Below are 144179 nucleotides of genomic sequence, written 5' to 3' on the forward strand. Positions count from 1 at the left end.
TCTTGGGATTTTCTTTGTTGGAGAACAAGACACAACTCACTTGTCTGGCTCAGTGGGAGTTTATTCTTTTTAGATAGAATGGAAGGAAGAACTTTTGACACTTAAAGTGGTCTCTGATATGGAGATGATCAAGGCCTTCTGATGATAGAATCAGATATGCCCTTCTAGCATTATCTAGGACCTGAGGATTTTAAAGTCATCAAAGGCCAAACCTGCCAAGGAGAAGTTTGTTCACCTTTGTTGAGTTATTATGGGGGATGAATGGAAGAAGATAACACTGTCAGGGCTGTTCATGTACATGGTTATATAGGTTCTGTGAATGGACCTCTGAATAGCCTTGCAAAACTATGGAGACCTATAACTGAGATTTGCTGGTAAGCAGGCAGCATTAGAACATCAACTACAACTTACTTGTGATAGAGTAGTTTTAAGCTACCAGAACAGCATGTGAGTCATTAGGAAGATGGCTAGCAACTGTTTCCATTTCATTGACTGGGCAAATTGCTAGTGGTAAGAATAGAATATGGAACTCCTCCTAACACTTGATGATGCTCAAAAGAGCCAGCCAGCATTGCAGAAAAGCTTAATGTTGTGTTTATGTTTCTCCTTTGTAACAATAAAAAGAGTTACTATTGCCCTGCTCTTCCCAACCTGTTAGGTGAAAGCTGTTGATGTTTCTTAGATGCAGAGCTAATACTAACTGCCTTAAAAAGCAGTGAAATTCTAACAATTATGATTTGACAGCTGGAAAGGGCCCTTAAAGATGATTGAATACAACTTTCATACACATGCTTTATTACTGAATCACTAATGAGATTATACTGTTAAAAGATGATTGTACTAAAACATTATTTGATGTATACATCAATTAGCTATGCCTAGGGTTTTTTTAATAATAGAATAGAACGAAAGGACAAAGAGGTCCAGAACGTTACATCTCATACATCCCCTGACTTTTCTTGCATAAGTGAACAGTGATGCTCAATCTCTCATCATAATTCTTAGTTGTTGCTTCTGTTTCATTATGTAACTTAAATTCTTAGAATTCACCAAGAACAGTAAGGTCAGCAGCCCAGCCTGCTCTGTCATGGATGCAAATTGAATTTCTGCTTAAAGAATGTACACCAAAGTTGGAGGTAAGTTTAGTCTCTTAAAATTAATAATATACTATAGAGTTTGACTTACATGTAAAGTGACACACCAAAAGGAGTAGTGTTCATTTATTTGTAACATATTGAAATTGTAGGTGACCAAAGAGCTATGGAAAGTAGATGATAGCATATGCACAACAATGACATATTTGTGACAAGTGGCTTCTCATCAAGCAAATATAAGACCAGAAAAGGAAATAGGGTCATGCATATACAAAAAGTGATGAATAAGAGACAGGCAGGCCCATGTATAACACTTGTTCTTGAACTATTAAAACAACTAAAGGAAGTTATGCAGTATACCTGATACATCTGGGGTAGAATATTTATGGAAAGATTGGGACAGAAATCATGTAGGATGAGAAGATATAAATGTGTTGTGGTAGAAACATTCACACTGAATTCATCAATCACTTTATGTATTGAAATATTTTCTTACTTTACACACTTTCAAAAATAGATGTTACTAAGGTTCTTAAAGATAAATCTGATGAACGAAAGTTTTATAAGACTTAGCCAGACCTACATAATTAAGTGAATTTTATTTTCAATGATTTAAATTTTTCATTAGATTGACCCATTTTTAATATCACATAAAAGTATATATTTCAATAGAAATATTTATAGGATAATAGTGTTATGTGCAAGTGCTTCATTTCCAAATGAAATGAAAGGCTTGAGACAAAATTCCTAAAAAATCACTTTGACCTTACCGACTTCTTCTACCCTATTTTAAAAATAAAAATTCTTATTGCCTCTCAAAAAATACAGACTCCTCATCCTGCCATTTAAAGGTCTCTATTGTCTGGTTTCCAAGGTACTGTTTGGTAAAGACATGTTCTAACAATAATGTGATTCAAAATGACTACCTCAGGAAATAGTAGATTTCTCCTTATAGACAGTTTTTTAACATAAACACTTCAAGGGATTCTATTTTAGATATGAGTTGGAGTTAAATGGGATCCCCATAACTCTGGAATTCTGATGTTATTGGCATAGATACCATGGCACATTGCCCTTATTTTTCAATTCAGAAAACTGAGACCCAAGACAGTTAAGTTTACTTAGAATCATTGAAAATTAGAGCAGTAAGAGATATGATAGTTAATCAGGTTCAAACCAACATAAAATTCTGTGATTCTGTGATTAACCCTGAAAATAGAGAGGAATAAACCTGCCATATAAATTTACAAAGTTTGGTACCACAGAGAGTAGGAAGTTTAACATAGGCAGAAAGCTTTAAGAGAGGATAAGTAATTAGCAGGATATAGTTGGGGAAAATAAATCCTATGACTCCCAGCCAAATCTCCACAGTTCCCATCTGTTATTTGCCTCCATGTTTCCTACAAACATGGGCAAGTTTTCTCCATCCTTTAAAAAAAAGCCTTCATTTTAATCATGCCATGCTCTCAAGATGCTGTCCAATTTTCCTCTGGGTTTCATATCTAAATTCTGGAAAAAGTCAGTTGTCCACCTTAATTTCATTTTCTCACCCTCTACTCAATTTTAACCTCTTGCAATGTACCTTCCTATGCCATCACTCAAGAAACTGCTATTTCCAATGTCACAATGCTCTCCTGATAAATTCAACAGTGATGTCATGTTCTTTTTATGACTCTGTCTGAAAAATTATAGGCAAAACACCAAAGGTCAAATCAGTAATAACATATAACATAACAAATGACAAGATGGGAAAAGGAAAGAACTCATGGTAGATATCCCAGTTCCTCACAATAGAGATAATGAATGTCATCTTCTAAGAATGGGAATAAAAGCAATTCAAGGATTATGATTTAAGGAACATATAAGAAGTTAAAAATAGTTGCTGTGGAAATGGGAGAGGGATTATTTAAAACAAATAAAAATATCTCTATAAAACTAGGAAGGCCTAATTAAATTATGACCTTTGTGTTGAGGTAATGCCCATTGCTTATCCTAGACTGGGATTAATAAAGGGTACTTGTCCTGGCTTAACCATGAATTCAAACATATTTATAAAAACCAGTATGGGAAAAAGCACTATTCTAAGTGCTAAGTATCTATATGAATAATATTGACAAGATATACAGCCTCTCTTGGTCTCAATTTCTTCATGGTTAACAGAAGGTCAGCAGACTGGAAAACAGATAGATGATAGATAAATAGTCACACAGCTCATAAGTGTCAAGTGTCTGAGACTGGATTTGAACTCAGGTCCTTCTGAATCCAGGGCTGGTGCTTTATTCCACTGCACCACCTAGCGGCCCCCAGGCCCTGATGCTTTCAAAACATTATCTCTGTGGGTTAGAGCCAAGATGCTGGAGTAAAAACAGGAACTCACTTCAGCTCTCCCCAAACTCCCTTCCAAATAGTGTTAAAATTATACCTAAAATAAATTATGGAGCAACAGAATCAATGAGCAAAAAGGAGGGGTGAAACAATCATCTAACCAAAGACAACTTAGAAGGTTGCAGGAAAGGTCTTTCCATGAGAAAATTATGTATATAGACATCTAGAGAAAATTGAATGGGAATAAAAAATGATATACATTTTAGTGGTATGTTGCATATACATAAAATTGGCCCTTTTTAGGGCATACAAACCTCACAACCAAATGAAGAAGGCATAAATACTCAACAATTATTTTTAGATCACAATATAATGAAAATTACATTCAGTAAAGGTCCAGGGAAAGATAGAGTAAAAAAAAAATTGGGAAACAAAATAATTGAATCATAAATAAGGAGTTTGATAAAGAACAAATCCTAGAAATAATCAATAATTTCATCAAAGAGAATGATAAAATGAAAAAACATACCAAAATTATAGGATACAGCCAAAGTAGTACTTAGGGAAGAATATACATCTCTAAATGCTTACACCAGTAAAATACAAAGAGCTGACCAATGAATTAGGCTTGCAACAACAAACAACAACAAAAAAAAAAACTAGAAAAAAAATTAAAATCCTAAAAATCAAAGAGATTGAGAAAATTGACAGTAAGAAAACCATTGAACTAATAAATAAAACTAAAGGCTGATTGTATGTAAAAAAATCAATAAATTGACAAACCATTGGTAATTTGATTTAAAAAAAAAGAAAAAAGAAATTGCCAGCATCAAAAATGAAAACAGTGATTGTGCCATCAATGAAGATGAATTAAAACAATTATTAGGAAGCATTGTGCTCAGTTATATTCCAATAAATCTGATAAACTCAGTGAAATTTATGAGTATTTACAAAAATATAAATTACCCAAATAAACAGAAGAAAAAATAAAATGCTTAAATAACCCCATCTTAGAAAAATAAATTGAACAAGTCATAAATGAGCTCCCTAACAAAAAAATCCCCAGGATCAGATGGATTGCCAAGTGAATTCTACCAATTTTTTTAAAAAACATAATTCTAATACTATCTATCTGGAAAAAAGGAGTCCTACCAAATTCATTTCATAACATACATATGGTGCTGATTCCTAAACCAGGAAAATCCAAACCAGAAAGAAAACTATAGAATAACTCCATTAATAAATATTGATGCAAAAATTGTAAATTAAATACTAGCAAGGAGAATACAGAAATATATCACCAAGATCATACTTTATGACTGGGTGGTATTAATACCAGTAAAGCAGGGGCTAGTTCAATATTTTTTTAACAAAACTATCAGAATAATGGACTATATCAATCATAAAGCCAACAGAAATCCTATGATTATCTCAATTGATGCAGAAACAGCTTTGACAAAATATAAAACTTATTCCTATTTAAAAAAACACTAGAAAGTAATAGTAATAAATGAGACTCTCCTTAAAATGATAACTGGTATTTATCTAATGGAGACAAGATAGAAGCCTTCCCAATAATATCAGGGGTGAAGTAAGGCTGCCCATTATTGCCACTGTTATTCAATATTTTACTAGAAATGTTAGCTATAGCAATAAGAGAGGAAAAATAAGAAAGGAGAATTAGCAACAGTTAACAAAGCTATCACTCTTGGAGAAATAGGATGTATACTTGGAGAACTCTAGAGAATCAAATAAAAAAATTAGTTGAGATAATTTGCAACGTTAGCAAACTTGTAATATATAAAATAAATTCATTTAAATCATGAGCATTCTTTATAGTACCAAAAAAGACCAGTAGCAAGAGATAGAAAGATAATTTCCTTTTGAAATAATGGTAGACAATATAAAATAATTGGTAGTCAACCTACCAAGACAAACCTATGAACTATATAAACACGATTTTTTAAAAAAAAATTCACACTGAATAATCAGAACTGAACAATTGGCAAAATATGTTTTGCTCATAGGTAGATTTAGCCAATATAATGAAAAATTACAATTCTACCTAAATTAATTTACCTATTCAGTGTCATACTAATAAAAACTCTTAAAACTTATTTTATAGAGCAGAAAAATAATAAATTCATCCTGAATAACAAAACATCAAGAATACTCAAGGGAATCAATGAAAAAATATGGAAGAAGGTGGTTCAGCTGTACCAGAACTCAAACTGTATTGCAAAACAGTAATGATCAAAACAATCTGATACTGGCTAAGAAATAGAGGGGTGGATCAACAGAAAAGATTAGATATAGAAAACACAGTAGTAAATCATTACATTAACTCAGTGTTTGATAAACACAAATATCCAAGTTTTTAGAACAAGAATTTAATATTTGCCAAAATTGCTAGGAAAAGTGGAAAACAGTATTGTAGAAACAAGGTATAGAAAAACAACTCAAAATGAATACTGTGAGAATATTATTACCAGAGGCCTCCTGCTGAGAGAGCATGGGTTGACCTTTCTAAGGTTGATTCAGTGTCCAGAAGTTACCTCATATCAACATGAGACCACCCTCAACCAATCAGCTTGAAGTAGTGTATAAGGCTGTTGATTTTGTTCTTATTTCTGTTTACATTTTTCAAGTTCTGATGGAGGGATATTAAAGTCCAATTACTATATATGTATTTTTACAATTAATTTAATCTTTCCTTTTTAAGATATTTGCTATTTGGTACACATAGGTTAAATAGTGATATTATTTAATTGTCTATAGTCCTTTAAGTATAATATAATTTCTTTGTTTGGCTTCATTTATATTGTGATTTCTTTTTTTCTGTAACTGATAGCATGAGTTAAAATTGGAATTTTTAAAAACTTACATCATAAATGGTAAATTTCCTTCTAGCTTCTTTTTTTTTTATTCTGTTTTGGTCTGTGCTTTTTAAATGCATTTCTTATAACAATCAACTGATTATAGGGTTTTGTTTTATTATTTGTTCTGCTATTCTCATTTATCTTATTGAGTTTTTAAGTCAATTTACTTAAAATTATGATAGGCACACTTGTATTTTCCTCCATTTGTTTCTTTAATATTAAAAAATATTTTATACCATTCCTCTTTGCCATTAATGCCATTTTCCTGAAATTAGATTTTACTTACTTAAACTACTTAGATGCAACTCTATCTCTATAAGTGGAACAACGCTTTTAATATGAGTGTTCTGTGTTTCATTTGATTTTTTCTTCCACTAGAGTTGATTTACTGTATTTTGTTAGGAAAATTAATTGCTATCCTTTATTTTTACCAGCAGTGGCACTAGACCTTGTTCTATTGACCTCAATCATAATCACATTGTGTGTGTGGGGGGGGGGGCGGGGGTGGTTTGTTGGGTTTTTTTTAGTAACATCCTTACTAAGCTGCTGGATCCTTACATTGCTTTTGACCAGCTTAATCTTAGATGACAGTATAGTTTTTCACTCATCCTGGGTGGCTTACATGTTTTCTTAACCTGCATGTTGGGTCCTCACTTCCTAAATACTGGATGACGAGGTAAGTTCCTGCCACTTAACAAGGCTCATAGACTTATCCCTTTATAGGGACAGTTTCAGTAGACACAACGGAAGTCTACAGATTGTACAATGAAAATCTTTAGCAGGAAAACAATTAAAACCTTGATGTAGGATTTGAAGCAAGCAGGGAACACTGCTTCTGGCATTCAGAAGAAGCTGTGGTCTGGTGGGGTGAATGCCATATTTACTCAATACTTTCAATAGCTATCTATGAAGTACTATTTCTTTTTGATCAGCACTGATTGTGACACTTATAACACTTGAGGACATCAGCAAATGAAAGGCAAAAATAAAAATAAAAATTTATAGGCATTTGGTCTAAGTACCTACTAGGATGGTGGTCTCTGTGGTATAATCTGTAGATTGTTAAGAAACTTTATGGTATAAATTATCTATTATAATGTCATAACTTGTGAATCAGAAATTTTGCCATTAGAGAATCATCACTTTCAGTTAAGGCATTCTCTCTATTTTTGTTGTTATTGTTCAATAGTTTCTCAATCATGTCTGACTCTTCATGATCCCCATTTAGGGTTTTCTTGGTAAAGATGCTAGAGTGGTTTCCATTTCCTTCCCTAGATCATTTTATGGATAAGGAAACTGAGGCAAACAGGGTTTACAGACTTGCCTAGGGTCACAGATCTAGTAAGCATCTGAGGCTGAATCTGAAATCAGGTCTCCCTGACTCCAAGCATTGTGTTCTATCTACTGAGTTACCTAGGTTCCCTCATTTCCCTCTATATGTTTGCCTTAAAATGTAGATTGAAAGATTCACCCTGCTTAGAGATGGAAAAAAAAACTTAAAGATCATCTAAGTCTAGTTTTTAAAATGAGAGGTTTAGAGTAAATGAATTTTACGGTTCCCTGCAGAGAATGAGGTTATGTACCTAGATAGCGGCAGATTTGGGACTTACAGATATAAATACCATTAGGAGAGGTAATGCAATCCTTACCTTGTATGAATGATTGAATTAATTTATTCAGTGGTTTCTGTGGTAGTTAGCTACAGACTGAATTCTGAAAGTATTATAGGGAATACACATCTTAATGGGAAGGGGACAGAGACAGAGAGACACAGGGAGAGAGAGATGTCTATGTCTATATGTCTATACATGTATAATATATACATATACTACTAAGAGCTAGAAATGATATAGTGTTTTAAAATATCCAAAGAGCTTTTCATATGTTATCTTATTTGATCTTCAACACAACTAAGGTAGGCTGGTGATATTATTATCATTATTTTACAGATTGGGAAACTGAGACTGAAGGGTTTAAGTAATTTGGCCAAAGTCATACAGTGAATAAGTGTCTGAAGAAGGATTCAAACTCAATCTTGTTAACTATGTCTGCAATCTATCTGTTGTGGCCACTTAGCTTTAAAGTTTTCACACATTTTTGCGTGTATATGTACATATTTATATGTAAACACACACATGTATATATGTATGTCTATGTTGGTATCTATATACATACATACACCTACACACATATATGCATACAGCATGGGGCACTTTTGAAAGAAGACAGGTTTAGAGAGGGGTGTGACAGTATAAACTTGGTAGCCAAAGGAATCTTGAGAATTCACTATGCCTTGACAAAGTAGATCACAACTTAGCATGGAGGAAAAAGATTGGAGAGAAAGGGAGGGCATAGAATATTTACCTGCTATGTCCATAGGATACATATTTAAGATCACAGAAAGCACCAAGTGCTTGAATGAAAATCCTACTTAATATAGCGTGATTAAGTAAGGTTTGTAAAGGCATTAACTGTCCTCTCAGTAGCAGGTCTTCAGGACTATGGAAAATCACAACTTGGAGGGATTTAAGAGATCATCCTAGTCATAGCATCATAGTCTTTAGAATTGGAAGGAAATATAAAAATCAGTTCTACCCTGTCATTTTACAGATAAGGACACTGAGGTCCACAGTGGCCCTGTGACCTGATAGCATACCAAATCCACAATCAAATGTAGGTCTTCTGCCTCCAAATCCAGCTTCTTTTCCACTCTACTAGTCCCCCAAATCCTCATTTCATAAACAAGATGATTGAAACCCAGAAAGTAACTTCTTCAAGACCAAATGGCTTATTAATACAGAACTGGGCTAACAATCAGGTCTTCTGACCTCTAGTCCAGTGCTGTGCCCTCGACTCAGCTTTCCTGGAACCTCCTCAAAGGCAGCTTTCATCGAAGTTGATTCTCAAAGATGTGGCTGGTGAAAGCCATTCTGTTTAAATGGTTTTGTTTATTATTTTAGAGCTGGGAAAGAAGGCTATGGGTTGCAATTGTCCCCTGGAGAATGGTGGTTTCTAAACCACATATCAGACTGATGTATGAGAAATATAACTGGTTAGTGGCTCTCCAGAACCAAACCAGCAGAAAAGGCCTAGCCACTGATTAATAGCTAGGTGATAAACTGGTCTTGGGCACTATTCCCAAGCTGCAGAAAACCCTCTCCTGGGAGCTAAAATAATCCACCACCTGTTACCGCTGTACTTCATAGCATTTGGATTGATAGAAAATCTATCAAAACCAGGTGTAACTGTTCTGTCAGTAGAAGTGAAGGCTGAGGGATAGTAAAATCTGAATGTTATAAAAAAAATTAGGCTGGTCACTGTGATTTAAACAAAAAGTATCCAAAATTGGAAAACTCACCCTCTACCTACTAGTTCCTCTGCTGTTCCCCCACTAACTTGATTTTTTTTCGTTATAGAATTTCAGTCCTGGGATAATGGGTAAAAGATGTTTCTAATAATAACTTTAATGCATACAGCACCTTAAAGTTTGCAAAGGACTTTATATTGCATCATTTCATTGATCATGATAACTATCATAATCATTCTGTAAGCCAGGTACTAACATGATTATTAAACTCCATTTTACAAATGAAGAAACTCAGGGCCAGAGAGGTTGGTGACTTGACAAGAATTGAAAAGCTAATAGACATCAAATATAGGAGTGGAATACAGGTCTTTGGGCCTCCAAGTTCAGGAGGATGGACACCATGCCAGTTCCAGCAAATTTCTAGTTGGTAGCTATTTGAAGTCTTTCAGTGACTGTCTTCTAAGATAGCTTGTTTCATTTTTGGATAATTCTAATTTTTAGAAGTTCTTGCTTGTTCTAAACCAAAATTAGCTTTCTTATAATTTCACTTGTTCGTCCTAATTCTGCCTTTGGAAGCTAGAAACCATGACAAGTTATTGCACAAGAAGATTTATATTGTTATTAAGTCATTTTTCAGTCATGTCCACCTCTCCATGACCCCATTTTGTTTCCTTGGCAAGGATACTGGAGTGGTTTGTGATTTCCTTTTCCAGCTCATTTTATAGATGAGGAACTAAGGCAGGGTTAAGTGACTTGCCCAGGGTCACACAGCTAGTAAGTGTCTGAGGACAGATTTCAACTCAGGAAGATGAGTCTTCCTGACTTCAGGCCCAGCACTCTATCAACTGCAACCCTAGGTTCCCCTGGAGAAAAAATTAAGGACAGAGAGAAGTCCTATCTTAAATATCAAAGAACAAATGCATTAAAATTGGTTGCTCCAAAAGGTAATACAGATTGGCAGTATGAAAACCTTACATTCTAGCTACTGATTCATGCATAATAGATTTTCATTTTTCTTTTTATATCACTTAGATTTCCTCTTGTATCTGTGTCTTCTCTCCTTCCAAGAGAGCTATTCTAATTGTAAAGATCTTTCTAAAAGAAAAGAGGAAGGAGAGGGGAAAAAAACGTTAAAACTAGTTAACACATCCCAAAACATCTGATGTTAAAAGTGATGTTCCACTCCCATTTACCCCAACCTCTAAAAGAGAAATATGTTGTCATATCACTTCTGTGGAGCCAAAGCTTGTTCTTTATATTTTCACAACACTGTTTTTACTTTTTGGTTTGGTTGATTTTTTATTTCCATTGCTATAATCATTGTGTACATTGTTTTTCTGGCCTTGCTTACTTCAGTTTGCATCATTTCATGCAAGTCCTTTCATCCATCTCTATATTCATCAAGCTCATTATTTTTTTCTGTAGACAATGAGGGTTAATGACTTGCCCAGGGTCACACAGCTAGTAAGTGTCAAGTGTCTGAGGCCGGATTTGAACTTCGGTCTTCCTGAATCCAGGGTCAATGCTCTATCCGCTGTGCCACCTAGTTGCACCAAGCTCATTATTTCTTAAGTTCAATAATCTTCCATGACATTCATGTAATGCATTTTGTTTAGTCATTTTCCAACTAATATGTATCTACTCTGCTTCTAGCACTTTTGTACAACAAAAAGTGGTGCTATAAGTATTTTGCTATCTATGGAGCCATTCTCTTTATTGCTTGTCAGAGAAATCTCTGATCAAAAGGTATGGGTATTTTAGCTATTTTCTTTGTATAATTCCAAATATCTTTCCAAAATAATTAGACCAATTCATAAGTACATCAACAGTGTAGTTGTATGCTTCACTCCACAACCCCATTTAGCATTTAATATGCCTGCCTTTTGTTATCTTCAACAATTTTATCATTCTGAGATGAAATCTCATAGTTGTTTTAATTTGCACTTCTCTCATTATGAGTGACTTAGAAAATTCTTTCATATGGTTCTTAATAGTTTGAAATTCTTTTTGAGAACTTTTTGTTCTTGATATTAACCACTTCTGTGTTAAGGAATGATTTGTGTTCTTCTACATTTCTAATATTTGGCTCTATATCTTAGCTATCAACACTTCTTTGATTTGAACTCAGGTCCTCCTGAATCCAGGGCCAGTGCTTTATCCACTGTGCCACCTAGCTGCTCCCCCCATTCCTAAACGTTTTAGGCTAAGGAAATGAAAAGAAAATAATCCAAGAAAAATAAAAGAGACATCAGGAGGAAAAATCTGAGAAAAGTCAATTCTAATTGAAAGGACAAATGTGCCCTTCTCATTCCACTGAAAGCATTCTTGCCCACATAAATCCAAAGAGAACTGATGGAAACAGCAGCTACTTGAGAATTTCTAATTGTAGAATAAATCTGTGAAAACTGAATAGGTCACTTACTTCTCTGGGCATCAGCAAGAAGGAGGAGAACAAAATTCCTGTAACTTCTGAAATGTGGCGAGTCCTTGGAAATAATGCTATGTCATGCCTAAAATATGCAAATGATGCATTGATATCAGTGGGGAGAGCTGTGCTTTTCCTGTAACTATACATTTTTTTAGAATTAAAATCTAATGGAAAAGCCCCTATGCTTTGGTTGTGTATATGCCTGGTCTGAAATGGGAATACTAAACTTCTAAGTCAACTTAAGAGTATTTTGCTAGAAGAGTGATGATGAAAGAATCTTTCCTCCAATGAACAATCAAAATAACCTCCATCAAGTGAGATAATATTTCTAAAGAACCTAGCACAGTGCTTGGTACATAGTAGGTGCTCTTCCATACACTTCCAATACCACATTTAGTTGACTTCATTCAAAGGAGAGACAGGGTATGAGACTTTTTGTTCTTTTGAATTGGCTTTATATTTATTTCACTCACTTTTTAGTTCCCCAACTTGAAACTAAGTAAGTTTCTCTGGTTTACGCTTTATTGATGGATTAATGGAGTCTATTCTCTGCTACCTCATGAGTATTAGAAGAATAGATTCACTTTCCCTCTTAGTTATGCCATAAAATAATCTTGTGTAATTGCACAAAATTACTGCTTTTTAAACATTTCTGCAGTGAATTTATGGGCAAATTCATCATATTTCCCTCTTTTCTGAGGTGCTATTAGCAAAACTGAACAGGTATTGCTAGGATTTTTCTCATAAAACCCTTCAATTTTGTTTTTATCCTCTATGTCCAATCACTTACCAAATCCTGTCAATTATTTATTCAAGGAATGTCTTGGAATTGATTCCTTTATTTTGTCATTGGTGGTATGGTGGCTTAGGGTTTTATCATCTCACACCTGAACTGCCTAAGTAGCCTCTTGAGGGATGTCTCTGCCTCCAACCTGTCTCTGCTTCCAGTCCATTCTGTATATATTTTGGGGTTAAACTTTCTAAAACTGTGAAAACTTGATAAGCCCTATCCTTCTCTGGGCATCAATTTCTTCATCAGCAAGAAGAAGGAACAGAGCAAAATAAAGCATGGCTCTGACCAGGTTGTTCAACTACTTAGAAGTTTTCAAACACTCCTGATTGTCTGTTGAATAAAGACTAAACCCATTAGGCGGGTAGGCAAAGCTTTCGTTATTTGATCCCAACCTAACTATACAACTTTCCATTTTTCTTCAAAATGAATATTCTAGTCCAACCATTGTAGTATCCACATTGTCCCAAATGCCTTCAGGGTAAAATACAACTTTCCTTATGTTGGCATTTAAAGCCTTTCACAATCTTATATCAGTTTATCTTTGTGAGATGATCATCTATTAACACCCCCTTCCATACACTCTTTGTTTCAGACAGACTAGCCTACCTGTCCTTCCCAAGACATAATGTTCTATCCACCCTTTAATGCTTTTCCTTGGTTGTCATCAATCCTGGGATTTACTCCCTATGCAACTCTCTCTGCCTTTTGGGACCTCTTAGTTCCTTTCATGGCTCATTTCTAGTGTTACCTCCTACAAAGAAACTTTCCTGATTTGCACAATTGTTAATTCTATGCCCCCAATTAAATTACTCTTATATACTTTGTATGTATCCTGTTTTTACTTACCCATGAAAAGTCAGTTTGTTCAATAAGCTTTTATTAATCACCTACTATGTGCCAGGCAGCATGATAAGCACTAAGGATACAAATAAAGGCCAAAGATCTTCCCTCGTCTGACTTCTTTGAAGTCAGAAATTGTCTCTTTATATATGTCTCTCCCTAGCACAGTACCTAACACATAACAAGGGTTTTAAAAATGCTTGCAGATTGGTAGATTTCAGACAAACTTGTAAAGACTTACATGAACTGATGCTGAATAAAGTGATCAGAACCAGGAGAACATTGTACATAGTTGTAGCAACATTGTGTGATAAACTATGATAGATTTAGCTCTTCTCACTAATACAATTAAAGAAAATTCCAAAAGATTCATGAGGAAAAAATGCTATCCACACCCAGAGAAAGAACTATTGATTCTGAATGCAGATCAAAGCATATTAGTTTGACTGTTTTTTGTTTTGTTTTCTTCCTCATGGTTTTTCCCTTTTGTTCTGATTCTTCTTTCACAAAATAACTAGTGTGGAAATTTGATTAACAGGATTCTACATATATAACCTATATCAGATTACTTACTGTGTTAGGGAGGGGATGGGTAGGGAAGGAGTAAGAAAAAATGGAACTCAACATCTTATAAAAATGAATGTTGGGGCAGCTAGGTGGCACAGTGGATAAAGCACTGGCCCTGGATTCAGGAGGACCTGAGTTCAAATCCGGCTTCAGACACTTGATACTTACTAGATGTGTGACCCTGGGCAAGTCACTTAACCCTCATTGCCCCACAAACTCCCCCCCCAAAAGAAAACAGAAAAACAAACAAAAAATGAATGTTGAAAGCTATCTTTACATGTAATTTTGGGGAAAAAAAAACACTAGTATGTTAAAAAAAATGCTTGATTGATCTCTCTATCTCTATCTCTATCTCTGTCTCTGTCTCTCCCCTTAGCATGGTTCAGAGAAAATAGTGCTGGATTTGGACTGTGTAGGCAAGTAGATTTTGCCACTTTTTATCTCTGTGATCTTGAGCAAGGTATTTAACCCCTCTTGGCCTCTATTTTCTCATCTATAAAATTAGAGCACTGGTCTAAATGCTAATTAAGGTATTTTCCAGCTCAAATATATGATTCATTCTATACCACCTCTTTATAATTTTACAGTTTGCATTCATTTATTTAAATAGTTATTTAACTCTTTTCTACATGAAAATCTATAACTGTTAAGCGTAGTAAATAGAGAAGGAATGGCAAAACATTCCAATATCTTTGCCAAGAAAATTCCATATGGAATCATGAAGAACTGGACACAACTGAAAGAGTGAACAAGAACAAAAGTATAGCAAAGGCAAGAGGATGTAGTTTATATTTCTCCCATATCCTTCATGGTACCTAGCACAGGGCTGATTATATAGTAATTACTCAATAAATGAATGTTGAGTTGACAAATAGTCACTTTATCTAAGCATTAACGTTATTAGATTAGAAAGGTAGATTGCCTTGAGTATGTTTATAGATGGTACCTATTAGAGTTTGTACTTTTGTTTTTATGCTCACCCTAAATTCCTGTGGTTGGGTTTCCCATTAATTTTGCATCAATGTTATACATCTTTGGGGGGAAATGCTGATAAAATGCCCATTGACATATTGGTAAAAACAATGTTATAAGATTCTTCAAAGGTCAGTTGGAGAATGGACAGAATCAAACTGAAATATTAACAGTGCCAATGTTTCCTTACTGAAACTTAGTCCTTTACCAAAAGAAATACATCTTCTCTATTTCCTGTCTCCATCTTCCCAGTCCCCAATTTTTCTACCCTGTACATTCCTTTGTCTTGACTGTTGTTTGGTTTAAGCAGTTTGCATGTATAGACATGACTTTAATTAGACATAAAGCCAGTTAAAATCCATGAAATTTACAGGGGACTTAGGGATAAAAGATCAACAGCTGCTCTTAAGGCAGTTGAAGTAAATTGCTACATTTTCACAAAGCCTTAGGCATTCTGATTAACTGAATAGTGTAGTCCTGGGCAGGACAATATAGGGAAGGTAGGGTTGATGTGGATGGGATAAGGGCAATGGGCAACTGAAAATAGGGACAAGGGTTTGTATATTGTCATCCAGGGTTCAAAATTACTAGGTTGAAGAGAGTATAAGTGGCATGACAGAACAATAAGGAATTAGCTAGGCAGAAAATCAGATGTTGGAGAAAAGTCTACTGAGTGAAGAGGGCCTTCCTGGTTTTCCAACCTGAGAGTAAGTAATAATGCTGTGTCTTGATCTACCTACCTGTGTCTAATGATCTAAAAAGGTTTCTGGAAATCTCCCTCACAGTATAGCAGAACAAAAGCAAGTATGAGAGCCTATATAGTGCCTATAATAGAAAAGGTTCTAGAAGCCCCAGAGTGGGAAGAGGATGGCTGGATCTTGTCTGTAACTGTCTTCTTAGGCCAAGCATTGGAGGAATCACTCAACCAAGGCCCATGGAATTAGGAAGCTAGTAGGTCAGAAAGCAGAAACATTAGAATCTTTCACAGTCAACTCTCCCTGACTAAAAAACATGGGCAAGGACCATAAAATTGATATTGGATATTTGTAATATGGCTAATTTCTAGGTCTTTTTCTGTGAGGACTCCTAAGGCATAGATTCCTTCTATACTGTCTAATTATGCTCTCTAGGGAGGCTGTGGTAGAAACAATGCATAAATAAAATTGAATCTATAGGCATTTCCTCCACCTAGCTCCAATATGACCCAGTAGATAAGTCCTAGGAAATTGCTTGAAGCACCCAGATGTTAAATGACTTGCTTCAATTCAGGTAGTTAGTGTCAAAGACAAGATTGGAACCCAGGTCATCAGTAGACCAAGGATAACACTTTACTACCCCAGGATACAGCTACAGGGTCACTAAATAAGAGGAAAAAATGCTTCATTTAGGGTTGGACTTTATGCCACAAGCCTCACGATAGAACCTCTAGAGGTCATCTGGACCAAGCATGACCTTCAGACAGCTCTCTGCCCACAGTGTCCAGCTTCTAGGGTGCTTTGCTTTTATTTCTGCACCATTCATATTCACAGTCGGTGATGCACTGCATTGATTAAGCATGCTATGGGAGTGGAGTCTTTCCCCCAGGACTCAATGTACTGGCAGATGGCACCCAGTCGACTCTGTACTCTCTGACTGCCAAGTTGTCCTTACTCTCTTCTGAGCAGTGAAGGGTTTAATGTACAGTATAATAGGAGCTGTGGATTCTCCCACTGGGACTTCTCTCTGTTCTATCACTTCCCTCTGCTTTGTTAACTATTAGTAAGATTGAGGAAGAGGGCATTGTTGACATTTCCCACTTAAAAAAAAAATTCTTGGTAATTTCCTTAAAGTTCAAAAGAGAATTTCAGCAGAGCTTTTATATGATGCTAAAGAAAACAGCTTTGAATGGATTCTTCCAAACAATTATATTGGTTCCTGCTAAGTGGCCGGTAAACAGAAATGAACAGAAAGCTTTTGTGTGAATCTCAGATTTTTTTTTTCATCCTGAAAGATAGAGAGGGAAAAAAGAGCCTTCCTTAAGATGTAGTCTTTGTTCAATATTATTGCCTTTTCCACCTGCCTAGAAATGGAATGGGCCTTCTAGGGTTTGGATAAATCAGTCAAAAGGTTGTCTGGTGCCATTGTAATATCTCTAAATGCCAATTTTGAAATGTGCTTTTTTCTAGCATCTACAGTAACTCACCTGAGTGAGTCTCAGGAGAAACTTGAAGTCAGCAGGAATATGTCAGCAGGGAGGGGAAACGTTTGTAGGAAAACGTACTCAGGGCATTTTAAAGACAGAAATATAAGTGCAGGAAGGAATGACCCTTCTTGGAATTGTTGGGACATTAGTGGGCATGGGAGTTGTTTGGGATAATACTGAGCATGAAGATTTTAGAATTGGCTTCTCAGAGATAAATGCAGACATACCTCACCCACTCAATAGGATGATATTCTTTAGCCTATGTCCTTGAGCAGATAAAACTGGTATGCATGGATGTGTTTGGATGTGGGAGAAGGGGAGCTGCCAACAGCATTAAGCACCCATCACCCTGCAAACCTATGGCTGACAGGAAATTGGTCCTATTGTCTAGGGAGGCCCAAATCTGAGAGCTGACAGTTCCTCTTGAGTAGAAAGTATAATGGTGAAGATTTTCACAGAATTTTTCAGTTCAAGGAGACCTCCAAGATAATTTAGTAAAATCTGCAATTAAAGGACACTCCCCTCTCTTCAATATGCCTTCACAAGGGGAGTCATAAAGCCACTGCCTGATGATAATGAGGAGAAAGCCTTCAGTTCCAAAGGAAGTGAGTGCATACAGCTTTAGAGAACTATCATGGTTAGAAAACTTAAATCAGTCCCTGCCATTCCTAAGTCTGTCCTCTATAGTCAAGCAAAATATGTCTGATACCTCCATTTTTTACTTAGGCCACAGTTAGGCTATAGACAGGCGTGATTTGGGAGATAAATGTAGGATAGATTTGGATCAATGTGTTGTTTGTTATTTGGCCTTTGCATGGATAGATAGAACCTTATAAAGAGAGAAAAAATGTGAGTGTAGCTTACTGGAATATTAATGTCATTCTGTCCTCACATAGTAGAATAGCACAGTCCTAGAAGGGCCTGTTTTCAAGTCTAGAGTTTCTTTACCTGTAGTAGATGAAACTTGTAAAAAAATATTTTGATATTTCGATACAATTAATCTCCTTTGTAATCCTAGGTCTTTTATTTGATGTGTTTTAAAACTTTTTGAGAAGGAATCCATAGGAGTCTGGTGACTGCCAAAGTGGTCTACAACAAACTAGGTTAAGAAATCCTACTCTGGCTCAACTTCCTCCATTATAGTTTTGAGGAAACTAAGTCCAGAGGTGTTAAGGTACATGCCCAGGGTCACACAGCTACTCAGCTGAGCTAGGACTTGAAACTTGGTCTTTTGACATGAGTCCTATCACTGCTGATCATGAGCTTGACTTGCTCATGGCTCATGATCTATGTACACCCAATACTGTCATTTTGTACTAATGTTATGCTACTTTCCACTGCTATCACACACTAATTGGGTTACTATGCAACTATTTAAGAAGGTATACAAATTCCGTACTGATGAATATACCTTTTCCTTTGAGAGAGCCAAGAGATGTGAATACTTACAATATTCAATGGGGCAACTTGAACCTCAGGGCTCCATGCAAGAAGCTGATAGATGGGTGAAAACTGGAACATTTACAAATTTTCCCCTCTATCAGGGAAGATAATTGAAGGAATACCCTAACCCCTTCATGTGGAAACGTGGACACCCATTCACCATGGACTTTCCTTAGCTTACCTGAGGCCCTGCTCTAAAATGTGCCTACATTCATTATTTGTACCTCAGACCAACTAAAAGAGCAAATTCCTTTTGGACTTAAGAGATTCAAATGTGCACATCCAATTTGCTGAGGTGGAGAGGAAGAATTGAACAGAAGAGGGAAGAAAAACTATTACATGTTCACTTTGATGTAAAAGAGACTTTTATTCAGACATGAGGTAGACTAGATGGCCCATGAGTCCCCTTCCAACTTAGATTCACTCATTCTATTATTTCTAGCCTCATTTCCCTTTCTCAGTTTCCTTTTCTGTAAGATGATGGAGTTGGACTAGGTGGTATCTTATTTCCTTCCAAATATAACATGCTTTCATATTGTACTCTACCAACCTCACCCCTACTGCAGGCTTGGCAGTAGTCAAGGCCATTTTTTAGAAGTGTATATATATGACAATATGCATGATTTCATTATGTCCAAGAAGGGTCCCTTCTCTCCAAATAGCTCCAAAACCCATACATTGTATAAAATCAGTCTACAAAAATAACTTACTTTACTCGTTCCACAATATTCCAAAGACTCCTATTTTATTCCTTTTAATGACACAAATTTTAATCAGTTCCTCTAAGCTCTAGGAAGTGGTATTCATGAACTACTTTGGCCAAATACCTTCATCTCTGGAGACAAAGGGCCTAGTTTCAAATCCTGCCTTTTAACTTAAAATTGGTGTGACCTTGGCTAAGTTATTTCATTTTTTTGGGCCTTAATTTTCTAAATTCTAAAATGAGGAGGTTGGATTTGATGACTTTGAAGGTTCCTTTCAACTCTAAATCTAAAATCTTATTACCATCAAAGGCATTTAGGTGACAGAGAGAATGGACGCAGGAATTTCTAAGTTCAGAATCAGTCTCAGACAGTTACTAGCTGGGTGACTTATTCAAGCCACTTGACCACTGCTAGTCTCAGTTTCCTCAACTACAAAATGGGACAAATAAAAATAGCCCTTGCATTCCATAGTTGCAGTGAGGCTCAAACCTGGTATTTGTAAATGTCTTAGAAGATCACAACATAGTAGGCCTCAATAAATTCTTGTTTCTTTCCTTTCTTTCATCATTTAGTAATGAACCATCTTGTTATAATCTTTTCTGAGCTCATGCTATCCTGGAATAGCCTTCAAGAATCCAGGGCCCACTTCCATACCACAGTGTGTCCCTAGACCATGACTTGATTAAAGGAAGCTCAATATCAGCTCAATATTTACAATTTGTATTTGTATTGTGCTTTAAATCTATTATCTATTTCAATCTTTACAAGGAGATGGGCAGGGAGGTAGGCAGGGAAAGGAAAATTATACCCATTAAACAGAAGGAAACAGCCTCAAAGCAGTTCAATAGCTTCTTGTCAAGCCTCCCACCCAATAAGTTCTAGAGTTAGGAATAGTACCAAATTCTTCTGCACACAAGTTCAATATTCTTTCTTTTTCTTTTTTTTTCAGGGCAATGAGGGTTAAGTGACTTGTCCAGGGTAACACAGCCAGTAAGTGTCAAGTTTATGAGGCTGGATTTTAACTGTGATGCTCCTGAATCCAGGGTCAGTGCTTTATCCACTGTGACACCTAGCTGCCCCCAAGTCCAATATTCTTTCAACCATATCACTCTGTTCCTACTTTGTAGGACAAATTCTTCATTCCACGGTTATCATCTAGCATCTAGCATCATCTAGCATCATAGATTTTAAACTAGAAGGGACATTCAGGCTACCTCATCCAAGTCCCTTACTTTGTCAATGAAAAGTTGAGGCCAAGAAAGGTGAAGTCCACACTTCACACACTGGCAGAAATGAAACTTGTAACAAAGTTCCCCAACTCTGAATCCATCACTATATCACAGTTTCTCTCCTTTAATAGAACAAATCTTTCATTCCACAGTGATAATGCATGATCTATCTGAAACTCAAATCGCCTTGACAAGGAAAAGATATCACTGGGTTTGAAGTCAGAAGCAGTGGCTTACTTCCTTCTCCATTATGTTCTTTCTTTTTTCTTTTTTCCACTTTATATATATATGACTTTTTCTGAGCTTTGTTGTAGTTCCATTGTTTTCAGTCATTTCTGACTCTCTGTGACCCCATTTAGGGTTTTCTTCGCAAAGATACTGGCGTGGTTTGCCATTTCCTTCTCCATCTCATTTTACAGATGAGGAAACTGAGACAAAAAGGGTTAAGTGACTTGCCCAGAGTCACACAGCTAAGTATCAGATGCCAGATTTGAACTTGGGAAGATGAATCTCAGTGCTTACCAACTAGCTGCCCTTTCTGAGCTTTAGGTTTTCCATTTGTGAAATGTATCTCCCCCAATGCGTTTTAGGAATAAGTCTTATAAAAATTAAAACAATTTCTAAGTATAAACTATCATTATGTTGTTATAAGAATAGCTAGAATTTACATTGTGCTTTAAGGTTAACAAAGCACTTTACTTATGTTATTTCATTTGATGCTCAACAGGAACCTATGAGGAATTTTATAGATGAGGAAACAAACTGTCAAGTAAGGCAGGATTCAAGTTCAAGTAGGATTTCCTAAGTCCAAGTCCAGTACTCTATTGACTGTATCACCTACCTACCTAATAGTCTACCATGGAATGGATGCATATCTGACATGCACTTTCTTTTTTTTTGGTGGAGCAATGAGGGTTAAGTGACATGCCCAGTGTTACACAGGTAGTAAGTGTCAAGTGTCTGAGGCCGGACTTGAACTCAGGGCTTCCTGAATCCAGGACTGGTGCTTTTTCCACTGTACCACCAAACTGCCCCAACATGTACTTTTTTATAGAAGGAAGATCTTGTTTGGAGAGGGTTAAGTGAGAGAAATCACAAGTGCCCTGAGCCCCCAACATGGGTGAAGGAGCAGACTAAAAAGAAGCAGACTAAACATGGAAAAGTCACAGAAAAGAAAGGCAAGAGGAAGTGTTACCCATGCAAGATAGCAGAGGAAAGGCAGTGAGCTCTTGAACTCATGACAGAATCACTCCAATAAAACATCCAAATAATGCCATAGGACAATTCCTGGAGCAGCAAAACCCACATAAGAATGTGCTGAAATCATCTTCCAACCAAGGACAGCTTGGAAGGTTGGAAGGAGGGAGCTGCTGTGCTGAGAAAGGAGTGGAGCTCAAGCCCACAGTCACCCTGACACAGACACATTCCCAGGAAGGCCTAGCCAGAGAAAGATGCTCCCCCAGAGCCTCTGAATCAGCAGAAGCACCAGTGTCATCTGGAACTAAGTTCACAGTCTGGTGAGAGGTCTAAGCCCTTGGCAGGGGGCAGACTACAGGGGTCTATGCTGGTGCTGAGGCAGAACTTGGGTTTTTCACCCCTGCTGGGAACCAGGATGTAGGCTTGAGTAGCAGTGGCTTAGGTGAGAGAGGGGCACAGGCTTGTCTGAGTTGATAACCACAACACACAAAGCTGGTTGATTATCAAGTTGGTCTAGGGTCATCTACAGAACCAGGGAACAGGCCAGGTGAGTGAAGAATCTGCTCCTCCTTAAATCAAACCACCTGAGACCTTCTGAAGCTTGGGATAGTGCAGCCTGGAAACAGTGCCCTACTTTAAAGAACTAAAAGTCAATTAAAAGAAAGGCAAGGTGAGTAGACAGAGAAAGGTGAGGACCATAGAAAGTTTCTTTAGTGAAAAGGAAGATCGAGGTCCACCTTCAGAGGAAGATGTAAATGTCAGGCCCCCTATATCTAAAGCTTCCAAGAAAAATATGAATTGGTCTCAGGCCATAGAGGTGCCCAAAAAGGACTTTGAAGATAAAGTTTAAGAAGTAGATGAAAAAATGGAAATAGAAATGAGGGTGATGCAGGAAAGACAAGAGAAAAAAGTCAACAGCTTGAAAAGTCAAATTGGCCAAATGGAAAAGGAGGTACAAAAGCTCTCTGATGAAAATAATTGCCTAAGCATTAGAATTGAACAAATGGAAGCTAGTGACTTTATGAGAATCCAAGACAAAATAAAGCAAATCCAAATGAGTAAAAAAAAATAGACGGCAATGTCAAATATCTTCTGGGAAAAAACTGCTAACCTGGTAAATAGGTCCTGGAGAGATAATTTGAAAATTATTGGTCTGCCTGAAAACCATGATCAAGGAAAGAGCTTCAATGTCATCTTCCAAGAAATTGTCAGGGAAAATTGTCCTCATATTCAAAAATCAGAAGGTAAAATAGAAATCGAAAGAATCCATCAATCACCTCCTGAAAGAGATCCCAAAAGGAAAACTCCCAGGAATATTATAGCCAAATTCCAGAGCTCTCAAATCTAGGAGCAAATATTGCAAGTTGCCAAAAAGAAAGAATTTAAGTACTGTGAAGCCCCAGTCAGGATATTACAAGATCTAGCAGCTTCTTCATTAAAGGATCAGAGGGCATGGAATATGATATCCAGAGAGCAAAGGAATTGGGATTACAACCAAGAATCACATATCCAGCAAAATTTACCATAATCTTTCAGAGGAAAAGATGGGACTTCCATGAAAAAGAGGACTTTCAGGTATTTGTGATGAAAAGACCTGAACTGAATGGCAAATTTGACTTTCAAATACAAGACCCTAGAGAACCATAGAAAACTGGAGTTGGGGTACATATCTGGGGTTGTGCAGTGGATGATTGTCTTGTGTCTGAGGCTGGGTTTTGGCTGGAATACCCCTGGGTCCAGGGTTGATGCTTTGTCTACTGTTTCACCTAGCTGCCATGATGACATCTTTAGGGTTAAATTGAGGAGTGAGGGGAATGCATGGCGGGGAGGGGGAAGGGCAGAGGTAGCATGGAGTATAATCCCACATGAAAGAAACAGGAAAGGGCTTATGGAGTGGGGAAAGAGATGGTGGAGGAACAAGGCATTAAATGAATTTTACACTCATCAGAATAGGCTCAAAAACCTTAATCTCATCAGAGTTGCATCAAGGAGGGAATAACACACACACACACACACACACACACCAATTGGGTAGAGTAATCTTTTTAATCTGGGCAATAAATGAGCCTAACACTCACCAAAATTTGCTCAAAGACCTCAATCCCATCAGAATTGGCTCAAGGAGGGAATAATATAAACACTCATTTGGGTGGAGTAAACTATATAACCCAGCAGGAAAATAGGAGGGGAAGGGGATAAAGAGAGAGGGGCAAAGGGAGGGCAGATTTGGGGAGGGGACAGACAGAAGCAAATCCCTTTTGGAGAGGGATAGGATGAAAGAAGATAGATAATAAATTTCATGGGGAATAGGATGGAGGGAAACAGTTAATAGTAATCATGAAAAAGAGAAAAGGGGGAAATTGTACAAAAAATATTTATAGCAACTCTTTGTGGTGGCTAGAATTGGGATTAAGGGAATGTCCATCAGTTGAGGAATGACTAAAGAACTGTGGCATATGATTGTTGTATAATGGTATTGGTGCTATAGGAAATGACAAACAGGATGATCCCAGAAAAACCTGGAAAGGACTCATATGAACTGATGTATAGTGAAGTTAGCAGAACTGGGAGGACATTGTGCATAGTGGACAGCAGTATTTTTTCTATGAGCAACTGTGAAGAACTTAACTACTCTCAGAAATACAATGATCCAAGATAATCCCAAGGGACTAATGATGAAGCATATTATCCACCCCCATAGAAAGAACTGACAAGAAAGAGCACTTGGGGATTGTACATATATATCCTGATTGGTGTCTTGTAGAAGGGGGAGCAAAGGGAGTGAGGGAGAAAAATTTGCAACTATAAATCTTATGAAAATGAATGTTAAAAACTACCCTTATATGTAACTGGAAAAAACAAAATAATTTTTTTAATAGACAAAAAGAAAAAGAAAAGAGAGGCCAAGAAATTTTTGGAACATGAAGAAAGAAGGAAGGAAACAAGTATTTGTTAAGTGATTACTATATTCTGGGCACTGTGATAATATCTGACTGACTTTAAGCCTGTGCCCCACACTAACCTTGCCTTTAGAAATAATGGAGATTTTCCCCTTTTACTTCTGAATTTTGAACAAGTTGAGAAACAGTAGACAATAGAGAAATATGCTATGTTTTCCTTCATTGAATGATTTTTTAAAAAGATTTTGATACCCAGAATGACCTACATGGTCCACTGAATGTATTTCCTAGCACTATACCCTCTAACCAATCAAGACCCCATGTTTCAGTGTCAGTAGAATTCTAATTGGCCTGTTTGGGTGAAAAGTTTACAAATCAGTTTTATTATTTGGGATGCAAAGAGCTTGGGTCAAGAAATAGAGAGGCCTTATTTTAGATAGCTGATACATGACTGCTTTTAGAAAATGCAATTTTAACATGCATATGTATGTATACATGTATATATATGCACTATGCAGCTATCATTAAGGGCATGGATACCACTATATTCCAAAGACTACTAATGTGGCTGACTATTGGATTCTTGTTTTCCGACTCTGACCAGGTTTCTCTTATGGGTATATTATTATGAGGTCATGACCATCCCATATGCATGTGTGGTCTTAAAATTGAGTCTCTGATTTCTATTTATTCATTCATTTGTTCATTCATTTGTTTGTTCATCTGTCCATCTGTCCATTCATTTGTTTTTGTTTTTTGGTGGCAATCAAGGTTAAGGGATTTGCTGAGGGTCACACAGCTTGTAAGTGTCAGAGGCTGAATTTGAACACAGGTCCTCTTGACTCCAGGGTTCTATCCAATGCATCACGTAACTGCCCCAAGTTTCTGATTTTCAAGAGTTTCACCCTTTTCTCATTCATCTACCTGTAGCATCAAATAATGGATTTTACCCATTTTCAGTATTTTAGCTGATACCAAGAAATATTCATAGTATCATTAAATGAGAACAAATGTATTCCTCATGAATTTCAGACAAAAATCCTCCTTCCTTTGACTTTTTTTTTCAAAATGTGTTTCTTACACCTACTCACCCCCACCCCATGGCACCTTCATTCATTGAAATAATTAGGCATGTTTTGCCTGGAAGAGTTAGGGTTGACATGACACATGTCATCAAGTATTTGAAATATCATCCCATGAAAAAAAGAATTAAACTTGTTCTGCTTAGAAAAACCTGGAAAGACCTACATGAACTGATGCTGTATGAAGTTGGCAGATACAGGAGAACATTGTACAAAGTAACAGCAAAATAGTATGATTGATGATCAACTGTGATCAAATTAGCACTTCTCAAAAATATATTGATCCAGGACTATTCCAAAAGACTCGTGATGAAAAATGCTCTCCACATCCAAAGAAAGAAGTATGGAATCTGAATGCAGATCAAAGCATACTATTTTTATTTTGTTGTTATTCTTGTTGTTTGTTTGTTTGTTTCTTCTTTCTTGTGGTTTTTTTCCCCTCTTGTTCTGATTCTTCTTTCACAACATGACTAATGTGGAAATATGTCTAACATGATTGTAATATATAATCTATATCAGATTGCTTGCTGGCTTTAGGAGTGGCAGAGGGGAGGAAGTGTGAAAAATTTGGAATTCTAAATTTTATGAAAACGAATGTTGAAAACTATCTTTACATGTGATTGGAAAACAATAAATACAATAATATTAAACTTGTTCTGCTTAGTCTCAGCTAACAGAACTAAGAGCAGTGGCTAGATGTTTTATTGAATTATATTGAGGTTCAACTTATTTAAAAAAACTTGCTAAAAATTAGTTCTCTAAAAGTGGAATGGTTATGCTTTGGACACAGCAAATATCTCCTCACTAGAGGTCTTTTTTCCAAAATCTGGGTGACCATGTTTTACATTGCAGAGTTGGACAAAGTAGTTTCAGAGGTCCCTTCCAACTCTGATTCTTTAATTCTGAAACCAGTTGTCAGGTTAAGTGAGTTTGTGCTATGGTTTGTATGTTTCAAGTTAAGTTCAGTTTTGTATCTTATACAGTATCATTATTCACAAACCCATTAACCATTCTGAGCTGTTAACACCATTTTCCTCCTCAACTTCTTGATTCCTAAGGTAATTTAAAACAAATTATTTCAATATTTTAAAACTGTATACCAATTTTTTTCTCATTAGAGTTCTGACAAACATAGTTTTAGAAAGAAAAAAATGCTGCATATAACCATAAGCCTGAAATGTTCTGTGAAACAGATATATATATATATATATATATATGTGTATATATATATGTATATATGTGTGTGTGTGTATATATATATATGTGTGTGTATATATATATGTATATATATATATGTATATATATATATGTGTGTGTATATATATATATATATATATATACCTGCTTTGGACTATTTTCCCAACTTGTGGGTTGAATCCCCAGGATGACTACTCCCAAGTTCTAGGATATGATGTGAGTCTGCATTTCTAAAACTATAGATCATAAGTTTCCACCCCTAAACCTTCCCTTAATAGTAGTCAGGCAGTAGACACAATGATAGCATATTTAGAACAGTAGCTATTGATCACTTTACCCATAAAACTTGGACACTTTCTCTTGAAAATATTCAAGTGATCAATGAGAAGAGTAGGCACAAATTTAGAATACAATGGTAGTGAGATACTCAGGTAGGAAACACATAGGACCAAGGCAACTCATTCCTCTGGTACTACAGAGACAAGATGTTCTTTCTTTCCTTTTCTCTGTAGCTTCTAACAAGATACAGATCTCTGCTGGGTGGGTTCCTCATATGGACCACCATTTCTCAACTTCGAATTCCACAGAATGTTTTTCCCTTGAATCCATTGTCAGCTCTCTTCTCTGCTGCCAAGGATCATAATCTTTAACATTTCTTTCTCCACTAAATCATTGTTTCTCTGTGTCCATGTCTAATTGGAGAGTTTAGCTCTGTGAATTTAATTGTGCCTCAGACTTTCTTGAACCAACAAACTCTTGAACCACTGGATGTAGTATCCTCTCTGTCTTATATATCTGCTGCTGGAGGTCATAGCTGATGAGGATAGTTGAAGAGAGAAAAATCCTCTCCTCTATTCCAAAAGATATAGAATGATTCCTGTTCAGGGACTGGGTTCTTTAACTGCTAACTCCTACTTGTACTCATACTGGAGTGAATAAGCTTCAACTTTTAATGGGCCCTCATAGGTTTGGTCAGTTACTTCCTGACCAATGTCATTGTCCCTTCTAATTCAATTAAAGGAAAACTTTTCATACTTTAGTAAAATGCTTTCTTGCATTTGAATACCTGGTGCTTAATAGAGTACCAGACACAATAACTTCTTAATAAGTGCTATTTTTATTTATCTTTCCACCTATCTAGAGTCAGTTGGTGGTACAGTGAATAAAACAGTATACCTAGAGTCAGAAAGATCTGAGTTCAAGTCCCACCCCAGACATTAACTGGCTGTGTGATCCTAGGCAAGTCAGTTAATCTTATTTGCTTCAGTTACCACAACTGTAAAATGGAAATATGGGCAGGTACATAGAGCAGTAGAAACAGTGCCAGCCCTGGAGTCAGGAAGACCTGAGTTCAAATCTGGCCTCATATGTTTCCAGGCTTTGTGACACTGGGAAAGTTACTTAACCTTGTTTGCCTCAGTTTCTTCATCTGTAAAATGAGCCAGAGAAGGAAATGGCAAACAATTCCAGTATCTTTGCCAAGAAAACCCCAAATGGGGTCAGAAAGTGTCACACACAATTGACTAAACATCAAAAACAAAAATTGGAATATAACCTACTTTACAGGGTTATAAAATGAAAAAAAAATATGTAAAAAGCACTTAAACAGTGGTAGATGCTATATAAATGCCATTATTCTCTTTCCTTCCTGTCTGTCTATCTCTACCTATCTATCTGTCTATCTGGCATGGCCTCTAGCTTATCCACTTCGCATCCTGTTCATCTTCTAGAAGTGCTCCAGATTATCAACATCCTTCAGAAAATATGGTCATCAGAACTAAACATAATCCCTTAGATGTATGGCCGGGTCATGGTACAGTTGAATTAATTCTTCTTAATTCTGGAGTGTATGGCTACATTTTACAACTTATCCACTAGCCTACAAAACAGATTCCCCAGCAAAATCAGGCTCCATTTTTCTAAACTAGTAAAGTTAGTTTAGACCAGTTTTTCTACTTACCAGGTTTCTTCTAACCCTGGTCCTGTAAGCCAATATCCATTTCCAGGGCCACAATATGTCAATTTTTAGTTGTAGGAAAATTCTACTACTCTTTCCATTGCTCATTATTACTAGATTCATATGCGGTTCTTTTATCATGAGTCACTTTCTGACCTCCATTGTATGTAGTAAAAGGGCACTGTAATTTTGTTAACCTATAAGTGACTGTTACAAAGCCATTTCACTGGAATTGACTTTAAGGAAAATTTATGACCATTAGAAGTTCAGCTCCTGTCTTTCTCTTTGGTGGGCTTTGAAAACAGGTAACATTTTCCCATTTTGTGGGTTTGATTCTAATAGATTGGGAAGAACCTTCAAAAGTTATCATGTAAATCATTTGTTTCACAATTTCTGGCTGCAGACCCACTCCCTCAACCTCTTAACACCTTGACAGCCCATAGTAACTCTGATGCAAATGACAAAGTGCTCACAATGCCAGGATTACCCAAACCAATTTGTTTTGGAACAGAATGCAGCACAGAGCACATATTTATAATTAAGCTCTAATTGTTATTGATGTTTTGGAAAGTGTTCTCATTTGCTGCATCTCCAAGAAAGTGAAACATAGATTTTCCCAATGAATGCCAAGCAGCATTTGCCCAGGCTCTCAAGGAGATACCATGCCACTATGGGACCTTGATAGGATTGATTCTTAATGCAGGAAGGAACAAAAAGGAGGTATGTCCTCTTAATTCATTTATTTAGGACTCACACTTTCTGACCTGCTTTCCCAAAGGATGTGAGGAAGCTTACAAAATTAACATAATATTATATAAGACAACTTATGATCAATACACAACCAAGATCATCAAAGAGGAGCAGAGGGGATTTGTATTACCAGGCACCAGAGATGAGTTAATTACCACAGTTGGGCAGTGAGCTTGGCTTTGAGTTCTAAAGCAAAAAGAAAAATGTGTTATTTTACATAGTTTTCATTGTCTGACTGAAGAAAGCCCACGCGTATCTGCAGAAGTGGTCTATTTTTTTTTTCTGGAACTAAACTGAAGGAGGAATTTATTGTGTGGGTCTTTTTATAAAGGATAATGGGTGGCACAGGGGCCTACATCTTCAACTATTGGTTTGCAAGAAAGATGTGAACACTGTTCCAGTGTACACTTCCTATAACAACCTTTATAAAGGCTGAGGGCTTAATATTAAATTCTAACTCCATGAAGATATTTAGGTGTGGGGCGGGAGGGGAGGGGGGAGGGAGTGGGGGAGTAAGGAGAGTAGAGTGGGGTGAGATAATACTGTTCTCCTTGTTTGCTTTCTGAATAAAAGGAGTGTAGTTAACATATCTACTTGGGTATTTTGCACTACTATCTGTGGTTGTAAGTAAGCCTTTGGAGGGGCGAATGGATCCTGATCATTGAGGGACTGATTTTTCCCACAAGTGTTTGTGATAAAGATTAAAGTGATTTGTGATTAAAGTGTGAGGCCTCTGTCTGCTTTAGCAACCAGCAGTAGAGACAGACATAACAGAACTTGGATCCTTCTCCAGATGGAAAGACAAGCCACCTCCACACATGCATGGGCAGTGATTGTAGATGAAGGGGAAGCTATTATTTTCCTGAGGTGGGGGGAGAAGCAGTAACAATATTCTTAAAAATTTCCTTAAGTAGAGAAAAGAGCACAAAGTCAGGAGACCTGGGCCATGGGCAGCTGCTATGCCACCAACTCACTCTAGGTACCCTGGGCAATTAATTTCCTACCTTAAGCTTTAGTATCCTCATCTTTCTATCTTTGAATTGGATAAAATGATCACAAAGTTCCTTTCCATCTAAAAGAAAAAATAAATCCCATTAGGAACGCAGTTGGTTGAGAATCCAAAATTTTGTATCATGCTGCCTTGGGAAAAAGAGTTATGGGTAAAAATACAAAGGTAACTGGAAGACACAGCTCACTTGAAATCCTGCCACATTCACTCACCTAATTACCCTCTGAAGTATTCTAATACTGCTACTAACCTGTTATAAAGAGAAAAGGAGGACCTACAGCCTCCCTTATTACCTTGTGACATAAGAAAGTGTGCTGGCCTGCCCTGGGGGAAACATTTCCACTGACTTTTTTGGCCATTATCTTTGGTCTTTCCCCTTCCCCTTAGTCAGTGGTAATGCTTCCCTCCGCACCACACCCTGACCCCCTCCCAGGTTCATTGTTTTTTGCTTAGTACTATGTTTTACTGCAACAGTGCACATCTTTTCCTGGAAATGATTAAGATGGTGGTGGTGGTGGTGATGTTAGCTACTCTTTCTACAATGCTTTAAGTTTGACAAGATGCCTTACAAATGCTATCTCATTTAACCTCACAAAAATCCAGGGAAGTAGGTACAATTGCTATCTCCATTTTATAGATGAGAATCCAAGTCAGAGTGAGATTAAATGACTTGCCCAGGGTCATAAAGAAAATCAGTCAACAATTATTAAGTACCTACTATGTGCTAGACACTATTAAATGCTGGGGATACAGAAAGAGGCAAAAGACAGTCCCTGCCCTCAAAGGGCTTACAATCTAATGGAAGAGGCAACATGCCAACAAATATATACAAATCATATATATATATATGATATATATCATATATATATATATGATAAATAGGAAATTAATAGCAGAGAGAAAGCTAGAATTAAGAGGAGTTGGGGAAGGCTTCCTATAGAAGATGGAATTTTAGATGGCACTTAAAGGAGACAGGGAGGTCAAAAGTTAGAGGAGCGAGAGCATTCCAGGCATGGGGGAACAGTCAGAGAAAATGCCTGAAGCTGTGAGATGAAGCATTTTGTTCATGGAACAGTCAGGAGGACAGAGTCACTAGATCAAAGAGAACATCAGGGAGCAACGAGTAAGAAGACTAGAAAGGTAGGAGGGGGCTGGATTGTGAAGAACTCTGAATCACAAAAAAAGTATTTTGTATTTAATTCTGTAGGTCATAGGGAACTCCTGGAGTTTATTGAGTAGGGAAGTGACATGATCAAACCTACATTTTAGGAAAAGCACTTCAGAAGCTGAATGGAAGATGGATTGGAGTTGGGAGAAATTTGAGGCAGGCAGATCTGCCAACAGGCTGTTGTAATAATTAAGGCAATTGATGAGGACTTGCACTAAAGTGGTAGCAGTGTCAGAGGAGAGAGGAGGCATAGTTGAGAGATGTTAAAAAGGTGAAACTGAAAGGCCTTAGCAACAGCTTGGATATAGGATGTGAGAGATAGTGAGGAATCCAGGATGACTATCATTGCAACCTTCTACAGTTATACAGAAGGCAAGAGGAGGGGAGGGTTTATGGGGAAAACAGTGAGTTCTGTTTTGGACATACTGAGTTTAAGATGTCTACTGTACACTCAATTTGGGATGTCGTAAAGGCAATTGGAGATGCAAAGACAGGAGGTCAGCTGAGAGATTGGGGCAAAAAAGTTAGATTTGAGAATAAGAAAAGAGATAGATGGGAATTAAACTCATGGAAGTTGATAAGATCAGCAAATGAAGTAGCGTGGAGGGAAAAGAGAAGAGGGTCCATGACAGAATCCTGATGGATGCATATGGGGATCACTGTTCTCCTGGCCTCTGCTGTGGTTTTTGAGTGACTACAAACACTCTTTTCCACCCTAAACTGTGACCGGGGTCCTTGTTTTCCTTCAGCCATAAACTCTAGTGTGCTAGTGTTTTCCTTTGCCCTGACTGTGGCTTGGAACCACATAAGGGCAATGTAACAGCATCCTGCACCCAGTGCCAACAAAAGATCCCCTGTAATCTCCTTCTGAATAGTTGTCCAACCCCCTTATCACCTGTGGGCTGAGAACTCCATAAGATGAAGTAGCTGTTGCATACCCCCTCCACCTAAGGCCTACTTCTAGCTGGGCATTGCATATCCTGTGCTGGCAAGGCCTTCACTGGACTGCACTCTGCTCTCACTATAGTGAGCGAGACCATTGTTGCTAACTTTCTAAGTTTTTTTTGCTGGGAAAATTGTCCTTTTGTTGGTTCTGCCACTCCAGAATTCATTTTGAGGCATTATTTTGATGTTGTTTAGAAGAGAATTTAGAAAAGCCTAGACAAGTCTATACCTTTATTCAGGTATCTTGGACTTGCCCAGACCCATTGTTCTTATCTAAAACTTGTAAGAAAATTACTTTAAACAGCTTGAGGCAAGATGTCTCACAAATTCACAAAATTGTATCAATTCATTCATCTTTGCAAATCTTAACTCCACATCTTTTATATCTGCCCCCTTATATCCACTAACATGGCCACTGTCTTACTTTAGCCCCTTGCCACTTTTCATTTAAATTATTGCAATAACCTCCCAATTGGTCTCTCTTACTCATATCTCTCCTCTCCATTCTATTGGATATCTATTGCTATGGATCTGTAAGAGAGCAATCTATTGCTTCCAGAAATATTCCTAATGCACAAGTTTAATAATATCACAATGGTATACAACCAACTACAGGTGCTGTCGTATTATATCTGAAATCAAATACAATAAGAAGAATTTGCAATTGTTAGAGAAAGATATAAGGAACCATTTAAAGCTTTTGAGTAGGAGACTATCATTTAAGAACACTAAATAAATTCAAGAATTCTGGAGAAAGGAAAGTAGGATAGTAAAAGGTCTTGATTTCATGACTTTCCCTTATCCTATAGTGCACCTCCTTTTAATTTCCAAACTCTGAGGAAAAAAATGATACTTGTTATTATTTAATTGTTTTCCTTCTTGTCCAACACTTTGTAACTTCTTTGGGCTTTTCTTGGCAAAGGTACTGGAGTGGTTTGCTATTTTCTTCAGCTCGTTTTAGAGATGAGGAAACTTGAGGTAAGTGGGGTTATGTGACTTGCCAAGGTTAACAGAACTATCATCTGAAACCAGATTTCAATTCAGGTCTTCCTGACTCTAGACCCAGCACTCTATACACTGTTCCAACTAGCTGCCCACTGCATTCCTGAATTATTGTTGGGTCATTTTTCAATCATGTCTGACTCTTTATAACCCTACTTGGGGCGTTCTTGGCAAAAATACTGGAGTGGTTTGCCATTTGCTTCTCCAGCTTAATTTACAGATGAGGAACTGAGGCAAACAGTATTAGGTGGCTTGGCAAGGGTCACGTAGCTAGTGTCTGAGGACAAATTTGAAATCAGGAAGATAAGTCTTCCTGACTACAAGGCTGGCACTCTATCCACTGTACCAACTAGTTTCTTCTTTATATACTTACCTCTTTCCCATTCCTCATAATATACTTCTCAATTCCTTACAGACGAGCTTCTTACTCCACCATTCAACCTAAGTATTCCCTCTAAGTTTACCCATAATCTCTCATTGCAAACTCCAATTGCATTTTTATCCATCCTTATCCTCCTGGATATCTCTGTAGTTTGATTTTTTGGGGGTAGTTTTTTTTGTTTGTTTTTTGCAGGGCAATGAGGCTTAAGTGACTTGCCTAGGATCACACAGCTAGTAAGTGTCAAGTGTCTGAGGCAGGATTTGAACTCAGGTCCTCCTGAATCCAGGGCTGGTGCTTTATCCACTATGCCACCTAGCTGCCCCTGTGGAATCATTTTTGATTCTTCTTTCTCCCTCAAACTTATTCCCTCATATAATTAGAGTCCTTTTGTTTCTCTTGTTGAATATGAGATGCTTTAGACATCCTTTTTTTTTTCTTTGAGGCAATGGGGGTTAAGTGACTTTCCCAGGGTCACACAGCTAGTGAGTGTCAAGTGTCTGAGGCCGGATTTGAACTCAGGTACTCCTGATTCCAGGGCTGGCGCTTTACCCCTGTGCCATCTAGCTGTCCTTCTGTAGGTTTTTGATATTGTTGACTACCACATTTTCCTAGATACTCTTCTCTTCCTTCTATTTCTATATAGCTCCTCTCTCCTGTTTGTTCCCTAGATGATTCCTTTCTCCTTCACCTTTTATCATGGATCATCTTCTGATCTCTTAGCCTGGCAGTTGTTCAGTTCTTTGTCCTAAAACTTCCTTGTTCTTTTGTAACACTCTTTCATAGAGATATCATGAGCTCCCATGAGTTTAAGAATTATCTTTATGGTGGCAGAGCCAAGATGGCAGAGGAAAGGCTGTAACTTTCAGAGCTTCCCACACCTTCCGTCTACATACCTCCAAATAATGCTATAAGACAAATCATGGATTAGCAGAACCCACAAAGGAAGAGAATGTGATCATTTTCCATCCAAAGATGGCTTAAAAGGGAGGCAGGGATGGTATGCTGTATCAGTTGAGAGAGGAGCACAGCCATGCCATGCAGATCCAGCCCCTGGTATGCCATAACTCCAGAGCCATGGAATCATCAGCATCAGGGACAACTTCTAGAACTCAGCTTACAGAGCAGTGAGGGGGGCCAGTGTTTTGCCAGGTGTAGGAAATACTAGGGGTATTTGTTGGAGCTGAGGCAGAGCTCCCATGATCTGAACCAGGAATCACACTTGAGTGGCAGTGGCCCAGTGGGGGAGAGGCACAGGCATGCCAAGTTTACAACCACAGTGAATCAGATTTCTGCTTCTGGATTAAAGAGTAAGCAGGTTCATGGTTACTTACAGGCCAGGTGAGCTGAGAATGTGCCTCTCCTTAAATCTTACCACCTGGAACCCCCTGAGGCTTGGGAAAGTGCATCCTGGAAGCAGTGCCCCACTTTAGAGAAAGAGTTAAATGCCAATAAATATGCTAGGATAATGAGCAGGCAGAAAAAGCTGTAGACCATTGAAAGTTTCTTTGGTGACAAGGTAGATGAAAATATACCCTCAGAAAAAAGATAACAAAGTCAAATTTCCTATATCTAAAGCTTCCAAGAAATACATGAATTGGTCTCAGGCCAAGGAATTGCTCACAAAGGACTTTGAAGATAAATTTAGAGAGGTAGAGGGAAAAATTAGAGAGGTAAAGGAAAAAAGGAAAAAAATTAGAGAGTGATGCAGGAGGGTCATGAGAAAAAGTCAATAGCTTAAAAAGCCAAATTGGCCAATTGGAAAAGGAGGTACAAAAGCTTTCTGAAGAAAATCATTGCTTAAGAATTAGGATAGAGTGAGATCTAGCAGTGTCCACATTAAAGGAATGGTGGACATGGAATGTGATATTCCAGTGTGATTACAACCAAGAATCACATAACCAGAAAAACTGATTATAATCTTTCAGGGAAAAAGTGGAACTTCAATGAAAAATAAGACTTTCAGGCATTCATGATGAAAAGACCTGAACTGGATAGAAAATTTGACCTTCAAATTCAAGGCCCTAAAGAAGCATAAAATGGTAAATAAGAAAAAGAAATCATGAGGAATGTTAAAAGGTTAAACTGTTTATACTCCTACATTGGAAGATGATACTTCTAACTCATAAGAACTTTCTCAGTTTTGGGGCAGTTGAAAGGAATATACTTAGAGATGGCACAGGTGTGAGTTGCATATGAAGGGATGATACCTGTAAAGCCTTTTTTTTTGTTTTTCACTTTTTTGGTGAGGGCATGAAGGTAGCTTATGTCTGGGGCCATATATGGGATCAGGGTCTCCTGGGTCCAGGGCTGGTTATTTGTCCACTATGTCAGCTAGCTGCCCCATGATGACATCTTTAAAATAAAATTAAGAAGTGAGAGGAATGTACTGGAAGGAAGGGAAAGGGAGAGATGGAATGGGGTAAAGTAACTCACATAAAAAAACAAGAAAAAGCTTATGCAATGGAGGGGAAGATGGGAAAGGAGCAGGGGAGTGAGTGAGCATTACACTCATCGGAATTGCTTCAAAGAGGGGAATAACACACACACACACACACACACACTCAAGTGGGTATAGTAATATATCTTGCCCTGTGGGAAAGTGGGAGGGGAAGGGCATAAGGAGAGAGAGTTCAAGGAAGGGAGGGCAAATTAGGGGAAGGGGAAATAAAAAGCAAAATACTTTTGAGGAGGAATAGGGTGTTAGAAGAGAGAAAATAGAGTAAATATCAGGGGAGGGTAATACAGTTAGCAATAGTAACTATGAAAGAACTGTTGAGCAAGATGCTATCAGAAGGATTTATGAAGGCTAGACATATGCAATCCATATACAGAGAAAGAATTGAAGGTATCTGAATACAGATTGAAGTATAATATTTTTGTTGTTGGTTCCTCTTTCTAAAGTTATTTTGTCTATTTTCTCACACAGACTGGCTAACGTGGAGATGTTTTACATGACTGCACATATATAACTTATATTGAATCGCTTGCTTTCTTGGGGAGGGATGGAAGAAGAGAATTTGGAACACAAAGTTTTTTTAAAAATCAATGGAAAAATTTGTTTTTACATGTAACTTGGGGAAAATTCTAAATAAATAAATTTATATTATATTGAAGAATCATCTTTATGCTGAATATTTTAAAGTCTATATATGCAATCCCAACATTTTTCCTGAGCTATCCAACAATACCTCTCCCATATTGAACTGTTGAAATTGGTTTCTTGAGCCCAAGATTAAAATATTTTTTTTTCTTTACTGAATTTCTTTTTACTAGATCCAGGCCAATTTTCCAGCCTATCAAAATCTTTTTGGATCCAAACTTGTTTATCCAGTTTATCTAGATCCCTTCTGGTTTTGTGCCATATGCAAGTTTGGTAAGGATGGCCTATACATTTATTGAAATCATTGATAAAAATGTTAAACAGCATAGGCTTGAGCATGGTTTCCTCAGGCACTCCACTGGAGACATTCCAAGTCAACATCAAACTATTGATGACCAGATTCTTTGTATGACCATTCAATCATTTCTGAATCTATTTAATTAAACTACTGTCTAGCCTACACATCTCCATATTCTCCATAGAAGAAGCATTAGGTGCCTTTTTGTAAGTTATGTTCAAATATAGTTAAGTTATATCTATAACATTATCCTACATCTACAACATACTGGTTTTAGTCATATTGTCAAAATGTATGACTTGTTATTAAGGAAGTTATGTTGGCTGTTATCACTGCTCCTTTTTTGAGATGTTTACTATCCCCTTAATAATTCGTTGCAGAATTTGGCCCCAAATTTGTTGGTCTCACTGACCTTCCTACTATACCTCTAGTTTTGACAGTATTCTGAAATTTCCTTACGAATTGTTGTCATGAGACAATCCAAGACTGTGAGTCAGAAGACCTGAGTTTCAGCCTTGGGTCTATCACTCGCTTTATTGTGTGAACTTGAACAAGTTGCTTCCTCTCTCTAGGATTCAATTTCCTCATTTGTAGAATAATGGATTTGGACTAGATGAGGTTGGAGGTCCATTTTGCCTTATAAATAATATGATTGTGTGATTTGATATGCTCTTTTGGAATGCCAGAGAGAAAATCTGTCTATGTTTGAAGATGCATTCACAAAGATTTATACAAAGATTTATTTTCAGATTAAGGGATGCTCTAATCAGTTGTAGTTTAGTTCAACTCAATTATTTGTTTCTCTGTCCTGTGTACTCCCAATGACACTGTTAATGTAGCATTCTAAAACTTTAATCTTCATCCATGCCAAGCTTTTCTTAGCAAAATTGAATATTTCAGCACAAAAGGGAATGATCTGTGCCAGCCTGATTTTGAGTTCTATATTTATTTATTCATGTAGATGCCAAGAGTTGTTTGGATTAGTAATTATGCTTCTGGCATTTCCTTAAGTCTCAGATCACTTACTGGAAACAGACTGCTGAATTCAGGTCTAAGATTCTTCACCACTGAGGATGGATGCTCTTTCTTAACATGGATAATGGAAATTCTGGCCTGGTAAATTACAACTTGGACTTGAAAATAAATAATCTGAATTAAGGGATGATTTTTTGGATTTGGAAAGCTTTTGTTGACAAAAATCTTATGGGATTTTCCAAGAAACAAAACTAGATATGGAGTTTTGTTTTTGTTTTATTCCAATTGCAATATCTTGTTTCTGGGGAAATATAATATTCCTTCATTTTATTGGCAAAAACATGTTGGCTTCTGTTTGAAATTAGCTTTTATTACTTAATTTTGTTGTTGTTGTTGTTGTTTTTAGGGCAATGAGCGTTAAGTGACTTGCCCAGGGTCATACAGCTAGTGTCAGGTGTCTGAGGCCAGATTTGAACTCAGATCCTCCTGAATCCAGGGCCAGTGCTTTATCCACTGTGCCACCTAGCTGCTCCCATAGTGTTCCTTAAATTTTAAAGATTTGGTTATATTTGTTCCTATTGGTTTAGGGACAGGAACATAGCACTGGGGATAAGGAGACCTACATTCTAGATAATAGGTTTGACATGAATTTTCTAGTTGACCTTGGGTAAATTCCCCTCAATGTCTCAGTTTCTTTATCTGTAAAATGAGATTATTAAAACAAATTACCTCCGTTCCTTTATAGTGCTAATATCATATAGAGAAGAAGATTGGAATTGGAGAGCAGAAAAATGACAGCACATCAAAGGTGGTAAGCAGCTCACAGTCCATTGAATTCTACCTCTTGACCAAGAAGCCCATACATAACCTTCCCAATAATTGCCCATTCAGACTTTATCCAAATACCTCAAATAAGGAAGGAAACACTTATTAAATGCCTGCTATTTGCCAAACAATGTGCTAAGAGCTCTATACATTTTATCTTATTTGATCCTCACAAAAATGCTGGCAAGGAGGTGTGATTGTTATCCTTATTGTACAGTTGAAGACACTGAGACTGAGAGAAGTTAAATGAGTGGCCAGGAAAGCTAGTAGGTCTCTGAGACTGCATCTGAATTCAGGTCTTCCTGACTCCAAAGCCATAGCTCATATTCACTGTCCCATCTAGCTGCCTCTAGGTTATATGTATGATGGAGAATATACTACCCTCAGTTCTGGGTTCAAGACCCAGTTCTGCTGCATACTAAGTGTGTGCTTTTGGGTAAGTCATTTAATGAATATATGTGGAGAAGCTAGGTGGTGCAGTGGATAAAGCACCAGCCCTGGATTCAGAAGTACCTGCGTTCAAATCCAGCCTTAGACACTTGACACTTACTAGCTGTGTGACTCTGGGCAAGTCACTTAACCCCCATTGCCCTGCAATATATATATATATACATATATATATATATATATATATATATATATATATATATATATGGTATGGAATAAAATAACATAACATAACATAAAACAACACAGTACAACACAGTACAACACAATACAACATAATATACTCTATGATATGATATGATATGATATGATATGATATGATATGATATGATATAATATAATATAATATAATATAATATAATATAATATAATATAATATAATATAATATAATATAATATAATAAACCACAAAATTCTCCCCTGCAAAACAGGACTAATTTCTTAAAAAGGACAGTTTTTCTCTTTCTATGCTGTTGCTAGTTTGCACTCTCATTGCCTGACTTATTTTAATAACTCTCTAAAATCTATCTCTGCTTTCTTTTCCATCTACATTACATCCTTCTCACAGCTATGAAAAGAAAACTTCTTTAAATTCTTTTGTCACTCCTCTGCTCCAAAGTATTTAGGGATTCCCAATTGCCTATTAGCTAAATTACAAACTCCTTAATTTAGCATTTAAGACTTTCTATAATATGGAATGAATTTATCTTTTCAGTTTTGTTTTACATTCCTCTCTTGCAGGCACCCACTCTGTGTTCTAACCAACCTAGACTCTTAATTGTTTCCTGAATCCAACATTCTACCCAATTCCCTTTATGCATTCGTTCAGATGCCTTTCATCTTCCTGCCCAGGGTGTACTCTTTTCTCCTCTTTGCCTTTCATCATTCTTCCTTCCTTTCAAAATTCAGTTCAACCATCATTGTGAAGCTTTCCCTTGTCCTCTTAGCTGAAAGGGCTCTCTCTCTCTCTCTCTTAAAAATTTCCTACATCCCTCTATCTGGCCCCTATTGCACTTTACCTTAGATTATATTTATCATATTATTTCTTCTTTACTAGATTGTAAACTCTTTGAAGGGAAGGGACTGTTATTTTTCATTTTTATGTCCCATTTCTCAGTGCAGTATCCTTTCACACAGCAGATGCTTGATGAATGTTTTTTTAATTAAAATAAATTACTTGTACTACCCATGGCTAAGGCGTCATTGTAAGAAAAACACATTCTCACATTTCAGGACATCTTTATAGGAGCTATTATCCTAAGAAGTTTATCTAATATTCAGCTACTTCAAACTTAACAGCAACCATCTCAATCTTTTGGCCATAAATGATATCAACTGTGGCCATTAAAATATAACCTAAAGTGATACAATTAGAAAAAAAACCCAAATTATCACCCATAATAGGTCATTTTGTGATGATTAAATATGCTGCTACATCCAGTGATACAGGTATTTTAATACCAGATCCTTAAATGCTGACAACCCCTTCAGAATAAAAAGAATTAATTTGTAATAGAAGAATCTCAGGTACCCTAAAGGGTGATGTTTGGGATGAGGGAGATACTTTGAGTTATCAAACCTCGCATTATACCCCATGAGTGACTGCCTTTTTTTTTCATGAGTCTGACCCTCTGTCGGAATTCATTAGAGAGTTTCTATTGATGAGTAGTTGTGGAATACATTTTTTTTTTTGGTGGGACAATGAGGGTTAAGTGACTTGCCCAAGGTTACACAGCTAGTAAGTGTTAAGTGTCTGAGTCCGGATGTGAACTCAGGTCCTCCTGAATCCAGAGCCAGTGCTCTATCCACTGTGTCACCTGGCTGCCCCCATGTGGAATACATTTGAAGAGTTTCAACTAGTGTCTTTGGGACCCTATGCACAATTTGTTTCTATTCCATGAAGTCAGACTGTGGATTTGCATTTTTACTTTCTGGGGCTGTTTGGGGCTTTTAATCTTGTTGGGACAGAATCAAGAAGTGGTCTTAAAAATTCCATCATTTCATCACATATGCTCATCCTCATTCCTATCTGAGAGTCAGATAGGTATGCATTTTCCCTGATGATGCCTGGAAAACTCTCCATGTTTCTTCAGAGAAGAAGGGTGTAGCCTCTGCCAAACTTAATGATCAAGAGGAGGAAGTCATTAGCTGACTAAATATTTCCACAATGAAAACTGGAAGATTTAATCCCCAAAGAATCAGACCTTCTAACCATTTTTGTATGGATCAACAACTAGGCAATGTTCATCCATTGCTTGTAAAAACAGACTGGAAAGAATTTGGATTTTTGGCCAAATGGCAAAAATAATAGACAACTTCAAAATCATTTTACTTTGAATCTTTAGCTTTGGGGGGGGTGTTGTGTGAATATTATGCTCAAATAACCATGGCAAAATAAAATGGTATCTATGTCACCTTGAGTCAAAAACAGTTTCTATGGACCTCAGTTTCCTCATTTGAAAAAGAATGAGAGAGGTTGGACAGCTGTAACTTTGAATCTATGCTTCTCTGAATTTGAGACTGCCCTCTAGATTCTTCAGACAAAATGATTTACCTTTTACTTGCTTGATAGTTTGATTTATCATTTTTTTCTAGAATGAACTGATTTGCCCATGTGGAAGGTGTTGAAATCATTTGATATGTTGAAGTCTTTTGCTTCATTGTAATCACATATTTGAAGATTCAGGAGAGAGACAGTGTCTGACATCCTTGTATCTATGTAGCACCTAGCACAGAGCCTTGCTTGTTAAATAGCTTGTCAATCAATATTTGTTAATTAATTGAAAGAACTAAAAATTGACTCCTATACATCTGACACTTTCCAGCCATTATGGCTTCCTTCACACCATTCTCAACACCCTGAATATCTTTCTCCCTTCCCCAAACAGGGTCTCTACTTTTTGAAGTCCTATTCATTTGCAAAGACATAGATCAAACCCCTCTTCCACTATGAATCTTTTCTAATATATCAAACATGGTCTAATCTTTCTTTCCCCTAACTCTCATAACATCTTTTGTACTTCTGTTACAGTCCTTATATTTCAGCTATTTGTTTACATAACCTATCTCCCCTACTAGACTATGTCTTTCAGGGAAAAGACTGTCCTTATTGATGCCTTTATGTATGATACATATGAATGTGTCTGAGAAATTGTCACTGGGTAGATGAATGGATGTAATAAAGGAAATAGGTTTTGTGATATTGCTGTTTTATTCAAATAAAATTAAACTAACCCATTCCATGTGACCCCTCACACTACAACATAATTGATTGCTCTCAGCTTGATGGTATTCAGTCATTTGCCTCCTTCTCTCCCCTTGCTCTGCCCAGATTCCTGTCCTTTAAGGAATCAAGCATGTGAAATCCTGTCCCTTTATGGGCAGTGGCCCAGGCTCTCAAGAGATGTAGAGAAACCACACTTTTTTAGATATCATTTTGGAGGAAGAGAAAGTTTTTAGGTAGAAATTCTATCCATCAGAGAACCATGACCAAAAAACATGCCACTTTCAAGGGTGGTCAGAGCTTTTAGTTTAGGAAGAAAAGACTGAAAGTAAATGGCCTGCTTTTGGAACACTCTGGATTTTCCTAAGAGAGAACTTAGGAGTGTATCAAGGAGAAAGTAATGGTCTCAGATACTTGAATACTCAAGTGACAGGAATTAGTGACATTCAAGGATGGGGTTCTATAGACTTCACCTGGGAAGAGTAGGGGCATCTGAACCCTAATCAAAAGGACTTTACAAAGGGATATGATGTTAGAGAATTATAGGAGCCTCTGTCTTTGGGAGAGATGAATGAAGACACACAAAATAGATCAGGCGAATTAAATTTAGTTTTGAACCCAAATTCACTCTTTAACTGCTTACCATGGAACAGGTACTAGTGCAAAGCTGCCCTTGTGTTTTGGGAAGGGAGAGAAAATTCACCATACACCAGCCCCATAGCTCAGAACTCAGACACTAGGCTTCTTGTCACCAGGACCCTGATCAATACCTGAGCCTCAGTCACTAAGGAAGCTGAGTAAATTGACAGCACTGAAAGCCTCGATTATAAGTGACCCAGGCCAAGGCATTGATTACTAATGACTTTGAGAAAATCAGTAACACTGTAGCCCTGTGTAGTACATTGGCCTTCCTCACTCTGGACTTCTCAGTTAGCTATTTCAAACTTTTAGGCATTTTGGGGGTCAGCATCCTTTCAAAACCATACTTCCCAAGAACAATAAAAAGGGGAGCAGCTAGGTGGGACAGTGGCACACTGGCCTTGGATTCAGGAGGACCTGAGTTCAAATCTGCCCTCAGATGCTTGACACACTAGCTGTGTGACCTTGGGCAAGTCACTTATCCCTCATTGCCCCACACAAAAACAACAAACAAAAACAAAACCATATCTCCTAGGATCTCACAAATACATTTAAATTTTTGTCACTCATATGACTGATTTATATAAAGGGCAATTTAATTAAACAGCAATACAAATTAGGTAATAATGTCACACACCTCCATAAATTATGAACTCATTCTCTTATAAATGCATGCATCTCACTTTGCATCAGCTCTTGCAAATCCTTCCAGGATTTTCTGAGAGCATCCTGCTCATAATTTCACACTAACTATTCCTAACTAAATTACCTCCATTCTACTTCCTTCCCATGTTATTTACTTTATTCTCTATCTCCTTTCACCCTTTTTTTCCTCAAAGGTGTTTTACTTCTTCTGACTGCTCCCTCCCCCATTCTTCCCTCCCTTCTATCACCTGCCCCCTCATCTGTTTCCCCTCCTACTTTCCTGCAGGGGAAGAGAGATTATTATCCTCAACTGAGTGTATATGTGATTCCCTCTTTGAGCCAATTCTGATGAGAGTAAGCTTCACTCACTCCCCAGAACCACCCCCATTTTCCCCTCCACTGTATAAGTTTTTCTTGCTTCCTTTGTCTGAGATACTTTATCCCATTCCACCTCTCTCTTTCCCTTTTTTCCCATGCATTCCTCTCTCTTCCCTTAATTTCATTTAAAAATTTTTTTATTTTAATTTTTTCCCCTTAATTTCATTAAAAAAAAAAGATATAATCTCTTCATATTCAACTCACATCTGTGCCTTTTGTCTAAATATACTACATGCAGCTGCCCTAAAAATGAGAAAGTTCTTATGAGTTACAAGTACCATCTTCCCATGTAGGAATGTAAAGTTTAATCTTTTAATATCACTTATGATTCATTTTTCCTGTTTACTTTTTTATACCTCTCTAGAGTCTTATATTTGAAAGATTTTCTATTTAGCTCAAGTATTTTCATCAAGAATGCCTAAAAGTCCTCTCTTTTATTGAATTCACATTCCCCCCCCCCCAAAGGATTAAACTCGGTTTGACTGGATAGGTGATTCTTGGTTGTAATCCCAGTTCCTTTGTCCTCCAGAATATCATATTCCAAGCCCTCTGATCCTTTAATGTAGAAGCTGCTAAATCTTGTGTTATTCTGACTGTGGCTTCACAATACTTTTATTTTTTAAATTTATGACTGCTTGCAATATTTTCTCCCTGACCTGGGAACTCTGGAATTTGGCTATAATGTTCCTGGAAGTTTTCTTTTTGGGATCTCTTTCAGGAGTTGATTGGTGAATGCTTTCAATTTCTATTTTATCTTCTGCTTCTAAAATATCAGGGCAATTTTCCCTGACAATTTCTTGAAATATGATGTCTATGTTCTTCTTTTGAGCATGACTTTCAGGTACTCCAATAATTTTCAAATTATCTCTCCTATATCTATTTTCCAAGTCAGTTGTTTTTCCAATGAGATATTTCACATTGTGTTTGATTTTTTCATTATTTTCATTTTGCTTTATTATTTATTGATTTCTCATAAACTCATTAGCTTCTCATTGCTCAATCCTAATTTTTAAGGAATTATTTTCTTCAGAGATCTTTTGTACCTCCTTTTTCATTTGGCCAATTTGGATTTTCAAGGCATTCTTTTCCTCATGACTTTTTGTACCTCTTTTACCATTTGGCCTAGTCTGTTTTATTTTCTTTTTGATTTTCTTCAGTATTTTTTGTGTGTGTCTCCTTTACCAAGCTGAGGACTTTTTCATGATTTTCTTGCATCACTCTCATTTCTCTTTTCATTTTTTTCTCTACCTCTCTTTTTGAGGACTTCTTTTTGAGCCCTTCTGAGGTCTGAGACCAATTTATATTTTTCTTGGAAGCTTTGGATATAGGAGCTTTGAATATGTTATCTTCTTCTGAGAGTGTATTTTGATCTTCCTTGTCACTATAGAAAGTTTCTATGGTCAGCATTTTTTTTTTCCTGTTTGCCCATTTTCCCAGCCTATTTCTTTACTTTTAATTCTTTGTTAAAGTGGGGCATTGCTTCCAGGGTGGATGTCACATTGTCCCAAGCTTCAGGGGGTTTATGCACCCATTTTCAGAGATACTTCTAGGAATTTCTAAGTTTTTAATTCTTCCAAGATGTCATAATTTAAGGAAAGTTATGTTTACTACTCTCCTGGCCTATAATCTGGTCTGCAAGCAACCATAGGACTGTTTTTCTGCCCTGGAACTATGAACAGAATCCCACTCCACTGTGGCTGCAAGCTGTTGTGTGCTTGTGCTCCTCCCCTGCTGGGGACCTCCACCCAACCTGGATCTGAGTATGGGCAAAACAACAGAATCCTACCTTGGTGCTAGCATCTCCTTCTGGCCAATTTTTAGATCCCTTTATCCCCTGTGGGCTGAGTTCCAGAAGCAGCTGCTGCTGTTGCTGATTCAGAGGATCCCAAGGCATACTTCTGGTTTGCTGCGGGTCTATGTTGGTGTGGCCTGTGCTGGGCTGTGCTCCACTCTTACCCAGGTAAGGCAGATCTTTTCTGCCAACCTTCTAAGTTGTCTTTGGCTGGAAAAATATTTTACCATGTTTTTTTGAGGGTTCTGCTGCTCCAGGAATTGTCTTATGGAATTATTTGAAGGTATTTGGAGGGACCTTGGGGAGAGCTCAGGCAAGTGCCTGCCTTTCCTCTGCCATCTTGGCTCCCCATTACTCTTTGCCAAGAATTTTTATTTACTTCACCTGATCATCAATTCCAGTTATTTTGGGGTCACCTGATACTCTGAATATCATCCACTGTATACCATCTAGATAGGGTATGAGATAGCAATGCTCCTCTTTTTGTGCTCAGGACTCCCATATGCTCTTAAAATTATCCATGACTCCAAGTAGCTTTTGTTTATGTGCATTGTATTTATTAATATTTACTAGACCAGAAATTAAACTAATTTTATAATATTTTAACTTTCATTGAAAGTAACAATAGCAATAATAAACAATAACATGATATTAAAATAATATTTTAATGAAAACTAATTTTTTCAAAAAAAAATAGTGAGGAGTCATATTATTTTACATGTATTTTCAAATTTCACCATCTAATGTCTGGCTAAATAAAAGCCCACTTTGTAGTGTAATTTGAGGTCAAAATGCCACTCATTCATTACTGCTTTTAAAATTATTCCCTAGAAATTCCTGATACTGTTGTTCCTCCAAATGAATTTTCTAGGTTTTTTTTTGTCAACTATACAAAGTACACTGTTATTAGTTACATATAACACTTAACCTATAAATTAAGTACTATTTTTTCAATTGTCTTAGAATGGTCTAACCATTATTCTATGAATATCCCACCAATGAACTAAATCTTTCTTCATCAATGGAAAAAACAAACAAACAAACAATAAATTCTGATGGGAACTTGACATAGATTACCTGGAAAGAAGAAAGAAGAAGATGAAGAGTTCTGGAAACAGATTATGCCTTGTATAGAAGTATATCATAATAGTGATGATGAACTATAACTATCTGGACATCAAAGTAGACCAAAAGTAGAGTGGATGAAAAATTCTTCACTTGGCTTAATGATAAATTCATTTTTCCTCTATGGGGGGAATAGCAGTGAAAACTGCTAACCTGGCCTTAAATAGAACCCACAAGGAGAAATTGTTTCAGGCATAATGGAAAACATGGGCAGAAGTAACCAAATATCTCTGAGAATTCATCCTCAAAAGCAGAAATCTGAGCATATATTGATAATCTAGACTTGAGGAAAGCAGAAACTGGATAAGTCATATTCCATGATTAAATATTTAATAGGTGAATTCAATTCCAGGAAGACTGGAACTTTTTAAGAAGGAAATTCTGAAGAAAGGAACATTATTCCAATAAGGAAGAAAATGAGGACCTATCTAAAGAGATTAATATTGATATACAGATTACTCCTCCACCAATTTAGATTTTCAAAAAGTATGCAGAGAAAAGAGGAAGAAGGTAAGCTAATTGAAGATGGATTTTAAAAAAAGAGTGGTATGGTCCTGACTCAGAATAAGCCAAAGAAGAAGGTGAATTCTAAGGAAAAGAAAGGTAACATTTTTAGTTATGTAAGGAAAAAGAGAATTAAATCTGGGATGAATCTGATGCTTGATATGGAAGGGATGATAAGAATCAATAATGGCAAAAAGACACAATGAGAACTCTTTTCTTGATTATTTTTTTCTTTTCCAAAAGGAATACTATTTGGACTCTGGATGACCAAACAAAGATCTGTAATAGGAGTTGAATATCCAAAGTGAAAAGATGGTAAGAAACTAAATAGCTGTTTTCAATGAGTTCAAGTCACCAAGCCTAGATTGACTATATCCCAAAGTACCAGAAAAACTGAGAAATAGGACTGTTGAGCTACTACTGTCTTTGATCTTTACAAGATCATAAAAAAGATAAGTTTCATGAGAAAAGTTCCTGATTTTCAAAAAAAGGATACAATCTCCAAATTACAGGCCAGTGAACCTATAGTGTAATGAAAAAAAACAAGCATATTAGGGAAATATATTTTAAGCTCTCAGAAAGAAGTGATGACCACAAAAAGCAATATGACTTAATGAAGAATAGGTCATGCCATATTGATCTCATTTCCTTTTCTGACAGGGTTGATCAGAGAAATGTTGTAAAACTATTATACCTCAATTTCAGCAAAATATTCAGCAGTATCATCGAATTTTGTGGACAACATGGAAAGATAACAGTTAAACAATAGTACAGGTTATTCTTGTTGTGCAATCGTGTCTGATTCTTTGTGATTCCATTTGAGGGCCAAGCAATTATAATGGTTTGCCATTTCCTTCTCCAGCTCATTCTACAAATGAGGAACTGAGGTAAACAGGGTTAACTGACTTGCCTAGGAAACCAGATTTGAACCCATGAAAATGAGTCTTCCTACTCCAGGTGTAGTACTCTATCCACTGAGCCACCTAGATGCCCACAGTATATACAGGTGGATTTGAAATTTATTGAATAACTGAACTGAGTAGTAATGAATGGGTTAATGACAATCTGAAGAGAAATGTGTATATGGTCTCTACTATCACTTCAAACTCTGAAGTTCTGTGAATAGATTTTTCTTTTTGTTACAATTCTTTCTAGCACTACTAAAGGATACTCAACATAGTACTCTTCAGATTACTAGGACATTTTAATAGTCAATTTGGTACAAATTCTGACAATTTTCTTTGTGCTGACACCAGTATTATTATTATTTTTAATCACCCAGGGCACATGTGATCAGGATTGGAAAACTTGTCATCTCTTCTCTATTTTTATTATTTTGTTTCCTGAACAGGATAGTAATAATTGGAGGGAGAGAAAGAAAAAAAGGGGGAATCATACAATGGGAAAATACAAAAAGAATTAGAGATGATGATGATGATAGATGGATACATAGATCTTTTTATCTCGATATATCTGTCTACCTATGACATGAAAGTAAGAGCTCTTTTTTTAAAAAAAATTTTCAAAAGAAACAGTCCTTTTTCCTTTTTCAGTCCACATAATTAAACACCTAACAACATATCAGACAAAAGGTAGTTCTGATTCTGATTAGTTTAGACCTCCTATATTTGGAAATATTTAGAAGTTGTTAGGAAAAGCAGGCAGCTAGGTGTTACAGTGCATAGAGCACTGGGTTTGGAATCAGAAATACTTTCTTCATGAGTTCATAAGTTCAGATCCAGCCTCAGACACATACTAACTATGTGACCTGGGCAAGTCACTTAACCATGCCTGCCTCAGTTTCTTCATCTGTAAAACAAGCCAGAGAAGGGAATGGCAAAGCTCTCCACTCTCTTTGCCAAGAAAATATCAAAATGGGTTCATGAAGAGTCAGACACAACTGAAATGACTCAACAATTACAATAAAGTTAGAATAGAAGTTGATGTAGCAGTAACAGTGTAAAAGGCCTCAATGGGCTTATTATTTATTTACTTTTTTTCAGATTACATAGTGTGACAACTGGAAAGATGCCACCTGCTGGAGAGTTACTGTAGGAAAGCTCTGCCATGAGGAGAAGACATCTGAAGGCAAGCCATGTGGCTTTCCTTGGTGTCAGGAAGTAACGTTTGCTTGTGGGTATTGTCAATCAAAGCTACCAGCCAATTAGCTTGGAGATGAGTGTGTGCACCAGAGTGGATGGAATGTTCCCAGTTTCACAGGAGGCTTGTGTGATGAAGGAGGTGTGGCTCACTCTCTTTCATGACAACTATCCTGGAGAGCAGAGCTAAAATGAGCACTCCCTGAGATAGATAGATATAGGCATCTAGGCCTCTTTCTCTCTCTTCACCAAATTCTTATTCTCCTTAATAAATGCTTATAAGTCTAAACTCTTGTTAAAGCTTATAATTTATTGGCGATCACTCATTAGATATTTTAGACAGACTAGCTGGAATTTTAGCCCCTTACAATAGTCAAACATAGAAAATGAGACCCTTGAGACATTTTATCCAATGATATTTATAAAATCCTTGTTTACATCTGGAAATCAAAATCAATACTATACTGTTGTCAGATTTGTTTTTAAGTCAAAAGACTAAGCTTCAGGTCTATAAAAAGATGGGTGGCAGCTGAAAGGAAGAATATTCACCATGGGAAGTTAAATTTTGTGTCTATGATGTATGAACTTTCAAGTACTATTTAAGCATTTTGTTGTAATTGGAGGAGCTTTTCAGAGAATCAAATGGAGTTTTTTTCAGTCATTCTTCAGATTGAAGGTATGTATATACAAAGGAATCTTCTAAGTATTGCAATGACCTGTTATTTAATTTTTTTTGGTAAACTCTTCATAAGTTCATATCATACCTCCTCCATAACTTGGGAGAAGGTCTCTGAAAGATGCAGTGGCTGGGGGCAGAGCCAAGATGGTGGAGGAGAGGCTGTGACTCCCACAAGCTCCAGATAAACCCGTCCATTCACGCCCAAATAATGCGGTAAAAATCAAAACCCAGAACAGCCTAATGCACATAAGAACAGAGTGAGACTGTTTCTCCGCAAAAGAGGGCAATTCTGATCACCTACTGATCAGGCTGAACAGCTCAGCGCAAGGTCCCAGCCAGGGACAGTGCCTCCAACACGTCAGAGTCTTCAGCACCAGCAGCTTCTGAGGCTCCGATCACGGACTGGTGAGGGGGTTCGGAGGTAGGCCGGGGTGAAGTGGAGGCAGTATCTGCTGGAGTTGGGGCAAAGCGCCCTGGGTCTGAACCAGTGGGCTGAATCGAGTGGTGGTGGCCCAGTGGGGGAGGGGTAAAAGCACGCCAAGCTTCCAACCATAGAGAATCAGAGTTCAATCAGACTTCTGTTTCCGGGTCAAAGAGAAAGCGGCTGTGATTGCTCACAAGCCGGGCAGGCTGAGAAGAAGCCCAATCACCCCCTGGGCCATGCTGTAGCACGAACGGTGTGTCCGGGAAGCAGCGCTACACTTTAAGGAGTAAAAAGCCAAGAAACAGTAAGCCAGGATGAGTAGGCAGAGAAAGCAGAAGACCATCGAAAACTTCTTTGGGGAAAAGATAGACCACAATACATCCTCAGAAGAAGAAGAAAATAATAGGGTCAAAGCTCCAACATCCAAAGCTTCCAAGAAAAATATGAACTGGTCTCAGGCCATGGAAGCTGTCAAAAGGGACTTTGAAGAGAAAGTAGGAGAGATAGAATGAAGATGTAGAGAAAGAGAGGAAGGAATGGAAAGAGAAATGAGAGCAATGCAGGAGAGTCATGAGAAAAAAGTCAACAGTTTGAAAAGCCAAATGGAAAAGGAGATTAAAAAACTGTCTGCTGAAAATAATTGCCTAAGAATTAGGATTGAACAAATGGAAGCTAGTGAGCTTATGAGAAACCAAGACACAGTAAAGCAAATCCAATTGAATGAAAAAATAGAAGGCAATGTGAAATATCTCCTTGGAAAAACAGCTGACCTAGAAAATAAATCTAGGAGAGATAATTTCAAAATCATTGGACTACCTGAAAACCATGACCAAAACAAGAGTTTAGACACCATCCTCCAAGAGATTGTGAGGGGAAATTGCCCTGATATTCTAGAAGCAGAAGCTAAAATAGAAATTGAAAGAATCCACCGATCACCTCCTGAAAGAGATCCCAAAAGGAAAACCTCCAGGAATATTATAGCCAAATTCCAGAACTCCCAGGTCAAGGAGAAAATATTGCAAGCAGCTAGAAAAAAGGAATTTAAATACTGTGGAGCTCCAATAAGGATAAAGCAAGATCTAGCAGCTTCTACATTAAAGGACCGGAGGGCATGGAATATGATATTCCAGAGGGCAAAGGAACTGGGACTACAGCCAAAAATCACATACCCAGCAAAACTAAGCATCATCTTTCAGAGGCAAACATGGAACTTCAAGGAGAAAGAAGACTTTCAGGCATTTGTTATGAAAAGACCTGAACTGAATAGAAAATTTGACTTTCAAATACAACACCCTGGAGAAGCATAAAAAGATAAACAGGAAAAAGACTTCATGAGGGATATTAAAAGATCAAACTGTTAACATTCCTATATGGGAAGATAATACAGAAGACACAGGTCTGAACTGAATACGAAGGGAAGTCATGTTTTGTTCTTTGTGGGGTGTCTTATGTATGGGGCCGGATTTGGGCTTGGGGCCTCCTGGGTCCAGGGCTGGTGCATTGTCCACTGTGCCACCTAACTAACCCATAATGACATCCTTAAAATAGGGTTGAGGTGTAGGAGAAATAGACTGGGGGAGGGGGAAGGGGAGCGATGGTCTGGGGAGAGGTTGTTCATATGAAGGAAACAAGAAAAAAGCTTATGGAGGGGAGGGGAAGAGGGGGAAGGAATTGGGGAGTGTTTGAACCTTAATATCATCAGAATTGACTCAAAGAAGGACTAACATACATACTCAAGTGGGTATAGTAATATATTTTGCCCTGAGGGAGGGGAGGGAGATAAGGGGGGGGGGGAGAGGGGAAGGAGGGAAGGGCAGATTCTGGGAGAGAGTAGTAAAAAGCAAAATACTTTCAAGGAAGGTGAAGATGTTCTGCATAATGGCACAAGTATGAAATATTGAATTGCTTGATTTCATAGGGAGGGTTGAGGAGAGAGGGAGGAAGAAAATTTGGAACATAGAATTAGCTCAAAGACCTTAAACTCATCAGAGTTGGCTCATGGAGGGAATAACATTCACACCCAGTTGGGAGGAGTAATCTATTTAACCTTACAGGAAAGTATGAGGGGAAGAGGATAAGGAAGGAAGGGTGAAAAAAAAAGGAGTGCAGAGTAGGGGAGGGGACAGTCAGAAGTAAAATACTTTTGAGGAGGAATAGTTTAAAAGAAGATGGAAAAATAGAGTAAATATCATGGGAAGGGAATAGGATGGAGGGAAATAGTTATGATGACTTTGCTGGGCTAATACGAAGAAAATTCTTTGTCAAGTTTAAGGTACATTATTTAGGGTATGATGAACAGGATACTATTAGAAAAACCTGGAAAGACCTACATGAACTGAAGCAGAGTGAAATGCACTGTATACAAAATAACAGCAATAGTGTAAAATGATCTGCTGGGAAGCATGTGGTTATTTTCAGCAAGGCAATGGTCCAATATAACCCTGAAGGACTATGAAAATGGCAACCCATCTACAGAGAAAGAAGTGATAGTATCTGAAATAGATGGAAACACATTTTTTTTTCTTTTCTTTTTTTTTTTCTTTTTTGGTGAGGCAATTGGGGGTGGGTGGCTTGCCCGGGATCATGTGGCTGGTGGGTGTTGGGTGTGTGGGGCCGGATTTGGGCTCGGGTGCTCCTGGTTCCAGAGCCAGTGCTCTGTCCGCTGCACCACCTAGGTGCCCCTGGAAACACATTTTTTAAAAAAATGTTTTTTCTCTTTGACAATTCTTTAGTCTGAAGTTTTGGGAGTTTTTTGACTGTTTTTTTCTCACAACCTAGCTAATGTGGGAATGTTTTCCATGACTACTCATGTATAATTTATTTTGAAATGCTTGAGTTCTAGTGGGTGGGGGTGGGAATAGAGGAGGAAGAGAAGTTGGAACAATTTTTTTTAAATTGATGTTAAAATTTGTTTTTACATATATTTTGGAAAATAAAATTCTATTCTAAGAGTGAAAAAAAAAAAGATGCAGTGGCTGAAAAATTCATCATCTTTTGTACAGCCTAGCACTAAGTGTCTGTGAACTTGTCAGTCTGGTTCTTGAATTACAGACACTTACTCTTGTTTCCAGACTGATACTCAAAGTCTTTCCAACTTGGTAAAACTAGCAAGAATTTGTGCTCCACTTTTGGAATGTTCCAGTCCTCTGTGAATGTTTTGGTGACATAGAGACTTATGTGGAGGAATGGTGGGAGATAAGTTCGGAGAGAAAGATTGAAGCAATGAATTCCAAGTATTTGCACCCATTTTCTTAATAATACATGACATTTACATAGTAAAATATACACATGAAAATGTGCCAGCCATAAAGACCTGGGTCCAAGCCCTTCTTCTGACACAGACTATGTGACCTTGAGCAAGTCACTTAACTTCTCAGTGATCTATGCAACTCTCTAAGACTATAAATTGCAGAGAGTGTACTGATTTGCATTGGTAGAAGAAGTTTCCACATAAGTATGTTCCTTATGCCAATGAATTTACAAATAGGATCCATATTCTGATCCCAATTTACATGTGTGTGTGTGTGTGTGTGTGTGTGTGTGTGTGTGTGTGTGTGAGAGAGATATCATTTGATCCTCACAACAACTTACCTTCCTAACTGGACTTCTATTTGCAGTCTCTCTCCTATGCATCTAACACACATTTGCCAACATTCATCTTTCCAAAGCACAAATTAGACCCCTTTCTTCATTGAATCATTGCATTAAAGCATCTTCTGCTTGAGTATATGTAATGACTCTCTATTGCTCATAGATAAAATATCAGACTCACAACTTGACATTTAGGGTCCTCCTCCCTAAAACTGGCTCTAGTCTACTTCCTAGGCTTGTTTCCCTATAGTTACTCTTTGTTCAAGCCAAACTGACCACCTCCCTCCTCTATACCCCTAGTTTTGAGTATTCTCTAACACTTCACATTATCATGTTTATACTTAACTGTTTATTTATCAAACTCACCCAAATGGAATATAAATTCCAGGAGGCCTGAGATTCTTTGCAATCTTCTTTTCATCCACAGCACCTAGAACAGTGTCTTGCACAATGTAGCTATTTAATAAAAATTGTTGGATTGGATTACATATTATGAATATTATTTGCATCATTTCAGAGATGAGTAAGCTGAGGAACAGAAAAATTAAGTGACTTGCCCAAGGTCACACAACTAGTAAGCTACAGCTCTAGGAGTGGAACTCAGTTCTCTTGATTTAACGGTGAGTTTTCTTTTTACCACAATGCACTAAGAGAATGGAAAACTTTAAAATTAACTGTGTGGATGTTCCTGAGTCATCTTCTGCCTTTGGAAACTCACTCTACCTTGGAGGGAGGGGATGTGAGGGACATGAACTCTTTACATTCCACCCATTAAGTGTGGAATAGGCCAACTTTATTACATTATGGTAGCTGCTTGCTGCAATTGGTGTTGACAAGAGAGAGTTGTTATATGCCTATACTCTAATTCCTTCTAATCTCTTTAGCTTTATCACTGGGGCATTTTATTTGAAAATAATTTTCAAATGTCTGAGTAATTGAGGTTTAAGCAGAGTGGCCTCTTTTCAATGGGGACAAGCTGATGCTGTTTACATCCTAATTAAACCCTGATTAAAAGTGATCAAGTTGCTGGAGGACAAAATTTGTGCCATTCCTAAGGGCTCCCCATTGGAGTTTCCATTTATGGTGAAGCTGATTGTCCTGAAAGCCACAGCCATGTCAAGTTTAATTGTTGCACTATTTTTTAGACTAGTAGGCCTTCTCCTAAAAGACTATGATACAATATTATGAAATATTATATAAATATTATATCAGAGCAGCAAACCTGAATTTAGAAATGGTAGTTCATGGAGAACAGGAATTCAGAGTCCAGTTTGAGCTGGAAATCCCTGGATCCAATTGCTAAAGATTATGTGACTTTGGCCAAGTCACAGAACCTCCCTATTCCTCAGTTTCTTTATCCATAAAATAAAGTCAAATGTCTTCTTTTTGTTTAAATCAGAAAAGTATTTTATTATTTTCCAGTTACATGTAGAGATAGTTTTCAACATTTTTTTTCATAAGATTTCTAGTTTCAAATTTTTCTCCCTTCCTCCCCTCCCTCCCCCCTCCCCAAGACAGCAAGCAATCTGATAGAGGTTATATATGTACAATCACATTAAACATATTTCTACTTTAGCAATGCTATAAAAGAAGAATTAGAGCAAAAGGTAAAAACCTTAAAAACCAGAAATAGTATGGTTCAATCTGCATCTAGATGCCACAATTCTTTTTTTCTGGATTTGGAGAGCATTTTCCAACATGAGTCCTTTGGAACTATTTTGGACCACTGTATTGCTGAGAAGAGTCAAGTCTATCACAAATGATCAACACACAATGTTGTTGATATTGTGTACAATGTTCTCCTGGTTCTGCTCATCTCATTTAGCATCAGTTCATGTAAGTCCTTCCAGGTTTCTCTGAAATGCACCTACTCATCGTTTCTTACAGCACAGTAGTACTTCATTACATTCATATACCACAACTTGTTCAGCCATTCCCCAATTGATGGGCATAGCCTCAAATTCCAATTCCTTGCCACCACAAAAAAGAGCAGCTAAAAATATTTTTATACATGTTGGTCCTTCTCCCTTTTTTATGATCTCTTTGGGAAAAAGACCTAATAGTGGTATTGCTGTGTCAAAGGGTATGTACAGCTTTATAGCCCTTTGGGCATAGTTCAAAATTGCTCTCCAGAATGGTTGGATCAGTTCACAGCTTCACCAACAATGCATTAGTGTTCCAATTTTTTCACAGCCTCTCCAATATTTATTGGAGATAAATTTGTCATGTTGGCCAATCTGATAGGTGTGAGGTGGTACCTCAGACTTTTTTAAATTTGTATTTCTCTAATTAATACTAATTTAAAGCATTTTTTCATATGGCAATAGATAGCTTTGATTTCTTCATCAGAAAACTGCCCATTCATATCTTTTGACTATTTCTCAATTGGGGAATGACTAAGATTCTTATAAATTTGATTTAGTTCCCTATATATATATATTTTTTTTCAGGGCAATGAGCATTAAGTGACTTGCCCAGGGTCACACAGCTAGGTAAGTGTCAAGTTTCTGAGGCTGGATTTGAACTCAGGTCTTCCTGAATCCAAGGCCAGTGCTTTATCCACTATGCCATCTAGCTGCCCCCCCCAAATATTTTAGAAATGAGGCCTTTATCAGAAATACTGGTTATAAAAATTGATATTCTTGACCTTTTGTTTTTCTAGATGAATTTTGTTACTTTTTCTAGCGCTATAAAATATTTTTAGGTAGTCTGATTGGTATGGCACTGAATTTGTAAATTAATTTAGGTAGAATTGTGATTTTTATTATATTAGCTTGGCCTATCCATGAGCAATTGATATTTTTCCAATTATTTAGATCTGATTTGATTTGTGTGAAAAGTGTTTTATAATTGTGTTCATAGAGTTGCTGGGTTTGTATTGCCAAGTAGACTCCCAAGTATTTTATATTGTCTACCATTACTTTAAATGGAATTTCTCTTTCTATCTCTTGCTGCTGGATTTCTTTGGTCATGTATAGAAATGCTGATGATTTATGTCATTTTATTTTATATCCTGCAACTTTACTAAAGTTGTTAATTGTTTCAAGTAGTTTTTTAGTTGATTCTCTGGGATTCTCTAAGTATACCATCATATCATCTGCACAGAGTGATAGTTTTGTTTCTTCCTTGCCTATTCTAATTCCTTTTTCTTCTCTTATTGCTAGAGCTAACATTTCTAGTACAATATTAAATAATAGAGGTGATAATGGACATCCTTTTTCACGCCTGATCAAATATCTTATTCTCAACACACACACACACACACACACACACACACACACACACACACACAAACTTTACTTTTGGAATTAACTATTCAAATTTGGTCCATGTGAACCTACCATCTGGGATAGGGGAAACCACTACTGGAGTGCTGAGCTCTCAATCTTCCCTACATTCACAGGAGCATAATTATAGCATCTCCAAGTTAGAAAGTCTTGAAAAATCATATAGTCCAACATTCTACTCAGTATAGGAATTTTACTCTTTTCACCTTTCCCTTTCCTTTCTATTGTATTTTTCATTTCTGTACATTTTGAGTTAAACTTGAGGATGGAGATCCTTTTTTTTCTATGATATTTAGGAGCAGTGACTAAGGAAGGAGGCTTTTCTCCTTTGATGCCTTCTATCTTCAAAACAATAAACAACTGCCTTACTAGCCATGCCTTGAATTCAACATGCCATCCATGTCCATTCCTATACATAGGCTCCTCTCCCCCTCACCCCACAACACATGAGTTCCCTATTCTGAAACACACTACATCTTCACTTCTAACCCTTTAGAATCCACAGGTTTTTTTCCAGACTCAGTTCTGGTGCCAATTTCCTCAGAAAGCCTTTTCTGATGCCTCTAATTGCTTCATACCTCCCCCTCCTCATGTACTAACCCAAGTAAAAATTTTTCCCAGTAGTATTGCAAATTCTTTGAGTAAAAGATTTTTTTCTTTTTGTCTGCAGTGCCTAGAGAATCTTGTGCAAAGTAAGCACTTGATAAATTTGTTGAATTCAATCGATTAGGATTGTTCTGATCACTTTTTGCCAGAATATTTTCTGACTTTTCTTATGCTTAGAATGCTTTCCTTCTATTTCTGACTCCTAGAATCTCTAGTTTCCTTAAATCAATCAATCGATAAGCACTTATTAAGTGCCTACGGTGTTTCATGAACTATCTATCCCAAGCACTGGTAATACAAATGAAAAGAATAAAAGAATTCTTACTCTCAAGGACCACCCATTCTTTTTGTTGTTGTTTAAACTATTATATATATATATATACATATAATTTATGTTATTAAATATTTCCCAATTGCATGCAAAAAAATTAACATTCGTTTTTTTAAAGTTCATTGGTGTCCTGATTTTTCCATATCCCCTCTAGCATTTCTTATTTTCCTCTTCTGTCATGTTACTCAGTCTGATATATGTGAGGAGGTATCTCTGAGTTCTTTTCATTTGAATTTTTCTAATTGATAGTGATTTAGAGTGGTTTTTTCATGTAATTATTAATAGCTTCAATTTCTTCCCTGGAAAACTGCATGTTCATATACTTTGACCATTTATCAACTAAGGAAGGCTCTCATTTTTATAAAATTGGATTAGTTCCCTATATATTTGAGAAATGAAGCCTTTATCAGAGAAACTTAATGTAAACATTTTCCCCAGTTTCCTGTTTATCTTCCAATATTGTCTGCATTAGCTTTGTTTATGCAAAAGCTTTGCAATTTCATATAATCAAAATATTCACTTTACTTCCTGTGAAGGGATCACACCTTCTAAAGGCTTATCCTATATAACTTAATGCACCAGTCATTTCCTTATTCTACCCAGTTCTAGTGCCCTTTTCTCATGTTTCTTGGTGTATATTTTAAAATGTATTGTCTGTATATAACTTATCCTCACTCCACTTCTATTATATAAGGTAGGATGTTTGAGGTTAAATGTTGTTTGCATTGCTGCCCAGCTTGCCCTCCTCTACTTGGTACCATTCACCTTGCTGCCACTCCTCACAATGGCCTACTTAAAGGGCAACCTGCACTGCATGTAATCTGGAAGGGTCAGCCAGAAAGTGACCAGAGCCTGCTGTGGTCCTTCTCCCTTGACTCACTAGTAGTTTTCTTCCCTCTTAGAGTGGTCCTGGCCCTCAGAGGTTGTGGCCTGGGGCATTGGTCTGACCTGCCTTTGCATTGAGCCTCCAGAGGCCCCTTTGGTTTCTTTCTCCTGAACATGCGGAATCTGAGCCATTGCTGAAGTTTCCATCCTCCCCCTTCTCTGTTTTTATGAACCTGCCTGCCTGTCCCCTTGTGGGGGAGGCAGGGCCTGGAAAGTGGCAACCAGCCATCCAGGAGCTGTGGACCAGACCTTCTTCAGGGAAGCATCACACTCTTTGGGACAGGGGCCTCTCTTTCAGAGCCCTAAGACAGAAGTTCTGTCATGAGAATCTTTTTTGGATTGATTAAACATTTTACGTGGTGTAAAGTGACTTATTAAATCCATAGACACACACACACACACACACATACACACAAATGTTGTTTGTATTTTTGTCTTTTATCCTCAGTGCCTATGACAGTACAGATCACAGGTTGTTAATGGATGCCTGTTAAATGAATGTATGAGATCCCTTGTTTTCCTGAAAATAGTATTCTCAGTTGACTTCTTAAAAATTTTTGTATAATTGGATTGAATTTATACATTGTCAAGTTTGCATTATGTCAATATCTGCTGAGCTTCTTGGTTAAGGATTCTAGAAATGCTGGTCCCAATAGCCCTTATCCAATCATGACATTCTGCCAAATTTATGGGGCATGCATTGTATTACCTTGGAATTTAAAGAAAATTCTAGCTTTTCCCCCTAAATAAATACAATCTTCCTGGTAATAAATTATCAGGTAGTGGTGGGGTCTGGTCTTTATTTCTTCCCTTTCTCTCTATTCTGAAACAATATATGCTATGACCACAGAACCCTCATGCTATACCAGTCCATTGGACTTATTTATTCATACAAAAGTTTTGGTTAATAGCAATCCAAAAGTCAATGGAATATGTTCACTAAAAGGGCATTGTTGTTGTTCAGTCACTTAGTCATGTTAAACAATTTGTGACCCCATGGACCAGAGTATGCCAGGCCCTTCTACTATCTCTCAAACTCTGTCCAATTTCATGTTCACTGTTTTCATGATATTATCTCTTCATTTCATCCTCTACCATCACATTTTTTTTGCTTTCAATCTTTTTTTTTCTTTTTGCGAGGCAATGATGGTTAAATGACTTGCCCAGGGTCACAGTTAGTAACTGTCAAGTATCTGAGGCCGGATTTGTACTTAGTTCCTCCTGAATCCAGGGATGGTGCTTTATCCACTGTGCCACCTAGCTGTCCCCTTTTGCTTTCAATCTTTCCCAACATCAGGGTCTTTTATGATAAGTCCAATCTTTTCATCATGTGGCCAAAACAATTAAGCTTCAATTTCAGTATTTGAACTTCCAGTGAATAACCTGAATTAATTTCTTTAAATATTGACTGATTTGAATTCCTTGCTGTCCAAGGTACTCTCAAAAGTCTTCTCCCAAACCACAGTTCAAACATCTCAGTGCTATAGTACTCACCTTTCCTTATAGGCCAATTCTCTCAGTCATACATTGCTACTGGAAAGATGATAGCTTTGACTATCTGGAACTTTGTTAGCAACGTGATGTCTCTGTTTTTTAGTATCCTGTCCAGATTTGCCATATCTTTTATTCCAAGGGGAAAGTGTCTTTTCATTTCATGACTGCAGTCACCATCTGCACTGATCTTTGAGGGCATAGCTAGCATTGATGCAAATGGAAGCAAGGCCTATCCTAAAGCTGAGTGAGATATTTGTAAGTGAGCAAGACTCCCACTCAGGAAATATAAGAGAAAGATATATTCTCACTCTGGTGTCTCTGTAGCAATGAACACATTTAATTTACCAAGTGCTCTATGCTCTGTGTGTGTGTGTGTGTGTGTGTGTGTGCATGTGTGTGTGTATGTGTAAGTCATCCTTCAATATATAGAACAGGTAGTATTTTCTTTCTTTCTTTTGGGGGGGGTGGTGAGGCAATTGGGGGTAAGTGACTTTCCCAGGGTCACACAGCTAGTAAGTGTCAAGTGTCTGAGGCCAGATTTGAACTCAGGTCCTCCTGAATCCAGGGCCGGTGCTCTATCCACTACACCACCTAGCTGCCCTGAACAGGTAGTATTTTAAGAGAGATAGCTATGCATTTTGCCAGCTGCACTTTCCAACTTCTCTTTGCTGCTACCAGTTCCTCACTTTGGGAATTTCCTACTCCTTTCTTGCCCACAGATAAACATACCTCTCAACACTGTCTTTTCAAAAGTATCCCTAAGAGATTCTGCTTGGATCCATTCAGGGTCCAGAACAGTGTTAATCTCATAGTTCAGTATGAATACCAGGCAATCCAAGTTAAGTACAGTGTGCAAAGTTTATGCAATAAATATCATAGGTGTTCATAGGGAGACATCATTACAGGCAGCAATGGTAAAGGAAAACTTCACAAAGGAAGTTATGCATGAACTGAACCTTGAATGATAAGGTCACATTTGGGTATGGAGAAAAGGCTTTCCAGGTTAAAAAACAATGTGGACAAAATTATGAAGGAAGGAAGAACCACAAAACAACAGAAGACTTAGTTTATGAATTAGGCATTTTTAAATAAAATGGAAAATCTGCTTTTCCAGGTCTGAACATACTCCTATTTCTTAATCTGTGCTCACAAGTTGATGTGGACAGCAGAGTTCAATGACTTGGATTCTGGTCCTGCCTCTATGATTTTGAGCAGTCACTTCTCTCTAGGTCTCAGGCTCCTTTTATAAAATGAAAGTTAGACTAGATGATTTCTAAGGTATTTTGATATTCTAAGATTGTGTTGTTATTTTTAAGTGTTGGTGTCAAGAGATTTAATGTCCTTGGGACTCATTTATCACTCAGTGGAAGAATTTACAGTCACTGCAAAGTATGAGAGTCAGCCATGACCTTTTCTATAGGACCTGTATTTGATTCATGTCCTGCAGGGTCATGAGTCATGAGCATTTTTTTTTTTTACAATTTTTGCATTTCACTAAGAAGGCTCTAGAAACCAAAGACCAAGAGGAAAAGTTGTCCCAGAAAAATTAGTCTTTCATGGCATAATGGGAATATTTCTGACTTTTGTTAGGTAGATAATTCCACCAATGGATAGGGTGCAGGAAACAGGCAACAGATGGGCAGAACTTCTCTTTACAGATCTGCTATGCTGCAAAATGAGTTTAGTCAAGTGGTTCCCCTTAGCGTTCACACCAGCTCATGATAGTCAAAAAAGAACAGATTTGCAACATCTTCACCTAACTGGAAGTAGCTTGTTCTGGGGCCTAAACTGTACCCAAGAATCCTCCTTTCACTGTGATAGTATCTACACTGTCAACTCATCTCTGTTTTGCTTCAGGGTATTAACTAACAAATTGATACTGCCAAGCTGCTCTTATGTCATTGTTTCTTAATGATCTGAATTAATACAAATCTTTGGGGTTAAGTCATTTTGTTTGATTTTTTTTTAATTTAAAGAGATGAATTCATACCCTGAGGCAGGGGCAAATGGATAAGAAGCTTCTCTTTCAGAGATTGGCATGACATAATTAGGTGTAGAGGCTTTGCAATTTAGCAGAGGTAGCTAGGTTCTGTTTAAACATCCAAATGAGTATGGACTTGACTGCCATTGGCTTGAATCTAGCCAATCCAAGCAAGAATTCTTGTGACCCTAGGTGAACCTCTGCCACTAACAGAATAAGTTTGTGGAATTATATTAGATGCAGACATTCTGTATTGTACTAGAGCTTACTCACAATTATTTATGAAGTGAGTTTTAATGTTCTGGGAGTGAAAGAACACTCTATGAATGTTAACAAATTAGCAATGGATTTAAAATTGGAAAATTGGGGTTTGAATCTAATCTCAGCTACTTACTAACCATATGACCTTAGGCCAAAGTCCCTTTGTGGACCTTAACTGCAAAATAAGATTACATTAGATGATCTCTATGAATTTAGGGTCATAGATTTACAGAAGGAAAGTCATCTAATCCAACTCCCTCATTTTACAAATGAGGAAACTGAGGTCCACAGAGGTTAAGTACATAAATAGCAGAGTCTAATTTCAAAACCAGTTCCTCTCCTTCAGGATCCAGAACTTTTTTCAGGCACTATGCTGCCTCCTCTAAATAAAATAACTCTTCTGACATCAAAATGGCCAAACCAACAAGCCGCCTGAGGGAGTCCTGATCTGTATACACTATCTCTTCCCTTCCCTCAGCACATGGAAATGTTTTATACCCATTTTTCTCTGCAATAAAGAAATTTGGTCATTAATAGATAAGTTTTTGAACTTACCAATAAGGAAAAATTGTACATCCAGTTTTAGTGTAAAAGATGAATCCCTGTGAGTTGTATATTTATAGGATACAAACATTGTATTGGGCATTTCATGGAAGATACTTGCTTAGAATGTGGGGTACAGAGCTGAGACAATGATGCAACATAATTTTTGACTGGTTTGCTAAAGTTTATATTCTAAGAGCAAAAATCAAGGCCATAAGTACTAAATACATTCAATATCAAAAGAGTACTTTGTATAATTAGATAAGATGTCATTCTTCCTTAACATAATGAGAGAGGAGAGGAGACCTGAGACCGACACTCACAGACAAGAGCCAAACTAGTTTAATCTGAGGATTAGTTCTTATACTAGTACTATACTTGTACTAATATTATATGTTTCCTCTTATGATTAATTCAGGCCAACACCTCAGGGGAAACAACATGCTCCCAAATCTAAACCCACATGCTAGGGTTTCATGGGAGCCATGGTGGCTTATAGGAATCTACATGCCTTTGCATGGAACACTGAGTATTAGCTTTTATTAAGCACCAACTATGTGCTTAATATTGTGTCATACTATGTGATACATCCTGGGGATACAAATAGAAAAAGAGTCATAAGGTCTTTGCCATCACAAAGCTTACAATATAATGGAAGATAAGAAAATACAAAAGGAAGCTTCAATTAGAATGGCAGAGGGTATTCATGAGGTAGCATGTCAAAACTGATGAGATTTTACAGGAAGATGAGGTTATCCCAATACTGAGCTATCTGGGGCATGGCGTAGGAGTCAATCAGTTAGAGAAGACAATTAACCAGGTGAGAAATAAGGAGGTGTCTGATTTTGGCTCTCTCCTTAAATGGAGGTTTAGAATTCAAGGTCCTACCTCCCATCAGAGGGGCAAAGGATAGTGATGAGATAGACTCTCAAGCTGAAGATCTTTTTTCAGTGATAATTGGCCTCGTCTGATCAGGGACAAGAGTGGGTGAGCTGATCAGATGTACTAATTTTTGATGTTTATAGGTTGCTACCTATAAACAAGTACTTTTTTCTTTTCCTTTTTTGACAAGTACTTTCAAAACATTTCTCTTCCCCTTCTATGACTATACTTGTGTTTTATATTTCCCAATATGTTTTGAAAACACCTTCTCTGTGAGTGGTGGGAAGGGAGGGGGAAAAAAGAAAGAAAATACCTTCTCTGGTATTATTTAGAAGGAAAGGAGAATGGGGCTTCTACCAAAACATGTTAGCTATCCATGTTATCAGATATCCATGTATCTATTTTTAGGAAAACTTCAGTGATGCATCATTGAAAATAAATGTTTCTCTCTCCTTTAACTCTATGGTGGAGTGTAAGAATTTTTGTTTGATTCAAGAACCCATAGTTGCATTCTGTGCTGAGTTTAGGGTAGGATTTATCTAAAATAATTTTTCAGCAATAAAGTACTATGATGTTCTAGACCCTGCTTATTTTTTTTTGCTTTTTTAAAAACTAACTGAGCTCTAGAATAATTAAGGACCCTAAAATCTCCTAATAATACACAATAATTTTCTCTTTGAAGTACTATTATTGCCTAGCTCCATGAAGGTGAGGTTTTATTCATCTTGATATCTTGATTTCTGTTTGCTCATTTCCCAGTCTATGTCGAGATTTTTAATTCTTTGTAAAAGTGTGGCACTGCTTCCAGGGTGGAGGGTACACTGTCCTAAGCTTCAGGGGGGTTGTACAGCTGTTTTCAGAGATACTTCTAAGGATTTATAAGTTTTAAGTTTTTCTAAGGTAGGATAATTTAAAAAGATGTATGTTTACCACTCTTTTGGCCTATTCTCTGATCTTCAAGCAACCACAAGCTTGCATTTCTGCCCTGGAACTATGAGGAGCATCCTGATCCACTGTGGCTTCACACTCTGGTGTGTTAGTGCTCCTCCCTGACCTGGGACTACCACTCAGGACTGCAACCTGGATCTGAGTACAGGCAAAACAACAGAATCCTGAGCCTCAGAGCTAGCAAAGAAACCCTTGTAATCTTCTTCTGACCAATTATTCGACCTCCTTATCCTCTGTGGGATGAGTTCCAGAAGTAGATGCTCCTGCTGCTGCTGATGATAACGACGATGATGATCCATTGGCTCTGGGGCTGGGTCTGCACTGGTACAGCCTGCACTGGACTGTGCTCCTCTCTCACTCAGGTGAGACTTTCCCTGCTGATCTTCTAAGTTGTCTTTGGCTGGAAAATTATTTCATCCTGTCCTTTTGTGGATTCTGCTGCTCCAGAATGTCTTATGACATTATTTGAAGGTATTTGGAGGGGTCTTGAGGAGAGCTCAGGCAAATCACTGCCTTTCCTTTGCCACCTTGGCTCTGCTCCTCCTGCCAACTTGATAACTTAAGAAAATTCATCAACTCTATTGGAATGAGGAAAGATACAGGAGACTCTACTGTTTTAATTCTCTGCAAAAAAATATCTTGAAAACCTAAAGTTAGTCCGCAAAGTCACAATTGAACTGATCACTGGGATAAGCCAAAAGTCATATAGGACAATACAATACAATAGGGAGAACCAAGAAAATCTAAGGAGAGAAATTACTCCAGTCCATGTATTTTTTCTACCAGGGCCCAATAAAGAAACCTTCTGGTCTTTATGAAAATCCATACCTGTTCATCTCTACAAGGGAAAGGGTTTGACAAAGTGACCCCTCAGAGGCCTTTCAGCTCGAAATATATATGCCTATAACCTTTGGCAAAAGTGCTACCGAAGAAAAACACTTCAAGTCCTGCTGATTATAAAGTTCCTGAAGTCTCAGCGTGACTTAGTGTCCTTTCCATCCATGGCTCTGTATGGAGCTTTAAATGATGTTCAGGACAAGAATGACAAAATTTCATGAGAACTATGGTTCTGGTTTTCCCTGGCAATGGCTGAGGGCCAGTGCAGGGAAAATCTCCCAAGAAAATTTATTCCCCAAAGTGCTGCAGGCCTGCTTTGCAAGCTCCAGTGTTTGAGATGAGCCAGATAATATTTAAAGCTAAACATCTGACCTTCAGCTTATCTGAACCAGGCCTGAGCTCCAAATCTTTCAGTCAGCCATCATCAGTCATTTAAAAGTATAGATCTCAGTGTTTCCTTGAACTTAAGAGTCCTGGTCACGGAACAGGCAGATAAACAAAAAACTTCCCTCTGTTTCCCTTGCTAATGGAAACCTTTTAGGTTGAACTTTTTATTGGTTATTTGTTAGTGTCATTGGTCATTTTATGTTCCCAGGATGATGAGTCTGTCACTAAATCCATTTTCTAAGCCTTTATTGGGAATTGGGTTGGCATTCGGATGGGAAAAAAACAACAACACTGCATTGAACCACCATGTTGTTCTAGCCAAGATATTCCCATGGTTCAGAGATTATTTTTATTAATCATTGAGGACAGTGATTAATTGGAATCTGCTATTGGAGACACTAAGGAAACAACAAAAAAGTAGTTTTATCAGAAAAATCACCCTTAATCCATCATTTACCCCATTGTTGTCTTTCTGTTGGAGCTTGGATCAGATTTTCAAATTATCTCAAAGATATGTGTTTGTGTTGAAGGACATTTATGAGGATGAAATGTCCAGTATGTTTTTTATCCCTTGCTAGTGAAATTATAATAGTAACAACAAAACAACACTAGCTGATTATTTGTGCAGCTCTTTAAACTCTATAAAGAGACCTACATGTATTATCTCATTAGATAAACCCTTACCCAACAATATGTGGCCATATTATTATCCTCATTTTACAGATGAAATACCTAAGATTCAGGGAGCTCAAATGATTACACAGGGTCACATAGCTAGGAAGTGTCTACGGTAGAATTTGAACCCATGTCTTCTTAACTACACATCCTTCACTATATTCACTGCATGCTACTTACTGGGAGCTGCAATCTCTGGGTTGGGATGGAGTGTTGGGAAAAAGTTACCTCTTTCAGGAACATCAAGTCAGTGGTGTTATTATCATTTGGAGTACCTGGTGTGTGTGGTGGGGTGCAGTAGGAGAAATAGATGTCCTAACTCCAGCCTTGTTCAGGGAAAAGTTTGAAAGCCCACATCCCCTGGACATTTTCCACATTGGAATCTACTGCTTTGGAGTCTATATTTATCCTGCCTTGAATCACTATAACATTTCTACAGTCATATATTTCCACTAGGCTTCCAGGCAAGTAGGGACTTCCTCTTAAAATAATGCTTGTCCAAATACCTATCTAGCTATCCCTGCACTCTTTATCACAGGACCAAGCAGGATATGGTTCCTGTTGCAGTCCCACTCAGGAATTAGTTTTTTCAACCCTCTGCCACGACATGTTCTTTGATATGACATACCCCACACCCAAGTTCTTCTAGGACAGAAACTGCTTTTTTTCCCCCTATCCCTTGCACTTAACAAAGTGCTTGGCACATAGTAAGTACTTAATAAATTATTTCTAATTAACTAACTGTTAACTTTGGAGGCATAAATGATTGACCTACTGCCTTGCTTGGAATCTGCATTTATTATGCCATATTTCACTACAACAATATCATCTTGTACTAGTCAAATTGAATTTTTTTTCCTATTTTTTTGTGTGGGGCAATGAGGGTTGAGTAACTTGCCCAGCGTCGCACAGCCATTAAGTGTCGAGTGTCTGAGGCTGGATTTGAACTCAAGTCCTCCTGAATCCAGGGCTGGTGCTTTACCCACTGCACCCCTAGCTGCCCCTATCAAATTGAATTCTTAAACCATACCATAAGTCTTCACTTTTATCTCTATTCTATTTCATCATTCAGCCCAGAGAAGCTATATTGTATAGCAGATAGAGAATTAATCTTAGATTCAGGAAGACCTGCATTCAAGCCTCCCTTGTGACACATATTAACTTCTAACTCTGAGCAACTTATTTAACCTTTCAGCCCCCAGACAACTCTTAAGATTAAGAGTTGTGTAGCAGATTTGTATATGTATTTGGAGAAAGTTATTCACCAGTGACTCCCTACACTGAAAAAATCATAGGTCCAGTAAGAACAAAACAAAATAAATGTTCTATCTGCAAAGATCTTTTTGGACTTTAATTCTGCACCATCTGCAATTTTGTAAGTACATCATTTATGCTTTCATTAAAGTCATTGGAAAAAATGTTAATCAACACAATAAAAAGTAGGGTTTTCTAGTATAAATTTCTTGCCAAAGTGAAATGGAATATTAATGATGACTCTTTGAATCCAACCATTCAACCCATTCTGAATCCCTTTAATTATATTTTGCCTACTCCACATTTCTTCATTTTTTTCCAAGAAAATAATATGAGATACCTTGAACAAGTGCTTCACTAAAATAGGCATAAATGAGCCAGTTAGCAATCCAGTAAAAAAGGGAAATAAAGTTAGTCTGACATAACTTGTTCTTGGTGAAGCCATGTTGGCTCTTCAAAAATCATTGTTTACTCTTCTAGATGTTCACCTTCTCCTTGATGATCCATTCATGTGGAGGATATATCTTTAATGCCCTGTGCCTTCTCCTAGTGGTATAGCCCTTCCTTACATGGAACATTTAAGGCAATCTACAGTCTGCTCTATTCTCCAATCTTTCCTGGTATATGAAAAAGAATAAACTGTCTTCAATCATCAGGGGACACATGAGTGTGGCATCTCTGTTCAACCAATAGTGGCTATATTATAGGTACTAAATTCTCATATTCTCCTTCCTTTATTGTCTATGGTTTAGAGTTGTCATCTGCTGAGAGTGAATTCCCCTTTCCTACTCTCCCTCCTTGTTCATTCATCCCCATTCTTTCAGTTATACTCCTCTGGAGTATAAAAAAGTATAAAAGAACCTAAGTTCTTTTGGTTTATGCCCTCTAAGCCAAATTACTTTTCAGCTTAGATGTCTTCCTATTCCTATCATCATACTTCCTATCATCTGTCACTTCTGGAAAAATCTACATCCTTCCAGAAGATGCTGTATCCATGCCTATCCTCTCTAATATCAGATGCATGTTTTCAATGCACTAGACCAGAAGAAATAGTAGACTTTTTTCTTGAACCCCATGGACATTTATAGACTTCCCCTCTCTGCCCATTCACTTTCTTTCCTGAGGCTCACCCTTATCTATTTATATCACCCAATTCATATCTTGATTTTATTCATCTAATGACTTTCAGGACATTTTACCCCTTTTCCCAAGCAGTTAATTACCTAGTTCATGTTATTCAGTGTCAATCCTGTGGTAAAAAAATATGAAAGTTTTTTTAACAGTCGGTTAGGATAACTGAAAGATGCCAGTTTTTCTTTAAGGACCACCCTTTCTGGGAGGAGACCAATGGCATGAGCTACGCACGCCAGTGCGCCTGCTGCGCATGTCAGACTGCCTGCTATGCACTCGACTTCCGGGGTGCGAGCTGAAAAGGCAAGGAGAGAACGGAAGTGGGGCTTTTTTCTGCTCCGCTGGTCTCCTGGCTGTGCTGCACAGACAGACGCGGACTGGAGTTTGACTTGGCCCGGCTCTCGGTTAACAGCACGCGCTTGACTCGGTTTCTCTCCCCAAAAGTGGCCTTCGGTTTTGGTGAGTTTTATACAGAATATAGACTAAGCCTAGACTTAAGACGATTTGTATTGTATTTCTATTTTCCTATCCTTCTAATCAACATCACTTTGTGACTACCATCCAATTAAGGCTCTATCTAGAAAACCAGAAGCTTCTTCCATTTACTAGTCTGGGAGATAAATTAAGGGAAAGGTTAAGTAGGGGAGATTTATGATCTAATATCCAATTTTAATCTCACAATCCTTTGTATAATAGTTAAGGTCTTTTATATATATATATATATATATATATATATATTGACATGACCTAAAATTCCCAGACACCTCAACTCACCAATTTCCTAAATTTCTATCAACAAATCTATCCATCTTAGAAATTTCTTAAATTTCTATCAACAATCTATCTCAGTCACCTACAGGGATGCTGCATATTCATATTTGTGCTGTTTGATGTTTTCATTATATAAAATTTTGTGATTTGTTCTAGCCCAATAGAAATATGCTGTTTGAATTTGAAAAATGCCACCCATTCAGGGGATTCCTTAGTTCCACTAACTGTAGGCTACCTATACCTTTATCTCATCATCACCAATATTTGTTATACTTCCTTGATCTTGACCTTTTAACTCATCATCATTGAAATCTATCCTATACCCTTGATCTTGACCTTAAAGAAGGAGTATAGCCAAATATATAAGGAATTGAACTTGGGATCAGAAATACCTATGTTCAAACTTCTTAACTGAGCAATCCATCTATTCTCTTTGTGCCTCAGTTTCCTACTTTTTAAAATGAATATGTTGGAGGTGATGACCTCTAAGGTTCTTTCTTGCTTTAAATCTATTCTCCTATAACCTTTAAAATTCCTATCTGATCATAACCTCCTAGCCTTCCATATCATTCCAACAACTCTCCTTGTTCTTCTAGTCCACTACCCTATTTGCACATCTTTTTTTCCCCTTTCATTGTTGACCCTGTGGTTAACAGTTTTAACTATATATTGTCCTTCACCTTGAAATCCCTTATCCCCTTATCCTCTTGTTAATCATGTTATGCCAAAGTCCAAACTCAGTATTTCCCCATAATTATATTTCTCTTCTTCTACTTAAATGCTGCTGAATGTCAATAATGGAAGTCACTAAACCATAATTAGTAGGTCTACTACTAATTTTTTATTTAATCTCAATTGGGTGCCCATTGCTACATGGAAATCCTTTATCCTTCCCTGACCAACTCTCTGCCCAAACCCCTACTCTTTCATTCTTCAGCTTTTGTGCCACTCCTGATCTTCTTCCTACCTGTCTGATTATTATTCAGTGATATTTGCTTTGTCATCATGCATGCCCTGCCTTCTAAAGTGTTTCCCAATCCTTTTCCTGAGTTATTTTCCCTTTTCAGCCTCTTTAGTGGTAATCTCATCAGTTGACTTTTATGATCTCTCTTCAGATGATTCCCAATTCTATATAACCAGCCCCTGAAGGTTGAGTGCCAGGTAGACACCAGAGGGAAATGAGTAGCCCTGAAAAGGTCTCAACAACAGAGTTGCCAGTTCTCCTTGAACATCCTATACACCTCACTCCTGTGTTCTAGTCCCACATTATGAATAGTTTCCTGGACATCTCCCCCTCACCTATGTGTCTCATAGTTATGCCATTTTCAGCATGTCCAAAACTAAAATGATTTTCTTTCTCTCAGCCTAACACCCTCTCTTTAAAAATTCCAGTTTCATTGAGAGTACCAAATTTTTTTTTGGTGACTTGGATTTGGAACCTCAGATTTATGCTCAACTCATCCTACCCTCTGTCTCTTCAGTTGCTCATTCTTTAAGATTCTATTTCCACATCTCTTACATCAATCTACTTTCCACGCACATAGCTATCATCTTAGTTCAGGTCATTTTGGGGCAGCTAGGTAGCACAGTGGTTAGAGTGCCTGTCCTGGAATCAGGAAGAGGAAGACTCTTCTTCCCTAAACCTCATACTCTTACTAGCTTTGTGACCCTGGGCAAGTCACACTTAAGCCTGTTTGCCACAGTTTCATCATATGTAAAATGAGCTGGAGAAGAAAATTTAAAAACATTCTAGTATCTTTGCCAAGAAAGCCCCAAATGGGGGTCATGAAAAGTCAGAGATGACTGAAACAACTGAACAACAAAACTGTAATAGCCTTTAAATTGGTTTTCCTACTAGTCTCTTCCACCTCTAATCCATCTTCCATAGGATTGCCAAAAAAATCTTCCTAAAGCACAGATCTAAGCACATCAGTCACTTGCTCAAAAATTTCTAATGAGTCCCTCTTGCCTTTTGGGCAAAATATCAGTTGTTCATTCTGGCATTTTAAGCTTTTCACAGTCTGGCTCTAGTCTACCCTTCCAACCTTTTTTTTCCCCACTGTTCCATAATATATCCTTTATGTTCCAGCAAAACTAGCTTGCTTTTTCCCTGAACTCAGTATCCTATCTCCCACCTCAATGCTATATGTGGTATTAACTTGATACCCACTCTTTCCTCACTTCCATCTCTTAGAAAACTTACCTTCCTTCAAGACTCAGTTCAGCTCAGCTTAGCTCAGCTCAGATGCCCATTTTTTCCAATGAATTCTATTTTTTTTTTTAGTTTTTTTTTAGTGAGGCACTTGGGGTTAAGTGACTTGCCCAGGGTCACACAGCTAGTAAGTGTTAAGTGTCTGAGGCCGGATTTGAACTCAGGTACTCCTGACTCCAGGGCTGGTGTTCTATCCACTGGGCCACCTAGCTTCCCCTCCAATGAATTCTATTTTAATACTCTACTTGCTAGGACTCTTTCCTTTTTGAAACTACATTGTATTTACTTAGCTGTTTAAATATTTTGTCCCTCAAACTGAATGCTTAGAAATTATAAAGACCATACATGGCTCCATAGAAAAAGATATAAGACAGCAACAATATACCTCTCCACCTCCTCTTTGCAGAGGTGGGAGGCTATGGATGTGGAACACTGCATGTAATTAACATCAGACATTTTTGATTTATTGGCTAGTTTTGCTAAATTGTCCTCTTGTTTCCATTTTTTATTCTTCTTATATTCTCTCTGGGATAAAGAATGGAAAAAAAGAATATTAGGAATTTGGTGATACAGAAACAAAAGATATCATTAAAAATTATTTTAAAGATATAATCCTCAATTTAAATTTCTTGAAAGGAGGGTCTATCTTAATTTGCTTTTGCAAACCTAGTAACTAGCACAGTGTCTCGAATACAGTAAGTTCTTAATAAGTGTTTGTTGAATTGTACTCAATTGAACCATTTGCAGATGAGGAAGATCCTCACATAGCTCCTCTTGTATTTTCACACTCTAAATTCTGTGTTCTGCTTAAACATTTGTTGACATTTTTGAAGCATAGCACTCTTTGTTGGCTATTCCCAATAAAGAAGTGCCAAACGGAACAACTAATAGAAATTATTGAAATGTATTTCAAAGATATAGTCCAGTATCAATGTTTTTAAATTATGTATAGCAATGACACTTTGTACCAATGGTTCTTTTCACTTGGGAAGACAAATTTTATTTGTTTATTTGTTTGTTTTTGACTCCCTGTCAGGAGCTGTCCATGGTATTTCAAATGAAATTAAGCACAGCCTCAGTTCCCTCACAAAAGAATGACAACAGGCAATATTTGTGCACAGGGCAGGCTATAAGCATCACAAAGAACAAGAAAAGGTCATCTTAGTTTAGTTTTTTAAAAGCTCCCCAAATAGAAATCTCCTATTTCTTTTGTTTTGTTCTTAACAGCAAAACTACATCTAGAAACACTGTTCTCCATGTTTTGTTTTGTTTTGTTTTTTACTACACTGGGGTATGGGCTCTGGCTTCATAAAATGGGGTTGAATAAAGTCATAAAATGGAACAGTGATATAGTTTTTGATCCCAAAAGAATAAAAATGCAACCTTTTAAGGTTTTTTGATTCAGCTCAGGTTGGTGAATTGGTTCCATGCGCTGTGACTGGCATTCAACACAAGCTAATTCAGCAAGCACATATTGTATTAAGCATCCATGATGTGGCAGTTGCACAGACAAAAAGCAAAGCTTCCCTTTCCACCAAGGAGCTTATATTTTATGATGTGTGTATGTGTGTGTAAAACATATACCCACATAAGTAATGCAAAATATAAACCAAATAAACATAAAAAGACACTTTAATAGCTACCAGGAAGAGCTAGCAATTGAGAAAAATAGAAAAGATCTCATGAAGCAAGACACTTGATCTACACTTATGAATTCCATAAGACTGAAGTGAAAATCATTCCATTCCTAATGGACAGTCTTACAAAGCCATGTATTTAGGAGGTAAGATATCATGTATGTAAAATCCCAAGTAGCCCTTGTGTGGAAAAATGGTGGTGCCCTTGAGAGAAATAGGGAAATTAGGAAGAAATGGGGATAAAGAAAATTTTCTATTTTGTACATATGAGATATTTGTGGTTCATTCAGATAGAGATATCTAGTAGGTATTTTGCAATTCATGCAAGACTAGCACTCAGGGGAAAGATGGGGATGTCTGGTAGTTATTGGTATAAGCATGACCATTGAACACATAACAGATGATGAAATTATCCAGAGAGTGTAGAAAGAAGTGTCCAAGACATATCTCTCTGGGATACCACCTCGTTGGGGAATGGGATATTGATGATGACCAGAAAAGAAGACTGAGAATGAGTTTTAAAACAGGTATGAAGAAAACCAGGAAAAAGCAGTCATAAAAACCTAGGGAAGAGAGGGTATCCAGAAGCAGGCAGTAGTCAATAGTATCAGCTTCTACAGGGAGGAAAGGAAGGATGAAAACTAAGACTAGACAACTGGACTTGACAATCAATAGAAAATTGGTAACAATTGGTGAAAACAGTTTCCATTGAAAATGTGGTTAGGAAGAGCAGCTAGGTTGTACAGTGGATAGAGCATTGGCCCTGGATTCAGGAGGACCTGAGTTCAAATCCAGTTGCAGACAGCTAACACTTACTAGCTGTGTGACCCTGGGCAAGTCACTTACTTCCCATTGCTCCACAAAACAAACAAATAAAGAAAGTGTGGTTGGAAGTCAAATTGAAAGAGATTGAGAAGTGAGTATGAAGTGTTGAAATCAAGGTAGAATATAGATTTTTTCTAGGAGTTTAGTTTTGAAAGGAAGGAAGCATCTGACAATTGTTTGAGAGTGTGTCAGGGATAGCTGAAGTTATGGGGGTAATTTATTGGAATGAGGGAGATAGTAGGTACTGGGTTAAAGAAACTGAACAAAATAATTCCCTCTCTGGATTGTCAAAGGGGCTATCTGTCATAGGAGACAGGAAGGGGTGAGATCAAGGACACAGTACAAAAGGACATCATCTCCTCAGATACTGGGGCAAGGGAAGAGAAAGGGGCGAATGATGTTTGATTAATTTTGTTTGTAGAATGGAGAAGAAAAGGAGTTCACAATGGGTATCCTCCATTTCCTCAATAAAATATTGGGCAGTTTCCTCCATTGGGAGTCAGCTGCACTAGGTGGTTTAAGAGAAAGGTAGACTTCTAACATATGCTGTGTAGAGTGTGACAGAGTCAGTCAAGGAAGAATACAAGAATTGCTGTGGAGCAGTGAGGAACAAGATGAGTTTAGGCAACAGTAAACCCAGTCCACATAGTACTTTTTATTTATTTATTTTTAATTTCTTCCATCGGTGTCAAGCTGCACAAGAGACTGAAGAGAGAAGGTAAATAGTGGTGATCATCTAGGGGTTGGGTTTCAAAAGGGGTGATCAGAAATAGCACAATAAGGCAATCAATTTGAGGGTACAGGTAAGTGTAAAGTTGAGCTAACTGTCCATAAGTTCAACTGTAAGGCTGCTGTATGATAAAGTGGCTAGAGGACCAAACTTGAAGTGAAAACCTGATTTCCAATCCCACACTATATGACCCTGGGCACTTAAGTTCCATCTGCCTCAGTTTCCTCATCTATAAAATGAGGTTAATAATAGCACCTACCTCCAAGGTGTTTTGTGAAGATAAACAAATGATAATGTTTGTAAAGTGATTTGCAAATCTCAAAGCACTATATAACTGTAAGCTACTGTTATTATATGTTTTCATAGGATAAAATGTCAGGCGAGGTCAAGGGAATTATCTGTGAAAGTAGAAAAGGATGGAACAATTATATGTTGTAGTGAAGACCAAAAATGGGATTTAGGAGGAGTGAGGTATGGGGAGAAATAGAATGATAGGGAATTGTGGTCAGATAGAGGGATTTTAGAATTGGGGGTTGTAAATATAAAATAGTTGTTGGTCAAAATGAAATTAAGGATATGACTTTTCTTGGTCCAGAGGGCCTGTGGATTGTTGAATGGATAGACTACTGGGCCTAGAATTAGGAAGACCTGAGTTAAAATTTGGCCTCAGGCACTTAATAGCTGTGTGACACTGGGAAAGTCACTTAACTTTCATATGTCTCAGTTGCCTCAGCTCTACGATGAGTTTACCTTCCAGGGTTGTTGTGAGGATCAAATGAGGAAATATTTATAAAGTCCTCAGTATAGTGCCTGGCCCATAAAATGTGCTTTAGTAAGTGCTTGTTCCCTTCCTTCCTTTAGTCTGTAATTGAATGGAGTCATGGTCAGAGTCAAGGTCCTTGTGTGAGGTTGATGAATAGACATGAGCATGGGACTGAGTCCATCAGTCAATGGTCAGTTGATAAATTTTGCATTGTTACTACCAGGTACCTAGCCTATTGGAAAGAGTATTGGGCAGGTACTAGGAATCGGGAGATAAATTGCTATTATTTATATAAAGCACCTTGATGTTTTTTAAACTCATCTCATTTATTCCTCAAAACAACCCTGTGAGGTAGGTGTTACTAATATTCCTCTTTTACAGATAAGGAAACTGAGGCTGAGAAGGGTTAAGTGACTTGTCCAGAGTTTCCACACTAGCAAAGCATCTGAGACAGGATTCTAACTCAGGCCTTCCTAATTCTAGCACTGTATCTGTTGTATCACATATTTCTAGCTGCCTATGTATAGAATCACTAGCTACATGTAACTGTGACACCTTGGTCAAGTCACTTTATGTTTTTGGCCCTTTCATCTCTAAGATGATTGGGCTGATCTAGGTGATGTCTAAGGTCCAGTTCAGTTCTAAATTCTATAGTCTGACCTTTATCTGTGAAATTACAGATCTGGAGTAAAAAACAAACAAAACCCCCAAATTTTCAATTATTAAAAATGTTACCCTTTTCTGATATTCCAAGGTCCAGACTAAATTGGTCAGATGTCCTATTTCTGAAAGGTTATGTGTCTTTTAGTTTCAGCTTCCTGGTAGGTGGTGAAGGAGGAGGAAAACATTTCTGACTTGCAGCATTTTGTCTGCCTTGTCACTTTGTTACCTTGTCTTCTTCACCAAGATGTTCACTCATCCTGGCAAAAAGGAGCTGTTTGTCCCACAGGAGGATAACATTTGCAATGGCTTCTTTCTGGCAATTAGTCTAGCCTGTATTAGGCACACCTCTTAGATCTCTAAGAAAATGGCAGAGAAAACCAAACCCTTTGGAGGCCCACCCACTCAGTAGCTCTGGCAAGATTTTCACCTGCCCACATTTAGAGAAGTAGAGAAACTCACCTTCCAAGCACGTTCTGTGAGGAAACAATAAAGGATAATGATGCTGAGTGCAGCCTCTTGATTCAGAAGGAGGGAGAGATAGAGCCAGCTCAAGATGAGATCAGTCGTGGGTATTAATGAGGACAGATGGCTGAACCGGAAGGCTGGGCCACCTGAACACATTGTGTTATTTTTATTGACCATTAAGCAAAGTGAAATTTTGCAGTAATATTTAACAACATGTTTTTTCCCCCTCATTTAAAATTGCCAGGCCTAAGATGTGTCAAGTAAAATTTCAGCTCAAAGCACAATCCGTGCTCCAGGAAATGGAAGTGTGGATTTTAAGGCAGCTGTTGGTGTCATTATGGTTTTGCTATAGCAGAATTGTTAGAGGCATGGCGAGGATACCCCTAATCACATAGGTTGGATCTATGTGAAATCTATTACTTCTGACATCACTCTCACTTCAGCACCACAAAAACTATCTTCAGCATCTCCCCATAGCAAATACTAGGAGGAAACAACAACAACAACAACAACAACAACAAATATATATATATATATATATGTATATGTATATATGTGTGTGTTGTATGTTAAAGTGGGAAAGGAGCAGGGCTATGTTTATTGTTACTATGGTCCTTAGCCATTGATTAGCTCCTGAAGAGAACCTGGCATTGGATTTGGAGAACAATAGAAATTTAGAACTGGAAAAATAGTCTTAGAGACTTAACCTAGTCCTAACTGCTTATGTTCTTTTTTTTTCTTTTTAGGGCCATGAGGGTTAAGTGACTTGCCCGGGGTCACACAGCTAGTAAGTGTTAAGCGTCTGAGGCTGGATTTGAACTCAGGTACTCCTGAATCCAGGGCCAGGGCTTTATCCACTGTGCCACCTAGCTGCCCCTAACTGCTTATGTTCTTACAAGAGAAATCTGAGTTCCAAGGAGAAAAGAGAATTGCCCAGTGTCATATAGCAAATTATTGGCAGGACTGGGATTCCTGCTCCCCTCTTTGTACCATGTTGTTTAAAATCCTCATATGAATTTTTTCCCCCTTCTCTCTGAAGCAGTCATATTTGTAATACTGAGTTTCATGATGTATCCATCTCATGTTTCTGTAAGTCCAACGAAGTCATGTTTCCCTTTTTCCAACTTTTTTCTTCTCAACATCCTTAAGTGGGGTTTTCCCCCATCAGAAGGCAGCTGTGTTTATGTCAGAGCAGCTAAAGACTGATGAAAAATTTTGAAAATATGGCATGAGGGCTAAATATGTGTATATATAAATATGTTATATATGCATATATATATATAGAGAGAGAGAGAGAGAATGTATATGTGTATTTATATAGCATGTGGGCTTTTAAAACTGTTGATAGTGGTTTCTTTTTTGTGCAGATCTTTAATGTTTCTAATATAGGGTCTAGTGTTGCATAATAGCAATCTATCTTTCTATTTATCTATCCATATATATGTGTATGTATATGTGTGTGTATGTATATATATTATATATGTGTATATATGTATGTATCCATGTGATCACCTTTGGATCCATGTGCAGAGGCTATACACTGGTAAATTATCTCAGCAGACTGGCTAGACCAGGTTGAGGGTAATTGATGGACCTCCAACCTGTTGGTGAGTTAGGTTGATATCTACCCCACACATGTGAAGATTTTCTCTGACAGAATAAATGGATGTGAACAATTTCTTCCAATGGGCATAAAGATGGCTGAAGCAGGCTCTGTGGAATACTTAGAGCTTGGTCAGACATCAAAGATGCCAGGGTCATCCTGAACCATTGCCAGTCTTCTTGAATTTTGTCCTGCCACTGGACTTTGATGACTCAGGAAGAGAGGGTGAGGCTGATGACTTTGAACAATTCTGCCTCACTTAAATCCAATTCACATGCAAGTCAAGATATCATCTTGTGATGGCATTGGTCCTCTAAAAGAAGGAAGGATGAACAACAACAATTTATATATGTATGTTTATGTAAAAGGAGGAATTTTATGTTGATAGTGGTGTAGTGATGCCTCTGCTTAACTCCATTAAAGATTTTGGATCTCTTTGCCTTTCTCCTTCCTATTTATTTACCTGAGAAACATATCTAGATAGCCATTGGCAGTTTTTTAAAATGTAGATCCTTCCAATAATGGTGAAGTTTAATCAACAGCAACTGAGTGGGAATTGTGAGGAATTTCTAACCTTAAGTCAGATACAGGCTTGGAACAGAAACCTTGACCTTAAGGAATAGAGAATGAATTTTTTAAAAATAGATTTAATGCTATTTACCTTACTGACTGCTCTGTTTTCCTGAAACAACTTACCTACTTGAAATAGGACTCTTTTTTGGAAATAATAGCATATTATTATCAAAATTCTGAAATTTAATAGTCTTGTATGGAGGAGGAAAGTAAAGATTTGTTTGGAATCCAATGATTGGATCATGGATATTGTCTTTTTTTAATAACTAAAGCTTGGGGTATTAGAGGTCTAAGCTTTTAAAAAAGAGACATAGCAAGTCCCATCATAATTGTCCACACAACACATTTTTTAGTTTACAATATTAACATGTTCTCCATAATTTCCTTAAGTATAGACAAGCAAGAATAGAATAAATTAAATCTTTATTTGTAGCATTTGCCAATTTCTGAGATGTAAATGCCCACACTGAAAATTTAACAAATGGCTTTTTTGAGATGGTTTAATCTAACTGCAACATACTCCCACTTTAGATGTAAAATATGAATAGGAGTAGAAGTAAAATATTAGCCACTACTGTTCTTGATTCACTTCTCATCTTTATTTTACACTACTGGGTCATATGGCTAGTGATTATTCAGTGAGTATCATGTTCCAGGATTGAGGCCAGAATGGTTTAGTTTGAGGGACTCACCCAATAGGCAAAGGCTCTCGAAAGATATATCTCTGGAATCAAAGGTACTATTCACAGTAGCAGTTTATAAGGACAGGCAGAGAAGATAAATGTAACTGATGTATAGTCCATAAGAAGTGTAAACTATGCCAAATTCAATAGCAAATTGGAAGCTGTCCATTAGGATGGAGAAGAAAAATATCTGAACTGTGGAATGGAGAATACAAGAGGATAGATGGGATGTGGGGCTCTAATGGCGATTAAGATTTCCTGTACACCTTTAGTGTGATAAGTGCTGGGCTATTGAAGACTATCTTGGTCTCTGCATGGAAGATGCTATAATTAGAAATGTAGTCAGAACCTGAAAACAGTGATGGCCACCCTCACAGGTGAGCATGTGTTTTGGTAGGGATGAGTATAAAAAAGGATGGGACAGAAGTTCAACGACCTTCTGAATGAAAAAATGGATAAAAGAGGAATGGAAAGTGAAAAGACATATATGGAAGAAGGTGTGAAGGATCACAAAGGTCTTCTGGTCTACCCTCTCTGCTGAACAGATGAGAAAACTAAGACCCAGAGAGGTTAGTGATTTGCCTAAGGCCACCTATGTTGTAAGTTGCAATATTTTAATGCAATATTTTAACCCAGGCCCTCTGACTCCATATCCAGATTTCTACTGCTCCACATTGGAGAAGGTGAGAGTTAGTCTTTAGAAAGTGAATAGTATCCTAGAACCACAGACTATCTGAGCAGGAAGGGACCACAGAAATCATATAAATAAATCCCCTCATCTTTCTGATGGGGAAGTAAATCATTAATCTTTCTGATTGGGAAACTTAGGTTCAAAGATGGGAATTGACTTGCTCAAGGTTACAAACCTACTTAGTAGCAACATACTCCCAGCCGAAAGTTATAGATGCAATAAATAGAATAAAGGGGTGTGTGTGTGTGTATGTGTGTGTGTGTGTGTGTCTGTGTGTGTGTGTCTGTGTGTCTGTGTCTGAGAGAGAGACAGAGAGACAGAGAGAGACATAGAGAAACAGAGACAGAGAGAGACAGAGAGGTGGGGGGAGGGGGAGGGCTACTGCTTGAGAGGCTCTTGTCAATTCTCAGTGGGGAATGCTTATACAAAGGACTTTTTCCACCCCTGGAAATAAAAGCATCAATAAGTGATTAATGTATTTTCATCAAACTCCATCATATCACTGTTTCTGTTTGTATGGTGCTGGTATGTTTCTTTTAAACCTTATTTTCAATAGAATTACTTTTTTTTTGAAGATAAGCTCCTGAGGTCATCATTTCCTTTATTTAAAAAGCTGAATATTAGTTCTGGGAAATCCGGCCGAAATTAACATTTTGGGTTTGGCTTCCAGGTATATTTAAGAAAGGACACACATACATGAATACTTTTCTCTCCAGGTTGCAATTGATTTTTCACAGCTTCCCTTCACTGCTTTGTAAATAGGGAACATATAAGACAGAAAGGCAATAAAGGTGCTTATGATCTCCCAATGAGAGAATCTCTCTCAAAGAGGAGCCAACACAAAGTTGAAGGTTCACTTGACTAAAACAAAATCATAAAGGATCCATTTGCACTATGATTTATAATTAAAGGGTAAACTATAGCAAAAGCCATGATTAGTTAGCTAATCTGAACCTTTGATAAAGTATTCTGTCTAATGTTCAATGAGGATGGGGAACAGGCAAGTTAAAAGGAATATAGATCTTAAACATTATTACCACTAAATTCATGGCATAAAACCCTTGAAATTGTTAACGTTTCACTTCTAAAACCCAGTTAACTTTATAATCCAAGTTAATGAGCAAATCATCTTAGTTTTACACAAGATCATAATGTTAGACCTTGGCTAATTCTTCCACATCAGCCAACGTTTGGACTTTAGCCATAACATCCATTGCCCATCAGGTATTCTTATATCCAGAAATTAGCCCATTAGCTTGGCAGAGGATGGTACTCCCCACATCTCAAATTCCAAATTAGATGATAAAATTGGAATAAGAAAAGCATGTGAACTTCTGTAAGAAAATTAAACACTCTGACTTAAACAACCAGAATTGTTAGTCCTTAAGAACAGAGCCTGCATTTTTATATTCTACTTTTAAAACCTTCAGTAAATGCAATGAATGAAGCCAGCAGGCATTGCCAGACCGAGGAAGTAAGGGAAGATTTCTGTCCTTCTGAGGCAGCATAATGAAGGCCTGGCAATGAACCTAACAAAATCTGGGTTCTAGTCTAGTCTATTAGGTTTTCATCGACTTGCTGTGTTATTGTTGCTGTTTAGTTGTTTTCAGTTGTGTCCAACTCTTTGTGACCCCTTTTGAGGTTTTCTGGGCAACCGTCCTGGAGTGGCTTACCATTTCTTTCTCCAGCTCATTTGACAGATGAGGAAACTAAGGAAAACAGGGTTAAGAAGTGATTTGCTCAGGGAAACACAGTTGGTAAGTGTCTGAGGGGAGATTTGAACTCAGGTATTCCTGACTCCAAGCCCAGAGTTTTATCCACTGTGCAAATTAGTTGCTCTACATTTACTGTGTAGCCTTGTGCCTTACTTCTCTCCTCTGTAAAATAAGGGGGTTGGCCTTAACTGTGTTGAAGGTATTTTCTATCTCTAAAATTATATAGCTTTATGATTTTAAGGACTCCAGGAATGCATGAGTAAGACATGATGGGAGGCAGAAGTACTTTCTGAGAAGAGCTCCATTTAATTAAGCTACTCCACATTTGAAGATTCCCGACTGTTTCCTTATTGCCTCAGCTAAATTCATAGGACACAAGGCGGCACAATGAATAGAGCACTGGGCTTATAGTCAGGAAGAATCAACTTCCTGAATCCAGCCTCAGACACTTACTATCTGTGTGACCCTGGCAAGTCACTTAACCCAGTTTTCGTCAGTTTCTTCAACCATAAAATGATCTGGAGAAGGAAATGACAAACCATGTCTGCCAAGAAAACCTCCAGTGGGGTCACACAGATACAGACACAACTGGGATGACTGAACAACAACAAAAAAAGGCATAGTCCTTTCATTCGTTCCATAATGCCTTATACTGCTATCCACCTCACATCTTATTCTCATCTCATGATGATGATGATGATGAAGATGATCTAATGTCCTGATTGAGTCTTATCCCCCAGACTTTCTGAAGTTATGCTTGATTAAAGACTACTGTATCTGCCATCTCCACAACTCTGAGAGGCACCAAATCAGCCCTTTTCTCTTAATCCTTTGCCCTAGATGTGTAAGACATAACTAACAACCCATAAAATGTTGCCTTCTTCATGTAGTGATCTCAATTTTTTCCAATGATAATTTTTGGTTTCCTCTAGCCTTTGGGGGGTTTTAGGAAAATTATGACTACTCTTGTATTATTATCTATTTACATAAGAATTATAATCACTGGCTAAACATTTATTGGTACCAACTGAACACATAGCCATATCCTAGATGTTGGAAGGGAGAACAAAGACATAAAATGCTCCATCTGTGCCCATAAGTAGTTTATGTTCTAACTGTGTCATTAATATGTGTCTTTTTATGCCAACTAGACAGTGAACTCTTGGATGTCAGGAAATATGACTTATACTTCTCTGTATTCTTCCTTAAGGCCTAATGCAGTGGGTGCTCATCAAATACATATTGATAAATTAATTTATAACTATGTTAGGAATCATATGATAAAAGTGAGAATGCTATAATATGCAAAGAAGGTCAGGATGGGCTGGAGTTAGTCAGGAAAGGAGGTTTGGGGGAGATAAGTTATGCAGTTATAGAATCTCACAAGTCAGTGACCTCAAAGTTCATCTAGTCTAATCCACACCTGTGCAAGAATCTTCTCTAAAATACATCCAAAAAAACTATCATCTGGCCCTTAGATATTAAGGAAGGGAGAACCCAGTGCCTCTCAGAACAACCTATTCTACTTTTGAATAGCTCAGGATTTGGGGAATTATTTTTTATCTTGAGCCAAAATCTGTTTCCCTATAACTCCTACCCATTGCTCTCAGTTCTATCCTCCAAGGGCCAAGCAGAACAAACTTATTTTGTCTTCCTCAAAACAATCCTACAATTATTTAAAGATAACTCACATGATGTACCCCACTGTCTTATCTTCTTGAGTCAGGTCTTGAAGGAAGAAGAAAGGAAGAAACAAGGGAAATTAATAACATTCTCTTTTACATTTGTACATTTTTACAATTCACAGAGTTTTCCTTATTATTGATCCTCTGTGCATTATTTTGTTGATTGCACAGACAATCAAATTAAACCTTAGAGACAGGAAGTGATTTTCCAAAGTGATTCACACACTTTGTAAATGGTGGATCCAGAACTCAGTCACTAACTTTATGCTTCCAAGGTCAATGATTTCTTCTGTTATACAATGTAGAAGGATATTCTAGAATGATAATAAACAAGACACTTCTCAGTGAGTCTCTTTAAACTTCTTTTTACACAATTAGTTACTGGATAAATGTTGTTAATTAAAGATGAGCTGGTCAATGGATACAAGACTAGTATAATTTGAGGTAAATTTAGTCTTTGAAGCCTGATTTGCTTTCATGGTTAAAAAACAAACAAACAAATAAACAAAAAAACCCTCCATAGTGCCTGAACCAATGTTGGGCACTGGTATATAAAGGACTGATCTTGGGATAGCCATTTCTCATTTGAAAATCTCTATTAACTTTTTCTTTATATTTCCTGCCATATCTCCCATATTGTTCTTTCTTGCCTTTTTGAAAAGCTATGCTATTTCTAATTAGCATTTTAATTTTTTTAAAAAATGATCCAATTTTGATATCTTTTTAAAAATTAAAAAATAATAAAATTAAGGGGTGAGAGAGGAATGCATTTGGGAGAAAGGGGAGGAAAAGGTAGAATGGGGTAAAGTATCTCACATAAAAGAAGCAAGAAAAGGCTGATACAGTGGAGGGGAAAAGGGGGAGGTGCTGGGGAGTGAGTGAACCTTACTCTTATCAGAATTGGTTCAAATCGGGAATAACATACACACTCAATTGGATATAGTAATCTGTCTTACCCTGCAGGAAAGTAGGAGGGGAAGGGGATAAGGAGAGGGGGACGTGATAGAAGGGAGGGCAGATTGGGGGAGTAGGCAGTGAGAAGCAAAACACTTTTGATGAAGGAAATCCTGAAAGGAGATGGAGAATAGAGTAAATGGCATGGGGAGGAAGTAGGATGGAGGGAAATTCAGTTAGCAATAGTAACTGTGAAATGATGAACAGGATGATCTCTGAAAAACCTGGAAAGACTTACATGAGCCGATGCAAAGTGTGATGTACTGTATACAAAATAACAGCAATATTATAAGATGATCAGCTGGGAATGACTTGGCTATTGTCAGCAATGCGATGATCCAGGACAACTCTGAAGGACTTAAAAAAAAATGTGATGGTATCTGAACACAGATTGAAGCATATTTTTTTTGTTTCTTTTTCTTAAGTTTTTGATCTGTTTTCTTTCACACCCTGACTAATTTGGAAATGTTTCGCATGACTACACATGTATAACTTATGTTGAATTGCTTGCATTCTTAAGGGGGGAGGGAAGGGAGGGATGAAGAGAATTTCGAATGCAAAGTTTTTTTCTTTGTTTTTTTTTTTTAAAGTATTTTATTATTTTCCAGTACATATAAGGATAGTTTCTCAAAATTTGTTTTCAGAGGATTTTAGTTCCAATTTTTTTTCTCCCACCCTCCCTTCCCTCCCTCCTCCCCAAGACAGAAAGCAGTCTGATATAGGTTGTATATGTACAATCATATTAAACTAATTGCTACACTAGTCATCTTGTGAAGGAAGAATCAGAGAACAAGGGAAACCCTCAAAAAAGAAGGGGAAAAAAAACAGTCCAAAAATAGAAAACACTGTGGTTCAATCTGCATTCATAATTCACAGTTATTTTTTCTCGATGTTGAGAACATTTTCTATCATGAGTTCTTTAAAACTATTTTGGATCATTGCACAGCTGAGAAGAGTCAAGTCTATCTCCATTGTTCATCACACAATGTTGCTATTACTGTGTACAATGTCCTCCTGGTTCTGCTCATCTCGGTCATCATCAGTTCATGTAAGTCCTTCCAGGATTCTTTGAACTCCTCCTGCTCATAATTTCTTACAGCATAATAGTATTCCATTACAGTCATATACCACAAATTCTTTAGCTATTCCCCTATTGATGTGCATTCCCTTGATTTCCAATTCTTTGCCATCACAAAGAGAGCTGCTATAAATATTTTTGTACATATGGGTCCTTTTCCCTTTTCTATGTTCTCTTTGGGATACAGACCTAGCAGTGGTACCACTGGGTCAAAGGATATGAACAATCTCGTAGCCCTTTGTGCATAGTTCCAAATTGCTCTCTAGAATGGTTGTATCAGTTCACAGCTCCACTAACAAAGCATTAGTGTTCCAATTTTTCCACAGCTTCTCCGACATTTATTATTTTCCTTTTTTGTCATATTAGCCAATCTGATAGGTGTCATGTGGTACCTCAAAGCTGTTTTAATTTGCGTTTCTCTGATCAATAGTGATTTAGAGCATTTTTTCATATGGCAATAGATAGCATTGACTTCTTCATCAGAAAACTGCCTGTTCATATCATTTGACTATTTCTCAATTGGGGAATGACTACTTGGATTCTTATAAATTTGACTTAGTTCCTGATATATTTTATTTTATTTTTTCAGTGCCCTTCCCCCTACCCCAGTAAATTCCCCTCACCCCTCAATTTAACCCTAAAGATGCCATCAGGGGGCAGCTAGGTGACAGTGGACAAAGCATCCACCCTGGACCCAGAGGAATACCAGTCAAAACCCAGCCTCAGACACAAGACAGTCACCCACTGCATAAACCTAGGTATGTCCTCCAACTCCAATTTTTTATGCTTCTCTAGGGTCTTGTGTTTGAAAGTCACATTTTCCATTCAGTTCAGGTCTTTTCATCATGAATACCTAAAAGTCCTCTTTTTCATTGAATTCCCATTTTTTCCTCTGAAAGCTTATGTGAAGTTTTGCTGGATAAGTGATTCTTGGTTATAATCCCAATTCCTTTGCCCTCTTGAATATCATATTCCATGCCCCCCAATCCTTTAATGTAGAAGCTGCCAGATCTTGTGCTATCCTGACTGGGGTTCCATAGTACTTGAATTCTTTCTTTTTCGCAACTTGCAATTTTTTCTCTTTGACCTGAGAGCTCTAGAATTTGGTTATAATATTCCTAGGAGTTTTCCTTTTGGAATATCTTTCAGGTTATAGGTGAATTCTTTCAATTTTGATTTTACCTTCTGATTCTTGAATATCAGGGCAATTTTCCCTGACAATTTCTTGGAAGATGATGTCTACGATCTTTCCTTGATCATGGTTTTCAGGTAGACCAATAATTTTCAAATTCTCACTCCTGGACCTGTTTTCCAGGCCAGCAGTTATGCCAAGAAGATATTCCACATTGCCCTCTATTTTTTTTATTAATTTGGATTTGCTTTATTGTGTCTTGGTTTCTCATAAAGTCACTAGCTTCCATTTGTTCAATCCTAATTCTTAGGCAATTATTTTCACCAGAGAGCTTTTGTACCTCCTTTTCCATTTGGCCAATTTGGCTTTTCAAGCTGTTGACTTTTTTCTCATGTCTTTCCTGCATCACCCTCATTTCTATTTCCATTTGTCCTCTACCTCTCTAACTTTATCTTCAAAATCCTTTTTCCATACTTCTATGGCCTGAGACCAGTTCATATTTTTCTTGGAAGCTTTAGATTATAGGGACCCTGATGTTGCCATCTTCCTCTGAGGGTGCACCTCAATCTTTTGTCACTAAAGACACTTTCTATGGTCCTCCCCTTTCTCTGCCTGCTCATCTTGCCTTTCCTTTACTTGACTTTTAGCTCCTTAAAGTGGGGCACTGTTTCCAGGCTGTGCTATACCAAGCTTCAGAAGGTATCAGGTGGTATGATTTAAGGAGGAGCAGGTTCTTCACTCACCTGGCCTGTTCCCTGGTTCTGTAGATGACCCTAGACCAACTTGCTAATCAACCAGCTTTGTGTGTTGTGGTTATCAACTCAGACAAGCCTGTGCCCCTCTCTCACCTGGGCCACTGCTACTCAAGCCTACCTCCTGGTTCCCAGCAGGGGTGAAAACCCAAGTTCTGCCTCAGCACCAGCATATACCCCTGTAATCTCCAACCTACCAAGGGTTCAGCCCTCTCACCAGACTGTGAGCTTAGTTCCAGATGACACTGGCACTGAAGCTGATTCAGAAATTCTGGGGCGTCTCTTTCTCTGGCAAGGCCTTCCTAGGAGTGGATCTCTGTCAGGGTGACTGTGGGGTTGTGCTGCACTCCTGTCTCCACACAGCAGCTCCCTCCTTCTGACCTTTCAAGCTGTCCTTGGTTGGAAGAAGATTTCAGCACATTCTTCTGTGGATTTTGCTGCTCCAGGAATTGTCCAATGGCATTATGTCAGAGATGAAATTTTTTAAACATGTAATTGGGGGGTAAAATTAAATTGTAAACACGATTTAAAAAATAATAAATTTTAAAATTTTTGCACAAACAACCCACAATTATAAGGAAAGCAAAAAACTGGGAAAGAATTTTTGAAACAAGTATCTCTGATAAAGGACTCATTTCTCAAATATATAGAGAACTGAGTCAAATTTATAAAAATACAAGTCATTCTCCAATTGATAAATTGTCAAAGGATATGAACAGGCAGTTTTCAGACAAATAAATCAAAGCTCTGGAAAAATATTCTAAATCACTATTGAGGAGAAAAATGCAAATTAAAAAAAACTTTGAGGTAAACCTCATATTTATCAGAGTGTTAAATACAACAAAAGCAAAATGTTGGATGTTGGAATGAATGTGGGAAAACTGGGATGCTAATTAACCATTAGCGTTGTGAATTGATCCAACCATTCTGGAGAGAAATTTGAAACTATGTCCAAAGGGCTATGAACCTGTGCACACCCTTTGATCCAGCAATACTACTGCTAGGTTTATATTCCAAAGACATCTCCCCAAAGAAAAGAAATAGGCTATTTTTAAAAATATATTTATAGCAGCTCTTTTTGTGGTGGCTAAGAATTGGAAATCAACATAATGCCCATCAGTTGGGGAATGGCTAAACAAGCTATGGTATATGATCATGATGGAATAGTATTGTACTATAAGAAATGATAAGCAGGATAGTTTCAGAAAGGCCTGGAAAGATATATATGAACTGTTGTATAATGAAGTGAGCAGAACCAAAATAATGTTTTGCACAGTAACAGCAATATTGTTTCATGAAGACTTGGGAATGTCTTAACTATTCTCAGCAAATGATCCAAGAAAATCCCAAAGGATTAACAATGAAGCATACTGTCTACTGCTAAAGAAAGAACTGATACTGATTCAACACAGACTGAAGCAGGTTATTTTTGCTTGCTTGCTTTCTTTCTTTCTTTCTTTCTTTCATTTTTTTATTCAATTTTCTTAAACAAAATTACTAAAATGGTAATGTTTTACGTAACTGCACATGTGTAACCTATATCTGATTGCTTATCACATTTGGGGGGGGGAGGAGGAGAAAGGGAAGACGGGATAGTATTTGGAACTCAAACTTTAAATAAAATAAAATGATCTATTTGGAGAATCCATTGAAAAAAGATTCCCAGTTAATTTATCTTTGTGTTATTTCAACAAGGTTCAGTAAGTATTAGCTGAACAAGATGGACCCCATAAGCCAGCAATCATCATAGAATGCCTATGCTGCCCATCATTCAGATGTCACCTCTGGCCCCTATTCAGAGATGGCAGAGGAAGGATGGATAGTGTTGGACTAATAAATAGCTTTTACCCTATTCATTATAATTAGACATTTGGCTTGGCACGTGCTCTGAATTCTAATTATTTCTAGAGGCCTGCATTAAATACCTTAATCACAGGTGGAATGGGAAAAGGAAATTATTAAAAGGGTCACTTGAGTTCAACATTTCCATACTATTCATGGAGAGAGAAGTTGGGAAGAGATTCACAGTAAAATTACTTGGGGGGGAGGATGAGTGAGACATAGAAGCCGATGACACAATTCCAGGATGACAGCAATCAGGGTTCTATTCAAGTGCAATTCCGCCCCACCCCCTTCCATCAGAATATTTTCCCTTTTGAAATTTTTGCATAGTTACACAGGTGTATTGACTTCATGGAAATCTATCCAAAGAGCTAATCCTGTGTCAACAGCATCTAGAAACTTCAGCCAGTCTTGCAAAGATTCTAAGATAAAAACAAATTTGACTTTGACTAAAAATGACTTCCCATGTAGGGGAAAGAAGGGTACCATTCATTCTTGCTACTTGTATTGAGTCACCTCATATGAGCTGTGTGCCCAGACCTGTGCAGGATCATTTAGGGGATATGGAGAGGTTTAACGTAGGCCCTCCGCCTTAGAAGTTTACAGGGGAGAGTGTGAGATGAATACACATAGAATTCAAGAAAAAAATCATTTCCCCTTGTGATCCCTTCCAATTGCCATGATTGGATAGATGCACCTGCTCGAGACTTACTGTAGAAGAGGTTCTACCCATGAAGCAAAGGGTCTTTTGAAGGGCAAGACCAGGAGTCCTATTTCTATGGTGTCAAGGAAGTGATGTTTGCTAAGTGGGAGGAAGAAGAAGAGCTGGGTGCTCAGACCTCGCACTCTTGTTCCTGGGAGGACTCTGGTGGAGATCAGAGGTAGAAAATGATGCCTCTCCCTTTAATAGAATAGATGAAAGTAGGCCCTCCTTCTAATCAAAATCTTATTTCTCCTTAATAAAATGCTTAAAAGTCTAACTCTTGCTAAAGCTTATAATTTATTGGCAACCACTCTTAGATATTTTAGATAGTTTAGCTAGAATTTTAGCCTTAACACTATGTTCTCACAAGACAGTTAAATGTGGATGGAATTCTGGGTCTAGAATTGGGAAGATGAACTCAAATGATGATTTATGACTCTAAATAGCTATGTGGCCCTGAGCAAGTCATTTAACCACTGTGTCTCAGTTTAATGATAACCTCTATCTCCCAGGGTTGTTGTGAGGATAAAATTAGATAAAATTTGTAAAACACTTTAAAAAAAAACTTAAAGAACTATATAAATGATAGCATCTTCTATGCATTATTATTGATGTTGTTCTTATCACTAACTTTTTCAACCTTACATCTGTAGAGTCTAGATACTCTATTCCATCATTCCATTTTCTCTTTTAGTCCCCATGGTATATTGCTATCAAACACTCTCTCATCCTTGTAGATCTCTTCCCTCAGACTTTATATCTTCTGGTACTAATGAAAGTTGGTCCACATGCTAGGTTTTCCTTGTCATATGCCATCTATCCTGGACCCTGTTTCTTCCTTCTCCTTTGCTCTTGCTACTGAGGAAGAAGTACCACTTCTACTTGCCAAAATCAAACTCTAATTCTATCCTTGATCTCCTGCAATGACCAAGTGTAGAGCTTCAATTATATAGCCTCTGAGATCCCTTCTAAATTTTAATCTTATACCCCAGCTGTTACACTCACATGTTCTTGTGACACCATCACTCAGTCATCACCTTCTTTTGCAGTTCACTCCACATATCCGTATTACTTGATCTAGCTCTTGGCTGCAGCCATTCATAAGCCCCATAGCACTATCATCTCATTCCCAAATAGTATTTCTCTCTTCACGAACCCTTGAATTTATACTTGAGGACTTCAATACAGACATGTATGTCTCCTAAATCAAGCTAGCCTCACCTATTATCTCATACCCCATGACCTACATCTTAATTATGCCACCCACAAAGATGGTCTTTATAACTTCCTGTCTTTAAATCTCTCCCTCTGTTTTCCTTATAAACCTATTGATTTTACCATAACCTATAAAAGTCATTCTACCCTGCCCTGATAACTTTCCTCATTTCTTCAGTTTTAAGATCAGGTGCAACTTTCTATGAAATACCTTTCTTGATCAATCTCTCCTCCAAAATTACTTTGTGCTTGTTTTTTTTTTTTTTTTGTACAGCCTATATGCCCCTAATAAAATGTACATTCCTTGAAGGCTAGTTTTGTATCCAGGGGCCTTCTGTGCCTGGCACATAGCAAGAACTTTGATTTATTATTGAATTAACATTTTCTATTGATAGCTTTGGTATTTATATGACTTTCTTTTCCCAATCATCATCATTTTCTTTCCAAAAATCATCTTTGAGTGAATAAAATAGGGGAAAATAGTCTAATGAAACTAACCAACACATCAACCAAGTCTGATATTATATGGAGTGTTCCAAACCAGAATTTTCTGCCCCTGCAAAGAAGAGAAAATGGGCCTTCTAATATTTCTTTTTTAGGACTAAGCTTGGTCATTATATTTCGTATAATTCAGTTTTTATTATTTCCCTGTACATTGCTGCAATTATTGTCCTAGTTCTACTATACTTCATTTTCATCAGTTCATTTAGATTTCCCCTGCTTCTCTGAATCACTTAACTCATCCTTCCTTATAACAAAGTATTATTTCATTACTTCATGTACCACATATGTTTAGCTATTCTCCATCAATAGGAATCTACTTTGTTTCTATTACTTTACTACTACAAAAAGTGCTACTATATATATATTTTTTCCCATTAAATTGCTTGAGATGTATATCTAGAAGTGGGATACATAGGTCAAAGGATTGAATATTTTATTCATTCTCTTATCCAGTTCCACATGCTTTCCCAAGTGGTTCATAGCTCCACCAATAGTATATTAGTTTTCCAGTCTTTCCACACTGCCTGACTGTCCCCATACCTTGTCATCTTTGAGGATTTGCTGAGCATGATTTGAAACTGTAGGACAGTCTTCATTTGCATTTCCCCAATTATTAGTGATTTTGAGTAATCTCTCATGTTTGTTAATAGTTTGCAAATGTTGAATTTAATTTAATGCATAGTCAAAGCTAAATAAGGTTTAAATGCTGATGTGATTCCCAGAGTTAGTGGAATGGACAGCTTAAATCAACTGCTGGAACCTCATCAAACTCTGTTCAGATACTAGCTATAGTTTGCCTTCTCAATTGGGAAAATTGAGTCATGGAGCCCTGAAGAGATGTAATCACTGAATTTTTGCATGCTGACCACAACATTAACTTTTTCCCATCCCTTAGAAGAAAAAGAAATCAGAACCAATTACTATCAGCTGTAAAAACCCAAGACATGCTTCCCCAGGAAGCATTTAGGAAGGAGGATTTGAAAGAATTTGGCGGATTTGAGCAGAAGCTAGAAACTTGTTCTCAGAAAATCCTCTGTGAGTTCAGCCAGGAAATAAAGGAAAGGTTTCAGCTCCTATATGTGGCCATTGGTGATCATGCTGTCCCTATACCTCATTACACTCGTACCATACACTATGTGGGCAGTTACATCAGGGTGACACTAGATTGATCACCCAAGTACTCCCATTTTTCTTCTGAATGAGATTTTCACCACCCGTCTGCAAGGAAACGAATTGAGCAATTTTCTCCTTAGTGCAGTGCAAGGAGAATCTCTGATACCAATGCCCATTGCTCTTGCCTATCAGACTCAATTAGCAGATGGTGGGTGATATAGTCTGTGTCCACTTGGATAATTCTTAAGTAAGATACTTAAGGAGCAGCATGTTGGAGCAGCAGAGAGAACACTGGCCTGAGAGCCAGTAGCCCTGCTTTCTCATCCCATCCCTGCCTCTAACTAGTTATGTTATGTTAGGCTAGTTATCTTCTCTGGGTCCTCAGTTCTCTCACAAAATAAAGGGGGTAGATTACATGACCTCTCAAGTTCCATCAAGTTCTAATATTCTCAGATTCTCTCTGAAATATTCTGTCCAGAAGGCCATAGAATCATGGGTTTAGACATTATTTTGGGGGTTTTGGTTATAGAATGACATATTCACACCTAGGAGTTATGTTAGAGGCAAGCTAGTTCAAGATTCTTATTTGATAGATGAGGAAACTGAGGCCTAGAGATGCTCAGTGATTTATTCAAGGCCACACAGTTGAGAAATAGCAGAGCTAGGATCCACACCCAGATTGTTGGACTCTAAAATCTATTAGTCTTCACACTGTATCACAATTTTCTGGGGGGTTCTTGGGGGGTGGGGGTTGATCTGTTTGAGTAGGGGCAATGGAGAGAGGGCAGAAGTAACAAAACCTTTATGCTATCTTTACATAAAATCAGTTTTGGTGGCATACCATCAGAGCCAGGGTATTTCATTTGTTCCCATAATGGATCCAATGTAGGCCTCCTCATCTTGGAACTCCCAGTCCTTCCCCAGAGTAGAGTATGGTGGGTTAGGATACTTATCATGACCCCTTCTGGCTCAAAAAATTAATTCACTCTAATTCTCAGTGAGGGCTATAGTTTTTGATTCTATATTAAACTGTTAGGAAGACTTGACTCATACAGGTTGTGTGACCCTGGACTATTTAAAACCTTTCAGTGCCCAAGGAATCTCTCAAAGACTATAAGTTGCAAAGAGGGTGCCAATCTGTTTTGGTAGAGGGACTTTCAGCCCCTGGGAGTAATAATAGAATCATAGATATGGTCTTAACAGAAATAAGGTAAACTTCTCATTTCTATCTTATTATAATCTTCCCTTAATTATCTGATGCTCAGGATGTTATTTTGTTATTCCCTTCCTCTCACATCCTAACTGACACAAAACCTTTACAGGAATCTGAAAAGGAAAAAGCTTCAACTTTTCACAAAGATAATTTTTTTTGGTGAGGCAATTGGGGTTAAGTGACTTGCCCAGGGTCACACAGTTAGTAAGTGTCAAGTGTCTGAGACCAGATTTGAACTCAGGTCCTCCTGACTTCAGGGCCGGTGCTCTCTCCACTGTACCACCTAGCTGCCCCCACAAAGAGAAAATTAATCAGATTTTTCCATAGAGCAAAGTTACTAGAATGTAGTGCCCTTAAGCAACATTCTCTAGAACATCTCCTGCCCACTTGAGAATACATGGATTTCTGCAAGTTAACTCACCTGCCAGCTGGAAAGGAAACTGTCACAAAAGACGCTAGCTGCTCATTCCAAACTCTGGGAACTCTGGCATTGATATCCCAACAGAACTAAAACATGAACAGTTCCTGAATGGTGAGGGAAGTGGCTTGATAACACCAGAGATCCTTCTGGGTTGGATCCTCCAGGGTTATGAGAAGAACACAGGTTTGGAAGGTAGGATTCCCAAATTCACATCTGGGCTCTACCACTTCCTCCCTGTATGCCTTTGAAGTCACTTTGCCCTTCTGAAACTTGGTTTCCTCATTTGTAAAATGGAAAATATAAATACTAATACCTGGGGGAACTACAATATGTGGTAGTTGTGAGGCTTAAATAAATCACATAGGTAAAGTACTTTAACTCACTGTATAAATATCCATTTCATTTTCATAATTATTATAAATGATGTGGCTAGAGGTTCTGTGAGAAAGCGGCATTTTATCATTTTTTTTAAATTTAAAAACCAGTGATATTTCCTTTCTAATATGCTATATGTGAAATTGTACCTCAAAACCCTTATTACATGAAACAATAGTTCCATGTGAAAAAGGAATATTTTGCTCCATGGTTTCTTTGAAATTAGAAGTCCTACATTCAATTCCTTGCTCTTCCATTTATTTTAATGATATTGAGCAAATCATCCAAATTCAGTGGTGCTTATTTTTCTCATCTGTTAAACAAGTTGGCTGAATCAGAATATCCTTGAAGCACCTTTCAGCTCTAACTCTTATATTACTAGTGAATGAGCCAAGACTAGAATATATGATTTCTGCCTCCTTGCCCAGTTACGTCAAGTGCCTACTATATGGCAAGTGCTGTGCTAAGGGCAAAGGATACAAAAAGAGGTAAAAGATATTTCCTGTTATCAAGGAGCTCACAGTCTAGTGTGGAAGGCAACATGCAAACAATTGTGTACAAATAAGCTGTAGACAGGATAAATTGGAAATAATAATCAACAGAAGGAAGTCACCAGAAGTAAATGGGGATCTGGAAAGGCTTCATGTAAAAGTTCATATTTTAGATGGGACTTTAATGAAGCATATGTATATAGATACATAATAAATTGGAGATAATCTCAGAAGAAAGGCACTAAGATTAAGGAGGAATAGGAAAGGTTTCTTGCAGAAGGTGGGGTTTTATCTGGGACTTGAAGAAAGCTAAGGAAACTAGGAAGTAGAGATCAATAGGGAAGAAGTTATAGGGCTCTTATCCCACTGATGCTCTAACTCATCCTCTCTTCTTCAAGTGATATATCTAGAATTACAGGGTTTGTTTGTTTTTTAAGTTGAAAGGAACAGGTAGCTGATCTCTGCTCACTAATGACTAGAAAACCTGGTGGTACAGTGGACAGAGTGTAGGACATAAAGTCATGAAGACCTGAGTTCAAATCCTGCCTCAGACACTGAGTGATCCTGAACAAGTCACTTAACCTCTGTTTGCTTCAGTCTCCTGAACTGTAAAATGGGGTTAATAGCACTTACTTTGGGGGGTTGTTGTGAAGATCAGATAAGATATTTATACAGTGCTTAGCACATAGTAAGTACTCTATAAATATTTATTCCATTCCCTCCAGCTCCATGCCTAGAACGTCTTCTCCCCCTCCTTTCTTCCTAACTCAATCCCACCTATCATTTAAAGCCCAGTTCATGCCATCTTCTCAATGAAGCCTTTCATTGCTATTCCAGTCCACATATATCCCTTCTTCCTCTATTTCCTAGCACCTATTTCATGTTTAATCATATATAGATTGTATCTCTTTTGCTGTTATTTAATCTTCTCTGTGTTGTCTCCCCAGTCATCTAATAAGTTACCTTGAAGCTAGAAACGAACTCAGGTCTTCCTGGTTCCAGGCCTTTCTACACTATCTGCTGTGGTACCGGAGCGCATTGTCATGGACAAGCATCCAGGGGAGGCAGTACAAAAGGCACATCTGGGGGGCAGCTAGGTGGCACAGTGGATAAAGCACTGGCCCTGGATTCAGGAGGACCTGAGTTCAAATCTGGCCTTAGACACTTGACACTTACTAGCGGTATGACACTGGGCAAGTCACTTAACCCTCATTGCCCTGCAAAAACAAAAACAAAAAAACAAAAGGCATGTCTGAAAAGCATGGAGAAATGACTCTGGACAGTGTTTTAGGGCAAATGCATGGCTAAAACTTGCCTTCCCCTCCTTTAGAATAGTCATCCTCTGAGGTGAATGGCCTCACCTCAGTTTGTTTTCAGTTGAGAAAATGATATGCATGATCTGCAGCAGCTGGGGTGAGTCCAAGGCAATTGCCCAATGGTGAATCATTGATTCCTGCATTCAGTGATGGCAGCAAGTGTTCCATTTGCACAGCAGAAACCATCCACCTGAGAGAGGGATGATGAGCTACCAGTTCCATGCTTGAGTTCCCTCTTAATGCTACCCTGCAATAACAGTAAGTCAAGTATACTTCAGGCATAGGTATTTAAAAGGTAAATCCCAGAAGTAAAATATATTTCCTGTGCCATGGGACTTCGGGGACAGAAGAAGGGAGGGGGGCAAGCCCTGGCCTTGAAGTTCAGGACACCATGGGACCAAGTTCCCCTTCTGACACTTACTTACTCTGTGACTCTGGACAAGAGCCCTCCCCTTTCTCAGTCCATTTCCTCATTGCTAAAATAGAGAGAATAATGTTGCTTTATGCAATTAGCAGGGTTGTTATGAATGAAGTACTTTGTAAACCTCCAAGTACTCAAGAAATGTAAATCTATGAATCATAATTATTAGCTCGCTCTTCTCACCCTTTTCATTGAAATTAGATAGAAAATCTTGAGACAATTTGCTATCCTGCTATTAGTCCTTTAAATTCAATGTTTTATAGACTATTTACACAGGTGAGTAAAATAACTCATTTTTATACTTAATAATAGCTAGCATTTATATGGTATTTTAAGATTTGCAAAATGCTGTACAAATATTATCTCATTATACCTGGTCAACAATTTTGGGAGGCAGGTAGTATTATTATTTCCATTTTACAGATGAAGAAACTGAAAAGCAGAGTCTAATTGACTAGCCCAGAGGTTAAGCAACATACCCACATAGCTAATAAGTATCTGAGGGAAAATTTGAACTTAATTTTTTCTGAATCCAACCCTAATGGTTTATTCACTGCACCACCCTAGCTAGCTTCTACTTGAATGAAAGTATTAACATGTAAGTTCACCATCTGTAGGCTCACTGAAAGCATTCTCAGTACAACTTCAGCAGCCAATAGAACAGGAAGGGCATATAACTTATCCCATTCCTTTTTTTCTTTTTTTCTTTTTTTTTATTGGCATGGCAGTGAGGGTTAAGTGACTTGCCTGGGGTCACACAGCTATGAAGTGTCAAGTATTTGAACTTGTATTTGAACTCAGGTACTCCTGATTCCAAAGCCAGTGCTTTATCTACTGTACCACCTAGCTACCCTCTGGTCTCTTCCTCTTTGAAAGAGTTTTGCTCTATGTAGCTTGAAATTTATGAGTACTTGAGACAGTATGAGTAATTGGAAAAGGGAAGAAAATTTAATATAGCACTTACTATGAACCAAGCACATTTTATAATTACCTCATTTGATCCTCCCAACAACCATGCAATGCAGGTGCTGTTACTATTCCCATTTTAAAGTTGAGGAAACTGAAAGCAAATAGGTTAAGTCACTTGCCCAAGGACACAGAGCCAGTCAATACCTTAGTCCAGATTTGAACTCAGGTCTTCCTGATTCCAGGCCCAGCACTCTATCCACTGACAACTGCCATAATGGCATCCACTAATGTTGTTCTTAAGTTTTTATAAATTGGTGTTATGCATGGATTATCATGGAATGGTCTAATCCCATCACAGTTTGTTGGTTAATTTCTCCAGGAAATTTTTGTAGTATGAGGTCATCTGTCAGTCCATAGAAGGTTGTGAGCTTCTAATATGTAATTCTGGCCATCTGGTAAAATATTGCTAAATGTTTGTTTGATTTTGAATTTTTATATTCTACAGGGATGTTGTACAATGTATACCATTTCCATAATTTACACTTACTATTAAATCTGGTTACCTTAAAGATAACCATTCTGTGGAAATTACCTGGTCTTGAATTATCATCAACTCTGCCATTCACACAACTTGATTCACTTATTACATGCTACTTTGTTGATATATTATAGTCTGAGTTCATGTGGATGTCACCCATTAAGGGCCTTTAATTCTACTCTTGGATCTCAGTCATTTCATAGGTTTCATACAGAGGAAAGTCACCTTAGTTTATATTTGATGAATCCAATGGGATATGCCTATTGTCATCCTTTACACTTGCCTGGTGATGTGATACCTGATTATTCCAAAAGTGTATCTGTAAAATTTTAACTTGTTTATATTACTGTTTTTAATAGAAATGGTGATTGTTATTATTGTTGTTATTTCTATCTTTGGGTTTGGTTGAGACAAAAAGGAAGAGATATGTAGCAGAAGAGTGACCTTGTAAGTCACATAGGAACATCTGGAAAACAACAAGAAAAGGAATGAGAGAAAGAGATTATTATAGAGGGATGGACTGGATGCTCAGAGATCTGGGCTTGAGATATGACTAGATTTTTAGGCTAGTTCCCTTAGCTATTCCCTGACTCGGTTTTGCCATTCATTGAAATTGGAAGAACTTCATCAGATTATAGTAAGTTAACAGAGACTTATGAAAACACACAGAATATATTCTTTGAAACTTCATCCTGGATATGGCAAAGACAGATACCTTATAAAATGATAAATTCCTAAAAAATTGCACGCAAATTAAAATCACACATGTAAAGCTGGAAGGGACCTTGGCAGTCATCTAGTTCAACATTTTCATCTTACAAATGAGCAAACTGAGGCTCAGTGAGCTTAAAGTGGATTGATGGAACAGACTGAAACATGCTGTTTTTCACTTTGGTTTTTTTCTTTTAATCAAGTTTTCTTGTTCAAAATGACACATATGGTAATGTTTTACATAATCATACATGTATAACCCACATCTGATATCTCAAGGAGGGGCAGGGGAAGGAGGGAAAGAGTGATAAAAATTGGAACCCAAAACTATAAATAAAAACTTATTATTAAAAAAAATAAAGTAGATTACTAAAGGTTAGGTCCTCTGATTTCAGATCCAACACTCCTCCTACTGCCCAACACTGCTTCATACTGGATTACATTTATTTGCATTATAGTCTAGAAATGTATTATCATCCATCCTGCCTAACAAGTGACTCTTTACCATTTTAATATATCTCTGCCCTCCCCCCTCTCTTGATCTTATTCCCTGCATCCTTCCCACCATTTAGTCTCAATCCTCATTTCCAAGCTTTTTCTTGACAAGTCCATGATCTATAAAATGAATCCCATAATCTCTTGGCGGGGGTGGCATCATTATTTAAAGATATCTTTGTGAAGTTAAAGAACGTTTTTGTAAATTCAACCCAAAAAAACCCCAAAACCCTTACCTTGTCTCTTTAATAATCTCAGACAATTCCATATACTATTTTCTCAAAGTGGATCCATTGTTTAGAAATCACAAGTTATATCAATATGTCATGGAGAACACTATTAATTATTTAGAAAGATAAATCCTACAAAGATGACACCAATAAAAAAATGTTTGTACCACTTCCCACCTTCTCATTGTCATAAACTAGCAGTTTAAGTCCCCCAGAGGGTACCTTGTTACTTCCCTCCCCCAAGAAAATGGGCAATTCCTTCCAATTTATGTCCTAAAAATAGAGCATAATAAAGATTTTAATATAGTCATTTCCAAATTAGGATCAAGATCATCTCTGAGCTTCGCTCAGGCCAAATTTGGTCTGTCAGTTCTGCCCCAAATGTCACAAGTAGTTGTACCATGGCTTCTTGCATGCTCACTGAACTATGATTAGTAGACCCAAGTTGCCTTTGATTAGTGCCATGTGGCTTACCCCCAAGCCCTCCCTGCCTGCTGCTGGAACATGGAGCATCAGCAGCTGGATTAAAATAAAACAGTCTGGTTTGGACTGGTCTCCAGTGCCACACAGTCCAGAAAGATGTTTTCCATCAAAAGATATAACTACTGCTGGTGAGAGGCCTTTAGAAGAACCTTTCTATTTCTAAACTGTGGACAGTGCAAAAAAATATCAACAATAGAGAATAATCAAGGGATCTGAATGGAAATATGATGAATGGTTCTGAAGAAAACAGGAACCAGGGGAAATATTGGCAGCCTGAGAAAATAGCTGGGCCAGAGAAGAAGGTTTCTACATTAACCATGGTGAAGAGAGAGGAGGATGATGAAAATACACTCATACATCACTTATAGCTTCTTAAATTCAGAGATTATTTTGTAATTTTCCTTATATCTCCAGTGCCTAGCACAGTGCCTTCAACATAGTTAAAAACTTAATAAATACTCGATAAATAGAATCAAAAGCATTTTTACATGTCATCTCACTAGATCCTCATACCAACTCTATTAAATAGGACAGGTGAGGAAACTGAGGCTGAAGAGATTTAAGTGTCTGGTCTAAGATAACCCAAAAAGTATTAGGGCAAGTAGTTGAATACAGGTTATATGCCAGGCACTGTGCTAGGCATTGAAAATACAAAGAAAAGTTAAAAACAGTCATTTCCTTCAAGGAGCTTACAACCTATTCCAGGGAGACAATATGTCAATATGTGTGTATATACAAATAAATAAAATATAATTTGTTGGGGAAAGTCAATAGCAGCTAAAGCGGTCAAGAAAGATTTCATGTGGAAAGTATCCCTTAAGCTGAGCCTTGAAAAAACTATGAAATTTAAAAGGCTTCATTGATGAGGAAGAGCATTCCAGGCATGAGGAATAGTCAATGCAAAGACATGGATATAGTAAATAAAGTAGTGTGTATGAGTATTGGTAGAATGCCAATTTGGCTGAACTAAAGTATGCCTGTAGTAAGATTAGAAAGGTAGATTGGGGCCAGGTTGAAAAGAGCTCTGATTGCCAAACAGAGGAATTTATACAGGGTTTTCCAAAAGTCTCAGTGCAGTTTTAAACTATTAAAGACCTTCAAAAGACCCTGTGGTAGTGAGGGGAGGGAGGGCAGTGCAATAGAGGTTTGTTTGTTTGTGTGTTTTTTTCATTAGAAAGTGTGATTGTCACACAAATGCTTTAAGACAATCACTTTGTTAGCTTGTGGAGGATGGATTGGAGAGGGAAGAGATGAGGCAGTAGACCAGTTAGGAGGTTATTACAATTGTAAAGTTGCTATCTAGCTATACTGTCTAAAATATCTAATGAGTAGTCACCAATAAATTATAAGCTTTAGCAAGAGTTTAGACTTTTAAGCATTTATTAAGGAAAATAAGAATTTGGTGAAGAGCGAGAAAGAGGCCTAGATTCAGCTATCTATCTCAGGGAGCCAGTGTCTCCTGCTCCACTCCCCACTGAGGTCCTCGTGAAAAAAGCATGAGAGAACGAGCCCCTTCTTCATCCCACAAGCCTCCTCTGAAACTGGGAACATCCCATCCACACACACACAAACACACACACACACACACACATGCACACACACGCACACACAGCTCCAAGCTAACTGTTGGCTGATAGCTTTGATAGACAGTACCCACGAGTAAACGTCACTTCCCTACACAAAGGAACCAACCTTCTAAGCCACATGGCTTGCCTTCAGATGTCTTCTCCTCATGGTGGAGCTTTCCCACAGTAACTCTCCAGCAGGTGGCATCACTCTAATTGTTACACAATGTTCCAACTAACAGATGATGGAGGCCTGATAGGGTGGAGAAAGGAGAAGAGTTATGAGATATGTTGTGAGGAAAAAGAGGACAGGATTTGGCAATTGATTGAATATTTGGGGTGAGGGGATAATGCCAATGTTTTGAACTTGGATGACTGGAGAGATGGTATTCAATAGAAATAAAGAATATAGGTGGTAATGGGGGGGTTGTCAGAAAAATAATGAGTTACGTGTTAAATATCTGGAGTTAGTTATGCTTATGGGACATCCAATTCACAATGTGCAATAGGTAGTTTGTAATTTGGGACTAGACCTCAGGAGACTCAGTCTCAGATGCTCCTTCCTTCCTTCCTTCCTTCCTTCCTTCCTTCCTTCCTTCCTTTCTATCTATCTATCTTGTATAGATAGACATGTATATATACACTTATGTGTATGTATATATGTGTATGTACATGTATAAATATATATGTATATATGTGAAGATCATCAGTATAGAAATGACAATTTAATTCATGGAAACTTATAAGGAAGTAATCAGCTCTCCTGAAAAAGAATTTGGAAAGAAAAGAGAAGACCGAGACCAGAGACTTGAGGTCCACCCAAATTTAGGGTAATATGAGTGGTTGCTCAGCAAATGAGACTGACAAGGAGTGGTCAGACAAGGTCAATGGGGTTGGGAGACCAAAAGAGTCAAAGTCAGGAAAATCCAGAAAGGGTAGAGAGTACTCAGAAGGAGGGAGTGATCAGCACTGTCAAATGCTACAGATGAGTAAAGAAGGGAGAGGCTTGAGAAAATAAGGCCATGAGATATGGTGCTTAAAAAATCAATGACAACTTTGGAGGGGGGCTATTTCAGATGAGTACAGAGGTCAAAAGTCATTTTCCAAAGTGTTAAAAAGTGAATGAGAGGGGGCAGCTAGGTGGTGCAGTGGATAAAGCACCGACCCTGGATTCAGGAGGGCCTGAGTTCAAATCCGGCCTCAGACACTTGACACTTACTAGCTGTGTGACCATGGGCAAGTCACTTAACCCCCATTGCCCTGCAAAAAAAAAAGTGAATGAGAGGAGGGAAGTGGTGGCAAAAAGTGGAGACAGTTTTCTAAGAGTTTGAGATATACAATGACTTGAGGAGATGAGAAGTTCTAGAGCACTTGAATTTTTTAAGGTTAGAAGAGACTGAGGTAGTAAGCTTGGGAATAAGTGGTTAGAGAGAAACTGAAAATTAGAGATCAGGAATAATAGTCAGGAGTTGGAAGGATGGGGACTAATGGACATAAAAAGATGGGATGAGATCAGGAGTATATGTAGAGGTGTTAGCCTTCCGAGGATAAGGAACCCTGTTCTTCAGTGATTTTCAGGTGTATGGGGCTCTTTGTTATTCTATTTGTAGTTGTCTTGGCAACAATGTTGGAGTTGTTTGCCATTTCATGCTCTAGCTCACTTTACAGATGAGGAAACTGTGGCAAATGGGGTTTAGGGACTTGCCCAGGGTCACAGAGCTAGCGTCTAAGGCCAGATTTGAACTCAGGACAATGAGTCTTCCTGATTTGGGGCCCAGAGATCTATCAACTGTGCCACCTAAGTGCCTTCTTTCCAGTTATGAAGACCTTAATAAATGGTAGATTTTTGGAGACAGGAGGCAGATGAAGGAGGAAGAAGGGAAGGAGAGAGTTAAGTGGAAATAGGACGCTATCGCTATATGAAGAATGATTCTAAGTGGAAAATTTACCAAAGTGTGGGGAGCAGTTAGTGAAAATGTATAGGGATTCTACCACCTATAGGAAAAAAAGGAAAAGAAACCCCAACAAGCCAGGCAATTTTGTGCCCACCACAGGCTTGTTGTTTAGGCTCTTAGCTCCCAACTAATTTATATTCCACCTTTTAATTTCTTTTTTGAATTAGCATGTGATTTAAGGTTAGGTCACCCCAGTTTCACTCTCTCACCTTCTGTTCCCTCTGGTGAGCAGAATTACAGCCTCTTTGCTCAAAAATTGTGATCATTACCTCACCACTCAGTCTCATTTTGCATGGTCTGAAACTGAGTCCCTGTTAGAAGGTCATTGTTATCTCTCATCTGTTGGAAGACTGCCTCTCAATTATCACTTTTCTACCTCTGCCTACCTGCTGAATAGAAACACCACAGCACTGCTGAGTACCTGTAGCCAATGTCCTAGAGAAGATTGCTAGAGAGAGTAGTTAACTCCAGAGGTAGCAGGAGTGAGTGGGATTTGAGTGGTGGCTTTCGAAGCAGCAGCCCTCCTGAATCAGTCAGTTTTTATGTTGAAAAGCTCTTTTCAAAATGCACCACAAAGAAAGAAAATAGCTCAGCTACAGGAAGACTTTTGGGTAGTCATGCTCATTATCCCATTAGGTCCTTTGCATGTACTTGGGGAAGCTTTCTGTCAAAGAATATACTACCTAGTACTCCCGGTGGAAATTTTTAGTGCTGAGTGCAAAACAGCTTTCTTGAGTAGATCTAATACTTGGTAGAATAAGTAGGCGGAGGTTGGATTATAGAAATCTAAAAATCCAGGCAGAAGAGTTGAGATTCGAGAAGAAATGTAATAGGGAGCCAGAGGAGATTGAAAGCAAGAGAAAATTGACAATAAATTCTACAGCAGGACTGAGGCATGTTAGTGGTGGCTCTTTCAGAAGATTTATCTGGCATTCTGGGCATTTTGGGATTGAATTTCAAGGAGGAGAGACTGGAAACTTCAGGAGCAGTTAAAATAGGTTGCTATAGGAAGTAGGTTGGGCAATGTGGCCCTGGATTGGGAGCTGAGACTGGCAATAGGAATGGAGTGAATAAGGCTTTATTATATCTTCTAGTACTATTGGTTTTACTAAAGTTAAGGGTTTACAGTGTGTGACCAAATCAGTTTACAGATTTGATCTCTTAAAAAACAGCAAAATGGTTGATTAAACATCACTAGCTTTTAAAAAGGAGCCGGTGGAATACACAGAGAAGAAAAAAATCACTGATGAAGATCAGAAAAAAAAAATTGGAAAGAATACACCTGCATTGGGGGCAGCTAGGTGGTGCGGTGGATAAAGCACTGTCCCTGGATTCAGGAGGACCTGAGTCACTGCCCCACAGAAAGAAAGAAAGAAAGAACACAACTGAGTCTAGAGTAGATTTTGGGGACTCTTTCAAAGTTATCTGTGAAGCTCTTTATGTGTCCACTGAGATGCCAGTGCCCCAACCAACGATCACCACTGAACCACTGCATCCAAATTTGATGGGTGAGATAGCCACTACTTGGGCTGCAATACTCTTAAAAAGTGTGAGTTCCATTTAGTAAATTACACACAATAACTTTTTTCTTAATTTTAATTTAAAGGTTTTTGGCTAAGACCAATGTTTTCAACTATTCAGGGAATTCATGGCATGGAAACCCTGACCATACATATAGGTTGAAAACTTGATTGAACTTTATTATCTTAGTTGTGTGGAAGCAGAGGAAGAGCTTAATAAATGTTTGTTATTAATTATTAGTTAATAATTAATAAGACCTGAGGGTTTTTTTCCAGCTATATTATCTATGATACTGAAAAGAACTCAACCCCGGGCCATAGTGACTTAAAGGCTAGCATGTTATCCACCATGCCATGATGCCTCCTAATATTTGATAAAGAATTTTAAATTAAAAAAAAATACCTTGTCTCTACAACCTCATTATTTTCTTTTCTTATTGCATGCTTTTTATTAAATGGATGGTACAATGGCACCATCCCCATTTTATGGACTGGGAAATTAAGGACCAGAGAGATTTGCTTTCCTCCCCCCCCATATGCCAGAATTTCTTTCTTTCTTTCTTCCTTCCTTCCTTCCTTCCTTCCTTCCTTCCTTCCTTCCTTCCTTCCTTCCTTCCTTCCTTCCTTCCTTCCTTCCTTCCTTTCTTTCTTTCTTTCTTTCTTTCTTCCTTCCTTCCTTTCTTTCTTTCATTATTTCTTTCTTCCTCTCTCTCTCCCTCTCTCTTTTTCTCTGTGTCTCTCTCTAACTGAAGACTATTTTAAACTATCCATATTTATTGACTCTTACAAAATGCACAATAGAAAGGGTTAACCCAGCTCTCAAATGCCTAATTGAATATTTTTTTTACTTGGAATAAACTGATTATTTACATGGTTTTATTTAATGTATTTAGGCTATGTGAATCCACAAATAATATGAAGTGCTGACTATTTGCAAGACACTGTGCTGAGGTATCTTAATGTACATCATAGAATTTTAGACTTAGAGCAGGAAAGGGCATCTAGGTAGTACAGTGGATAGAGCACTGGCCCTCAAGTTGAGAGGACTTGAGTGCAAATCTCACCTCAGACACTGTGTGACTCTGGGCAAGTCACTTACCCCCAATTGCCTTAAACACCCGGGGCCATCTCCAGTCGTCCTGATATATCTCACCACTGGATCCAGATGGCTCTGGAAGAGAGAGATTAGTGAGCTTGAACAGCCTCCCTCACTTAAATCCAATTTACTGCAAGTCATGACATCACCCTGATGTCATGAGCTTCTTTAAGAATGAACCAACCCACATGGAAGGGGGAAAGGGACCCACATGTACAAAAATATTTATAGCTGCTCTTTACGTGGTAGCAAGGAATTGGAAGTTGAGGGGGTGCCCATCAATTGGGGAATGGCTGGACAAGTTGTGGTATATGAATACAATGGAATACTATTGTGCTGTAAGAAATGATGAGCAGGAAGAGTTCAGAGAAACCTGGAGGGTCTTACGTGAGCTGATGATGAGTGAGATGAGCAGAACCAGAAGAACATTGTACACAGTATCATCAACATTGAGTGTTGACCTACTGTGATGGACTATATTCTTCTCACCAATGCAATGGTACAAAAGAGTTCCAGGGAACTCATGATAGAAGAGGATCTCCAAATCCAAGAAAAAAAAAGAAAGAAAGAACTGTGGAGTATAGATGCTGATTGAACCATATTATTTCTTTTGTTTTGGGTGCTGTTGTTTTTTTTTTTTCTATTTTGAGGTTTTGCATCACTGCTCTGATTCTTTTTCTTGTAACAGGATTAATGAAGAAATAGGATTAATGTTATTATGTGTATATATGTGTGTGTATATCTATATCTATATCTATATCTATATCTATATGTATAGAGATATATAGATATAACCTATATCAGATTACCTGCTGTCTAGGGGAGGGGGGGAGGGAGGGGAGGGAGGGAGAAAAATCTGAAATTGTAAAGCATGTATAAACAAAAGTTGAGAACTATCTTTACATGTAACGGAAAAAATAAAATATCTCATAAAAAAAAAAAAAGAATGAACCAACCCAGCAGGAAAGGACCTGAGAGATCATCTAGTCCAACCTCCTCATTTTACAGTTGAAGAAACTGAGGCTGATAGGGGCAGCTAGGTGGTGCAGTGCATAGAGCATCGGCCCTGGATTCAGAAGGACCTGAGTTCAAATCCAGCCTCAGACACTTAACACTTACTAGCTGTGTGACCCTGGGCAAGTCACTTAATCCCAACTGCCTCACCAAAAAAAAAAAAAAAGAAAAGAAAAGAAACTGAGGCTGAGAGGTTAATTGACTTGCCCACAGTCATAGAGATAGTAAGAAACAGAGAGCTAGATTTTTATTTGAGGTACAAATAAAGCACTCCTTCCACAATGATGTAGGATTAACAAAGATTCATACAACTATAGCATGTTTGACTAGGATCAGGGATCTACTAGTCTAATCTTCCCATTTCACAGATGAGAAAAGCATTGGCATCCAAAAGCACATGGCTAGTTAAAGGTAGAGCTAGAACTAGAATCCACTCTCCTGACTTCACAGAATAATCCTTTAAGTGATAAGAATAAATCAGAAGGTTCAGATAAGGTGGCACAAACGAAGAAAAATACAGTGGGACAGGTCAAAAGGTAAACTGGGACAATTCTGAAAAGGACAAAAAGCAATGAAATAAGGGGATATAAACAAGGAAAATAACCAAACTGATACACTGGAGCTATATGGGATGCCTGGAAAGTGTGTTGACAGTGTTTAGCCTGGTCTTCCTCCAATGCATTTTATTAGCAGATGTTGTAAAACAAAGTTAAACTACCAATGATAATAAATATTGTCAGAACCAAAAGCCCTTACGCACTCACTCCTAGAGGCAGCCTAATTCTTTTTGTGCAAAGGTCATGGGAGATAATATGATTGGAAAACTCAAAAATACCACATCCCCTTGCACCCAATGCAAATTAACCTTCCTTAGCCATGAATGCAAAATTGTTGTTACCACTTCTCCTCCAACCATGCTATACCCAATTCTCCCTTCTTCAGAAGGGGAAAGAAACCATAAAACAACAGGGGGGACTTGAGAAAAATGCTTTTAGCTCCTATGCCTTAAATATCCAAGACATTTTCCCCAAGGAATTACAATTAATGCATTTTTAAAAGATTTAATATTCAGTCCTACATACCACATTATATTGGACAGGCCTTGGATAAAGAGGGCTATTTAAAATTAGCATCCCAACCAGGGGGAAGGTGAAGTAACTTGAATTTAGATTAACTGGCTAGATCCTGATCTCCCAAAGTAATTACTATCTATTATCTAGGAAAAGTTGTAGTTGCTTACAGAACTTAGAACAACATGAATGAAGAATAAGTAAAATTTGGGGAAGGAAATAAAAAGAGGAATCTTGTTATACATGACAATGTCAGTACCCAGACTACCTGGGCAAAACACCAAGGGGGAAACACGCAAAATCTATGGCTTTTAGTAGGAGAGAGGATATGAGCCAGGTGTCTCTTGAAAGGAGTGTTTGTGCAGAGATGGGAAGAGAGAAAAATAATGAAGGAGATTTCTCTGGAGCAGCGTTGGGGTTGGACAACGTCCAGAAATATAGCCCCTATACTTCTTTCCATAGAAAAAACCTAGCAGGAGCAACCTGGCACAGTACACAGGGAATAAGCATTAGAATTAGGAACACCTGGATTCAGGTCCTGCTTCTGATACATGTTGGCTGTGTGACTCCAGGGGTTGTTGGTAATTGACATTTTAGTGCCTCCTAAGCCACATTAAGAAGACACAGCGCAGAAGAGTTGTGAATCTGCATTGTAAAAGAAATATTCTCATTTGCATTTCCCTATGCCAATGAAATCACAAAAAAGAAAACACAGATTGAGAGGAAGCTGCAGGCCCCAGACTCCAGAAAAGATGGAAGAAGAAGAGAACAAGGGAAGACAGTGACAATGTAGTAAGAAATAGTGGCATGACAGTACAGAAAAAACAGTCATTTGGGAAGGGAGAAGGGGAAGGGAATAAATATTTATATAGCAGCTGCTATGTGCCAGGCACTGTGTTAAGTGATTTTTTTATAAATATCTCATTTGATCCTCACACCAACCCTGTGACCTAGATGCTATTATTATACCCATTTTAGAGATGAGGAAACTAAGGCAACCAGAGGTTACATGTCCAGGACTACTCTGCTGAAGGTAATAATACAAAATGTTAGGGGGCAGCTAGGTGGCATAGTGGGATCCAGTGCCAGGCCCAGAGTCAGGAAGACTTCTCTTCCTGAGTTCAAATCTAGGTTCATACTAGTACTAGCTGTGTGATGCTGAATAAGTCAATTAACCCTGTTTGCCTTGGTTTCCTCATCTCTAAAATGAGCTGGAGAGGCAAATGGACAACCATCCAGCATCTTTGCCAAGAAAACCTCAAATAGAGTCACAAACAGGTGGACACAACTGAAAATGACTGAATAATAATGATGGGGAGGAAATGGGCTCTCCAGGAGACAGCAGGAGATGGGATATTGTCCAATCGGAGTCATGAAGTAAGATACTTTTAGTCAATTCCTATAATTCCATCTACTCACTCTCAAATTACCAGGCTGAAATTTTTGTTCATAGAATTAATCACAAAGTTTGCAAGGCAAAGAGATACTTGATCCCTTCTTGAATTAGGAATGACTCATATTCCCATTCCCATCAGCAGGTTCACTAGAACTTAGACAAATCGATGAAGTGCCTCTAAACTCTACCTAGGTACATAATATTGGTATCACCTCCCTGGAGTGTTGATAGTATTTATGGAACCTCTTCCCTGATGTCATTTGTGCCCAGACTTCACTTGTATTTAATAGGATTCTTTCTCAGTATCCAGTCCCAAATTCACCTAGGGATGTCTCATTTCTGTTACAGAATAAACTTCAAGATAGGTTTTTTTGAATCATCATGTATTCTTCCTTTCAGAAAGGGAAAAGATTTTGATATATTATATCACTGCTTGAGTTTGCACCAACTCTGTACCAAAGATATTTTACAGAGTAGGAAAACAGGTCAAAAAACATCTTGTACCTTTCCCAGTAATTAAAAGTCATTTGTTTAAATAGACTGACAGACTCAATTCTCAACTGAGGGCAAAGACATCACAGAATCTCAGGGCTCAGAGTTGAAAGGAGCTCAAAGGTCACCTAGTCCCATTTATAACAGAATCAAGTCTTCTCAACGATATCCATAAGATGTGGTCATTGAGCCTCTTATGAAGACTTCCAGTAATTGGTAACCCAATACCCCCTGAAGTAGCCCCTTTCAACTTGAGTCAGCTCTCCTATTGAGACACTTTTCTCCTCATATCAAGCATAAAAGTGCCTTTCTGTAACTCCCATTCATTGCTCCTATTTCTGCTCTCAGAAGCCAAATAGAATAGGTACAATCTTTTTACATTACTGCCTCTTGAAGACAGCTATCACATCAGCCTTGTCTTCGTTTCTCTAGCCTAAATATCCCTGCTTCTTTTCATCTATTGGAAGAGCAGAGGAGGGAACAAGTATTTAGGAAATACCTGCTATGTCTCCAATACGATGCAAAGAACGTTACAAACACTATCTCTTTTGAGCCTCACAATAACCCAGGGACATAGGTACTACTATTAACCCCAATTTACAACTGAGGAAACTAAGGCAGATGCAGAGGTCAAGTGACTTGCCCAGGATCAAACAGCATTTAATTTGAGGCTACATTTGAACTCAGGAAGTCCTGCTTCCCAACTTGATGACTTGGTATCTGGTTTGCTCACCATCCAGTCTCTCTTCTTTATATATATTTTCTGTTTTTTTAATATCCTTCCTAACATGGAGTAGCTAGAAATGAACATAATATTCTATATAATGCTAGAATAATGTAGAGTTTAATGGACCTTTGCTGGCACCTAGTCTAATTCCATCATTTTACAAGTGAATAAACTGATACAGAGGAAAGTGAAGTGCTTTGTCCAAAATCAAATAGGTAATTAATGGCAGAACTGGAATGGGAGAGGAGGCTAGGTGGCACAGTGGATAAGGCACTGGCACCTGGATTCAGGAGGACATGAGTTCAAATCTGGCCTCAGACATTTGACACTTACTTGCTGTGTGACCCTGGGCAAGTCACTTCATCCTCATTGCCCCAAGGAGGAGGAGGAGGAGGAGGAGGAGGAGGAGGAGGAGGAGGAGGAGGAGGAGGAGAAGAAGAAGAAGAAGAAGAAGAAGAAGAAGAAGAAGAAGAAGAAGAAGAAGAAGAAGAAGAAGAAGAAGAAGAAGAATTGGAGTAGGAGTTCAGATTCTCTCACTCTAACTTCAATACTTTTTCCTTCATATCTCTACCTCCAGACCTCCAGAAGTGGTCTGACAAGGGCAGAAGATAGCAAGGTTCTTGCCTCCTCATTCTGGACTCTCTATGCATACTAAAATTGTTTTAGTTTTTTGGGGAGTGCCAGGTCATAACTTTAATTTGATGATATGTCACGTCACACTGTGCAGCTAGGTGGCACAGTGGATAAAACACTAGGTCTGGAGGCAGGAAGACCTGAATTCAAATCCTACCTCAGACACTTACTAGCTGTGTGACCCTGGGCAAGTCACTTAACCCTGTTTGCTTCAGTTTCTTCATCTGTAAAATGAGTTGAAGAAGGAAATGGCAAACTACTCCAGTATCTTTGGGGGGGGCAGGGCAATGAGGGTTAAGTGACTTCAATAAATGCTTTAGCCTTCTAGCCAACTTGCCTCACTGGAAACCTGCCTCACAAAAACATTCCTCTATCATCATCTCTTCAATAACTTTTCCCCTTTTGAGATTCATAAAGCCCACTTAGAGCACCTTACCCCATTCTTGTTGATGTCAATTCCAGGTTATTTTAATAATGTTTTCAATGACTTTGGTACGTGATATACCTCTCCAGGGCAGCTAAGTAGAGCAATGAGTAAAGTGCTGGAAGTCAGGATTACTCATCTTTCTGAGTTCAAATCTGACTTCAGACACTTACTGAGTGTGTAACCCTGGGCAAGTCACTTAGCCCAGTTTGCCTCAGTTTCCTCATCTGTTAAATGAGCTAGAGAAGGAAATGCAAAGCACTCCAGTACCTTTTCCAAGAAAACATCAAATGGAGTCACAAAGTGTTGATACAACAGAACAACAGCAGCAAAAATACCTCTCCATCCTACATTTCACTATTTGAGGTTTCATGGTGACAACATAGCTACACATTTTTTCAACTTCCTCAAGTGCAATGACTACCTTCTGTGTCCTATTTCAGCCATACACAAATATGATCGAATCATCTCTTGGGATTTTACCATCTTCAAAATATTGAACTTCAAAAAATTAGTCTCCAACTCCCTCTATTTGTATCATTCTCTCAGGTCCATGAAACCAACTCTACTTTTATCATAACCTTAATTGTGTTAACTCATTTCCATTCCCTCAGCCCATCTTCTCCACTGTGACTTAACTTGTCTTAACCAAGTCTTTGATTTATTACTGTTGTGTTTCACTCACTACTACCTTAAAATGACTTGCCTTGCTGAACTTAACATGTTCCTAATCTGCAAATCCTCATTCCTAGGTAGCCACCATTGCCAACTTCTCTCTTCCCACCCCAGAACATTTGAACATCAATGAAGAAGGTCATTAAGTTGAAACTATTTCATACACAGTGAATTGATGATACCTAAGTTCTCTTGGGATCTCCTCACCCTCAGCCTCTTTCTACTATGCCTTTATTGTGTTTTTTTCTTATTCCCCACAGCGATAATTCAAACATTTTTTCTCTTCTTGTCATCAATTGTACCCCTATTGCTTAGCCTGTGATGGTTGAAGTGGATAGAAGGAATGAGGGAGGGAAGGAAGGAAGGAAGGAAGGAAGGAAGGAAGGAAGGAAGGAAGGAAGGAAGGAAGGAAGGAAGGAAGGATTTATTAAGAGTTTACTATGTGTCAGGCACTGTGCTAAGTGATGGAGATATAACTATAGGTACAAAGAAAAACAGCCCCTGCCCTCAAGTAGTTTACCTTGTAATGGAGAAAGAAAATGTACAAAAGGGAACTAAAAAAACATGGAGGTGGAAGTACAGGAAGAAGATGTGGTTTTAAAGTCCAATAGCCAGGAACAGGGATGGGAGGAGAATGAAGACCAGCCTAGATATCTACACAAAATGGAAGCTCCAGCAGGAACTCACTGAGGTGATGGGGGAATAAGTCTTACGGAGGGGTATTTCAGGTTAAGAAGGCTGCAGAAGTAGTTGGAAGTTGCAGGGCAAGGAATCCCCAGGGCTCATTGTATGCGAACTCCCCAAACTTCCCTCCTTGATTCCTTAAAACCTGCCAATATCATCCCCTCTGTCTCCTTATGTCCAACTACAAAATAAGACATGAGATATACCTACTTATCACTAAGGCTGAGCTCTCTATGCATCCACTTGTTTCTACTCCCTTCCCTCTCACCTTTCAGGACCTTACTCTAATAATCATACCTGCTCATGTTGTCATTTCTTCAGTATCACTCTGTAAATTCTTTCCAACTTTTTACAAATATAATTAGAGCAGTTTCCCTCTTCCTTCCTTCCCTCCCTTCTCTCTCTCTCTCTCTCTCTCTCTCTCTCTCTCTCTCTCTCTCTCTCTCTCAACCCTTTTGCTATCCTTCCATTTAGCCTATTCTGCTACTATCCTGTCTCTCCTCTCCCTCATGGTTTAAATGTTTTGAAAACACTGTCTATTTTCCAATGTATCCACTCCTTTTCTACAAATGACCTCAGTCATTCTTTTCATTATTAGAACCATGCATTTAGAGCTATAAAGGGACCTTAAACATAATCTTACAGGTGAGGAACTATTGGAGTAACATAATTTGTTCAAGGTTCCAGAAGTGGTAAACAGAAGAAAAAGCAGGATTTAATTCCATGGTGTGTGCCTTTAAGCCTCTGGCACTTTCTAGGACATCATACTACTTCCAGATTCATTTTTTGCCTTTTTAGTTCAGGTCTCACCTTTGATACATGCTGACTGTGTGACCTTGGATAACTCACTGAACCTCTCTGAGACGCTGTAGATTAAAATTATAAGTAGCAGAGCAGGGTTAATGTGCATTGGGAGATGGAGTTTATTACTTGGGGCTCTCTAAAGTACACACACACCCACACCCACACACACCAGTAGCTGTGTATTTCAGTTACCTATCTCCTACCCCACCACCAGACCATGAATTCTTTGAGATCAGGAGTCATAGATTCAGAACTAGAAGGGGTCATCTATTCCACCCCTTTCACATCACTGAGGAGAATACTGAAGCCCAGACAAATAAAGGGAATTGCCCAGATATTTCCCAAGGTCCCACAAATAGTTCTGGAGTTGAGATTTGAACTCAGGTCCTCTGACAACCCTATCTTCCACTCTTTCCACTGTACTATGCTACCTTTCTTATTTAAATTCTTTAATCCCCTAATGCCTAGCACAGTGCTTTGTACTTAGTAAGTTAAATTATTTTATTTTTATATTTGTTGTTTTATCTCTGTTAAATTTCATAGTATCAAGTTTGTTATAACATTCTGTCCTTTTGAAATCCCAACTCAGGGTCAGAGTTCATTACTGGGACTTAAAGAGCTTCCCAAGAGAATTATATGAACACCAGGCAATGCTGAAAGCAATAGGCACTTTTGGGAAAGCCCCAAAAGGAAGAACATACAGCTTCCCTGAAGATACCCATGGGAGGAAAGGGCAGAAACAAGGGAAAGACCTTAGGGAAACCCTCCCCTTTTATACAAGGGCTAGGAACAATGCCTCCAAACTAGAGCAGCCTTTTAACCCCTCTATCACATGAGGGCTCCAAATCTGGGTAGTGTCCCATTCCCTACACAAAAGCATATGTGCACAAACAGACCCTGAGAAACATCTTCAATGTAGGGCATGGAAAAGATACAACTAGGGATGATGGCAAAATTGGTCAGGCACCATGATATTCATACCATGGCAGGAAGAGAGTCCACAATGATCAAGGACTCCTGGCCCCAGGAAACTTGGGGTGAGAAAAGATCTTTTGTACCATGGCTACACCCAGATTAGAGTCACTTGGAATCTTTTTAGAGGAAAAGTCATTTTCTTGCTCCTAAAGCTGTGGTTGGAAAACAGCTAGAGAAATTGGAGTTTTCTAGCTTAGAACTGAGCATAGAAATTTGCACGTATTGAAAGGGAGTTGGGCAGTTTGACGGGTATGAGTAATGATAGGCATGATGGTCTAAAGAATTTTCAAATGTGAAGTGAGAAGGTACCCAGGAGGAAGAAGAGAGAAGGGACCTGACCAAGAAATAAACAGCCTGTTTGATGAAAAAAGCAAGGCCAGAAAAACCTGTGCTCCCTCTTAACTATAAAACTGTTATGCAATCTGCTAACTATGAATTCCTCCCTAGTTCTGTGTCATCTGCAAATCTGATAAACATGCTCTGATGCCCTTGATGATCCAAATCAGTGAAAAATTGGCAGCAAGGTTAAAAACACCACCTGTGTCCCCTAGATCTTCTGTGTCTTGCCTAAGCCTCCATAATCTTAAACTGTCCTCAAGCACCCTATGAAATTTCACTCTAGAAATTCAGAGCTGCTTTCTGATCATCTGGGACTCTGAACTTGGAAGGAAAGCTGTGCAGCCACTTCATCTTATCCCTTCTCTCTCTGAAGTCCAAAGGACCTGGCTCATCCCATTAGCATCAGGCTATTAGGGTTCTCTGAATATGTCATTTCCTCACAATCATTCTCAACTCCTCACTTCCACACTCTCAATCCAATCTGTTGACAAGACTTATTTGTCCTCTTCTTTCTCTCTTCTGTTAAGGCTAAAATTTCTAGCTATATTGTGTAAAAGATCTAGTGAGTGGTCGCCAATAAATTATAAGCTTTAGCAAGAGTTAGACATTTAAGCATTTAGTAAGGAGAATAAGAGTTTGGTAAACAGAGAGAGGCCTACATTCATCTATCTATTAAAGGGAGAGAGCATTTCTAGCTCCCTTCTCCACCAGAGTCCTCAGGAAAGAGAGCCTGAGTCAGAGCGCCAGGCTCCCCCTTCTTCCTCCCACAAGCAAATGTCACTTCCTGACACCAAAGAAAAGACGCATGGTCTTGCCCTCAGAGACTTCACGGGGGAGCTTTTCTACAGTAAATCTCCAGCAGGTGGCGTCATTCCAATCATTACACTTCTGACATTGCCATCACCCTGGTGCAGACCTGAGTCTTTTCATGCATGAACCATAGCTACAGAGCCTGCTGGATGGATAGACGCCACAGGTCCATCATCCATTCAGCTGTAAAAGTGATCTTCCTAAAGTGGCAGGTCTAATCATCACACACACACACACACACACACACACACACACACACACACACACACACACACACACCATCCCTACTCAAAATAATTGCAGTGACTCTCTAGGATCAAATATAAAATCTACACTTTGGCATTCAAATCCCTTTAGCCTACTCTCCCTACTTCTAGTCTTCTTACAATGTACACTGCCCACACATACACCCTTTATTCTAATGACACTCCATCTTTGCTATTATTCAAACAAGAAACACCATTTCTCAGCTCTGGGCATTTCACAGACTGTCCCACTTCTAGAATTCTCTCCCTCTTCATCTACATCTACTGGCATTCTAGGCTTCCCTCAAAGCTAAAATCTCATCTTCTACAAGAAGCCTTTCCCAGTCACCCTTAATGGTAATGTCTTCCTTCTGTTGATTATTTCCAATTCATCCTGTCTCTATTTTCTTTGTTTGCATGCATCTCCCATTCCACTGAGTTCCCTGATACCTGGAACTGTCCTTTGCCTTTTTTTTTCTTTTTTGTATCTCTAGTGTTTAACACATAGTAGGTACTTAATAAAAGTTCATGACTGACTGATTATGGGTTTGGAAACCAGATATGCAGGGTATGCCAAGAGTCTTACCAACTGCTTACAATTACAGACTCTTGGAACACTTGGTATTTAAGGAAATATTATTTCTGTTTGTCTCTTTCTATGTGAGTATGTATTTGTGCTTAAATATTTTACATATTTATATATGCATACATGTATGTGTAAAATCTCCTCTCTGGAGGAGAAATGTTTCAAAGCTTGGTTAATCTTAGAGAAGGACTTTATATTTCTGCTTCTTGCATTAAATATGCAACATGTTTTCAAACCGAATGAGCATCTTTCTAGCCAATACGAGGCGAACCATGTATGCACTGCCTATTTAATGTGTTGCCTACAGGAAATTTTAAAAGGAGGAAGTTGTTTATAACCACAAAATAGAGTTAACAGGCATAAGAGAAAGGAACATTTGGATTAAACCATGGAGGACAGTTGAAAGACTGCTGGATTTGCAGTCAAAGGATCTAGGTTTGAATCCCAGGTCTGCCCTTTGCTATCTTTATGAGCCTGAGCTAGATACCTAGCCTCTTTAGGCCTTAATTTTCTCATTTGTAAAATGAGGAAGTTGGACTAGATGATCTCTAAAACCCCTGCATCCTTAGATATATGATCATTTTCTCTTAAATGAGCTATATTTATTGTACTCACTATGGAAATTTGACTCAAGATTTCCCAAGGCTTCACCGACTCTCTTTCAGTCATATCTGACTCTTTATGGCCCCATTTAGTGTTTTCTTGGCAAAGATACTGGAGCGGTTTGCAATTTCCTTCTCCAGCTGATTTTACAGATGAGGAAACTGAGACAAAGTGACTTGGCCAGGATCACACAGCTAGTGAGTGTCTGAGGCCAGGTTTGAACTTGGGAAGATGAGTCTTCTAGACTTCAGGCTCAGCACCACTGTGCCACCTAGTCACCAACTTTATCATTTGCAAAATATTTATTGTGTACCTGTCTCAGTCCCAATTCTTTGCCATAGGTGCTAGGGCATGTTCTAAGGCACGGAGAAGTATATAAACTAGTCTCTACACAAAAAGAGCTCATAATTATTAGAATCACCTTGGACAAATTGAATCATATTTTTATTGGTTTTCATCCTTTCTTTCTTTTCTCCAGTCTTAGTAAATGGACTTTTAGTTGTTCCATTTTCCTAAGGAGGGGGAGGATATAGTATAGGATTTTGAGTTTTTCAAAGTATTATATGCGTGTATGTATGTATGTATATATCCATATATATGTGTGTGTAGGTATATGTGTGTACATACAAGTGTTTATATATGTATATCTATATATGTGTATGTGTGAGTGTGTATATATATATATATATGCATATATATATATATATTTGATTCTCACAACGATCCTAATAAGGTAATAATAAGATAGATAATACCATTAGTCCCATTTTACAGATGAGAAAAATGAAACAGAGATTAAATGACTTGTCCAATATAGTGCAGCTACTATATTGTCTCTGAGGAAAGATTTTAACTCAGATATTATGGAATTCAACTATCTCCTATATGCTTCATCTGCCTTGCATGTCTTTAAATTTCATTTGATTTACCACCCCGAAGCAATAAACTTATTCCATAAACAGGGTCCATGGACATTAACCAATTCAAAACCAAAGGATTTTGACTTCAATTCAGGAACTCTTAAAGAAGAGCCTCTTCTGTAAGCATCTCATTCCTTTTCAAAATATTTTACTAACCCACAATGAAAAGAGGTTATGTGTATCACTCTGTGTGTGTGTGTGTGTGTATGACAGAGAAAAGAGAAGGAAAAAGAAAAGGAGAAGGAAGAGAGAGTAAGATACTGGTAGACAGATAGATAGACAGACTTTGGGCAGTAACCACTGAGGTAACAAATAGCAGAAGTGTGTGTCTTACCGCCTAGTTTATCTCTAAAACTTAATAGTCCATTTTTTCACAATTTTCCAATCTTCTCAGTGTCTGGAATGAGGATTTTTATTCAATAAATGATAAGGAGGGAGAACAAGGAGGAACATTGGTTAAAGATAATAAATAGCTACTATTTTGAATGCTACAGAAGAGAATTGTTGGCAAGATATGGGCATTTTTTCATAGATAATTAAAGAAAGATCTGGGGCTGAAAGAATTAATCCCTATTAGTATAGATGTCTTCCAAATGCCAACCTAGAGGCAAGTTTTTCCTTCTAGGCCAAACACCACCTGGGTTTGCAAGATGTTTATTTACAGATGCAAATTTTGCAGTGGACTATGAACTGACCTAAAATGCTTTTCTGACCATGTAAACTTGACCATCTCAACAAGGCCCTAACAACAGTTACTCCTATCTTAAATGCGTGTTACAAGTGCTTCACAGTAAACCATCTCCTGTCACTCGTAGCAAGGAAAACTCTTTGCTCAATGAGACCTTTTTGAAGATGGATTACTGATTTGTATACTGATTACTACTTACTGATAGTGTATGCCCTTTGACCCAGCTATATTGCTGCTAGCTCAATACCCAAAGAGAACAAAGAGAGACAGAAAGGTCCTATAAAAGCACATATAGCAATTCTTATTTGTGGTGGCAAAACACTGGAAACTAATGGGGTACCAGTCAGTCAGTTGGGCAATGAATGAACAATTGATTGTGTAGGAATGTGAAAGGAATACTGTTGTTATGAGAAATGAAGAAATAGATCATTTCAAAACAGGATGGAAAGCCGTGTATGGACTAATGCAAAGTAACAAGCAGAACCAGAAAATATAATATCAAGATTATGAAAAAGGAACAATTTAAAGACTAGTGTAAACTGTAAGATGTAATGAGCAGAACCTAAAGAACAATTTGTAGAATAACAACAACTCAGTAAAGACAAACAACTTTGAACAGTGTTAGAAATCTAGGAACAAAGATGAAACATTCTGGCTACCTCCTGACTAAAAAGTAATTAAGCTCTTCATAAGTGGAAAGAAGGCACCTAGGTAGCACAGTTGATAGAGCTCCTGGCATGAAGTCAAGAAGGCTCATCATCATAAGTTCAAATCTGGCCTCAGGCACTTACTAGTTCTGTGACCCTGGGCAAGTCACTTAACCCTATTTGCCTCATTTTCCCATCTATAAAATGAGCTGGAGAAAGAAATGGCAAATCACTCCAGCAAAGATGCCAAGAAAACTTCAAGTAGAATCACAAAGAGTTGGTCAAGAATGTAACAACTGAACAACTTTCTCTCTCTCTCTCTCTCTCTCTCTCTCTCTCTCTCTCTCTCTCTCTCTCTCTCTCTCTCTCACTCACTCACTAACTCACTAGCTTTCTTGCTCTCACTTTCTGTAGATAGATAAATAGATAGATAGAAACATGCATACATATACACACTCATCTATGTGTATATATATGAATAACATGGCCAATGAGGGAATTTATTGTGCTTGATTATACATATTTCTTATGAAGATTTTTTCTTTTTAATGGGATGGAAGATGGGAAAAAGAGAATATAGATTCATATTAGTTACAAAATAAAATTTAATTTATAAAGCAATTTACCTATATTTTCTCAAACCTGGCTCCGTTACTTATTATCTATACAACCTTGGACAATTCAACTAAGTTCTCTGGGTTTTAGTTTCCTCATTTATGAATTGAATGGGTTGGACTGGATTACCACTGAGGTCTATTCCAATTTTAAATATCCAATTTAATAATAATATTAATAGTAATAGTAATAATAAATATTAAAATAATCCTATTTTAAATGTTCCTATGATCTCATTTGATCCTTATAATAAACCTATGAATAAAGTACTACAGATATTATTCTCTCCATTTCAGATATGAAAAAATAGAGTTTAGAGAGGTTAAGGACTTGACCAGAGTCATTGTCAAGAGACTAGTAAAGGTAAGAGAAGAGACAGAAACATGGTATTCTATAACTCCAAATTCAATGTTTTTTTCCACCATATTACTCAACTCATCATCTTGTGATAGTGGAGAAAGTAATACATTTGAGGTCAGAAGACCTGGGTTTAAATCCTGGCTTTGCCACTTCCCCTTTCCATGGCCTTGGACAAGTAACTTCACTTATGGATGGGTGGTCTTATCCTTCATTTGCACTCCATCTTTGGCAATAGAGTAAGTTTGTTTGCCATGTTGCCCACAATCAGGAACCTTTTTTCTAGGGATGAGGGACTGGGAATAAAGCAAATTAGTAAAATTCCTAAAAGTAGTTCTATATTATATCCAATCACAGTTTTGTTATCATAGGAAAATAAAACTAGAATTGGAAGGGGCCTTAGCAGTTCCCTAGTCAAACCTACTCTTTTTACAGATGAGAAAAAGGAAGTCACTTAAGGTTAAGTAACTTGCTTCAGGTCATACATAGATTAAGTGGCAGAGTCCGGATTGAAACTCAAATTCTATAACTCTAAGCCCAGTGTTCTTTCCTTATAGAATCTTGGGATCTGTATGTGGGCTCTAGTCCAACACAATACTTGACCCTAGTCTGGCAGATACCTGTAAAAAAAACCACAATCTACTACTATTACTACTACTACTGGCATTTATTTATATAACTTTAAGGTTTTCAAACACTACAAAACAAATTATTATATTTGATCTTCACAATGACCAAGTAAATTATTATTATTATTATTATTATTATTATTATTATTATTATTATTATTATTATTATTATCTCCATTTTAAATATGAGGAAACCAAGGCTGAAAGTAGTTAAAGGACTTGCCCAGGATCACACAGATAATAAGTATTTAAGAAAGGATTTGAACTTATGCTTTCCTGAGCTCGAGTCCAGTGCTCTACCTACTGTGCCACCTAACACCACAAGGACAGCCATGGGCAACACTGCTATATCTCTTCTCTCAGCATCCTTTGTTCTTTGCACATAGCCTCATGCCCCTCATTCTCATTTCATGCTCTTCTTACCACCAGTTAAAAGCTTACCAGATCAAAAATACACCAGCACCATTCCAGCATCTGAATCACTCAAATGCCCCTAGCAGATGTGCCAATGTAATTGGTAGTCACAAAATCCAGCTGCTCTCTGTAGTCCCAGTACTGTGGGAGCATTTCTGAGGCATCTTCTGTACTATGTTGAAGGCCACTTAAAATCTTCTTCCATGCCACACTTCATTTTTCTGTTTGTCCTACCTCCATACCTGCTTCTCTCTCATGACTAAAGTTCTGGCTGAATCCTTTGCTTTTCAATAATTTAATTTGTCCAGCCTTAAAATGAGTGTGAGAAGACCAACTCCAAGGTCATAGTGTGAGGGCAAGCAAGAGCTCTTTGGAAAATTGCTACTGTCAAAAGCCAAGCTATGTCTGGCATAGTTTCTCAAAGTTCAGTGAGCTTGAACATCACATTTCTGCATCAGTGTGATTGAGTAAAAATCAATCATTTTTGGATATTTGATCATGAGCCCTTTTATGATTTCCCCACATTTTTTCCTCTACTCTTGGAGCAGAATGGGCAATTCACTATCCTAAGTGCTGTTATGAGTCCCTGGCCTTAATAGTTTTTTTATGTGGTACCAACTGGATAGCTGGGGGGGGGGGGAGAGAACAGTCCAGAGTAAAGCCAGGGTGGTAACTTAAATGAACTGATTGTAATTTCAAAATTAAATCTACAAATCAACTAGGCAAATTAGCACATGCCCCTCTGCCTCTGGCAAAAAGGAAATCAAACAGCAGGCTGAAAGGAAAGTTGATATGCTCTACCTTGCCTTTCTATCACCTTTGGTTCAGTTTCCTGGGTATCTGTGTTTGTATGGAAACTTTTGACTGAGTTTTACTGCAGGCATTTCAATAGCTCCCATTCCAATTACGAGTAGCAAGATGGTGTCGTAGGAGTAATGATTCATTTTGTGCTTCTAGAATTTGTAGTATAGAAATACAAAGAGAATACTGTGGCTTAGTTGATGCCATATTGGAAATGTCAGGAGCTCCGGGTTTCTATAGCACCTCATACACAAGCTATCTGATCATGAGCAAGGCACTGACCTTCTAAGGGCCTCAATTTCTTTCTCTGTAAAATAAAGGCATCATGATTCAGAGAAAAGTACCTTGATTCTGGAGCCAAAGGACCTTCATTCAAATTTTGCCTCTTCTATTTATGTCATCTTTTTTTTCTTTCTTTTCAAAAATATATTTTTTTATTCTGTACTTGAGAAACATCATCAAATATGAGGATTTCCATAATTTTTACATGAAACCCCAGATCTCTATTTCATTCATCTTGAATTCTGTGGTTTAAGAATATAATAGACCAAACATGCTGATTTTAGGACAATTTTGAAAGTAATATATGTGTGATCTTTGACAAGTTATCAAATGTTCTGGAACCTGTTTTTGAAAAGGAGGAGGCCTGGACTAGACAGCTTCTGTGTTCTCTTCTAGTTCTAGCTATATGATCCTGTCTTACAAAGTGGTAGTAAGGAAAGCATATTGCCTTGTAAGACATGCCTTTTAATATGAAAACACATTGTTGTGAGTATAAAATAAGATGATATCTATGAGAACTTTGCAAATTTAGAGTTACAGAAGTGTTAAATGTTCTCCTCATTATCATCTTTCTCTTATTCATCATCATTATCACTACAAAAAAAAGAGGCCAAGGAGTTTACAACTCTCTATAATCCTATTCTCACCTACTTTTCCAAGTCTTTAATATTGCTTCCCTTTACAAATTCTTCACTCTAGTCAGGCTAACTTAGAAATTTCCTGTCCATGACCTTCCATGTCTTTCTTCCTTATTTTTGCCATGTCTGGAAAGCACTCCCTCCTCTCTTACACCTTGTAGTATTCCTAGATTCCTCGAGGACACACTCGGTTACCATTTTCCCTTTTTTATCCCATTGACCCACCCCCAGTTACTAGCATAGACTCACTTGAAATCACTATGTACTACTTTGCATCTACTTATATGTAAGGAAATACAACTTGTAAATTGTTTTCCTCTGACAGAATGTAAGCTCATTGAGGGTAAGGATAATTTTGTTTTTTCTTTTCCTTTATATTCCTACTTCCTAGGATATGGGAGACACTGGAACAGTACTGCCCAGCATAGTGTGCCCTCATCAAAGAAGGTGCTGTGCTCTGTGCATAAAGCAGAATTGAAGTAGCTCAAAAGAAACACAAGATGTGCAAGTTTAGAAAATGTGTCCCAAAGGTTCACATGAACTATTTGTGTCCAACCTGTGGTAGAGCATTCCGAGCTCATATTGGTTTGATCAGCCACAATTGAACACACTGTAACTTGACTCTAACATAATGATGTCATTTTGGTCCTCTTTGAGAACAAAGGAAAACAACCAACAATGATTTGCACATTGTAGATGGTTCTAAAATGCTTGTTGAACTGCATTGAATTGAATTAGAAATTAAGTCAGTGGTTCTCAAAGTGTGGTACTAGGACTACTGGGAATACTGAGATCCATTCAAGGAGTCCAGTTGGTCAAAACTATTTTCATAATAATTGGAAAATGTTACTTGCCTATTTAAATACTTCTTCCTTTCCCAACTATATAGCCATAGGAGGCTGGATTTTCTTCATATAATTCAACCAAAATAAAATAGCACAACAACATTAATGTAGAGGCAGATATGAGAAAATAGCTATCCATTAAGTAAAACATTAAATAGACTTGCAAAAATACATAAAAACAATGCTATTTTCACTAAAGGGTTGGGTGTTTTTTTTTTTTGGAAAATAGTGTTTTTTCCATAAAATGTGTTATATGTGTGATGGGTTTATTATTGTTATTCTGAATTAATTAATAAATATACATTTTGAAATTTATTTTAATTTGTAATATGGCAAATAACAAAAGATTTAACCCATATAAGCAAGGTTCCTTAATAATGTTTAAAAATATAAAGTGGTTAAGAAACCAAAAAGTTTGAGAAGCACTGGTATAGTCCAGTCACTTCATTTTAGAGAGAGAAAAGAATGAGGACCATATATATTTGAAGTAATTTCTCCAAGGTCAATAAGAGAGATGTTGGTAAAGCTAGAAATTGCACAGCTTCTAATCTCCACTCTGGTATTCTTTCTGCCATACCATACAACCTCGCTTCTCAGAGAGTTTGCTTATATTCCCACAAAAATGTTGACATATATAAGTATTTGTTTAGGATAGCAGTAAGTTCTATTAAAATGCCTCTTCCAGGGGCCAGCTAGGTGACACAGTGAATAAAGTACTGGCCCTGAATTTAGGAAAACCTTAGTTCAAATCTGGCCCCAGACGCTTGACACTTACTAGCTATGTGACCCTGGGCAAGTCACTTAACCCTTATTGCCCCACCAAAAAAATAAAAATTAAATAAAATGCCTATTCCATAAACTAGACATGGCCATAATTGTGATACACCTACATGTTATTCCTTCAGTGTGGATACAGGTTATGATTTGTTTTCCTAGATATGGGATAGAACAGTGAGATGCAAAAGTTAACTGAAAGAAATAGAAACTACTTTTAAAAGACAGATAAATGGATGGATGGATGGATATAGATAGATATATAAATACACATACAGATAACAACCAGTCCCTTCTCTTCATCATCTAGTTAGTCAATCAGAACTATGCATGCTCTACATTCTCTCGAGGTCATTTTTAATCCATATTATAAACAACTTTCCAGGAGCAGGAAGTAGGTTCCAAGTAGGGAGGCATCATTAGAGGCACTCCATATGTTCCATCCTCTCTTTATTTATGCTATCTGCCTAGTACGGCTAGATATTAAGATGCTTTCTTTTCTTTCTTTCTCTCTTTTTTTTTTGTGGGGCAATGGGGGTTAAGTGACTTGCCCAAGGTCACACAGCTAGTAAGTGTCAAGTGTCTGAGGCCGGATTTGAACTCAGGTCCTCCTGAATCCAGGGCTGGTGCTTTATTCACTGTGACACCTAGCTGCCCCATTAAGATGTTTGTTTTTTTTTTTAAAAAACTGTTTTGCTTACTACAATATGAAATCTAAGTAATTTCTTAGCAGATAGATCTAAAAAGAGAATAAGAATTGTAAGTGATAGGGACAAGATGATGCAATATAAAGTGTGATAGAAAAGTTCTATACTTTGATACATCAGTCAGAAACAAATTTATTAATTAAATTTTTTTAAATGGTAGCTTAGAGTGAAATCTAAAAAAAGCTTAATTTCCTCATGCTTTTGAAAATCTTTTAGAGGTTCAGTAACAAAGACAAAACCTGACAGTCAAGATTAATCAAGAAGACAAAGTTTATATAGCAGTTTTTGAATAATTTAGAAAAGCAAAAAATGAATCTCACCCTAGTGAATCACTTTGCCCAATCGATTCAGAACCTCTTTTTGTCAGGCCTTTTAAGCATTTGATCAAAGGTTAACTTGAGATACTGCTATTAATTAAAATTAAAAACAACCAAACAACCAAACCAAAAACCACTTTGTTTTCATTTTAGGCTTATCATTACCCTAATCAAATTCAAGGAGGTTTTTTCCTAAGTTCATCATACCTTTGCCTTTAAAACATCTCCTCAAAATTGATAATTAAAGACAGATAAGGTTTTTCATTCAGATTAGACTAAAGAATTCAAACTAAAAGTACTGTCCTGATAAGATTACTAGTACTGTCTTGGTATTTTCCTTAAAATGGAAGGGATGATCCCTTAGGATATTTTCATAAGTAATTTTAATCTGGACCCAAAAATCAAGTTCCCAGAGGAAAAGGAAATGGTTGCCATCTACAAATCCCTTTAAGAATCTATTACAAAAAGCACCAGCCCTGGATTCAGGCGGACCTGAGTTGAAATCCGGCCACAAACACTTGACACATATTAGCTGTGTGAAGAAAAAAAAAATCTATTACAAAAACTAGAAACTAAAGGGATGTTCATCAATTGAGAAACAGCTGAATGAGTTGTATGTAGACATGACAGAGTATTAGCGTGTTGCTAGGAAATGAGGAAAGACATAGAAAGACTTATATGAACCAATGCAGAGTGAAGTGAGCAGAGTCAGAAGAACAATTTACACTATGATATCATTATAATAATGAATAATTTTGGAGATGTTTTTCAATTAATAAAGAATGAAGTGAGTGGAACAATTTATAGGATAACAACAGAGTAAAAATAAACAACTTAGAAAGCTGTAAGAAACCTGATCAATACAATGATCATTTGTGATTACAGCGGTATGATGATGAAACATGTTATCCATTACCTCTTATTGATAGAATTATCATAGGTAGAGAGAGTGATTGAGTGATTATATATTTGATGGTATATAAAATATAATGGTATGTAATCACCACATAAATAATTAACAGATATTATATGTACAATTTCATATACTAAGACATGAGGCATAATATGACTCATCATCAGTCTCTTGGAGAATATCCATATACACATGCATATATAATATATACATATACATGCATGTAGATATATGACACATATAGGTGAATTATATCTAAATCCCCTAAATGCTTCCATATGTATAATATATGGTATACACACGTACATATATATGTATATATGGCCATTCTAGAAATTTGTTTGACCATGCAATTTGTTTTCTTTTTTTTTTTTTGAATGAGTAAAGAGTAGGAGGGAAAGAAAATAGATTTCTGTTCATTTTTTTAATAGAAAAGTACATGGGGACTACAGATGGATCACTTTCATATGAGGTGATTGTATTATTAGTCTTATTTCATGATTTTACTTTCTTGCAAGAGACTTCTCATGAAGTTGTTTTGGAGTGGATCTGTAAATGTTTACAATGTTAAAATAAAACTGGGGCAGCTAGGTGGTACAGTAGATAAGAGCACCGGCCCTGTATTCAGGAGGACCTGAGTTCAAATATGGCCTCAGAAACTTGACACTTACTAGCTGTGTGACTGGGTAAGTCACTTAACCTCATTGCCCTGCAAAAATAAATAAACAGAAATAAATTAATAAATAAATAAAAATAAAACTTTAAAATTATCTAATACAATGATTATAAACAACTAATACAAAAACGGTCTCTAGCTGTATATTTTATACTACCCATGTCTAGATGTTCAAGTAGGAATTAGTCTAGATGTTCAAGTAGGAATTAGTTTAAACCAAAGTATGTGTGATTCAAATTATGCTTGAAGAAATAACATTTTTCCATAAAATTGTTAAGCATTGAAAAAGGTGAGGAAGAGTGCTGGAATTCTCTTTCTGTGGAGATCTTTGAAGGTAGGGCAGCTGGATCATATTACTTCTCATGACCCCCTTCATACCCATTATTAAACAAACTGAAGTCTCTATTTCATTGGAAGAGATTCTTTTTTTACATAGGTTATGAAAGTTCTCCCAGACAATAGCCTGTATTTATCCAGATGTGCAATGTGGTCATTCACAGCACCAGCACCAGCACCAGATGCATAGGATGACAGATGAATTTCAGTGTAACTTAATCCTAGAGAAATAAGGTATCCAACCTTTCTGAAATCTGTTACCAGCAGCTTCTACGTATAACCTAGTTTTGTTTTACCTTCTGAGAAATTTTAAAGAGGAAATACATGGGCCACTAGGCAGAACTCTGTAGCTCTCAAACAGAGCTTGCTCTGATGTATAAGTGGCTGGGGGAAGAGGGGGAACACTGAATGTAATACAAAGTCAGCCAGCTGCAGCCTGAGAACATTGATGTATTAATCACTCTATCAATTAGCAGGAGTAAAGCATGTTCTGAGGCTCCATTAACATTTATAAGTCACTCCAACAACCCTCCTGATACACTTGAGAGAACAACAACAAAGGGGTTGTTACTGAGGCTAATAAAAAAGCATTATAAAATCAACAATTCAATCTCAATTGTTCAGTTGTGATGATTATATCCTTTACTGATAGAGGCACTCCCTCCCACTGCTTACTTCCTCCCCTCACTTCCCACTTTCCAATCTTTGTCCATTTCACTGCGCCTCAATCCCTTGCCTAACTTCAACCTCTTCCATAAAGGGAGAGGAAGGAAAACAGACTGCCCATTTTGCTTTTTAATAATATTGGTGTAAAAGGGCAAGAGAAGAAAAGGTTGCTGGTGATACCAGTGTTAAAGGATTCTAGGGTCATGCTTTGTTCTGTTTCCGGGTTTCAAAGGAAAAAAAGGTATGTGCAAATTTAGCTTTCTTATGGAAAATTATATTTTAAATGTTTTGTTATATACAACCTGCAAGCAAATGTATATACATACATATATATATATATAGAGAGAGAGAGAGAGTATATGTGCATGTGTGTATACATACATACAAATATATGTATATGTGTATATATGTATACATACAGATGTGTGTCTGTTCTTGCCTTAAGGGCCAACCAGAACAGTTAAAGCTGACATTTGTGCAACTCGTTACAATTTTCAAAATGCCTTCTTGTCATTTATCTCATGTGATCTCCATAACAAGTCTGCCGGGTAGATTGTGTTAATATTATTATTTCTACTTGAGGGAATAGGAAATAGAATCTCAGAAAGTTTAGGTGACAAGTTCAAAGTCACTCAAGTAGTTACTGAAAGATTTGGAAAAGAAACCCCAAACTGCTTCAAATCACATTCTCTATACAAAAAGATCTTTCTCACCATTGTCATAGGAACAGCCTATTTGTTTTGGGCAGGGGTAAGCAAACAATCAACAAACAGGTTTTGTTGCTGGCAGATAATATGTACCTGTACCTATACCTATACCTATACCTATACACATATACATACACATATTCATACCCAGATATATGTATGTATATATGTGCATATGTGTGTATGTATATACACAGAGATATAATATTTATAGAATAATCTCATTTGCACAAAATGTAAAGGTTGCCAGTATATAAACACAATACAGGTGGGAATGTAGACCAGAACAGGAAAAGATGATCTTGTCATCTTTAGTTAGGTTTGTTCTGGCTTCAATTTTACTTTTCATGTCAATCAAAGAAGATCTAGAGATGAGAACCTTGACTCTTGAGATGATTGAAAATATGAGAGGTAGTTTCTGGGTAATTTAGTAATGGGTTTTTTTGTTTTGTTTTTTGGGGGTTTTTTTGTGGGGCAATGGGGGTTAAGTGACTTGCCCAGGGTCACACAGCTAATAAGTGTCAAGTGTCTGAGGCCAGATTTGAACTCAGGTACTACTGAATCCAGGGCCAGTGCTTTATCCACTGTGCCACCTAGCTGCCCCCTAGTAATGTTATTAATAGGCCATCAGGTTATTAATAAAAGATCTATTGGCTGTCTCTCTTAGACCAAAGACCTCTAGTCATGGTGGGGTCACATTTCATATACGCTTCCAACTATAGAAGGTCTATAACATAGCAATTAAATACAACTGGTTGACATGATTGGACATGAACTATATTAAAATGAAGTTTGGTATAGGTGATTCAGGTCATTCAACTCTTGGTAAGATGATATAAGAGAAAAAATGTAGACCCCCCCCCCAACCCACTCAAGTTTATCAGGGTAAAATAGTTTCCAACTAGGTGTGGTTCTTGCAATCTCATCAGTAAGGTCTATAGGCTTTCTAGACAAAAGGGATCCGTCTCCACACAAGATTATTTGTAAGCTTGGGTTGAGTTTTACCCAGAGGAATTCTACTTTCAAGGAGAACTAACTCAACCTTTGATTAGAAGAGGGAGGGAGAAAGGACCAAGAAAGAAGGGGAGATCACTAGGTGCCCCAAGATATTCATTATTAATAACTATTTCTCACACTCTATCCAGCTCTAGTGGTGTTGTATTTTTCTTTTTTTTTTCTTTTAAATAAAGTCTCTGAAGTGTTTTTTTCAGGATACAAGATCCCTATAAAGGATGTAATAGGAGATAAAAGAAGTTTCCTAGTACTAAGTTAATATAGTTTTAGCAGGTGTATCCTAGATCCAACTCAACAGCTCACAAGAGTACAGGGCTACAAATAAGGGCTTATTTCATTGTTTTGTTGATTGTCTAGACTTAAGAAATAATAGAAGATATGTTAATGATGTAGGTAGGCTTAAAGGTGTGTCGTGCATCCATTTATCAGCGTACCACTGATTTTAAAGGACCACAGATTTCATACATACACACAATACATGCATGCATACATGCATGTATGTGTGTATACACATGCATGTATATACACACATATTAATCTTAACAGAGGCATTCTGCTAACTTCTCTTAAGCTGCTTAGCTAGAGATGGGATTGATATAGTAGTACTGCTGGTGGTAGTAATGATAATAATAATAGGGGAAGTAAAAGTTACATACTGTGTTTGGTATAGGGAACATAAAGACTAAAAGGGAACTGTTTTTGCCTTCAAGAGAAGGGGTTGGTAGCTCTGGACTATTCATCAAGTGAGTTCAAAGTTCCCTATTAGGAAAAGACTGAGAAATTACACCCCAGATGATGGTAGTACAAATAACTGATCCTACAGATACTTTTTATTAGCTTTGATAACAATTGTTCTGTTTTTCTCTCAAGTACATTAGTAGAATTATTAGAGTGACTTAGAAATGCTAATAGAGCTTCAGAGGATATTTGCCTCCTGCTAATTTATGCATTGATTAATGCATCTGCTACTAACATAGAATAGTAGGGAGCACATCAACAACCTTGAAACTAGGGAAAACTTCTAGCATATATGATGCCCCTTGCAGAGATTAGCCTGTCTAGCACAGATGACATGTCCAGTAATAAGAACACACACAATTCCCAGTCAAGAGCCCCAGAATATCAAAATAATATCACTAGAAGAAATCTGTAGTTCTGTAGCACTGGAGCTATGTATTGACCACATCTATGTATGAGCCAGATGGATTTCATGTGTATGCCCTCCATTTCTGTGTCCTGGGCACATAGGTTTCTTATATCTCCATCTTAACACATGTTCCCTATTTGTGTACACAAATGCATTTTCTTTTATTGTGCTGTGTTGCCTTCCCACTGTAACGATTGGAATAACGCCACCTGCTGGATACTTACTGTAGAAGAGTTCTGCCCATGAAGGGAAGGTCTTTGAGGGCAAGACCAGGAGTCTTTTCTTCAGGAGTCAGGAAGTGACGCGGACTAGTGGGAGGAGGAAGGAAGAGACTGGCGCTCAGTCTCGCGCTCTTTCCTTTGGACTCTGGTGGAGAGCGGAGCTAGAAATGTGCTCTCCCTTTAATAGATAGGAATCTAGGCCTTTTTCTCTCTCTTTACCAAATTCTTATTCTCCTTAATAAATGCTTAAAAGTCTAACTCTTGCTAAAGCTTATAATTTATTGGCGACCACTCATTAGATATTTTAGACAGTTTAGCTAGAATTTTAGCCCTTAACAGATATCTCTTCGTGGTCACCATCTGTTAAGGGCTAAAATTCTAGCTAAACTGTCTAAAATATCTAATGAGTGGTCGCCAATAAATTATAAGCTTTAGCAAGAGTTAGACTTTTAAGCATTTATTAAGGAGAATAAGAATTTGGTAAAGAGAGAGAAAAAGGCCTAGATTCCTATCTATTAAAGGGAGAGCAAATTTCTAGCTCCGCTCTCCACCAGAGTCCAAAGGAAAGAGCGCGAGACTGAGCGCCAGTCTCTTCCTTCCTCCTCCCACTAGTCCGCGTCACTTCCTGACTCCTGAAGAAAAGACTCCTGGTCTTGCCCTCAAAGACCTTCCCTTCATGGGCAGAACTCTTCTACAGTAAGTATCCAGCAGGTGGCGTTATTCCAATCGTTACACCACCCTGAATATGTTATAACCTGTGGGAGAGTGTCATTTGATTTGCTATAAAGTTTGATTCAATATATCATTTGTTTTGAAGTAATGTGTTCAGACACATTAGTCTTCAAATTCCTTGAGAAGGCTACATCCAATAGGTATATCCACTTTCTTTCCTCTCATTCATTTCTTAACTCTCTGCAGTCTGGCCTCCAACCTCATCATTCAAACAGAACTATTATCTCCAAATTTACTAATGATATCGTAACTGGCAAATCACATGTTTTTTTTTTCTCAATCCTCATTCTTCTTGACTCATCTTTAGTCATTGAAACTCTTGGTTTCCCACTTCTTGATCCTCTCTTTTCTAGATTTCCATGATTCTACTCCCTCTTAGTTTTCTTTCTACCTAGCTGATGATTACTTCTCTATCTCTTTCATCCTGGTCATGTTCCCAAACCATGGGGGTTCCCCAAAGCTTTCTCCTGAGCTTTCTTCTCTTCCCCCTCTATACTATTTCACTTGGTGATATCATAGGCTCCCATAGTTTAAATTATGTCCATGCAGGTGATTCTCAGATCTACTTGTCTATCCCTAATTTATTTTTCAACCTACAGTACTGAATCTCCAACTTAGATATTAATCTCCAAATTAGATATCTTGAACTTGATATCCCATAGACATCTTTAAACTCAGGATGGTCAAAATTAATGTTATTATCTTTCCCCTAAACCATTCCCTCTTCCTAACTTCCTTCTTATTATTGAGGGAAGGCTCTCAACCTAGGTGTCATCCTTGACTCCTCACTCTCTTTCACTCCCCCATATCCAAGTAGTTATAAAATCCTATCTTCTCTACCTTCATTATATCTCTAGGATATGCTTCCTCCTCTCTTTTGGCACTGTAATTACCCTGGATATGACTAGACTATTGCAAGAACCTGCTGGTTGCTCTCCCTGCCTCAAGTCTCTTTCTACTTCAATCCACTCTCCACTCAGCTGTCAAATTCATCTTCTTAAATCATAAGTCTGACCATGTCATCTCCATTCAATAAAGTCGAGTGGCTCCCTATTACCTCCAGGATCAAGTACAAAATCCCTGCTTGGCTTTTAAAGCCATTTATAAACTGGATCCTTTCCACTTATCTAGTATTCTTATAGCTTACTCCCCTTCATGCACTCTGTAGTCCAGTGACACTGTATTTCTTGCTGTTTCTCAAATACAACACCCCAACACCTGACTTTGGGCATTTTCACTGGCTGTCTCCCATGACCAGATGCTCTTCTTCTTCATTTCTACTTCTGATCTTCCCCACTTTAAGTGTCAGAAAAAGTTCCATCTTTGCAAGAAGCCTTTCTTAGTCCTTCTTATTTCTGATGTCTTCCCTCTGAAAATAGCCCCAATTTATTTCACATAGATCTTGTTTGCATGTTGTTTCTCCCATTAGACTATGAGGTCCTTGAGAAAAGGTACGTTTCTAGTAGGTACTTAATAAAGGTTGATTGACTGATTATGTATTCTCTACCTTGTAAAAAGAAAACACACTGGATCGTGTGCTGACCCACAGATTGCCACATATGTGGAAATCATTTTTCATTTTTGTGACCCTGGGCAAGTCATTTAACCCCCATTGCCCCACAAAAAAAAAGAAAAAAAAGAAAAGTTAGGAGACAATCACATTTCCTGCAGTCTTTGGTTTGAAAGTAAAAAATGAATTTATAGTCAATCAGGAGGCTACCAAGTAATAAAATTTGATCTAAACTAGTGCCCCAACAAAGTCAATAAGCAGAAAGCTTTCAAAGTAATTTAAAGAGTTTTACTAACATTTGAACTTAATAAGGAAGCTAATTCACAGCTAGCTTGTTATCTCTGAGTAACCTATGTAATCTTGCTTACAGTAGTTGGCAGGGAAGGATTTCCATTAAATAAACTCAAGGCATGTCTCTGAAAGGAGCTGAATGAGGTTGGAGAGGCTCTATCAGGAGCCCATTCAAAAGCTCTGAATTGGATTTGTGCCCATGTGAAATAGCATATTTCAGATTTACAATAAAAGATGGAACACTGGTGATGTTCCTCTTCATTCCCTCCACCTTGATGTTCTCTCCAGAAATGTTATCTGCAATGTTGGTCCATTAAAGTTGGTCAGCTGTTCCTACAGAGGAGGATAACAACAAGGCCCTAAACCCAAGAAAGGCTCATTCTGCTCTGTGTATTCATAGCCAGCAGGACATTCCATAATACTTAGTTGTGCTGTAATGATTGTAAATGAACAAGCTCCCTTGGGAACACTGAATCTGTCAGGGTTAAGGAGATGTGACCATTTGGTACTTATTGAATAAGCTACAACCTTTCCTAGTGATTCATTTTTGGAGGCACACAGTGATCTAATGCTGAACTGAGGATGTGAATATTTGCTACTTTGTTTTCAAACTAAGGCACTCCTTTGAATTAGAGAAACTGTAATTAAGGTATATTGTTTTAGAACACAGTAATTAGGACTCTATTCAGTATGCTATACAAAAGGAAATCAAAATATAAACACCAGGGTAGTAACTGCCAGTTAGTTACCTGGTAGGCAAAGGAAGCTCCCAAGTACTGGTTTCTTGTTATTACTGCAACTGATTGTCTTTCTCAGTGGGGGAGAACCCAGCAAGGAGTCTATCTTCTCCATCCTTTTCCAGTAATAATAATGGACACTTTAAAGGCTGCAAAACATTTTAGGCATCTTACCTCATGTGACCCTCATGATAACCCTATTAAATAGAAACTATCTGGAAGGTCACCATTTGGCAAATGATAAAACAGCTTCAGAAAACTGAAGTAACTTGAATGTGGTTACATAGCTATATGTGTCAGAGTAAGGAAGGCCTTACTCCAGGTCCAGTTCTCTATATGCGACAATGTTATTCAGCCTCAATAATTAATTCCTATAATTAATTTTTGTGGGGTTTTAAAGTATAAAGGAAATTTTTTTTTCATTATCTCAGGAAAAGAGAGGCTTGGGATTCTCATGGGTATCATGAACCAAACAGAGAGCTCTTTGGGATGACTCAGATGCATTTTTATTGAAGACAGGGTAGAGGTATTGACTAGATGACCATTTGAGAACCCACTCAACCTTACAATTAAACCAATAAATCAATATTTTTTAAAATTTTTATTTATTTTTTAAGTGAGGCAATTGGGGTTAAGTGACTTGCCCAGGGTCACACAGCTAGTAAGTGTTAAGTGTCTGAGGCCAGATTTGAACTCAGGTACTGCTGACTCCAGGGCCAGTGCTCTATCCACTGTACCACCTAGCTGCCCCAATAAATCAATAATTAATGATACATCGATACATTAATAATTGCACTAAATTAAATATTAAATATCATAGAATGCATAAGTACATTATTACATATATGTTACTCTATATTAAATATAAGATTAAATATAAAATTAACAATAAATTAAAAATTAAATTAATAGTTACAAAGTTTCTACGATGTGTAGAGTTCTGTGTTAGGACTCTGAGGTCTACTAAAACATATATAGTCTAGAAAAAACAGTACTTTGCCATCATGTAACATAGACTAATGGGAGGGTAAGGGGGTAAGATACATACACAAATAAATATAAAATAATAAATGATAAGTGCATAAAGTTGCTAGGTAACACAGTAGATAGAAGGCTGGGCCTGGAGTCAGGAAGATTTAATTTCAAATCTTGCCTCAGATACTTACTAGCTATATAAGCCTGGGCAGCTAAGTAGCACATTCGAGATAGTGTCAGGCCTGGAATTAGGAAGACTCCTCTCTCTGAGTTCAAATCTGGCCTCAGACACTTACTAGCTGTATGACCTTGGGAAAGTCACTTAACCCTTTTTGCCACCCATCCTCATCTACAAAAGAAGTTGCAGAAGGAAATGGCAAATCACTCTTGGATCTTTGCCAAGGAAACCTCAAATGGGGTCACGAAGAGTCAGACACAACTGAAATTCGACAACAACAGCAACAAATATAACTCTGGGAAAGTCACTTAGCCACAATCTGTCTCAGTTTTCTCAGATGTAAAATTGGGATAATTTTAGCTCGTCTCCTAAGGTCGTTAAGAAGATCGAATACGGTCACATATAATCATATTTGTAAAGTGCCTAGCACAGTGCCTGGTTCTCAGCAACTTAACAAATACTTGTTTCCTTCCTTCCACATAAGGGGAATAAAAAAAAAGTACAGGTGAGGTCTGAATGAGGAATGGTCATTATCAGCTAGGGATCAGATAAGGTTTCATGAAGAAGGTAACATATGAGCTGAGCTTCAAAAGATAGGCCGTGAAAAAGAACAAAGAACATTTCCCAACCTTAGGAAACAGCAGGAACAATAAAAGCAGGTAGGTGGGAAAGGCCATCCTGCTCATGTCGGGGGAGGGGAGTCCCATCTGGCAGAAGGATGGCATGCATGGCTCAAGAGAAGAGTTCTTAAAAAATTATACATGGGAAAGAAAAAGAGTATGACAACAAGAATGAATAGATTGAGCTGAAACGGAAACTAAAGCAAATGAAGGATGATTAAAAAGCAGCAAGAGTAAAGTTCTTAATGAAAACCCCCAAAGAAGAACCTGGGGTTTAAAAAAGACTCTTGAAATGTTTAAGCCAGGAAAGAATCTCAAATATTTATTAAGGACCTACTGTATACCAATCACTGTGCTAAGTATTTAACAAATATTATGTTATTTAATCCTCACAACAAATCTGGGGGCCAGGAGTTTTGTCCCCATTTTTAGCTGAAGAAACTGAGGCAAATAGAGGTTAAATGACTTGCCTTGAGTCACAAAGCTAGTGTGTGTCTAAGGCTAGACTGGAACTCTGGGCGTCCTGACTCCAGGTCCACTTCTCTATTCACTGTACTATCTAGTGGTCCAGTTGAGGTACCCTTGAAAAGAGAATGGAGTGGATAGAACTCATAACATGAAGAGATGTAATAAGAATAATTCGAGAAAATTCAACAAATAAACAAATTGTGAGAATGTACGAGGTCTCTAGAAAGGCAGCTGAAACTCATAATCTCAAAGTTAAAAAAGATTCAGTGTTATATCATTCACACTATCAGAGCATTACTTTGTACAACTTAGGTAGGGAGCAATAAAAAAAAGTCTCCAGAGGAACAAAAGATCAGGAATTTCAAGACAAATTATTTTTTTTAAATGGGAAGGAAAGATGTCTAGCAGTATTAGATTTTTTACTATATGGCAAAGGAATAATCAAAAACTGGTTGGTACTGGCTAAATTCTTTATGGACAAAATTATGTCCATACAGAAGCAAATGAAGATAACTTTAAGAACACAAAGTGTTCAGTAAACTAACCCTTTCCCCCAATTATGGGGCAAGGACTCACTACTCAGTAAAAGCTCTTGGAGAAACTGTAAGGTAATTTTGGAAAAATTAGATATAGATCCAAATCTCACATTATATAGTAAGATAAGATACCAAGATAAGACATGCTAAGATATCCAAATGGTGTCATAACTTAAATGTACAAAGACTGTATAAAAATTAAATTGGAGAACTTCTGGGGCGGAGCCAAGATGGCAGAGGAAATGCAGTGAGCTCCCAAACTCATGACACGATCACTCCAAAAAACATCCAAATAACGCCATAGGAAAATGCCCAGAGCAACAAAACTCACAGAAGGTGCTGAAATCATCTTCTAACCAAGAATGGCTTGGAAGATCAGAAGGAAGGAGCTGCTGTGCTGATACAGGAGTTGAGCCCTACCCCACAGTCACCCTGACACAGATCCAGTCCCAGGAAGGCCTCACCAGAGAAGGAGACCCCCAGAGCCTCTAAAGCAGCTGAAGTGCCAGTGTTGTCTGGAACTAAACTCACAATCTGGTAAGTGGGCTGAGCCTTGGGCAGGGGCCAGACTGCAGGGGTCTATGCTGGTGCTAAGACAATACTTGGATTTTACACCCCTGCTGAGAACTAGGAGGTAGGTTCAAGTAGCAGTGGCGCAGGTGGGGGAGAGGCACAGGTTGTTGGAGCTAACAACCACAACACACAAAGCTGGTTGATGAGCAAGTTGGTCTGGGGTCATCTAAGGACCAGGGAACAGGCCAGTTGAGTGAAGAACCTGATCCTCCTTAATTCATACCACCTGGGACTTCTTAAGCTTGGGATACTACAGCCTGGAAAGAGTGCCCCACTTTAAGGAGCTAAAAGTCAAATAAAAGAAAGGCAAGATGAGCAGACAGAGAAAGGTGAGGACCATAAAAAGTTTCTTCAGTAAAAAGGAAGACCAAAGGGCACCCTCAGAGGAAGATGTCAACATCAGGGCCCCTATATCTAAAGCTTCCAAGAAAAATACAAATTGGCCTCAGGCCATAGAGGTGCTCAAAAAGGACTTTGAAGGTAAAGTTAGAGAGATAGAGGGAAAAAAATGGAAAGAGAAATGAGGGTGATGCAGGAAAGACATGAGGAAAAAGTCAACAGCTTGTCAAATTGGCCAAATGGAAAAGGAGGTACAAAAGTTCTCTGATGAAAATAATTGCTTAAGAATGAGGACTGAGCAAATGGAAGCCAGTGACTTTATGAGAAACCAAGACACAATAAAGCAAATCCAAATGAATAAAAAAATAGAGGGCAATGTGAAATATCTTCTGGGAAAAACTATTGACCTTGAAAATAGGTCCAGGAGAGATCATTTGAAAATTATTGGTCTACCTGAAAACCATGATCAAGGAAAGAGCTTAGACATCATCTTCCAAGATATTCTCAGGGAAAATTGCCCTGAAATTCTAGAAGAAGAAGCTAAAATAGAAATTGAAAGAATCCACCAATCACCTCCAGAAAGAGATCCCCAAAAGAAAACTCCTAGGAATATTATAGCCAAATTCCAGAGCTCTCAGGTCAAGGAGAAAATATTGTAAGCTGCCAAAAAGAAAGAATTCAAGTACTGTGGAGCCCCAGTCAGGATAGCACAAGATCTAGCAGCTTCTACATTAAAGGACCAGAGGGCATGGAATATGATATTCCAGAGGGCCTCCCAAGGAGATCAAAGAAATAAGATGGACCTTTGGTCCAAAATTATTCATGGCTGCTATTTTTTATAAAAACAAAGAACTGAAATCTCTATCAGGCAATTGTCGAACAAATGATGGAATATAAAAGTAATAGAATATTATTATAGCACAAACAATAAATTATGCTTATAGAGAAATCTGGGAAGGCCTTTTGAACTCATGCAGTAAAGTAAACAGAACCAGAACAATAATTGCAATAACATTATAAAAAACAATTTTGAAAGACTTAAGAATGTTGATCAATGCAATGGCCAACCATGATTCCAGAGGATGATGATGAAGTATGCTACTCACCTTTTGACCAAGATGATGGTATCAAAGCACAAAATAATACATACATTTTCAGATACAGCCAATGTGGGAATTTAATTTGTTTGACTACACAAACTTGTTACAAGGGCTTTTCTTTGTGTTTTTGTCAATATGGGGTGTTGGGAGAGTGAGGAAAAAAAGAGACATGCTAACCCCCCTCCCCCAAAAGGAACATTTTATTTGGTATTTGGTATTTGTATAAGAATAAATACATTTTAAAATAAAAATAAATAAATTGGAGGAGCAAAGAAAATTACTTTCAGAGCTTTAGATATGGAAAGATTCAATACAAAACAAGGGACAAAGAAGGTCACAAAAGATAGGATGGACAATTTTGATTTCATAAAAGTCAAAGGTTTTGCCCAAACAAAAGAAGTTCAGTTAAAATTATAAGAGAAACAAAATTCACTGGGAAAATTGTTATAGCCATTTCCTCTGGAAAAGGTCTAACATCAAATATGTTTATTTTTCACATATGTATATAGAACTTATTCATGTATGTAAGAACAAAAGGAATTTCCCAATAGATATATGTTCAATGAATATGAAGGGGAAGGTTTGAAAACAAGAAGTCCAAGCTATTAACAGATATGTAAAAAATTAAAAAAAAACTTTCTACTAATCACTGATAGAAAAAAATGCATGCTAAAACATCTCTGAGATTCCATTTCATAATCAATGGGAAAAAAAGAAAAAAATGACATTTGTTGGAGGGGTATGGTAAAACAGTCTAATAATTTTTGTGTGGAACTGAATTGGTTCAGTCATTCTGAAAAGCAATTTGGAATTTTGACCCAAATTCATTAAACTATGATGTATAAATATTGCCATTAGTTTTCTACCTCAAGGAGATCAAAACAGAAAAGGTCATTTATGTTCAAAAATAGACACTTTTTGTAGAAAAGACATGAAAATTAAGGGGGTGCCCATAATTTGGAGAATAGGTTAACACATTAAGATATATAAATGTAATTAAATATTATCATCATGAGAAATGAAAGGACCAGTTTAAAAAAAAAAAGATTTAAGAAGACTTAAATGAGGTGATGCACAATGAAGTGAACAGAACCCATAGAACAATTTAGAGAATAAGAACAGCAGTATAAGAAAACAAAAATGAACAGTCCTTTGATGGATTTAAAAACCCTGTGCAATGCAATTATCAATAATGATTTTAGAGGACCAATGATAAAACATGCTAGCCACCTCTGGACAGAGTGAATTTGAACTCGAGATACAGAAAGAGATAACTTTTGGGGGACAGTCAATATTTGATTTGACTATGTATAAATTTAATGCAAAGGTTTTGTTTTTCTTTTCTTTTTTTGAAAGAAGAAGGAGAGAATTGGTTGGCAGAAGAGAATAGCAATAGGCTTAGCAAATGAAGAAAAAAAGAAAAGAGAGGCACTGGAAAATTTCAAAAATGCACGGAAAGGAACAAAAGAAATGTCAGTGAGAAACAGACAAGCAGGACAGCTTGGAAAATAACATGGAATTTAGTATATACTGTAATGATTGGAATGACGCCACCTACTGGAGACTTGCTGTGGAGAGCTCCACCATGAGGAAAATGCCTCAGAGGCATTGTGGCTTTTCCTTGGCGTCAGGAAATGACGTTTGCTCATGGGTGCTGTCTATCAAGTCTACCAGCCAATCAAC

The sequence above is a fragment of the Dromiciops gliroides genome, chromosome 2 (genome assembly GCF_019393635.1).
Source record: "Dromiciops gliroides isolate mDroGli1 chromosome 2, mDroGli1.pri, whole genome shotgun sequence".
NCBI lineage: Eukaryota > Metazoa > Chordata > Mammalia > Microbiotheria > Microbiotheriidae > Dromiciops > Dromiciops gliroides.